Here is a 144179-nt window from a genome sequence, read left to right as displayed (position 1 = left end):
CATGTTCTCTCCTCCCCACACCCTCCCCAACCTGCTATTCTTCTAGTATTCTCCAGTTTAGAAAATAGCACCAACACCCAAGTGTTGTCCAAGGCAGGGAACTAGGCACCACCTTGACTCTACTCTCCTGGATACCTTGCTCCCCACATCCTTAGCCTACAGTTGTACCCCTTAACTTGCTCTTTGACCCTCCCACTTCTCTCTATGCACTGTTTTAGTTAGTCCCAGCCACACTGTCTCTCTCCTGGGCCCCCTTCACACCCCCTCATCCCCTGCCCCCCAAAACAGTCCTGTCAGTGCTCACTGCCTTGTCTAATCCATTCTTCATGCTATGGATGGGGAGAGCTTGCTGAAATGCAAGATTGCCCACGTTACATCCTGGCCTAAAGCTCTCTGATGGTGACGCATAATCTGTAAGGTAAAGTCCAAACCTCTTCACAGGGCCTGCAAGGCCCTCAGGACCTTTTCCCAACCATCCTCCGCTCCCCAGCCAGGCAGATCTCCCTGCCTGCACTCCTTCCCATCTGCCCTTCCCCAAACCCAGCACTTCAGACCTCTGGGAGGTCCTGGGGGAGCTCCCCCACCCCTGCCCGACTCTCCTAAATGTACCTCTCCGACCTGGACCCCACCTCTTAATTCCAGACTCACATGTGCATCTCCAAACCAAACTCATGACTCCTGACCCTCCTGAAGCTTCCCTATCAGTCTATTCTAGCCGAGCAGACTCAAAACCTTGAAACCACCCTTGGCTTCTCTCTTTCTCTCACGTTGCAAATTATATTGGCTTTACCCTCAAAATCCATCTCCTCTCCTGCCCTCTCCCCTCAGCCTCACTGCCTCAGGGCCTTTGCACTTGCTGTTTGTTCTCCTTGACTGCAAGATCCTGAGATCCTCTCCTCTCGCACAGCTGAGCTTCCTCACTTTCAGCTCTCTGCTCCAATGTTGCCTCTTAGAGGAGCCTTTGCTGATGAATCTGTATAAAACAGCATCCCCTGCCCTGCCAGCGCCCCGTTCTCCTGATCCTGTGTTGTCTTTCCCATATTGCCATGTGACCCATTTTATCTATTTGTTTATTTCCTGATTGACCCGTCTAGGGTGTAAACTCTGCAAGACTCTGTTCTGTTTACCCCTGTATTGATACATTTGTTATATGAATGAATAAACTTTATTTATTTTTAATTTACTTTAGAAAGAGGGGAAGGGAGGGAGAAAGAGAGAGAGGGAAACATCAATCTGTTGCCTCTCTCACACCCCCAACTGGGGACCTGGCCCACAACCCAGGCATGTGCCCTGCCTGGAAGTGGAACCTAGGACCTTTTGGTTTGCAGGCCAGTGCTCATTCCACTGAGCCACACCAGCCAGGGCATGAATGAATAAACTTGAGACTTACTACTACCTTTTTTTTATTTCTTAGACTAAATGGCATCTTCATTTATATAATTTTAGCATCCTTTTATCTCTTTTGAAACATTTGGTGCAACTGAAATGAGAAATTGTACAATGTAAGCTCTACCTTGGTCACTACTGTATTTCAAGTCCTGTGTCACACACTAAATATGTGTTGAATGAATGAATGAATGAATGAAAGCCAGAATGCTGTCTGGGAAACTGACCAAAAGTAGGTGCTTGAGAGAGGGACTGAGCCCTGGGCTTGACATAGGGATGCCTGGGGTTTAGCCCTACCTCTGCTACTAACTTCCTGTTTGACCTCAGTCAGTGACTGTCTCTTCCTGGGTCACAGTTTCCCCAGCTGAAAAATGAGGAGCAAGGTCGCACTACTCAGGACGAGCCATTAGGCCAGGAGAGACTGTGATTCCAGAAACCAGCTCCCCCGCTTGGTGCCACTGCAGGCCTTGGGCAGGACAGCAGGGCTGTGCCGAACTACCAGGTAAAGATTTGGCCTTGGGACCTCTGGTGGCAGGCCGGGCTCCAGGCACAGGGCCAGCCCTTGAGTTTCTTGGCCAGAGTGAGTGGGCAGCAGGAAGAGGTGATTGATCTCCCCTGTTAGGCAGTCCTGGCCATAAAGCTCACTGGCCCAGTGGAGTTGCCTAGGACCCAGGAGTCACAGCCAGTACATTCCTTGGCTTGGCTGGCTCTGAGGGGTGCTTTCTGCCCCTTCCAGCTCCCAGGCACTGGGCTTTCTATGGTGGGGAGCACCCATTTGATCTGACCAGAGCTCCTGGCCTCCCTCCTAGAAAACTTCTGTCTGTCAGTCTTTCTCCAGGTCTGACCTTGAGATCAGGTGGCATTGCTTTGAGCCAATCTGCCCCAGGCTCCCAGGTGAGTCAGGACTTCTTAACCCTTTCTGTGCCTTGAGCAGTCTGGGGAAGCCTGGGGACCCATTCACAGACTGGATGTTTTTAAATGCATTCAATAAAATGTGTAGCATTGCAAAGGATATGAATTATATTGAAATACAGTTATCAAAATATTAAAAGTGTAAGTTTGTAATGTGGTGAGTTACGTGTATCTTTGCACTGTATGAAATAACACGATCCAGCGAAAGGTCCAGTGACTGTTACACACCCACAATGAGGCACCAGTGACATCCCCAGATACCTGCCACTACTGTACGGTGATACGAAAATACCAGTACAGCACTGCGGTTTGTTGCCTTCATTCCTAATGGAAGAAGATGGTAACTTTCAGTTAGAGGTTAGTGAATAACAGATGTGATGTATTCCCTGAGCAAGTTCATGAAGCCCTGAGTTCTGGCCATGGACTCTTGTGAAGGGATTGCTGAGTGGAGGGGAACCAGGTAAATGAAATGATGCTGAGTCTGAGAGGAGACACAGTCCTCATGAGCCCATTTCCTCAGAACCTGATTACAATATGAAAAACCTATCATAATCTGTTAACAGAGTCACAGAATCATAGGCTTCCAGAGCTGCAAGGGCCAGACCCCTTAGGCAGATGCCCCATTGGATGAGTTGGCTCTTTGCTTCTGCTTACATACCTCAAAGGATGGGGAGCTCACTCTCATTCTAGGACTGGACAGCTCCAACTTCTCTGAGCTATGACGACATACAGAAATGAATCAGACACAGGCTCTGTCCCCCTGGCTAGACGATAGAGAGAAAGAAGGAACCAACACAAGCTAAAATGCTTCTGCTATCTGTCAGGCCAGAGGGAGGCACCGGATATACTGAGACTTGCTGCCATACAGTACTTTCCGGGTGTGCGCTCAGGCATGGTGCTCAGTACCTGGTGCTGGGGTGACAGCACATGATGCCTGCCCTCTGGGGAGACAGACATTAAGGGAGTGAACCCAGAGACCAATACGTAATTGCAACTTGTGATAGTGGCTGTAAAGAGACGAGCAGGGAGGACTCACAGAAGGAGTAACTTCAGATGGAGAAGAGGGAAGGTCAAAGCAAGCCCCTTGGAGAAAGTAACATTTCAGGCAAGACTTAGAGGATCTGTTAGCATCTGCTAGGCAGATGGGATGGGAATTCCAGTGCAGGCAGAGGGGAGAGCAAGTGTGGGAAGGCCTCGATGCAGGTAATAGCTGGGCTACCGCTAGGGCTGACAAGAGGCTCTGGTGCCACTCGAGGCTGGAGAGGACAGTAAGGGCAGGGCATGGAGTCTTCAAGCCCACGCGAAGGAGTTTGCACATTGTCTGAAGAGCTACCGGAAGCTCTTGCAGGGTTTAGGTAGGATCTGTTTGAAAGAATCGAAGTCTCCAGGTGCTCTTAGGCTTGCAGCAAAGACATTAACGAGATAAAATGTTATAAGAATGAGTGAAAAAAAGCTTTTATTTCTGTGCTCAAAACATCCTGCTTTCCCTCCGGCTGAGCTCTCTGCCTGGACGCCCTCCTGGGGCTGTTTTTCTGCTCAGTCCAACAATTCAGCCAACTTTTGTCCCAGCACCACCTCTTCCAGGATGCCGTCCTGAACAATTTAGTCCTCTGCAATTCCCTACAGCGCAGCCCCGAGCATGCCATGCTCACTGTTCCCAGCATCGCTGACTGTTCGCATGATAGTGTCCATTCTCCCTCCCTCCAAACCACCCCGGAAGGGGGTGAAAGTGAGGGGCTGGAGGGAGGGGAGCTGCAGAATCTTTAGCTGTAAATTGGCCCCCTCTGCCCTCTGGGACCAGTCTGGAATTGGAGCTGAGCTCTGCCACCTGCTGGCAATAACTGGAATGGCAGGAAGGATGCCGTGGGGAGAGAGGGGACTCCGGGGAATGGTCTAGGTCCACTTGGGCTTTTCTGAAGGGTAAGCCCACGAGGTTTAGCCAGACAGAGGGCCTGTCCAAGGGAGCCTGATGATTCCGGATGGCAGAGCTGGGCTGGGAACAGGAAGAAGGAACTGAGCTATGGTGGAACGGCAGCTCAGAGATGAGGACACAAGGTCCAGCCCCATGGGGCTCCTGAGACCTGAGTCCAGATCTTGGGTCCAAGCCAGACCCGCAGGGGGGCCCAACTTGTTGCCATGGGGACCCAGGGCTGTGTCCATACAGCTGGGGAGCTGACCTGCCCCATCAGCCGAATGAGGACACCCAAAGAGCAGGGACCAGCCTCAAAGCCAGGGTCCACCCACACCCCCCTTTCCGGAACAGCTTGTTTTGCTCTAAAGCTTGGGACTTTGACCCAGGAGGTGTGTTTTCATCCTGTTGGTCACCTGATGTCCTTCCTGCTTGTCTCCCTCCCCCACCATCCCCACCAAAGTGTGGCTCAGGGAATCCTTGCCCTTCCCCAGGAGTTTTAGGGATGCTCAGGTGAGGGAGGCAGGACCTGGGACTTGGGGACTTATGGGAGAGGCTGGCTGCTCTTGTGAGTCACCCGCTGGTGGGTGCTCCCAGCAGTTACTTCCCTGCCCATGTCTTCTTGGATCTCTCCTTTCTGGGTTTCTGGAACACCCCCTCTTCCGGGGTTTCTTCCTCCTGCCCCATCCTGACTCCTCTTTCATGAAAGACCCTCATGTGTTGGGGCTGTGTCCTGGCCCCTCACTGTTTCTCTCCTTTCCCCTATTTTCCTTGTATCACACATGTGTGCACACACGTGCACACACACATGCACCCTGGGAGACCATGCACTCTCATGCCTCAGCAACTTGCACTGTGCCACAGATGGCTCCTAGGTCTAGCTGTCTGCTCCAGGGATCCCACTGCCTTCTGGACGTTTCCCTCTGGAGGTTCAGCAGGCACCACACAGGCATGACACTTCTAAGCCTGTAGCTCACCGTTCCTGCCACATTCTGAAACATGCTCTGCCTTGTCCTGGGCACCACCATTCTCACCAGCTACCCAAGCCAGAACCTGGGAGTCACCCTCAGCTCCTCCCTGTTTCTCACCACCCACGCCCAGCTAGTCACTGTCTTCTAGCAACCATGTCCCACTTATTGCACCTCCTGAAAAGGCTTCAGATCTATTCCTACTGCCACTGCCCTGGTGCAGGCCACTGCCCTGGCAGTGGGGCTGCTGTAGCAGCCTCCCCACGGTCTCCCTCTCTCCAGTCTTTGTATTTCCCTTTCATTCTCCGCTCACTGCCCAGAGGTGTCTTCTCAAACGCAAACCTGACCACATGACTCCCCTTAAAACCCCTGAAGAAGACATTGTGGATGTTTGTTAAATTCAACCTTGATCCTTGCATTCCAGGCAGTGATTCTGTGGCTGTTCATTAACATGCATGGTGCCTACTCTAGACAAACTTTGTGCCAGAAGATTCTGAGGACATCAGGTTGGGGTAGAGAAGCAGAACAGGTCATACATATATGCAAGGTGCCACTTGACGCCAAGCCAAGTCTCCCTGGATCACCTTGAGACACTCCATCTTTGGGTGGAAGTGGGCCCACTGCATTGCCCTGTGCACACCCCGCCCCAACCCATGCCCAGACACATAGGGGGAGCAGGGATGAAACGTGAAGTCTGAGTGTTGCCCCTAGAAGACCTGTTCTGCATAGAAAGAGCTGCCCAGGAGGCCCTATGAGCAGCAGCTTGGTGGCTTCTGGCCAGGGAAGCTGTGGAGTGGTTTCTAGCTCATGCCCTGGCTTCTGGGAACCCTCCATCCTTAAGATTTCACCCTGATCTGCTGGCTACTTCTTTTGTGGTGTCTGTGGAGCTGGACTCTCAACATCTCTGGCTTCCCATACTCCTGGAGAGTGGCGGGGCAAAGAGACCCAGCACAACCCTTGCCCCAGGCCTCAACAGGTACTTGGGTCATTCTTAGTTCCTGAGCTGGAGGGCCTGATGGACTCCATGTGGTCCTGAGGGTTGAGGGCCTAGGAATTCGGGCTCCGGATGAGGCCTTGCCACCTGAGGGTGTCCATCCTTTGCCCTCCACAGCAGGGTTGGGTTTTGCCACTTGTACCCCTGCAATGAGTGGAGGTGAATCAGAGGTGTATGTAAAGACTTCTGACCAAACCCAGATCCTGTCCCAGGGATGTTCCACCCAGATTCCAGGAACCACATCTGGAGCCCAGAGGAAGAGCTGAACTGAGCCCGGTCAGCTGGGCTGCGTAGGGAAGGCTGGGGACTGGGAACCATAGGCCCTCTGTGGTGACCCCCATGGGAGAGGGTGCATTGAGAGAGCTACTGAGCTGGGCCAGAGGCAGAGGTCCAGAAGCCAAGGCTGTGTCCCAGGACAGTGTCCCAGGACTGGGTCTTGGCTAAGTAGGGACAGGTGAGGGGAGAACAGTAAATAGGCCAGGCTCTGTGGGAGGGGGCAATTTTGACCTTTCTCTAGCCTCTGGGATTCCCCCACTCTCTCCCAGCCAGCCAGCAAATGTCTTAATCCTACTGTCTGCCTTCCAGGAGGCCCCACCCTCTGGATTCATTCTGTGTGTCACTTCTTTTCCCAGAGCCCAGCCCATCAGCCAGGAAGGGGGAGCTGATGTAAAAACTCCGGGAAGGTCTGGGGCTTGAAGGGGAGGCCCCGACTCTCCCTACACTCCCCTGGTCCACAGACCCACTTCCTTAGCCAAGCTCCAAAAGGTGACCTCAAATGCCAGCTCCTGTGGGTTGGGCCCTGGCCAGGGAGGCCAGGCCTGGCAACTCATTACCATGGGAGGGAGGGCAGTTTCTCTCCACCTTCCCTCCTCCTTCCGCCCTCGCCTTCTTCCTTACCAGCTCCTCTTGTCTGGGGCCAGACTGAGCTCAGGCTGATCCCAGCTCACACCAGCAGACCCCACAGCTGCTCTAGGAGCCCAGACACCAGCAGCCGAAGGGAAGGCTCAGGAGCTGCCTGCAGCCATGTCAGCCCTCAGCCTGGTCATTCTGGGCCTGCTCACAGTGGTGCCATCTGCCAGCTGTCAACAAGGTTAGCACAGGACTGGGCCTGCAAGGTAGCTGGGTGGTATGGATGGCCGGGCTGGGTGCTGGCAACCCAGGTGTGGATGGGGTGGGGGTGGGGGGGCCTGACCACCTTTGACACCTGTAGCTTGGAGGAGAGAACAGGGACTGGGCTCGTGGAGGAACCTCCAAAGGCAGAGACCTCAGAGTCAGGCTTCTGCCTGTAACTTGTTTTCCGCAAGTGAAAAATGCAGGTAACAGGGGAAAGTTGGGTCTTGGATTGGGGAGAGGAGTTGAGAGCCAAACTCTAGGAGCAGAAATTTCCCTAGAGATAGCTGGGTCCTGAGAACAGGGGTCAGGGTTACAAAGAGGGTAATGATGCAGCCCGACCCCGTGTGCCAGGGAGGAGCAGAGCTGTCACTGGTTTGCCCATGGCTTCGGTCTAAGTTCTTGTTTTGGTTTCCTGGGTTTTGGTAGGGGACAGTGCCCCAGTATGGCCCCCACCATATACCTGAGCTCTTTGTCCAGCTCTGCCTGTATTTTCTTGTGTGGTCTTGAGCAAATCACTGCCCTTCTCTGAGACTCAGCTTCCTCATCTACGTCATGAAGACAATAAACCTGCCCTGCCTACCTCCCATGGTGGCTGCCGTGTCAGGGGTGTGGGAGGGCTTGGCACCAGAGAAGCACCACACCCCCGGATCTGTTTGCCCTGCATTGTGAGGGCACATCTGTAGCCAGAGTTTGGGGACTCTGCAGGTGGAGTTTGGGTCCAGAGGGGACTGGCAAAGAATCTTGCAGGGCACCCTCATTGGCAGGTGCCCTGAGCTCTCCTACGTTTGCTTCAACTCTGTTTCTGGGAAGGCTTCTTGGAAACCGAAGACCAGAGGGGTTGAATAACTTGGGTGGATCATGGAGCAGAGCAATAGGGACAGGGGTCAGACCACCTGTCTCCTGCCCCAGGCTCTGCCCTTTGCTCTGTGTCTCACCCCAGAGCCAAATGGAGGGAGGGGCTGGAACTGTTGCCCCTTGTGTACCTGGAGGGAGTTGGCTGCAGTTTGGAGGAAGCAAGAAGGGGCCTCCCACAGCCTGACCACTAACTCCCAATCCTTGAGCAACCACTAACCTGAAGAAAAATTGAGTGTCAACTGTTGTGTTTGGGGGGTAAACAATGAGTACAAAATACTGCTTTTTAGCAAGTATGAAACTCAGGGTAACCACATGTGAATCTTTTGTTACCCAAGGAAAGAAGCCAGATCCGACCAGGCCATAGAGTTCTGAGACCCCTCCCTCCTTCTCAATACGTGCCAGGCTCACAGAGGGCTCAGAGAAGAGGCAGAGCCTTCACTACAGCAGGAGGGCTTTAGGGTAGACTCAAGGAAGGGCTTTTGAGTGAGAGGGAGGCAGAATGAGGTTTTTGATGACCAGGCTGGTCCATCAAAATACAGGATGGCACTAGGGTGCAGGTGTTTTGGCCTGGAGGCAGGACCCTTCTGAAACCTCCCGTTAGCTTCTATCCCCTCTGAGACCTCTACCTGCTGCTATGTGCATGTCCTCTGTAGGGCCCAGCTCCCTCGGCCTCAGGGAGCACAGTGATGTCCAGGGAGATAAGAGCCCTTAGAGGCTGCCAGTGGCAGCGGGCAGAGACTTCTGGGAGACTTTGAGGGTTAGAGATGGTGTCAATGGTTGAACTTAACTCTTAAGGGCAGAGAGAGGGCCTTGACCTGCTCTCTGGTCTACTCTTGGGCACCTAGCAGGAGGAGCTGAAGGGGGCCAGGTTTTGAAGTTTCCTTCCTGGACCCCAAGACCCAGAGAAGAGCCTCTCTGTCTTGCCTTCCAAAGACATTCTGTCCCACCCCTCTCTCCAGGCACCCTAGCACCCCTAGCCTGGCCTGTCTCTCATTCCCATGCCCTACCCAGCACCAGAGAACCCTCTTGTCACAGAACAGGATCTTCCAGATGCCAACCCAGTGGTATCAGCTCTGGCCTGCCCCAGCCTCTGGGAGTTAGGGAGGAGGGGAGCCACTCCTGGTTGGCAGGACCTAAGCCAGCTGTCCAGGAGGCTGCCCTTTGGTCCCTGGGGCCCAAGCATTCTATGGGGGGCCCTGCATGTGATCCATGATTGAGGCGGGGGGAGTGTTCTGGGCTGTCTGGATCTCAGACACAGTATTCTGATGCTTGTTCCCTCTTCAGCTCCTCGTTCCTTCTGTGAACTCCTATCTTCCTTCCTCCAAACCTCTACCCCTTTCTTAGGCTCAGTGGAGGGTCAGATGGATCCTCCTTCCCACCCCTGCTGCCCCAGTATGTCTCCTCTGGTCTTGGCAGGTGGCTGATGGCCTCTAACACAGGCCCCAGCCCTTGGCATGGGCTGCCCTCCCGCCCGTGCTGTGCACTTGCAGTCCCACTGTGGCTCAGACTACTGTAGCACCCCCTCACTCCCCTCTTTCCAGGCGTGGGGAACCTGCAGCCCTGGATGCAGGGCCTTATCGCTGTGGCCGTGTTCCTGGTCCTTGTTGCAATTGCCTTTGCTGTCAACCACTTCTGGTGCCAAGAAGAGCCGTGAGTGTTTCATGGGGTCCTTGGGTTTGGGCCACCATGGGCAGGGTGGCCCCAGGACCATGGCTACTGCTCCAGCAGCAGTGAGAAGGGCCTCAGAAACCCTGAGTCCAGTCCTCTCTCTGTGTGGAAGGGACACTGAGGCCCGATGTCTTGGAGACTGAAGTGCCAGCTGGCCAGCTCCCAGACCTGCCTCTGAGAGTCCCACAGTTCTGGTGCTCACTCACCGTACAGTCAGGAAAGTGTCTTACCCTCCTGGAGTCTCAATGTTTCTATCTGTACAGTTGGGACAGCTGCCCGGCCTGTGATGGGGGCTGTGAAAGCCTCTGGAAAGGAAGGTTCTGTCCTTCCTCAGGGTCAGCTGCTGTGCTATACGCTGGGGTACAGAGGGGCAGTTGACAGAGAGCCCCTGTGCTCCCAGCTCCCAGACCAGAAGGGAAGGCAGAGGTGGAAGCAGCCATCACGAGTGCAGGTCCTGGCGCTGAGCAAGGTGCACACCGCAGTGCAGGCCCAGCCTGGACTGGGGCCTAGGGGGTGGTCCAAGAAGGCCTCCGGCTGATTGCACCTTTGTCCCAAAGCCTGAAGAGTGAGGAGGAGCCAGTCTCAGGACAGGGTGGCACAGGAGGGGGCTGCAGTTACGGAATAGTGTCCCAGGGGCCCTGAGTCAGGGGCAGGGCTGCAGCTGCCCCAGCTCTCACACCTGGGCTACGGCCCACTGAGGGAACACAAGCACCTCACGGGTGGAGATGGGGATGGAGAAGTCCCAGGTGAGCTGGTGAGGAAGACAGGGACAGGGCAAGGTAGATCCTTCTACACCAATGCTCCAAAATGTGGGCTTCTCCTTAGTGCTGTAGGAATTGAGTGAAAGCTGTAAGTGGGCCTATGCCTGAGCTGAATCACTCTGCATCTCGTGGTGGACATGTGGGGTAGGGGCCCGTCTGCAGGCCAGCAGAGCCATGCGGAGGCAGGGCGTGAGGTCAGGGGAGGGTCTGGACAGTGGCAGTGACAAAAGGATGAAGAGTGGGGACAGACCTAAGCTGTCTACTGTCTAGGTGTCAGACCCCCTGGGAGTTGGGGGAGGGGGACAGCAATTGGCCAGAGGGAGGAAGGACAGGGAGACAGCCAGGCTTTTGACCACAGCCTAAGACACAGAACACCAAAGCAGACCTGGGGCAACTGCTGAGTATAACCTGGGACGCACTAAAGTCTGAGGAGCCGGTGGGATTTCCAAGGAAAGTTGAGCAGCAGTAAGGTTCCCTGTGACCCCCACCCAGAAAAGCAGTTTCTGGGAAGGTGGGGGCAGAGGCCACGCTCAGTGGGTTTAAACTTAAATAGGAGGCCAGGAGCTTTTCCCTGCAAGTGCTTCCTTTCTCCACTCACTCAGCTCTGTCTTCAGTGGCTGTTGACCATGCCACTTCTGCTGCCCAGGGAAAGCCTGTGGAGGTCTGGGCAGACCCTGCGTTCTGCTGGGTCTATTCTGGGCTGAGCTGAGGCCAGAAGAACAATGAGGGAAGGGCCTCAGGTCAGTCCCTTGCTAGTCTTGGGCTGGGACCTGAGGCTGCCACTGCGGATCAGGGACAAAGGTGTGAGAGTCCAGGGATGGGGCCTGAATTGGGTGCTGACAGGGGCCCTGCCAGAGAGAGCCTCTGCCCTTGGACTTGTGAGAACCGGAGCCCAGAAAAGGGCCTTGCTGGAGGGGAAGGGGAACAAGAGGGGAAAGGATCCAGAGAGCCCTACTGATGAACCCTGTCCACAGGGAGCCCCAGAACTCCGTCATGCCCATCGGAAACAAGGCAGATGGGATCCTGGTAGGGATGGAAGGAAAGTACTCCTCAATGGCGGCCAGCTTCAGGTGAGGTGCTCCAGGGCCCATGGGGACCTCAGGACCAGGTGCTTCTGACAAGGGAGTGGGGCGGGGGAGAATGGGGACTCATGTGGGGAAGAGTTCAGTGAGGGGAGAGGTTTCAGTGAGGGGAACTGGTGAGCCGTGGGGGCTTTATGGGGGCTGCAGGGCTCCACGGGAACAAGAAGCCTTAGTTTGGGGAGAGGGCCCAGGAAGGGGATGGGGACTTGGTGGGGCAAAGGGCTCAGTGGGTGGATTGGGACTCAGGGAGGGGTGGAGTGGGGAAAAGAGGGTTGATGAGGGAAAGGGACTCTGAAGGTATGAGTGAGGGGACTCAGTGTGGGGAAAGAGCTCAGCAGGGAGATGGGCTCAATGGGGGGTCCAGCAGGGACTGTATGGAGGGGCTCAGTGGAGGAGGAAGGTGGGGTTCAAGGAGGTGGTGCTGAGAAGCCTCCAGTCTCAGGTGCGCAAGACCAGATGTGGTCAGGGGAACCCCTTCTGGGACTCAAAATGTTTATTCTGAAAGATACTGTTCTCACTCAGGCTGGGGCAGGGAGAAGGGGATGGGGTGGAAGGTGTAATGACCACTGTCATCCTCTTCCAGATCGGACGAGCATGAGAATGCCTATGACAACGTCCCTGTGGAGGAGGGCAGGGTGCGGAGCACCCCCATGTGATCCCACTCGCCTGTGGCCACCAGCACCAACCCTGGGCACCCGGAATCAATGCCCCTCCTCTGAGCAGGAATCTACTGTAACAGGCCAACTCCTTCAATCCGACCCTGCCTTGAATTGTCCTAGCCAATGTCAGAACTCAGACTGTGTCTAGGTTAGGGCTCAGCTGTGGCTCTGGGGTCTCCTGGTTGCGGGGTCCTACTCAGTTCAATTCAGTAGGCCCTTCTGAAGGAAAGAATCAGCTCAGCACCTCCCATCCTGCCTCACATTTCCTCTCACTGTGGAAATGACCCTTATTTCTGTGAAATAAAGACTTTTTGTACTTCCAAGGCTGATGCTCCCAGGGCTCAGAAACAGCCCCTATCTTGCTTTCTGCATCATGACAATTACCTTCCAAAGCCACTGTCAGGGTGGCTTTGGAGGATTACCCAGGAAATCCTCCCTGGGAGGTCCTATGGGGCCAGGGATCTCACCCACTCTACCCTTATTCCAGGCAGCAGCAACCCCTTCTCCATGCTGCCTGACACTGCGGAGAGTTCGGTTATCTCTGATCCATTCAGCTCTAAGCCCCTCCCCATAGCCTCTCTTGACGGGCTTTGGGTGTAGGAAGCACCAGGAAAGAGTCCTGGGCTAGCACTTAAGAAGCCCAGATCTGAGTCCCCACTCCTCCACCAACTTGCTGTGTGACTTTGGGAAAACCTCCATCCTCTCTGAACTCAGCTTCCCCTCTGTGGCAGGTTTGGCCAGTCTCACCACAGACTCCCAGTCCTGGGTGGGGATGGAGTCAGGGTCCCGGGGGGAATGAAGCTGGAAGGAGAGGAGCGAGGAGGCATGACTCAGCAGCTGGCTGACCCTGGAGGCCCCTCACCTCTGAGACTGCCATTCTTATGGGAACAGCCTCTGTCTCTCTGTCTAGAGTGACAACCCGAGTCAGACTCACCGGGGAGCACTCCCAGATGCAGAGGAGTGGGGCTGGAAGGTAGGAGGCAGTCCCCCTTGTCCCCAAGATCTCCCTCTGCCACCTGTCCCAACCTGTCACAGCCCCCTCACTTCACCATTACAGCCATTTCTCTGCTATTCAAAGGCTTCACTCAAATACCTCCAGGGAGACCCATCTCAAGTTTGAATTATCCCTTCTCTCCTCCCTGGGGTCCAGTTTGCAGTCTACAGTGGTGGGAAGAGCCCCCAGCAGAGGGATGGCAGGGTCTTTGCCCCATGCCCACACTTGCCCTACTGTGTGAACTTGGGGCGAGTTTCCTCTCCTCTCTGAGCTTCAGCTCGCTGAATTGTGGCCATAGCTCCTATGACTTCCACTCTAGGCTTTTGCTTACTGGTAATTGAGATAATTTTCAAGGTTACTTCACTCAGAGTATCACAAGCAGAAATACTGCTTGCTGATTGTGTGTCAAGGAGCCATCACGTGGGCTGATGCTTTCTCACCCCCCTGTGCCAGTTTAAACTCTGCATATTCCTTTTTTCTTGGCCCAGCCAAGGTTCCTCTTCCTCTAGGAAGTCTTCCTTGATTAAACCAGAGGGCAAAGCTAGGGGATCAACAAGCCCAGCCTCTCACCTACTGAAGGGGAGAAATGGAGGTTCCTAGAGGGCCTCTGCTAAGGTACAAACACCCCCTTCTTCCTCTCCAGCCTCCTGGTCTGGACCTTTTGGCTATCTGGATCGGATTCTCCTTGTATGAAGCTACAGTCCCTCTCCCTGCTGCCCCCAAGTTGTCCCTGAGGGATGGGATGGGCTTGAGTCTGGCCCCCCACAGGCCTGCTAGGGTCCAAAGGCAGAACCACCATCCCTCTGTCTTCCTGCTGCAAGTGAAGCCAGCCCCCCTGTGAAGTTTCACTAGGTGGATTGGGCGTGCGGGGGGCCTGTCTTGGTTCCTGGGGTAGGTCCCCAGCTCTCTGCCTGGGCCTCCTCGGCTCCCTCTTCATGCTGGCAGGACCAGGAGGTTGGGGACTCTGGGGGTCCTTGCAGGTGCTGGGCTGGCACTGACCTTCCTTCCCCCAATCCCCTTGTTCCTGCCCTGACAGGGGCAAGGGGCATGGAGCTGCGGGCCCCAGAACTGACAGAGCCCCTAATCCTTATCGCTAGTTCCCACCTGCCGGCCTGGCCAGATGAGAGAAGGGAAGGAGGCTGAGCCCGGGCCAGGGCGGCGCTTAATGACCCTCCGGGGGCCTAATCTCAGACTGGCAGCCGCTGAGTGGCTCAGGCTTGCTCCTGGAGGAGGCTGATAACGCACCATCTGGGCCCCCGACCATCTATCCCGGCAGCGCAGCCAGTCCCGCGGGGGTGGTGCTTACCCGGACTGGGGAGCCGAGCCTCTGGGCTGAGGGCGGGGCGGGAGGTGCACTCTCCGCCCCCAGCCCCTGGGGGGAGGGGATTCTTAGCTCCGGGAGTGACAGCCGAGGGGCAAGGCCTCAGGCTCACGGAGAGGTGGGGCTGGAGCGCAAGAAACCCCAAAGGGCCAGGGCTCCTTCACTCCTTCCCGCTCCCTCCTCACCCTTTTCTCCCCATTTAGGACCTCTCCCACCAGACCCTGTCTCTTCTCCCCTCTCCCAGCTTTTTTCTGTCTCCGATCTCCATCAGTCTGTTTTTGCTTCTTTCTGAGTGCGTCTCTTGGCCTCCGTTTTTACGTCCATCTCCTTGTCTCCGTCTCTTCTGCCCCTTTTCCCTCCACCGGAGCTCACTGCTCACCGTCCCCTTTCTCCCCTTGCATCCTTTCTCTATTTCCAGCTGGTTCTCCCCGCTGGCTCTCCTCCGCGATGTCCCCGCCCTCCACACCTTGCCCAAGCTGCCCCCGATGTGGCCGTTGGCGGAGAAAGTCCCCTGGTCTCACTGGAGTCTCACCTCTTTGTGCAGCATCGTTTCCCCCAGATCCCTCCACCTGCTCTCTGGGCAGAACGCCGAGGTTGCCCAGGCCCTGGCTCCAGGACCAGCAGGTTCTTTTACTGCTATTGGACATTCTTGCTCCTCCTACTTCCTAGAACAGGACTTGCACCTATTTTTCCTCCCCTAAAACTACCTAAAACATGTGACTTTCACAGGGTTACAAAGTAGATTACACCCAAATGCAGGCATTGAAGCCTCTCCCCAGGAGCTGCAGATTCGTAGATTGCATCACAGCTTACTTCAGTTAGACCTGAAAAAGAACTTCCAGCCTGGAGTTCTACCTTGAGTGTCACCTGTTATACTCAGGCCCGAGTGCCAGGTGATGGAGATGATTTCCAAGATTACTTCACTCATGCTCAGGGTATCACGAGCAGAAATACTGCTGGCTTTTTGTGCTTCAAGGAGCCACCAGATTGGGACTACTGCTGGGCAGTCTCCTCCAGCACAGGGCAGAGCTGGGGTGTGTGGTGCAGAGTGTAACTAGGAGGGGGTGTGACCCAAGTCACACACACTTTGCCCTGTTCCTTTGGACCAGCCTCACAGGTGAATCAGATGGTTGAAGCTGTCAGTTGGGACCTTGCTCTGGGTCCCGGGCAGGAGGCACCTGCCTCCCCTCCGGATCTGACCTAGGGCCTGGACCCCCCTCCCAGTTTTCAGTCCCTGGAAGTACACACAGTGGCCAAGAGTTTGGACTTGACAATGTTCCAGTCTTGGGTTCAAATTCCACTGTGTTCCTCACTGTTCGTGGGACCACTTATTTAGATGCTTCATTCATTTGTTAGTAAGTTGGTTCTGTCATGTGCCCCGTAGGGCTGCTGGGAGGAAAGAGATAATGGATGTTATTATCACACCTGAGGCGTGCCAGAAGACCGTCTAGGCTCAGCTTAGATGTCACGTCGTCTGGGAAACTCCTTCGCTAACCATGGGTTAGGTGCTTCCTCTGGGCTGCACCAGCCTTCTCTGCACTGACCCCAAGTTGTTGTCTGTTTCCTTGTCTGTGTCCAGCTCCAGACTAGGCCTGATTGCTCTTCAAGGGCAAGAATGGGTTAACTTCCCTCTCTGTGCCTCTAGCACCCAGACAGGACTGGACTCAGGGGAAGGGAAACCCTAGGCTTGGTAAAGAGACCCCAAGGAAGGGACTAAACCTCAGCCGTCTGTCCGGCTGGAAGTCTGTCTATACCCATGAATCATGGCTCACCCACACACATTCTCTACCCCCACCCCGCCCCCTCTCTGGTCGAAGGTCCTAGGATCAATGACAAGCTCTCCTGAGCATCACTGCTCCATCTGACCTTCCATTTTTTAGTTTGTTTGGTAGGGTGTTTTTTGTTTGTTTGTTTTTAGGAGAGGGGTTCTCTCTGTCTGTCTGTAACCTGGGCTGCCATCTGGTGGCTGCACCCTCAACAGGAAAAGCAGATTCAGCAGAGCTTTTGAACTTGAACTTCAGGTGGGGCTCTTCCCCCTTAAGCACTGGGACCAGAGATCCCTAGGAACTCCCACAGATTCTTCCAGCTTCTTGCTCAGTCTTCCCAAGGGCCTCAGTGGCAGCCAGGCCTCCAGTGGCCCCTCCTTGTTGCCCAAGAGACCAAGTCCATGAGTATCTCAGTTTCTAAGCACTAATGGTGGGGGCCAGGCTCTTGGGGGCTTAGTCATCCCGGCCCTGATGACACATCTCCCTTTCTTTCGTAAATGGTCTGGGAACCCAGTGGCTTCTACCCTGGGGCATTATTTCAGAAGATAAGGCATGGACCACATTTCTGGGACCTTGTTTGCTGCAGACCTTGGCCCCCTGGAGAAGCAGGAGAGAGAGAGACAGAGAGAGAGACAGAGAGTTAAGTCAAGGATGATGAGTCCCATACCGTCCTGAGGGAAGTGGAAGGTGGTGGAACCAGGGAGACTGCACCGGGTTGTGCAGATTGTGCCCACACTGACGAGACCCTGCAAGCGGGCTTGGGCCTCTGTCAGCCTGCAGGGAGGGGCGCCTATTTCTGACTTTCACAAAAGCCACATATGGTCTAGTGAATAGCACTGAGAATGGTAAGTGCCAGAGGACAAGCAGGAGTGCATGTGTGGGGTGACAGTGTGGCACTCAGAATCCTGTGGGACATCTGCAGAAGATGGAGGAGGACAGCTCGGGTCACAGTTCAGGTCTGAAGTTCAGTTGAGCCGTTAGTAGTTGAGACAGAGGTTTTGCCTTCAGTTGGGAGGTTAAGAGCCCAGGTCTGGGTCAGGCAGCCTGGATATAGCACTGCCCTGACACTTAGGATCTGTGACCTTGGATAAATCAACTCCACTCGCAGAGCTCTCGTTTACTCACCTGTAAATGGGGAGCATTAAACAGTGGCTCTCTAATAAGAGGTGTTGTGACAATTAAAAGCAACAATGCATGTAAAATACATAGACTAGTGCCCAGCATAGTTAGTTCACAATAAATATTAGCAATTGCTTTTTAAAAAAATCCTCACCCAAGGACATTTTTCATTGCTTTTAGACATAGAGAAAGGGAGAGAGATACAGAGGGAGGAGGAGGAGGAGAAGAAGAAGAAGGAGGAGGAGGAGAAAGAGAAGGAGAAGAAGAAAAAAAACAGAAACACTTATTGGTTGACTCATGTACATGTCCCGACTGGGGATTGAACCTGCAACCTTTCAGTGTATGGGATGATGGTCCAATCAACTGAGTCACCAGACCAGAGCTGCTTTTTATTAATATTTCTTTTTTAATATAACATGTTTTTAAAGATTTTATTTATTTTTTTAGAGAGAGGGGAAGGGAAGGAGAAAGAGAGGGAAAGATGCATCAATGTGTGGTTGCCTCTCACATACCCCTTGCTGGGGACCTGGCCTGCAACTCAGGCATGTGCCCTGACTGGGAATCAAACCAGCGACCCTTTGCTTCAAAGGCTGGCACTCAATCCACTGTGTCACACCAGCCAGGGATAACATTTCTATTATTATTACAGGATGAACTGAATTGGATGCAAGGCCACAGTGTGTCAGAGCTAGCAAAATCCTTAAGCCCATCCTGTTGTGCACTGTGGAATCTGAAGCCAAGGAGGGGATGGCACCTGCCCGAGTCATGTAACAAGTCCGGGTGAGAGGCAGGCTAGAGGCTCTGCATGGCTGGTGGGAACAGAACATGCTGGGCTCAGCTGCTCTCCTGGGCCTCTGGAGGCACCACCACAATGGGGCTGTCTGCACAGGTTCATTCTGCTTTGCTGAGGCCAGTACAGTTCTGCACATGGACTTTGCAAATGAATAACTGGGCTGTTAACCATTTCTAGCTGTAAGCGTGGGGTGTGGAATGGAGATGGTAAGGACAGGTGCTGGCAAAGTGGGGAAAGGAGTCAGAGAGGAGAGGGAGCTCCCATGGGTAGAGAAAAAAGAAGAGAGAGGGGTGAGGGGAAGCTGATGGAAGAATCTTCCACTCCTCAAGAGCTCATGAGCTGAAATAAAAGACTGGGAAGGGATTTCCACCACCCACACCCAAGCACAGTGACGGTGGTCGTGCTGGTTTTTACACGAAAGCTGAAGCCTACCATGCGGCCTGTAAGATGCTTTCTGATTGAAGTCCTGTTCTGATCCCATCAGGTTGTGTAATTGGGCCCATTGTCTTGAGGAGAAAATGCAGACTCAGAGAGGGAGGTGACTTGCTCAAAGTCACACAGCCAGTTAGTGGCAGTGGACCCTAGTCTTCTGACTTTAAATCCATGGCTAATTCTACTCCAGCACAGAATTCTCTATAGGGTGTGTGTGTGCATGTGTGTGCGTGAAATGGGAGCTGAAGAAGAAAATAGAACGCTTGCCATGGCAGCCCTCACAGTCCATTTGGAAAGCTGCATCTGGGAAAGGGGAGAGAGATCCCTTCAAGTGTCTAAGAGCTCTTTCTGCCTCTGCCCTTCCCACTCACTCCGCCACGTCTTTCACATCCAACACTCTGCAGAGACTGCTCTCACCAAGGGCACTATAGTCCCTTCTTCTTGCTACTAGATACAATGGCTTATTTGATCCTCTGCTCTCAACATAATAGGATAGTAGCCATTTTTTTTTCGGAGGGGCTGTTCTGGACCACCTACCCTCTGCCCTCAAGGCTTCCACATTGGTCATGGTGCTGCTGTCTGAACAACACTGTGGACTCTGAGTTCCGTGAGACGCAGACCCCATCTGTCCTGTTTGTCACAGTGTCTGTATGTTCAGCACCGGCCGGACACACAGGAGGTCCCTAGTAAATACTTGTTCAAGGAATGACATGGGGACCTTATCCACTCCATTATTTACATTTCTTCCTTTGAAGTATCCAACTTCTAAATCAGCACCTTCAGCCCCATTCCCTCCAGTACCCAGTTGCCTCCTGCTCAACTCCTCAACTACCTCAGGTCCACAGTGGAAGACCTGGCCTTTCACCAGCCTAAGTTCCTTGTTTCTGTTGATGGCACCACTACCCATGCGGAACGCCCCTCTCCTAACCCTACCCTCAACTCCCCTGCTTCGAGTCTCCATCTTGCCGGGGGAGGTTTTGTTTTCACTCTTGCTGAATGCAAAAACCATCGTCCACGCTGCCACTAGAGAGTCTTCCCCCAAACACAGAGCCAACCAGGACCCAATCTTTCACACCTATGAGGCAAACCGCACTCTTCCAGGCAAGTGCAGCTTAGTGGCTGTGCACAGGGGCTTGAAGCCAGACTTCCCTGGGGACGTCCCACCCTGACAATTTTTCAGCACCTGAATATGAAAACAAAGGGTGAAATGCTGGCTATCATATAGGCTTGTGGTTAAGAGTAAATGAATTCATATATATGCAGAAAGTACATAGTAAATATTCAGTGTTAGCAACAAGCCACCATAATTTTCCTTTCTGCTTTGCCTGCAATATTTCGAGTAGCCATTAGATGGCCACACTGGAGGCTTTCTGTGACTCCACATCCTTCAACCTCTCTCCCTCCCCTTCCAGGCTGTTTTACATCTCACTGTTGTCCGTCTTCAGGGCTCGTGATTTTTCCTACTACCAGCCTCACCTCCTTCAGGATGGCTCTGTTTCTCTCCCATACTCACTGGGTGGGTTATACTGTATGTCTGTGAACTCCTGGATGGTAGGACATCTCCAGGGCATCTGGCATAGAGTACCTGCATAGAACAAGTGTTTGGTGTCTTTGAAAAAATTAGTATGTGTCAGCCAGTCCCAGCTCAGCCACTTAAATCAGTTGTGTGAGCTTGTGAAAATTACTTAACCTCTCTGGGTCTCAGGGTTTTTTTTTCCTTAAGTGAACACAGAAAAGAGGATCTACTTCATAGTTTTGGTGAGAGTCCAGTGTAAAGACCTAGCATCCTGTAGACCCAGGGCCACCATGCACAGCCACCTGCCTGCCATCCATGGCTCATTCCCCTTGCCCACCAGCTATTTCCCACCCTAGACTCTCTCCTGTCACCTGGCCCAGTTGAGAGTATGAAAACTGTTTTACCTCTCCCCAAAGTCCTTCTTTACCAAGTAGGGTCAGAAATTAGTCTGCAAGCCAGCTGGGCTGGGTAGTTGACAGATCAGTTGAGCCCAATGTGCTCCCATTTTCTTGGAAAGCACAGCTTCAGCCTCTCCTTTCCAACACCCCACCATTCCCCTGCATGACTGTGCTCCTGACCCTCCATTTCTCCATCCACCGCAGTTCCTGATATCCCAGCTCCATCTAAGGTCAGGCTGAAGGTCTGGGTCCTGGCCACTCCCGGTGGATCTCTGTACTCTGACACTGCCTCTATCTAGAATGACCTAGTTCATGTGCCTTCTTCATTATATTTCTGACATAGTGACCCTTCCTTAGGACAAACTCCCAGGAGTGGAATAACTCCATCGAAGAATATGAGCATTTCTATGGCTCTTCTAATGCACATACTCACTATTGGTTTCCCTAAGTGTTGAATACTTTTACATTTACTCCATTACACCACAGTGTAAACAGAGAGGCAGGCAGTGGATTCCCATTCACTTTGAGACCAAACATTTTCTAAAAGTTTGTTTACAAAGTATGAGCGCTATTTTTTTTTGCAAAAGATCTGTTCCTATTTATTTTTTCCCCCTCCCTATTTCTTGCAATATCTTGAAAAACCACTAGATGGCAGCGCTCACACAGTCCCTGGGAAGATATTCAGTAGATGCCGGATCAGCATCCCACTTTTTTGGCTGCAGAGAGGGGAGTCTGTTCAGGCTGGGGGTCTGAGTGCAGTGGCAAGTGATGCGATCCCTGGGGAGATGTGAGGGTGGCCCTAGTAGAGGGAACCCTGGCTAGAAGTTAGTTGTTTGGGATCCTAGGACTGGCCTTGCATCAAGCTTAGATTTCGTTTATTTCTTGAGGACTTCCTGTTTGCTACATATTGTACCAACCACAGCAGAGAAGCATCCATCACCAGGGTTTGTGTCTTAGGCAACTGGCTGTTTTATGGAGGTCTCGGGCAATGCAAATGTGTATGCTCTTGGGCCACCAGGCAATATTTATTCAAATGGAAGTTCTGATGACTGAATTTGTAAACCAGGTCACTGTGATGCAGGGAAGTGTGTTAACTAAGGTGGATGAGTTTGGCCTTGTTAAACTTGGCTTCCAGGAGGGGTTTGGAGATATTGGGAGAGAAGAAGTGGAGCAGTATGCTCATGCATGACACGGCTCATGGTGAATGAGTTTACTTCTTGTCTTTTGGTCTCTGACCTCTCCACCTGGACAGTGCCCTGGTGACTGAAGACACACTTCATTATGTGTCCAGGGTCATTAAGAAAGGTTTTCAAAGAATTTCAGATATGGATTCTGGGTAATGCTCCTGTCCCATTTGTCTTGGAAGGAGAATTGAAGACCATATCCTACATTTGCTCATCTCCATTGGCTCCTTTGTCTGCACGTCCCTGACCCTCAAACCTTTATGGGTGCCTTTGAGAGTTCTTGGAACTCTGTAGTAGAGAGAAATGGTACAAAATAAATGAACTTTATAATTATAACTACTATAAAACAAAGCAACCTGCAAATAACTGAAAGGAAATGAATTATCTACTTCCTCTCAACTGCCTCATGAGGCTCTGCCAGTATTCTATGAGTCTACCAGAAAACAATTCAACCCTCTTTAACTAAGCAGAGCCTCTACCATTCATTATACACCATGTACAGAATTTAGTAAAAAACTCAGCCAGCATGCCAAAACACAGTCTAATTGACCAAAAAGCAAAATAAAACAAGAAATGAGGCAATTGAAGTAGTCCCATGGATGATCCAAATATTGAATAGCCACACAGAGACACTAAAATAACTATGATTGGTGGGGTTTAGAATATAGAGGAAAACTTGGAGAATTTCATCAAATAATATAATCTATAAAAAAGAGTAAAATGGAAATTCTAAAATAATTTAGTAAAGTTTTATAGTTTGGGTCTATAGACATGAACATGTTTTTGTAAAATTTATTGCTACACATTTTATACGCTTGGCTGCTACTGTAAATAGAATTGTGCTTATAATTTCATTGAATGGAAGTTCCTAGGCACAGCCTACACCTAAGGAGTGTGGAGTTCTCATGTACTTCTCTTCCTTGAGGGTGGAGTATCTACAGAAATTATTTGGAATTCTTCTGTGTGGAATATCTGTCTCTTTCCCCCATTTATTAATTTATTTAGTAATTTATTTATATCAGTATGAACTCATGGGAATATTTTGGCTTATAATGTTATACTACCTTATTCATCTTGTTCAAATTGTTCTGGCTTCAGCTGTTGAGATCTCTTTCAGCTGGTTCCTGTGCCTCTTTGACATGAACCTATCGATGTTTTGTGTTGTTTTACTTTCTGGCACTACTCCAGGCTCATCTTGCACACCTCCTGCCCTAGTTCTAGAGTCAACAGTTTCTCCAGGGATTCTTGGTTCCTTTGATTGGAGAAGAGCATTGGACCCCAAGATCTGAGTGCTAGGTGTGGTCATTATGTGCTCAGTTCATTGCTACGGGGTGTCATTTCTTTTAGGCCCTCTTTACTCACAGAGCGATATATATGTCTGTATGTTAACCTAGGTATATACACATATCTAGAAATATCTCTGCATGTAACCATCAATATCTACATTAAATTAAATATGAGTTCATATTGATATCTCCAACTCTACCCCATTATTACATGGACCATTCCATGTAATAGGCATGGTATATGTGTGTACCACATTTTATTTATCCCTTCATCTATCAGTGGACATTTGGGTTGCTTCCACTCTTGGCTATTGTGAATAATGCTCCTATAAATATGGATATGCAGATATCTGAGATTCTACTTTTAGTTCTTTCAGACCAATACCCAGAAGTGGGATTGCTGCATAGTATGGTCATTCTATTATTAGTTTTTGAGGAACCTCCATACTGTTTTCCACAGTGGCTGCACCGTCTTACATTCCCACCAACAGCACACAAGGGTTCCAACTTCTCCTCACCCTCATCCACACTTGTTCTTTTCTGTTTGATTTTTTTTATAGTGGTCATCCCGGTGGGCGTGCGGCATGCTTAAGATAGTTGAATGTATGTTTCGTATGTGTTAAAGGTAGATTTACATTTTCATTTTGTTCATTTTCTCTTTCGATCTTCAGTGAAGCTCTGTGGAATATCAGCTGAAAGGACATGCCCATTGGAGATAAGTGAGAGTCTGGCTGGTGTTCCCATATACTGGGTGCTAATCCAAGAATGTTGCCGGCATGCCGGGCCTGGTTGTTAGGGTTGTTCATTGTAATTTAGGGCTGCAGCTTCAGGGGAGACTAGGGGCTAGGCATGCATTAACTTTCGCTATTGATTTCTGACTTAATCGCGTTGTTGTCTGAGAATATGGTTTATATTAAATCAATTCTTTGAAATATTTTGAGAATTACTATATGGTGTTGTATGTGCTCAGTTTTTGTAAATGTTCATTGTATCTTCATAAGTACGAATTCTTTCTAATTTTCAGATGTTGAGTTCTATATATTCATTAAATCAAAACTGTTAATTATGTTAGATTGAATCTTGTATATCTTTACTGTATTATAATTATAAATATTATAAATCCATTCATATTTGAGCAAGTACATTAATGGGGCCCATCAAAATTGTGGGTTTTTTGATATGTCCCTATAGTTTTATCAATTTTTAATTAATGTTTTGAGGCTTTATAAATATGCTTACATGTTTAGAATTTTTATAGTTTCCTGGTATGTTGAATATTTTTCTTTTTAGTGCAAAGCCTCTTTTTTCCCTCTCAGATATTTTTGTTTTTATGAAATCTATTTTATAATATTAATATAGCCAATAATATTATGGATCCAATTTCCTGGCATGTATTTACCATCCTTTTACTCTCAGTAGTTCTGTAGCCTATGATTTAGGAATGTCTTATATTCTAAAACTTCACTCCGAGAGCTTCTGTGTCTTAACCTCTATCCACATTTGGTGATTATTGATACATTTGCATATGTTCCCACCATCTCACTGTCCTTCCTTTCCTATGTTCTTTTCTTCCTCCCTTTTTTTTACACTTTTATGGGGGAATGTTTTGAGTTTTTAAAAAATATTCTACCTTTTCCTATTTTATACTTTACAGATTTAGGATTGATACATTTTATTTCTGTCCTTTAGTGGCTATGCTTGAAAATTTTAGCTCACATGCCTGACAAAGTCTAAAATTATTGGGTACCCTCCTGCCTCTCAAAAGATAAATATATTTTAGCCCCCTCTAACTTCAGTCACTCCCCTCTTGGCTTTAATAATGACAGTTTTCGTTCTTCTTTTACAATATGTGTGCGCATCTTCATTTTCTTTTCTCAAAGCCTTTGGCGGCGGCTAGGCTGCCCTTCCACGGCCCTGGCTGCAGAGTGCGTACGCCGAGGTAGTCACTGACAAATATGAAGGCCGTAGATTTCCAGGTTCTATAAACCTTAGAAAAAATTTTCCAACCACTAGTTCCTAAAGGCTTTTGAAACCACTATTAAATGTTGATTCTTATCCCGTGTTTTCCAGCACATATTATTAATATCATTTTTGTTTTTTTATCCTTTGTCATAATGGTTTGGGTGTGTGTGTAGGTGCGTATACATGTATGTGTGTGTATGTATACATCTGTATCCATAAATGAAATCTGATACTGGTATATAGTAATCTTTGTAATAGATTATTATTAGATTATTAATAGATTATTAATTAGAATATTAATATATAGTAATCTATGTAGATTACTATATGTGTGATTATATATGTAATATACATGCAATATATAATTATGTAACACATGTAATATATAGATTACTGTATATGTAATTACAAGCAAATTATGTAATTCACTTATCTATGTAATTACAAGTGAAATTAGTATAAAATACTTAAACCAAACAAAATGCTCAACAATATCTGGTAAGAGACTATACCGTTTACTTAAGTATTTCAATGGATAATTAGAAGCTCCTACATCATTAGGGTGATGTTGAAATTAAGTGAGATTACAAATGCAAAGTGGTTACTGCTATCACTGATACCGTTAATAAAAAAATATTTGGGGTTTTAATCAGGTGACAACATGAACACAAGAGACCCCCTCTCGCCTACCTATAACCCTCCTACCACACTTTGATTCCTCCCAATGTTCTTATATCATTAATCATAACTGAACTTTAAAACAAAGTATACGTAATCATTGTACTCTGGGCTCTAACGTTAGGAAATTTTTTTCAGGTACAAGTAGATCCCATTCTTGGGTTTCAGGAGAATTTGGAATGAGGGGACAGGAGGCCTGGTGGGGTCCGGAGCCACCTTGAAGTGGAGCAGGATCAAGGCAAGGGCCACCTTTAACTCAGTCATGGCAAAGTGCTGCCCGATGCAGTTCCTGTGGACACCGAGAGAAAATCCATCAGATACTGGAGTAACAAGTCTGATGATCACAATAAAGCAACTTTTTCATTCCAAATGCTATACAAACTTCTGTGCTTTGTGTTTACTTGTTTCCTATAAGAATGTGACCTGGGAGGCCCCAACACTATGCCCCCCCTAAACCAGATGGTACTTGGACTTACTCATGGAATTGTTTCTCCTGGGAGGACCTGATGTAAAACACGGTGACTATAATGATAGCACTGTATTGTATCATTGTAATTTGCTAAGGAAGTAAACTACGATTGTACAATAGTGTATATTTCACACTCACACACACAAAGATAAATACGTGAGGTGAAGGATGTGAAAATTGACTGGATGGGGAGGAATGTTTCCACAGTGTATATCTATATGAAAACAGCACGATGTACACTTTAAAGATCTTACAACATCAATATGTTAATTACATTATCAGTCAGGCTGAGTTTTAAAAAATCTTTCTCTATATTTAGAAAAACTAAAGGCAGCCCGCCTGTGTAGGGGGTGGACTGCACTGAACCTACTTGGTTCAGCTTCCTTCACAGAATGGCTTGCTGAGGCGAAGCCATACAGGACATGATAGAGAAGGGCATGTCCTTTGCGAGACTGACTGGCCCTCTCAGAGGCTCAGCAAGACTCCAAGATCTCCTCCCAGTCAGGTGAGAAGAAGAGGTTCCATGGAAGAACATATAGAGCTGAGGGGCTAAAGGAAAAATGCTGTGTCCAAGTAGATATATTTGTGTATTTTTAACAGTTCCGAGTTGTCCTCACCTTGGTCCGGCTGAGAATGGTAAGAAGGAGTGGGAGTGTCTCTTACTGTAATTCTCCTGAGAGAACCTCGAGGGGTCAAAGACCTGAAATGAGAGGGCATCCCAGCACCATTAACACATTCCGTAAGCCACTACATAGTGCTGATCACCAGAAATGGACTGTGAACCACGGGTATAATTTCAAATGTCCAAGCAGTCACAGTTTTGAAAGGGGAAAGAAACTAATAATAGAATTTATTTAATATAAAACACTATCATTTGAACATCTACCTAATATAAAGAATTATTAAGGAAATATTTCATTTTTTTAGTACATGTTCAAACTCCAGTGGGAATTTCTCCAGCACATCTCAGTTTGGACTACACACATTTCAAGTGCTCAGTACCCATGTGACTAATGGCTACCACCCTGGACAGTGCAACTGCAGAACTATGACCTTGCCTGGCTTTCCGATTCACTAGTCTGCTACCCAGACTAAGTCAGGGGAAAGCAGAAACACTATGGCCAGTGGTACTATTTTTCACTCTGGAGGTAAGAGAGCACCTACTGAGAAGCCAGGTCAAAATGACTACGTGATCAGTTGTGACTGAGCTATGTAGTCCAATTCCTATTACATGTAACACAACTTTAACCGCAGTTGTGTAAGAGGAAGCATTCACACAGGTTGTGTTTCAAGTTTTTCAGCACATTGAATCAAGGAACTCAGGTATGCTACCCATCTTCTTTTTGCCTCTCCAGGTCCTCTTGCCTCCCTGCTCTGGGCTCTAAGAAGTTGACCCACATGTTGTCCTGTTGGGTTAGGTTAAGAAAAGGCATTGATAGGAGATCTGGAGGGTGGGAGGAGAGAGTGTTCGGGGTATTGATTCCCTGCCATGCTGTCTCAGGTTGGCCGCATGCTGTACTGACAGCTCCAACTCCTCTCTGATGGCCTTTCCTGGGAGTTCTTTCCCAGGTTTGTAACCCTCTCTCCCGCATCTCATCAGGCCTAGCAGTGGTAAGCACTTTGGCAGTTATTTGCTCCATTTTGCTTTTCCTAAAGCCTAACCCGTACTTCTATCAATAGTTCCTTCATAAAACTCTCCTCAAATTGCCCAGCTGCAGGGGATCATTGATTACCTGCCAGATTCGGGACTGTTATATCAAGCAAAAGGGAGTTTGAGTCACCTGAATCACTGCTGACCATCCACACTCCTGCAGACTTCCAGATAAGTGCTTGCTGGAGCCTGTTAAGTAACTGGCTGCAGCCACTTAGGGCAGCCTGTGTGACATTATGCCAATTGTTCATTCAAAGCAAGGATAAAGTAGGAATAGCAGGAAAGGACAAGATTTCTCTTAGTGGAAAAGTTTTACATTTTCAGTTTTTATGTTTACTTTTGTTTGCTGTATCATTTGCCACTTCCATGCCTACCTAACAAAAAGTGAATTGCATAGCACTAGTTCTCTGAAGTATTTGTGTGTAAAACAGCCATACCTTGGGGTTTTCCCAGACAGCAGGGTTGCGGTGAAGACCCCAAATACTGAGAACCACTGTCATTCCTGAGAAGCAAAAAGATAGAATTGATTGCAGAAAGAACAGCAAGCACCGGGCTATTGTTATACCACTCTTCACTAAGACTTTTCTTCTAGAAGGGAAGAAGCTAGCGCCTGGCAGAGCTCTGTGTGCTGTAGCTGATGCTAGCAGTGAGGACCTACAGGAATATCAGGCTTGCTGGCACCTTAGTTTCAAAGCAATGACCTACTTAATATGCGATTCTGTGCCAAACAGCAATTGGTATCGTGTCAAAACATACTTATGTTTTCTGTTAGTTCTGAAAATTGCTTATGCTCTAGTCCTTCCTTCCCCACAGAGATACGCTCCAAGACCCCTTAGTGAAACCCTGAACCTGTGGGTAGCGCCGAACCCTACATTTTACCATGATTACACCTACACACGCATAGCAATGATAAAGTTTAATATATAAATTAGGCATAGTAAGAGATTAACAACTAATAGTAAAATAGGACAACTATAACAATATACTATATAGAAGTTATGTGAATGGGGTTTCTCTCTCAAAACATCTTCTTGTACTCTATTCACACTTCTTCTTGTGTATGATTAAAAATGCCAAACTTATTCCTGAATTTGTATAACCATGTCTTTCTTTCAGGAAATGGCTGAGTGTCACTCATTTAAGGGGATACCTTGCAGAAGTCTCCATACAGGCTTGATGCTGTCTGGCCCACCACATTGAGTCAATCAGATCAAGTTTTCTGTTCATCTTTCACCCACAAATTTTAAGCTTGTCCATCTTAACTAGCACTGTTTATACACCATGACCATAACATCTGCAGTTTGAGGTGCACAGAAAATCTAGCACAAATTTCTTTTTTCATCTTCACAATTCCACAAATAAAATATTTATTTTTATGGTAGATCATAGCAAGTTCAGCTTATGAGGACTTTCACATTTTCTCTTAAAAGGAGCACTTTACAGCTTCCTTTATGCATATCCAAATTGCCAGCATTACTATTATTGTGTTGTGGGGCCATTAAGAAAATTAAGAGTTTCAGACACCAGATGATTACAGGTAACTGAACTAGGGAAAATGAAATCATGCATAGGGAGAGACTACTGTATGTCTATTGAAGGACTATAAAGCACCCACTGGAGACTGTTTGGGGACATAAGAACAGAACCGTAACTCCCCCATCCAATATCAAGGGCAATTTCTGTTGGTGCTGTTCCTATACACAAGGTGGATGATTTTGGCAAATATCCATGTAGTTGGGGGATTAAAAGAAAAAAAGACAGAGGGGAGAGAATTTAGGATTATTTGGTTACCAGAAGTAATTCTGATAAATTGACATTTGATCTGTCAACAACATCCCAGTAAGTTACAGGTTATTGGTGTCTGCTACAAGCAACTCTGTGGGCTTGTTTCCAAGGGCAAGAATAAATAGAACACTGAAGCAGATGTGTAAAGGGTGTCTCATGTGACCCTCTCACTCCTACTCACCCTGCACAGAATCCTGTGTTGGCCTGGAGAGCCCTGGTGTCTGGGCAGGGGACTTTGGCATGAGTTCTAGCTCTGCTCCCTGCAAACTGGCCCCCCAGTGGGATTTTGCCTATAGCAAAAGTATTTGAAAGTGCTTTTCAAGAGGAAAGCACTATACAAGTGTTTGCTATGATCATGTTCCAGGAAAAATGAGATAAAATGGTAGAAGCCTATGTAAAATCTTAAGTGCTGCTCATTTATTAGGGTGATATTATGATGATGATGAAGCCAAAATCTTTCCTTGGGTCTTCTAGATAAATAATGATGTTCATCTCCCAGGAAGTCTCACCTGGGTCTCAAACTCAGTCAAACAAAGCATTATATTAAAAACAATGTCCCAGAAGGAAAGAAACTCTGGGTTCAGACTCTGGGAACACAGGTGCTGGGTATAACTTGCTGCAAATGGTTATGTGCCTTTGGGAAAGTCTCTGCAACCACCATGTGATCAAGGCAATGCCCACTGAGCTCTTACTGAATAGGTGCCCGACCTTAACCAGTGTCTTTAGGATTGTCTTTTCACTTCTCCAAGAGTTGTGAAACCACTGGTCTTTTACTGTGGTTCCTAGGGTCCCACCACCTCTAGGAACTGCTTCAGGAAAGAATGCAAGACCTGCAGGCAAAGAGCGTCCATCTGAGAAGGTTATGGGCTTGCTGAGTTCTCTGGAAAAGCCTATGACTGTAGGCGTCAGTCGGAGTGACTCCTTGATACACATTGTGGTGTATGACATCTCACCCAGCTGTTCCCTGTGGATATAAGGGAAGGAGGAAGAAACTCAGACTCCATATCCAGTTTATAAATATTGATTTTTTCTCCTTTATACCTGTTCCTGGTGAATATCATCATCAGCTTAAAACTATTTTTCCATTTGGTTATGTGACAGAATGTTAAAATGGGACTCCTGTCTTAGGGTCAGCTGAGGTCCAGGAGGAAGAAGAACCAGACAGGTGCCAAATATCTTCGTTATAAAGCAAGGTATTATCAACAAGATGGAGGCATAGGTACATGCACTTTTCCTCCTCGCACAACCAACAGAAGGGCAACAACAAATTTAAAAATATGAAATAACCAGAATTGCAAGAAAATCCAATTGTATAAAAGTCCGGCAACTAAGGAGTTAAACAAGAAACCTTCATACAGATTGGTAGGAGGAGTGGAGATGGGAAGCCAGGGCAGAGAGGACTCCAGACAAGGTGGCTGTTGGTGGAACAGAGAGGGCGAGGAGGTGGCTGGTGGAGCAGGCAGTCCCACATTTGCATAGGGATAAACCAGGAGGAAAAACTAGGGAGCAAGACAGGCCATACAATCCAGGGTGCTAGCACGAGGAAATAAAGCCTGAGAACCTCTGACTGTAAAAACCTGTGGGGGTTGTGGCAGCAGGAAAACTCCCAGCCTCACAGGAGAGTTTGTTGGAGAGACCCACAGGGTCCTAGAACATACACAAACCCACCCACCAGAAGGCCAGCAGCAGATGGGCCCAATTTACTTGTGGGTAGTGTCAGAAGAGACTGAAAGCCAGCCAAGAGTCAAGCAAGCAGTATTGTTCCCTCTCTGACCCCTTCCCCACAAACAGCACCACAACGCAGAAATGTGGGTTGTCCCTCCCTGGCGAATACCTACAGCTCTGCCCCTTACTACATAACACACACATCTAGACAAAGAAATATGGCTCAACTACAATATTTATATGAAAACCTCCAACTACTAAAGCATTACATAGTGAACCCAGCAGAAAGCCATACAACAGTATTTTTCAATTTTTAAAACCCACGCCCCCTTTCAGTAACTAAAATCCATCCCCCAAGCTTTCTTTGGTTTGTTTATTTTCTAAGTAAATTAAATAAATGTCATAACACATGTAAATAAAACAAACATGGCCCAAATGAAAGAACAGATCAAAGGTCCGAAAATAGAACTAAATAATGAAGGGATAGCCAACCTAACACATGCAGAGTTCAAAACACTGGAAATCAGGATGCTCACAGAAATAGTTGAGTATGGTAGCAAAATAGAGGAAGAATGAAGGCTATGCAAAGTGAAATGAAGGAAAATGTACAGGGAACCAACAGTGATGGTAAGGAAACCAGGGCTCAAACCAATGGTTTAGACTGGAAGTAAAAAATAAACATTCAACCAGAACACAATGAAGAAACAAGAACAAAAAATTGAGGAGAGGCTTAGGAACCTCCGGGACAACTTCAAATGCTCCAACATCCAAATTGGAGGGGTGACAGAAGGAGAAGAGGAAGACCAAGAAATTGAAAAGTTATCTGAAAACATAATGTAGGAGAGCTCATCTGATCTGGCAAAGGAAATACACTTCCCAAGAGCCTAGGAAGCGCAGAGATCCACAAAGAAGTTGGATCCAAGGAAGCACACACTAAGGCACATCATAAGTATATTACCCAAGATTAAAGAGAAGGAGAGAATCTTAAAAGCAGCAAGAGAAAGGAGATAGTTACTTACAAAGGAGTTCCCATAAGACTGTCAGCTGATTTCTCAAAAGAAACCTTGCAGGCAAGAAGGGACTGGAAAGAAGTATTCAAAGTCATGAAGGGCAAGGACCTACATCCAAGTTTACTCTATCCAGAAAAGCTATCAGTTAGAATCAGGATGGTAGGCAAAGTGCTTCCCAGATGAGGTCAAGTTAAAGGAGTTCATCATCACCAAGCCCTTATTATGTGAAATGTTAAAGGGACTTACCTAAGAAAAAGAAGATGATCAAAAGTTTGAGCAGTAAAATGACAACAAACTCACAATTATCAACAACTGAACCTAAAACAAAATCGAAAACAAATAAGGAAACAACTAGACCAGGAACAGAATCACAGAAATGGAGATTACAGGGAGGGTTATCAGCAGGGAGGGGGAGGGAGGAGAATGCAAGGAAACGTACAGGGAATAAGAAGCATAAATGGTAGGTACAAAATAGACAGGGTTCATGGTGGGAATACTATAGGAAACAGAGAAGCCAAAGAACTTACATGTGTGATACATGGACATGAACTAAAGTGGGGGAATGCTGGTGGGAGGAGGGGTGCAGGGTGGAGGGGAATAAAGGGAGAAAAGAAAATTGGACAATTGTAATAGCATAATCATTAAAATATATTAAAAAATCAAAATAAAGTGAGGCATTAAAGTACTGGTAAAGGATTTCCTATGCAGATTTCTGAAAACCAGTTTTGCAACACTTGGCTCATCATACAAATGAAGAATGTGTAAGGGATGGCTACGGATTGAAGAGAGGAGGCTTAAGTGCCCATCAATAAGTGAATGGATCAAAAAACGATGGTACATTTACACAATGAATTCTATGCAGCAGAAAGAAAGAAAGGGTGGCTCCTAACCTTTCCAACATCATGGATGGAACTGGAGAGCATTATGCTAAGTGAAATAAGCCAGCCTGTGAAAGACAAATACCATATATCTCACCTTTAAGTGGAACTTAATCCGCAAAACAACAGGCAAGCAAAATATAATCAGAGACAAATAAAAAACAAACTGTCTAGTAACCAGAGGGGTGGTGGGAGGGAATAATGGGGGGAAAGGAAGAAAGGGTTTTCAGGAACAACTATAAAGGACACATGGGCTAAAGCAAGAGTGGGTGGAATCAGGGGAGGGAGGTGATGATGGGTGGGAGTGGTGGGGGGCTAAATGCAGACAACTCTACTTGAAGAACAATAAAATAATTTTTTAAAAGACCCTTTGTATAGGGAACTGTTCCACGCATGGGAAATGTAGCCCAGCTCCCACTTGGAAAAGCCAGTTGGTGCGAGGTTCGGCAGGCAGGACCCACGCCTACAGACAGGTTCTCCCGTTGGGGAATCAGGCCTGCATTGTACCTAGGCTGCTATGAGACTTGCTTTTACTAAAACTCCCTCACCCTGAATTGAGGGAGCAAATATTTACTGAGTATCTTGAACTTCCTAAAGTCTGTGCTAAACCACCCAAGTATGGAGTGTAACCAGTTCAACCACTTTCCCCCTTGAGGTGTAACATCCTTCTCTTTGAAATAATTAGCAGCATTCTGTCCTTTATTGTCTGTAAAAGGTAATCACCTACAGTGAACCTGTGCATAGTAAATAAGGACTATCCTGGAGATAATGTGCCTAGAAAAGCAATAAAAGCCTGTCCAGGCAGGGGTCAGGCTCTCTCTCTCTCGCTTGGGCTCTCTCTGGCCCTCTCGCCCTTTCTCTCACTTAGAGAGTGGCCATGCCATCCCTTTTCTCCACAGGATTTCTGTAGTTTGTGTGAATTTGTCTATTGCTGCCACAACACAGGATCCTGCTGGCCAGGATCCGCATCACCTTTGCACTTTATTTTCTCACCAGGAAAGATTTCTTTATTGTTTTTCACATTTCACAAAAGCCAAATAAGAATGAGAAAGGTCACTATTTGGGTTATAAATATAGCCACAGTAATCGAGGTTAAATATCTCATTAATGTTGGGAGATAGTATACAATTTTTTAAATTCAATGAATGAATAAAAAATGACTAACCAACACTGCATTTTGCGCTATAGAGTTCAAGCCTTTAATTTATACTAGGAAATATTACTTTGTTATAAAAAGTAAGATCTCTACTATACCCATATAAATTCCAAATTTCCTTTATAAATGTTCTAATTGACCTGAGTGTTGCATTTAAAATATGATATTTTCCCCTAACCATGGGACTGCATTGCCTTTAGCTTATCTATTTTTCTGCCCATTGGACCAGAAAACAAGGATACATAAATTATCTACCTAGGATGAAGAGTGTGTTTGATATCAGGGACATGTGTGTTCTTTGAAACAGCATGTTTAAGGGGCTTCATAAACCTGGGCTTCATTAACAGCAGGATATGCTCAAGTCTAGCAAAATGGAGTTGAAGTTTCCCACCTGGCTAACTATTACCCATCCTATAAGAGGCACCTGAAGCAAGATCTCCCAGAAAGACTCCCTGAGCTCCCAAGTCAGCCTAGGAATCTGTCTTCTAAGTGTCTGTGGTGGCCAGCACATCTCTCTCATCCTTACCATGCTATACTGCAATTATCTGTAAGGGAGTTCTGTCTCCTGTATTAGGGTGTGAGCTCATTGAGGGTAAGACCCATACCAAATCTTGCTTGTATTTTTAATGCCTTAGTACATAAAATGTCCTCAATCCAGATCTGTTAAACTCAACATCTGAGTACATCATTTAGTACTATGTTCAAAGTCCAATGCCAAATCTGAGGAATGGACAAGGAGATGGGAGAGAATGTCTACAGTGAGGCTTAAATGACGCAGATGTTCTCAGAAGAGGAGCCCCACTTGAGCCCTACCACTCAAGCTCTGCATGCAAGTCTAAGGGTCAAGTCCCCATTTCCAATGCACCAGAAACTCGGTGAAAGAAAGAAAGAAGACATTTCACACAATACTGAATACAAAAACAATGAAATAGATAACTTATGAATGTGTGAACCTGGCTTGCAAAATGCAAAGGATGACTTTGAGCCCCTTAGAAAAAGAGCAGAATGGAGCCTGCCTCCTCTGCTTCCACATCCTTTGAAGCACTACAGTCAGCAATGTACCAGAAGAAGACAGAATGAAGCAAAATCCCAGGAGGAAACCCAGGAGGAAATGTTTAGGGAGGCAGATCTTACCAGGTGATAGAAGACCCATCCCCCAGGATGCCCCTGATCTCTTCACGGCATCTCTCCTGATGCTCAGGGTTCTGAGCCAGGTGGTAGAGGACCCAGGCAATGCTCCCTCCTATGGTGTCTTGCCCTGCCACCATGAATGTGTTCACCTCAGAATGCACATCGGTATCTGAGAAGCTGTTGCCATTTTCAGCCTAGAAAGTACAATAGAGATATTTTCATGCAATTTCAGTTTATAGATGTTTGGAGCCCCAGTCAAAATAATGGTCGTAATGGAAAAAATGTCATTTCCAATGACAGTTTCAATTTGAATTTGGTCCAAAAAATAGACACTATGAGACACACTTTGCTCAGAGCATAAAACTGGACCAAAGTTAGGTAAGGAAAGCAGGCCCTGCAAAGTGTTCCACCAATCATCCTACCAGACTTATCCAGATTTTCCAGCACCTCATCATCAATACTTTATCAGCTTACTCTGTGACACATTTCCTTATTTTACTAAACTATCATGTATCTTTCTGATAGTCACCAAACCTGTCAAATCAATAAAAATATTTAGTCTTATCTGATTTTCTCTAGTGACAAAGTTGCAGAATTCTATCTTTACCTCAGATTTTATGGAGCCAACCCATCAATTCAAAAGCATTGTTAAATTTAGTGGATCACTTTTGCTATTCTCTCCTCTCCTTCCACACACCCACTTACCCATACAGTTATCTGGACATATGAGCAAGCTCAGAAATTTGAAAGATTTACCTGGGCAGAAAGGATAGTATCCAGAAAATCCTGATACTTCCTCTTCTCAGTGTTACCCTGTTCCTTCTTATCCTTGAGGGATTTCCTTCTGCCTTGGATTACCAGCTCTGTGGTAGAATAATAATCTCCCATTACTAAAGTAACAACAAAGTAAATCAAAATAAAATAAAATGTAGAGCAAGCCATGACCCATAAGTAACTTCAAATCTTGCCTAATTTCCTGAGGTCACAGTGGGTGTACCTATTTAAACAGATTTAAATCTTTGCAGACATTTATTTTCCCATCAAATAACACTTTTTGATCAAAGCTCCATAGACAGATGCTTTCATCAAGATGGTAGAGTAAGTAAATGCTGTGCTTGCCTCCTCCCATCACCACCTCAGAATTACAACTACATTACAGATCAACCACCCTTGAGAACCACTTGAACACTAACTGAACAGAACTCTCATAGCCAAGGATATAAAGAAGGAGCAGGCAAAATATACCCAGAGACATGGATATTAAGAACAATTTAACAATAGCCAGAGGGGAGGGGGCAGGGGACAGTAGGGAGAACGGTTTTCAGGCACTACTATAAAGGACACATGGACAAAACCAAGGGGGAGGGTAGAAGCAAGAAGAGAGGTGGGTTTGCCTTGGGTGAGGGGGAGTGGTGGGGAGAAAATGCAGACAACTGTAATTGAACAATAAAATAATTTTTTAAATATATAAATAAAAATAATTAAAAGGGAAACAAAGAACAAACTGACAGTAAGAAGGGGGAGGTGGGAGGGAATACCGAGGGAAAAAGGGGGAAGGGGCTTCAGGAACATCTATAAAGGACACGTGGACAAAACCAAGGGGGTTTCAGATCAAGGGTGGGAGGTGGGGATGGCTGGGTGAGGGGGAGTAGGGGAGGGGGAAATGGAGACAAGTGTACTTGAACAACAATAAGAAAAAAGTAAATTAAAAGCGGAGCCACATCGAAACTGGTCAGAGGGGTTGAAACAAGAAACCACTTGGTCCCACACCCATAGGTGGTAGTTAAGAATTGGGAAGGACATGGATGGAGCAATAGCAACTAAGACTCAACTACAACCAGAAAACTCACGTAACTCACACAAAAGACATTCCTGCAGCACCTGGTTCAGGTGGTCAGGAAAAGTGTGTCACTGAGTCCCACAAGACATCAACTACATAAGACCATGATAACAAGATTGGGAGACATAGCAGATCTATACAATACACGAAGACAGTCACAAAAAGGCAGACAAAGTGGGAGAAAAAGAAACATGCCCCAATGATAGAAAAAGAGAAATCTACAGAAAAAGAACTAAAAACAGAGTCAACCAAGCTATCAGGTGCAGAGTTCAAAAGCAGAAATGAGGTTGCAATATTTACATCAGACACAATAGACTTTAAAAGAAAGGCTATAACATGAGACAAAGATAAAGGATCAATCCAATGTGAGGATATAACTCTTGTAAACATTTATGCACACAACACGAGAGCAACTAAATATAAAGCAAATGATGACAGATATAAAGGGAGTGATCAACAGTAACACAGTCATAGTAGGGGACTTCAATGCCCCATTGACCACAGTGGACAGATCATCCAGACAGAAAACCAACAAGGAAACAGTGGCCCTAAATGTCACAGTAGACAAAAGAATTTAACAGATATTTAAAAAATATTTCACCCCAAAGCAGCAGAATATTTTTTCTCGGACATTGTTTTTAAGCATACAGGGAATATATTCCAGGAGTGACCACATGCTAGGCCACAAAACAAGTCCCAATAAGTTTAAGAAAGTTGATATCATATTGGACAGTTTGTTTGATCACAATGGTATGAAAGCAGAAATCAAGTACTAGAAGAAATCTAAAAAACACACCAACACATGGAAGTTAAATAACATGCTCAGGAACAATGAATGGGTTAACAAGATGAAGGATGAAATCAAAACATCCCTTGAAAAAAATTATAATGAAAACACAATGACTCCAAACCTGTGGGGCACAGCCAATGCAATTCTAAGAGGGAAACTCATAGCAATAGAGGCTTTCCTCAAGAAACAAGAAAAATTTCAAATAAACAATCTAAACTTATACCTAAAGCAACAAGATAAAGAACAACTATCATAGCACAAAATGAGTAGAAAGATGAAATAATAATAATCAGAGTGGAATAAAGGAAATAGAATCTAAAAAACAATACAAAAGATCAATGAAACTAATGCTGATTCTTTGAAAAGGTAAACAAAATTAATAAACCTTTAACCAGACTCATCAAGAAAAAAGAGAGAATCCAAGTAAATAAAATCTGAGCAACAAGTTACTCATTTCACCAGTGATCCTTATTTAGGGTTTTCACATTTAGCAAACAAAAATACAGAACACCAAGTTAAATCCAAATATCAAATAAACAATTTTTAGAATATAAATATATCCTGTGCAGTAGTTGGAACATACTTGTACTAAATGTATTATCTATTTTAGCTGTAATTTGAATTTAAATGTCCTGTATTTTATCTGGCAACTCTATGCCTGTTTATAATATTCATTATGACATTTAGCAATGTCTATATTTTGGATGATTTGTTTATGCAATAAATATTGGTTAAGCATCAAAAAAATTAAAAAAATAAAATCAGAAATAAAAGATGAGAAGCAACAACTGACACCACAGAAATACAAAGTGTTATAAGAAAATACCATGAACAGTTACATGCCAACAAATTGGACAGTCTAGAAGAAATGCATGAACTCCTAGAAACATACAGTCTTCCAAGACTGAAGCAAGAAGAACATCTGAACAGACTGATTACAACTACTGAAATCAAAGCAGTAGTCCCAAAACTCTCTTGCCCAAAAAACAAAAGCCCAAATGGTTTCACATGTGAATTGTACCAAACATTGAAAGAAGAACACCTAACCTTCTCAAACTATTCCTAAAAACTGAAGGGGAGAGAAGGCACCCAAGCTCATTTTATGAGGACAGCATTACTGGAATTCCAAAAGCACACAAAGACTTCACAAAAGAGGCCAATATCCCTGATGGACACAGATACAAAAATCCTCAACAAAATGTTAGCAAACTTAATTCAATAATACATTAAAGGTCATATGCCATGATCAAGTGGGATATACTCCTGGGATGCAAGGCCAGTACAACATTTGCAAATCAATTAATACTCTACATCACATAAACAAAATGAAAGATAAAAATTATATGATCATACCAATAGATGCTGACAAAGCTTTTTGACAAAATCCAGCATCCATTTATGACAAAAACTCTCAGCAGAGTAGGAACAGACGTACCTCGACGTAATAAAGGCCAAATGTGACAAACCCACAGCTAACATAATACTCATCAGTGAAAAGGTAAAAAAGAGTTTTCCTTAAAATCAGAAACAGGACGAGGATGCCCACTTTCACCGCTTCTATTCAACATAACACTGAAAGTCCTAGGTATACCAATCATACAAGAAAAAGAAATTAAAGGCATTCAAAATGGAAAAGAAGAAGTAAAACTGCCATTGTTTGTAAATATCATACCATATATAGAAAATCCTAACAATTTCACAAATGCAAAGAAACAAAACTCTTAGAACTGACCAATAAATTCAGTACAGTCATGAGATGAAAAATTACTATTCAAAAATCAGTTGTATTTTTATATACCAATAATGAACTACCAGAAAGAGAAGTTAAGAAAACAATCCCATTTAAAATGAATCCGACAGAACCAAGATGGCCGCATAGGTAGACACACTGCGCCTCCTCGCACAACCAGAACTGACAGAAAATTGAACGGCAGAGAACTCCGACACCAAGTAGATAAAGGAGAAACGTACATCCAGATCAGTAGGAGGGGCAGAGATGGGCACCAGGGTGGAGAGGACTTGCGTGGCCATGGTGGCCCCAAGACTGGCAGAGTGTGGGACGAACGGGGCAGGCAGTCTGACCACTAGCAGACCCTGCAGCCCCGCATTCACGCACAGATAAACTGAGAGGGCCAGACTCAGTGGCGGAGAACGAAGTAGGCAGAGCAGCGGGTAGCACCCCGTGGCCCCACACTCGCGCACAGATAACTGGACGAACGGCAGGGAGCAAAGCAGACCACGTAACCGAGGGCTCCAGCGCCGGGAAATAAAGCCTCAAACCTCTGATTGAAAATGCCCATGGGGGTTGGGGTGGCAGCAGGAGAGACTCCCAGCCTCACAGGAGAGGTCCTTGGAGAGACCCACAGGGGCCTAGAGTGTGCACAAGCCCACCCACTTGGGAAACAGCACCAGAGGGGCCCAGTTTGATTGTGGGTAGCGGAGGGAGTGACTGCAGTCCAGTGGAGAGGGGAGGGGGTGCCATTGCTCCCTCTCCACCCCTCCCCCATGTACAGCAACACAGTGCAGCAACCAGCGGTTACCCAGCCCCGGTGAACACCTATGGCTCCACCCCTTTAAATAACAGACGTGCCAAGACAAAAAAAAAAAAATGGCCCAAATGACAGAACACTTCAAAGCTCCAGAAAAAATACAACTAAGCAAGGAAGAGATAGCCAACCTATCAGATGCACAGTTCAAAACACTGGTTATCAAGACGCTCACAGAATTGGCTGAATCTGTTTGAAAACTAGATGAATAAATGAAGCCTGTGCTAAGAGAAACAAAGGAAAATGTAGAGGGAACCAATAGTGATGCGAAGGAAACTGGGACTCAAATCAACGGTGTGGACCAGAAGGAAGAAAGAAACATCCAACCAGAAAAGAATGAAGAAACAAGAATTCAGAAAAATGAGGAGAGGCTTAGGTGCCTCCAGGACATCTTGAAACGTTCCAACATCCGAATTATAGGGGTGCCAGAAGGAGAATAGGAAGAACAAAAAATTGAAAACTTATTTGAACAAATAATGAAGGAGAACTTCCCTCATCTGACAAAGGAAATAGACTTCCAGGAAGTCCAGGAAGCTCAGAGAGTCCCAAAGAAGCTGGACCCAAGGAGGAACACACCAAGGCACATCATAATTACATTAGCCAAGATGGAACAGAAGGAGAGAATCTTAGAAGCAGCAAGAAAAAAGGAGACAGTTACCTACAAAGGAGTTCCCATAAGACTGTCAGCTGATTTCTCCAAAGAGACCTTACAGGCAAGAAGGGGCTGGCAAGAAGTATTCCAAGTCATGAAAGGCAAGGACCTACACCCAAGATTACTGTATCCAGCAAAGCTATCATTCAGAATGAAAGGGCAGATCAAGTGCTTCTCAGATAAGATCAAGTTAAAGGAGTTCATCATCACCAAGCCATTATTATATGAAATGTTAAAGGGAGTTATCTAAGAAAAAAGATAAAAAATACGAACAGTAAAAATGACAGCAAACTCACAGTTATTAACAAACACACCTAAAACAAAAACAAAAGAAAACTAAGCAAACAACTAGAACAGAAACAGAACCACAGAAATGGAGATCACATGGAGGGTTATCAATAGGGGATTGGGAGGGGGAGAGGGGAAAGGTACAGAGAATAAATAGCATAAATGATAAGTGGAAAATAGACAGGGGGAGGGTAAGAATAGTGTACGAAATGTAGAAGCCAAAGAACTTATGAGTATGACCCATGGACATGAACTATAGGGGGGGAATGTGGGAGGGAGGGGGTGGGCAGGATGGAGTGGAGTGGGGGGGGAAATGGGACAACTGTAATAGCATAATCAATAAATATATTTTTAAAAAAAAGAAATAGTTCAGTGCCCACTTCTCGGGTTATATTTGTATTAATAAAAATTATGCACAATAAAAATTATACAGTAACTTGAAAACTTCTCGTAAGACCATGACAGTGGATGTAGCAAGCTCTTCTAAAGGACTTGCATTACATTGGAGCAATGTCCACATCAAAGCTCCATCGAGAGCAAGAATGCCTTCTCTTTTCACACAGAGGCCTGCTCCTCTACACAGACACAACACGGTTATGACAATGGATGCATCTGGGCAGCCCAAACCCTAGAAATACCTGTGTACTGATGCAGAGCGGTGGCTATCTTCTGTAAACGGCGGTAAGCGGGCGTGAGTTTGAAAATCATGTCATGGTGAAGAAAGAAAGTATACAGGCGTTTAAAGACAAGCTTGGAGCCTTCAGATATCCCATTGACATACACATCATGGGAGCTAAAGAGAAAGTGGGGATAAATGTCAATAAGTGACTTAGATCACAGCAAACAAATGTCTTTTTTGCCCTCCTATTACTGACCTGTTTATCTGGCAGTTGGTCTCTTTGCTGAAGGTACATTTCATGAGTGTGTCCAGAGTCATCAAGCAGATGTCCCCATAGACCTCCACAAGTGTATCCTGAGTGCCACACAACTTCTCCCATTTACCCTGATACAGGAAGTCAAGGTCAACAACATCACCATCAAAGTGTCTTGATCAGAAGGCTTCTCCCTGACCCTGCCCTTAAGCTGAAATGGAGACAACCCTGACCTGGCAGGAGCCAAAATCCATATATGCAAATAAGCTTTTTACTTGGCATTAGGACAGGGAAAACACGCATCCTGCTGGGTAAGAAAGAGCATGGAGCAAACCAGGTGTCCAGTAAACGGCTGAATTAAGTACTGTTGGCCTGTCAATTATTACCATAACTCTGCTTTGAAACAGATCAGAGTTCCAGTAAAACAGATAATCTCTGGTACAACTCCTGTAATTATAAGGGGCTCCCCAGGGCTTCCTCCATCTTTAGTTCCCAAACTGTTAGACAACCCATCCATCACTATTCCCAACCACCATAACCACACTTAAACTTGGGACATTAAAGTAAAAATACAAATAAATCTCAATGTGTAAGTTCAGATCAACTGGCATTTGAGCACTTCTGCCTATAGCTACATGCTAAGGATTCAGAGGCCATGCAAGAAAAGGCAAAGAGATGGTTTTCTTGCTTTTACCTAAGTATCACCTGTTAGTCAAATGCTTTCACCCTGAATTATGCAAGTTTTACTGAGTACAAAAGTGAGTTTAGAAGGAATGAGAGCAAAGGGGAGGCTCAAAGCTGGAGGTACTCTGGCACAATTCATCACAGGGAAGAGCTGTGACAGGAATCTCAGGGAAATGTGGGACCTAGAAGTAAGGGAGACAGAAATGTTTACTGAAATGGAGATAAACTCCAACACCACCACTGGCTGATATGCAATGTGCGTTAAGCAACACAGCACTTGAATCAGAAGAGCGTGCCCTCTCCCACTCTAACCTGCACCTCAAGCTCTCTGCCTGGCCAGCTCACACTGGTACTCACTTCACCACAGTCCCAGCAGACTTGAGGTTAAATTCACCTCTGTGAGCGAGGCTGAGAACCCAGTCAATCAATATGTCTCTCTTGTGGAAAGGAACAGGCTTGCAGATGAAGGTGGAAAAAACTTTGGCTTTGTTTGTTGGAAGTGTTTCTGATGAAACTATATTAGTGCATTTTTTGTATGATTTTTAAATAAGTACAATCTAAAATGTCATCATGTACAAGGGGGCTTTTAGAAGAGAACTCATGTATACATCAGGAACTGCCCACAGGAACACTCCTCTGCATCCTCCTCCTGCCCCCTTGGAAGAGAGTAGGTCACCCCCTAACCATCCTCTGTAACCTACAACAGGAGACTCACATCTGCGACTGTAATATAGACACTTAGTCATTTGTCAGTCATTTATGGCGATCAGGCAAGTTCATCCCAACCACCAATACTTTGATAATGCTAACTCACTCTGCCTAAATTCCTCATGCATATTATTCACGTATACAAGTCCAGCTCATATTTCATGATAAATCGGAGTCTCCTCTGAATCCGAAGCTATTATAGCTCCTCCAGTTTTCTAACCTTCACCCAGAGCATTTACATTTGAATCTTACTACTTCGATTTATTTCCATAGGTTCTCAAAATACATCTAAGACAGACAACCAGATCTTCATCATTTTTTATCACCCAAAAAGCCATATACAATCTGTTGCTAGTAGGTACTTGTACATTGGTTAATTTCTACCAATCATCCCCCTTTGATTTTCACTACCCACTAAATATCTGTCTCATCTAATTCCTGTTGGAAGTATTTTGCAACACATCAGAACACTTGTATCCCTTTACCTACCAGCATTACGTTCACAGACTGGGTCATCACATTGACATAGGACTTCAAGATATTAAAATTAAATACAGGAGTTATTATACGTCGGTGCTGGAACCATGTGGGGCCATTTAGATTCAGTAGTCCTTCTCCTTGAGAAATAAAAGGCACAAAACCATTTTTTTAGAAGGTATGGTGAAGGAGAGGTGAGGAACACACACCACGGGGTGACCACGACACACAACATGACACAGTAGAGTATCAAATAGTGTTCATATTTTAAGATCGAAGTAAGTTTTGATGCTTACATCTGGGATGGATGTATTTAGCATTGCCAGAAAAACCCCACTCTATGAAGCCTCATGAGAGTGCTCATCCTGAACTCATCAGTTACTACCCATGTATTTATTAAGTCACTTAAACTTCCTGAGGCTTGGTTTTCTCAATGATCAAGTGTGATAAATACCTACTTCATTGTGTTGTTTATTAAATGGAGGTATATATATAAGGCACCCAGCCTGATCTCTAGCAGACAATAGAAACACAGCAAATATCCATCTTCTGTCCTCTAAACCAATTCAAACCACACAGTGAACATAAAATTCACAAGGAAGTAGAGAAGAGTTTTCATTATGTCCCCAGATACCCACCCCCTTAAGCCCTAGGCTGTACTTCATACCCATAAATGATACAAATTGGCAACACTCATTAAGGCTAATGCCTCAAATCTTCTGCACCAGTGGGGTCATTAAAGATTTGGCTTTAAGAGAACCTTAACTCTTATGAATACATAATGGCCATCATTCACTGATGGCTTACCACACACATACCAGCCTTGCAATGCATGACATGAATATGTGTTTCATTTAATCTTCACTGCACCCTGGAGATGTGACTCTCTTCCTTATTTCCAAAGGTGAGGAAACAGAGGCTTAGAGAGATTAACTGACTTCCCCAAGACCACACTCAACTAGGCAGTGGGAAGGGGGCACAGGATTCAAATCCAAGTAGCTATAACTCCAAAACACATGTTCTTCCATTTAATTCTTTTCTCCTCTAACATAAATATAACATATGTAACTAAAAGTCTTAACTTATCTGTTTATAGAATATTTCCAAACTCTACTTTGGGGCAAAATTTTACTGATCTGCATGCAGAAATAGGGAACTCCAAAAAGAAAGGGAAGGAGACAAGAGAACAAGAGGGAAGAAAGGATAACATAAAGAATGTGGATGGTAAAGCTGCAACTTTAAAGACAGAAATGGGACACATACACACATATGTGTCTTGATAATGAGACTTTAGGGAGAGAAATGGACAAGGAGGCTTCCTAGGATGCTGAGCTGTGTTGACCTTAGCACGCCCTCTTGACCTTCCCCTAGATAACCTGCAATGGAGATCTACCATATTCCCAATGCGTTTGAATTCTGACTTCAGTTTCTTTGGAATGCTGTAGTATAGAAAGGGGACTTCTAGCAAGAGAGTTTGTCACCCTTCTCATTTAAACATACATACCGATTAATGGAATCAAGAACTTGTATATGTACTTGGACTTGGGATCTGCAGAGTAAACCAGCAGAAACAAAAGACAGCATTAGAGGAAAGTTATCAAAGTTGGTCAAGTTTCTCTTCCTTTGCTTGCATTAACCACAAATAGCAAAATGGGGCCCAGGACTTGCTCCCTACAGCCCTTGGCATGTGCAGGGGTTGGGGCGGATGGCAGAAGTCTAGGTTCAGGGATCAGAGAACAGGTACACAAGGCAGACAGGTACACAAACCCAGATTCTCTCCGCGTTTACACTTTCTACCTCAGACATAGAGATTATTCACAGGTTACAAAATTTCCAGAACAGGAGTTGGGACAACCTATCATACGTTTTTTGGAAAGCAAACTACCTGTTACCACAGGGGTTGGGGACACACCAGGAAGTCAAGTACAAATGCCTATTGGGATTCTCGTGAACTCTAACGTGGAGGTGTTTCACAGCTCTTGCCCTTCAACGGGAGACCATGAGACCAATCCAAGAGAACTTGGGAAACAGGAAACATGGGAAAGGCTGTTTTCTTTTATGAGGTTTTGCTAAGAGTAATGGAGACAATGGCACAGGGAAGAAAGGTTTAAATAACAGACCTTAATTTACAAAGTTGATGGAGCAAAGACTGGACATTTAAACTTTGTGCTATGAGATAATGTACCATGGAAGCCTTGAGAAAGAATTGGATGCGGGAGTCAAAGGACTCGGCCCCTAAAGGGAACACACTTGAGAAATATGCAAAAATCAAACACAAAATTTGGACCATGTTGAAGAGCTTAGACTGAGTAAAGTCATGACCTGGCCTTCAGTTTTACATCCTGGACCAGCACAGGCAGAGCTACCTCGGAATCCCTCTGAGGACTCCCACTCAAGAAAGGGGCTGGGGGTGGGGACTGTGGCTGACACTGAAGTCACAAAACCACACAAGGAAAGAAAGCCCCTGGTAATCTGGTGGTGCCAGCTTGGCTTTAGGATACAGTGACCTAAAGGGTCCATGAGGGTCTGAACTAGACAGGCCCAGGGGGACGTGGGAATCCCCTTCAGGATTGGTGGGAAACCTCTCCACACTTACTCCAGTGTCTCTTGAAGGCCCAATACTAATCATTGCTGCAGAATTCCTTTGCAATCCTCCTTGTGGCTTATGCATATCACTCTTAGGAGGATGAGGTTCCTGAGATTCATTCCTTGTCTTACCTGTTCTGTTCAGAAATGTCCTTGCATAGTCTGGGTCACAGATAAAGAAAAATGCCTGAAAAGGCCCAAGCCAGATGGGAAAGGCACACGGGTATTTTTTGACAACCTCCGCAAGTTCCTCCACGTTACCACCCAGAAGTAACTGCAATGAAAAAACCAAGGGAAATTAGAGATGCCAGCCAGTCTAAACTCATCTGCTCATACAGACAAAAGTGAGTTCGCGGCTTGGGTAAGGTCAACAGGCAGGGGGCCCTGACCCTTTTTCTGGAAGTGGCTGAACATGCTTTCCTTGGGATTTATAAGCTTGGGGTATAAAAAATTCTAAACAAGGATAGTTTACTCATCTTCCCAAAGTAAATATATGTTGTATCCCCAGACCCAGACACTGTCAAACACCATACACTGTGAGCTGTTATCCCAACTGAGAGGGTGAAGGGAGCCAACTCACATACCCTCCTATACCTGCCAAGGTCACACACACACTTGGATTAGGGGTGGTATCTGGAAACAGCAAAAGATTTTTTTTTCCTGATATGGAAAGCTAACTAGTAGCAGGTTGAACACAACCCACCACCTTGCTCACCATTCCCTCTCCCTTTTCCTCTCTCTAATTACTGGTGAGTGATATTTTCCTAATGACTTAATACTAAATGCTTCTCTCTAAAAACACGCCAGTTCCATCTGCAAAGAAAATTCAATTGCTTTGCCATATAACAGCAGAAGATTCAGTTATACAAGCGTGTGAAGCTTGAAGCAAACTCCAATGCAAAACTGTCAGCTACTACCATCTCTTCCTATGCACTGCTCCACCTGCCCCTGTGCAGCCCTTACTCAAGCATCACCCCCTCACAGTAAGCAAACTGCCATGACTATTCTACCCTGCCAACCAGCAGGAAGATAGGGAAGACTGTTTAAAATAATCGCATCACAGCCCTGACTGGTGTGGCTCAGTTGGTTGGGTGTTGTCCCTCAAAGAGAAAGGTCGCCTGTTTGATTTCTGGTTAGGGCACATGCCTAAGTTGCCAGTTCAATTCCTGGTTCTAGTTATGCTTTTCCTACCTGTCTTTCTCCTTCTTCCCCTTGCCCCCAGTCTCTAAAACCAACCAAACAAACACAAACAAACAAACAAAAAACCCTGCATCCTGGCCAGTCTGATCTCTCTCCCCACTGCTGACAACTGAAAACATTCCAATTAGCCAGTGATTCTTCCCTACCTTGAAGTCAGCCTAAATGTCCCAATCTGGTGTGAAAAAAGAGTAAACACATTTGACCAGAGTCCACACTAGTGAAAGGTTTCAAAGAGGAAGATATCCAAATTACTGCCTAGGGTAAAATACAGGATTTCCTGTGGCTTGATGTGTATAATCTACTTTTTTTTCAAAGAAGACTTTATTTATATTTTTAGAGAGGGGAAAGGAGAGAGAAAGAGAGGGAGAGAAAGAGCAATCTGTGGTTGCCTCTCAAGCACCCCCTACTGGGGACCTGGCCCACAACCCAGGCATGTGCCCTAGACTGGGAATTGAACCAGCAACACTTTGGTTCACAGGCCAGTGCTCAATCCACTGAGCTACACCAGCCAGGGCTGTATAATCTATCTTAATCTACTTCAAATAACTGTGTGTCAGCTGTGTGCCATATGAAGAAACCCAAAGCCATATGAAGAAATAAAGATCTCAATAAAGATATATGCATGGGCATTTATAAAAGCTAGTATTATTGTAAGAGTGCTTTGTAACTCACCTTTTGTTTTCTACATGATTGTACAAAATAATGCATTGAAAATAATTAATAGTTTGTTTTTAATAAAATAAGGAATCAAGAGTGGAAGTGGATTTAGAGGCAGGGTAGACTGAAAGGTAACAGCCTTCCTCTACACTAAAATTTAAACCAGTCAATATTTTTTGGAGTGATTGGCTGGGGCTGTTCCCTGCTTCACAAGAATCTTAGGAAAAGAAAGTTACTTTTCTCTAGTTGGAATGGGCTCTGACAGACCTAGGTAAGCCTAGGAGGAATGGAAAATCACCAGGTGGGAAAACGGTACCCTGCGAAAGTGTAGCCTGGGAAAATGCCTGCCTGGGAAACTGCCTGCCCTCCCTACCCAGGACAAACACATGCCCAGCTAAGAATGGGGTCTGGGGTGGGCCTATTCGGCATTACAGGATGCAGCTTTAACTTGAGCCTGACAAGATGTTCAAGAACAATGGTCAGCAGAAAAGGCACCAGTAACCAGCTCTAGCCAATCAGACTCTGACACCCCAAGTAGTTACCCTTTGCGGGGTTTTGCACTTAAAAACCCTGCCCTAAGAACAACCTAGCGAGTCTTCACTTCCTTTGCTTTAGCTCCACATTTCCCTCTTATTCCCCACTAATAAACCCTGCTCCTTAGCTCGCTGGGTCCCTCTGGTTTCTTGAGCCACTCCAACCTAACACCAAGGTTGGCAACTTTTGCGTCCAATTTTGCACATTTTCTGCAATTAATAAGTATTATTAAGGATAATACTTTACACATTTAGCAATTCGTATGGGACCTTTTTAAAAATGCAGTACATATGTGCAAGAGATTGATGAAGCAGAGACAGTCCAGAGTTGCACCAAGCTTTCTTTTCCCTCCCACCCCGATTCAATCTTTTGAAATACCTCCTCCTAGACACTGAAGTCTCCAGCTAATGGCTCCAGGGCGTGTCCCTTCCCCTGTAGGGCTGTGAGGGAGCAAGTCCACAAGAATGAAAAGACGCGGAGAGCCACAGGCTGGGCCAGACAGGTCTGTGCGGCAAGGAAGGATGGAGAAAGGGAAGGACACAGACGCCTCTCTGCCCGCTGGGTTTCCAGCATCCTCCTTCACCCCTCCCTTCCGTCTACCTTCTGGTTCCCGCTGAACCAGTGAGGGGCTGGGCCAGGGAAGGCGCGCAGATCTCGCAGCAGCTGCTGCCTCCGCACGTAGAACTTGATGGCCTGCAGCAGCCCCAGGGTCAGGAAGAACACGAACGCCAGGTAAAAGGGCCTCGCCCAGCACTTCTCCAGCCAGGCGAACTCCATCACTGGGCACTGCTGATTGTCGGCAGTGTCCGGGGATCCCGGGAGAGGGTGATCTTTCCAAGCCCGGTGGTTGGGGAGGATCACCCAGGCCACTGCGTCTCTGTGCTCTCCCAGAAGCTCCCTCCTTCCCCCGGGCAGGAGGAAGAGTGGTGGGATCCGCAGCTCAGGCTTGGCCAGGGGAGGCAGGCGCCAGTGCCCGGATTTCGAAGCCTTTATCAATTGATGCAAACCTCCATTCAGGCCGATTTCTTATAGCCTCCTGGAGTGACACATTTCAAGTGGGACAGTCTTCAATCACGGGAGACTTGAATTTAGGTGTTGAAATAATGCCAAGGTCGAGGTCATTTTTTTCTTCACTGCCACAAATAAATGCTATGCAAAACTGCTGTGCAAATAAACTGCTATGCCAAAAGACCTTCTTTCCTATTCTGAAATTTTATCAAAACCGACAGGGTTCTGTGGGCTGCTGCTGGGCGTGAATGATCATTATATATATATAGTGTAGCCTGTCCAGTGGTGTGCTTGTAAAAGTTTTACAGCTGATGCTCCCTATGATTTCCAGTGTTTGCAGATGTCCACCACGACCTATTTCAAGCTGCCCACAGAGGACCCTGAACCCTGACTTGGGAAGAGATGCGAAGCAGCATACCAGTGTACAGTAGTTCCACAATACAGATACAATCAGGGCCCACAAGTCAATTTCTGGATCGCGGTGCAAAATGAAAATGTGTGGCTCCTTGATAAAAAATTACTAACAAGATAACGACAACAGAGCATCAAACCAAGCACATCCCCTTCTGAGTGCAAGATCCTGTGTCACTGCTCAGGTTCCACGCTCATGAACTCAGCCCTGGTTGCAAGAGACATAACTTCAAGGGCATCTATAATAGCAAATGCAGTAAAGCAGTCAGAAAATATTTACTTTTCTTTATATTAATTATTCAGTGGTGAAGTAGGATCCAACAGACTCGGCCCCCTAAGCTGCTATCCCTCACTCCCAACCTTCTTTACAGGAATTGTCCAAAAGTCACTTACTCGTTCATTTATTCATGCTAAGACAGACACAGGCATGAACAATAAACCCAATCTCTGTTACTACTTCCTATTCTCCTCCCTGTGCCTGGCTCCCCACACCTCAAGCATCTATCCCAGTCTTTCGACAAGCTTTTATTTGGCAGGCTCATGCTTAAGACAGAATTAAATGGTTATGATTTCATTTGGACCAAGCACTGGCCCTTTGAGTGTTCCACTTTGTGCCACTCCTTGCTTCAGTTCTTTCTTCCCTAGAATGTTCCACCTCTTCCTTCCTCCAGCCATCAGCTGGAAGTTATTTGACAGCATCTCAAAATAATTGTTTATACAATTGATGCAGAGGACATTGGCAAAGAAATTTTTTAAATATGAGGAACTAGTGAAATTTACATAGCAGATTTCATGCAGAGGTCCAAGAGCCTATAGTTCCATTATTTTCTTCCTTAATAGCCTGGAGGAAAGAGAATGGAAATGTTCAGGAAGGAGGCATAGAGCCAATCCCCACTCTCACTGCTGCCTCCTGGACACCGGCCAGTGCTGGGCACTGCCAGGAAGCCCCGAAGGATCTGGGGTTACCCTTTCCGTGGGAGGTTCACAGTCTGGTGGAGGGGACAGAGAGATAAACAAAGACATACAGTGCAATGGATAAATGCTACTATTGGAAGGATCCGTTTGGATTATCTAAAACTTGTTCTATCTTACAAATACGGAAATTAAATACAAAAAAGAAAAGCAGCTTGCTCTAAGCCCCTGCCCTCCAGACTGAGAATTCCAAGCTGTTTTCTCCTTTACTCATTGTCACTGTTACTGGATGGGGTCTGGGTCCAGAGCCGTGTGCCCTGTGCCTCAGGCCCACCGGTAGCATGTGGGTTCTTGACCTCACGTAGGAAACATTTCAAGACACAAGTCCAGTTGATTTAGAGAGTTGTTCATTAAAGCTGGGGACAGTGAAACAAAGGAAGGGCTTAAGGTAGAAGAAGCAACAGGAGAGAGACAGTCAGAGAAAAGGGGGCCCTGGAGATAGATGTAGGGGGCTAGCCCAGGAAGAACTGCACTTGCCCACTGCTCCTCTGGTTGCAAGTCTCATGGGGCCACTTAGAATTCAGGAGGAAGACAGCAGAAATACGAGGCATGGGGGTGCTCCAGAGAGAGCGCATCCCGATTGCTTTGTCTTGAGGCTTTTCAGCTTTCTTTGGCCAGCCGGGTTTCTAGTGCAGGTCTCAGGAGGGTGTTAACAGAATATTCGTTAGGTTTTCAGATGTTTCCTTCAATATACTGTTCATCACAATGGGTATAGAGGGGTCAGGGGTTATTTTGGTCAGTTGTACTTTTAAAGAACATCATTGAAGAGGGGCCAGGACCAAGGCAGGTCTTCCCCAGGAGGGTCTGGATTGTGTAAGCCATTAGCTCCTAAGTGTCCTTTGTTATGGAAGATGAAATCTTGTGATTCATTAGCTGGCTATAAATTGCTCAAATTACTTGGCCTTGTTTAATTATTTTTTCTCTGTGTCCCTTATTCCACTTGTCAAGGAATTTCCCTAGCTTCTTGCTATCCTGCCTCATTGCCCCATTAGACACTCCAATCCCTAAAATCTTTTAGGGTTGTTGAGGGAGGACAGTTTGTCTTCAGCAACTGATTTATGCTAACAAGGTCATGGTCCCCGTTTATGTAGGATATGGACATCTGTCCCTGCCTGATCTAAGGGGAACAAGGAAATGGGATCTGAGACTGGAGCAGAGGTCATTGGCTGACTCTTCTAAAGTATGGATGGGCTGGAATCCCTGAAGTGTCATCATTTGACATGGATTTGTTGTATCCTAGAGGAGACAAATTTGATGACATACTTGGTGGAGTGGAACACCTGGATTTTATCTGACAAGTGTTAAATCCAACGGGGACAGAAAAATTTCTTTCCTGGGGGAGGAGGCTGAATGTATCAACAGGCTAGTAGAGTATCAGAAATATGAGAAAGACAATTATATTAAGGTCTAGCTATTATATTATTTATCTGTAACAGGTTGGTTCTTATCCTCACCCAAAGCCATTTTTATTCATTGCTTTTTAGAGAGACAGAGGCAGAGGGAGAGGAAGGGACAGAGAGGAACATCGATGCAAGAGAGGAGTACCTATCGGTTGCCTCCCATATGTGCCCAACCTGGGGATCGTATGCATCCAGACTAGGGACTGAACCTGTATCCTAGGCATGTGCTCTGACCAGGAATTGAAACCATAATCTTTCAGTTATGGGATGATGCTCTAACCAGCTGGGGCCCACTGGCCTGGGAAGGTTTTTGTTTTTTGGAGAGGAGCGTGAAGTCCTCAATGGGTTCACATGAATAATTCTCAGATTATGGTTCCTGTGGGCATTCACGAGAACCAGGTTTAATTTGAGACAGGAGAAAACTCATGTAGTTATTCCTGTGAGCTTTATTGCAGTTGTGGTGCTTATTAGGACCTAATATTGACATTTCCATGTGAGTTGTAGTTGGGACTCAGGACAGTTGTCCCTCCCAGTTTTTAAATAGATCATGGCTCCTGGTTTATATTGGTTGTGTTGATAGTTTTTATTGGGGGCAGGCAGAATTTTGTTTCCATATTCCTTAATGTTTTGGCACCTGTCCTAGATTCATGATGTAAGACAACAGCTGGAGGGTTTCCTCATCTATGAGCAGGTCAGATCTGAGAAGGGGCCTGCCATGGGTGAGTTCAGAGGGGCTAACTTGAAACTTTCCTTTAGGTGCAGCTTTCATTCTCATGAGACCTAAAGGTGCCACAGACACTGATGACTTTGAGGTTTCCTGGCATAGCTAGACTAGAGCCCTTTTTAGGGTTTGATTAGCTCTTTCTACCTTCCCCAAGGATTGAGGTCTCCATGATGAGTGTAAGTGATAGTTCATTCCTAAAGCTTGAACCAGCTCTTGTATAATCTTGGCTACAAAAGAGGGCCCACTGTCACTCTGTGAGCTTCTTGGTAGCCCAACCTAGGTAAGGTTTCTTTTAGTAAGTACTTGGCTACCTCAGTAGCTCTTTCTGTTCTGGTAGGAATGGCTTCAGTCCATCTGGTGAAAGTGTCTACAAATCCTGCTGTAGGTGACATCTGAGCAAAACCAGTTTGCTTATCCTCTCCAACTTATGTTCCTGGCTGTTGTATTGGTGTCTGGAGGGGAGGAGGAGGAAGGTGACTCTGGGGTGTTATGTTTAGAACAGAGCACACACCCTAGGGTCACTTCCTTTCTTGTTTTACAAGACCTTTATAGTATTTTGATGTATTTCTATGTTAATAACAGCATATTCTTTGACATCAGCCTGCCCGGCCTCTAAAGAACCCATTCTCTAGAGAGCCCATTGTCTAAGGCCCAAGAGACCTCCTCTGTGGGGAGGGGGAACTTCTGGGGGCTGAGGAAGGATGGGGAACAGAGCTCTCTCTAACGTGATTGATGAAAATGGAGCCACTGTCTTAGTTGCCCAACTTGCCAGTGTATTGTCTTGGATTCTATCTGTGTTCCCTTTTTGGTGGCTCTGGCAGTGTATTATAGCTACTTTCTGGGGGAGTATACAACTGTCAGTTCTAAAATTTCTTTTTTTTTCTTTTTTCTTTAAATATATTTATTGATTATGCTATTAAAGTTGTCCCATTTCCCCCCCACACTCCACTCCATCTTGCCCACGCCCTCCCTCCCACATTCCCCCCCTATAGTTCATGTCCATGGGTCATACTTATAAGTTCTTTGGCTTCTACATTTCCTACACTATTCTTACCCTCCCCCTGTCTACTTTCCACCTATCATCTATGCTACTTATTCTCTGTACCTTTCCCCCCCTCTCCCCCTCCCACTCCCCTATTGACAACCCTCCATGTGATCTCCATCTCTATGGTTCTGTTCCTGTTCTAGTTGTTTGCCCAGTTTGCTCTTGTTTTTGTTTTAGGTGTGGTCGTTAATAACTGTGAGTTTGCTGTCATTTTTACTGTTCCTATTTTTGATCTTCTTTTTCTTAGGTAACTCCTTTTAACATTTCATATATTAATGGCTTGGTGATGATGAACTTCTTTAACTTGACCTTATCTGAGAAGCACTTTATCTTTCCTTCCATTCTAAATGGTAGCTTTGCTGGATACAGTAATCTTGGATGTAGGTCCTTGCGTTTAATCTTGGGTAATGTAATTATGATGTGCCTTGGTGTGTTCCTCCTTGGGTCCAGTTTCTTTGGGACTCTCTGAGCTTCCTGGACTTCCCGGAAGTCTATTTCCTTTGCCAGATGAGGGAAGTTCTCCTTCATTATTTGTTCAAATAAGTTTTCAATTTTTTGTTCTTCCTATTCTCCTTCTGGCACCCCTATAATTCGGATGTTGGAACGTTTCAAGATGTCCTGGAGGCACCTAAGCCTCTCCTCATTTTTCCGAGTTCTTGTTTCTTCATTCTTTTCTGGTTGGATGTTTCTTTCTTCCTTCTGGTCCACACCGTTGATCTGAGTCCCAGTTTCCTTCGCATCACTATTGGTTCCCTCTACATTTTCCTTTGTTTCTCTTAGCATAGGCTTCATTTATTCATCTGTTTTTCGAATAGATTCAACCAATTCTGTGAGCATCTTGATAACCAGTGTTTTGAACTGTGCATCCGATAGGTTGGCTATCTCTTCCTTGCTTAGTTGTATTTTTTCTGGAGCTTTGAAGTGTTCTGTCATTTGGGCCTTTTTTTTTTTTTTTTTGTCTTGACGCATCTGTTACTTTAAGGGGCGGAGCCTTAGGTGTTCACAGGGGTAGGGTAACGCTGGTCGCTGCTGCTCTGATGCTGTACATGGGGGAGGGGCCGAGAGGGAGCAATGGCGCCCGCTTCACTCTCCGCCGGATTTCAATCTTTCACTCCCATACCCACAATCAAACTGGGCCCCTCTGGTGCTGGTTCCTGAGTGGGTGGGCCTGTGCACACTCTAGGCCCCTTTGGGTCTCTCCAACGACCTCTCCCATGAGGCTGGGAGTCTCTCTTGCTGCCGCCCCAACCCGCATGGGCGTTTTCAATCAGAGGTTTGAGGCTTTATTTCCCCAAGCTGGAGCCCTGGGTTGCGCAGCCTGCTTCACTCCCCACCGTTCGTCCGGTTTATCTATGCGCGGATGTGGGGCCGCTGGGTGCTACCTACTGCTCTGCCTGCCCGGTTCTCCGCCACTCTGAGTCCGGCCCTCTCGGTTTATCTGTGCGCGAATGTGGGGCTGCAGGGTCTACTAGTGCTCGGACTGCCTGCCCCGTTCATCCCACACGTCTTGGTCCCACCACAGCCACGCTAGTCCTCTCCACCCTGGTTCCCGTCTCCGCCCCTCCTACCGGTCTGGATGAATGTTTATTTTTTATTTCCTTGGTGTCGGACCCCCTTGCCGTTGGATTATCTGTCAGTTCTGGTTGTGCGAGGAGGCACAGTGTGTCTACCTATGCCACCATCTTGGTTCTCCAACAAAATACATTTAAAAACAAAGCCCATAAAAAGGACAAAGAAGGACACTTCATAATACTCAAGGGAAGAATCCATCAAGAAGACATAAATATTGTAAACATGTATGCATCCAACATAGGAACATCCATGTATGTAAGGGAAATCTTGAAGGACATCAAAAAGATATTGACAGCAACACAATTATAGTAGGGGTTTTTAACACCCCTCTGTCAAAAATGAATAGACCTCCAAACCAAATATTAACAACCATATTGCAGCATTGGATAATGTCCTAGATCAAATGGACTCAACTGATATATATAGAGCCTTTCATTCCAACGAAGCAAAATACAAATTCTTTTCAAATGACCACAGAACATTTTCAAAGATAGACCACATAAAAGGACACAAAACAAGACTCAACAAATTCAAGAAAATTGAAATTATATCAAGCATTTTCTCTGATCACAAGGGACTGAAACTAGAAACCAACCTCAAGGAAAAACCTCAAAACACTCAAATTCATGGAGATGGAATAGCATGCTATTAAACAGTGAATGGGTTAAGAATGAAATCAAGGAAGAAATCAAAAAGTTTCTGGAAAAAAATGAAAATGAACTCACAGCAATCCACAACCTATGGGACACAGTGAAGGCAGTCCTGAGAAGGAAGTTCATAGTGATTCAGGCTTATGTAAAAATGATAGAAACATTTCAAGTAAACAACCTAATCCTACATATACAAGAACTGGAGGAACAACAACAAAGACAGCCCAGAGCAAGTAGAAGAGAGGAAATAACCAATATCAGAGCAGAATTAAATGACACAGAGACTAAAAGCACAATTCTAAGGATAAATAAATCCAGGAGCTGGTTCTTTGAAAAGATAAACAAAATCGACAAGCCTTTAAACAGACTCATCAAGAAAAAAAGAGAGAGGATCCAAATAAACACAATCAGAAATGAAAGAGGAGAGACTACAACTGATACCACAGAAATACAAAGGATTGTAGAAAATTACTATGAAGAACTATATGTCAAGAAATTTGAAAACCTGGGTGAAATGGACAAATATCTAGAAAACTATAATCTTCCAAAATGGAATGAAGAAGCAGAAAGCCTGAACAGACCAATAACTCCTGATGAAATCGAAGCAGTAATCAAAAAAATCCTGGCACAAAAAAACCCTGGACTGGACAGTTTCACAGAAGAATTTTACAAAGCATTTAAGGAAGAGCTAACCCCTACACTTCACAGACTATTCAAAAAAATCCAAGAAGACAGAAGACTCCCAAACTCTTTTTATGAAGCCAGCATCATCCTAATCCCAAAACCAGATAAAGATATAACAAAGAAAGAAAATATTGCTTCAGGCCAATATTGCTGATGAACATAGACACTAAAATCCTCAAGAAAACATTGGCAAACCGCATCCAGCAATATGTTAAAAAGATCATATGCCGTGATCAAGTGGGATCCATCCCAGGGATGCAAGGATGGTACAATATTCACAAATCAATAAATGTAATACATCACATAAACAAAACGAAGGACAAAAATCACTTGATCATATCAATAGATTCGGGAAAAGCCTTTAATAAGGTACAGCACCCATTTATGTTAAAAACACTTAGCAAAGTGGGAACAGAGGTAGCATACCTTAACATAATAAAGGCCATATACAAGCAACCTACAGCCAACATCAAACTCAATGGGCAAAAACTTAGATTTTTCCCACTAAGATCAGGAACAAGACAAAGATGCCTGCTTTCACCACTCCTATTCAACATAGTATTGGAAGTCCTAGCCACAGCAATCATACAAGAAAAAGAAATAAAAGCATCTGAATTGGAAAGGAAGAAGCAAAACTGTCATTGTTTGCACATGATATGATAGTGTACATAGAAAAACCTATGGAGTCCACCAAAAAACTACTTGACCTATTAAGTGAATTTGGCAAAACAGTCGGATACAAAGTCAATACTGAGACATCAAAGGCATTTTTGTACACCAACAATGAAATATCAGAAACAGGAATCGGGGTGGGGGGGAAACCCATTTGATATAGCAACAAGAAAAATAAAGTACCTAGAAATAATCCTAACCAAGGAGGTAAAAGACCTGTACTCAGAAAACTACACAAAACTGAAGAAAGAAATCAAGGAAGACACAAACAAATGGAGGCATGTACCATGTTCATGGATTGGAAGAATTAATATCATCAAGATGTCCATACTACCCAAAGCATTTTATAGATTCAATGCAATTCCCATTAAAATACCAATGACATATTTCACAGATATAGAACAAACACTTCAAAACTTTGTATGGAACCATTAACAACCCCAGTGAGCTGCAGCAAGTTTGAGAAAGAAGAACAAAGTAGGAGGGATCACAATACCTGATATCAAAGTATATTACAAGGCCACAGTAATTAAAACAGTCTGGTACTGGCATAAGAACAGACACATAGATCAATGGAATAGAACAGAGAGCCCAGAAATAAACCCAAGTCTCTACGGGCAATTAATATTTGACAAAGGAGGCCGGAGCATAAAATGGACTAAAAATATCCTTTTCAACAAATGGTGTTGGGAGGCCTTGACAGCTGCGTACAGAAAAAATGAAACTTGACCACAAACTTATGCCATATACAAAAATAAACTCAAGATGGATAAAAGACATATAGATAAGTTGCAACCCCATAAAAGTCCTAGAGAACATAGGGAGGAAAATCTCAGATATTCCATGCAGCATTATTTTCACCAATATGTCTTCCAGAACAAGGGACATAAAGGAAAGAATAAACAAATGAGACTTCTTCAGAATAAAAAGCTTCTGCATGGCTAAAGAATACATCAGCAAAATAGACCAACCATATGGGAAAATATATTTGCAAATGATACCTCAGACAAGGGTCTGATCTCCAAAATATATAAAAAACTCACATGACTCCACTCCAGGAAGACAAACAACCCAAATAAAAAATAGGTAAAAGACCTGAACAGACACTTCTCTAAGGAGAACATACAGAGGGCCCAGAAACATGAAAGGATGCTCAGCATCACTAGCCATCAGAGAGATGCAAATTAAAACCACAATGAGATACCACTTTTCACTGGTCAGAATGGCCATCATAATCAAGTCAACAACCAACAAGTGCTGGAAGGTTGTGGAGAAAAGGGAACTCTAGTGCACTATTGGTGGGAATGCAGACTGGTGCAGATACTGTGGAAAACAATATGGAATTTCCTCAGAAAACTAAAAATGGGACTGCCTTTTGACCCAGCAATTCCACTGCTGGGATTATACCTTAAGAATCCTGAAACACCAATTCAAAATAACCTATGCATCCCAATGTTCATAGCAGTACAATTTACAATAGCCAAATGCTGGAAGCAGCTTAGGTGCCCATCAGTAAATGAGTGGATCAAAAAACTGTCGTACACTTAAACATGGATTACTATGCAGCAGAAAGAAAGAAGGAGCTCCTACTCTTTGCAACAGCATGGATGGAAATGGAGAGCATTATGCTAAGTGAAGTAAGCCAGTTGGTGAAAGATAAATAACATATGATCTCACCTATAAGTGGAATCTAATCAACAAAACCAACCAACAAGCAAAATATAACCAGGGACATTGAAACAAAGAACAAACTGACAGTAACCAGAGAAGAGTTGAGAAGAGATAATGGGGAGAAAATGGGGGAAGCTCATCAAGGAACATGTATAAAAGACACATGGACAAAGCCAAGTGGAGGTACACTCAAGGGTGTGAGGTGGGGATGGCTGGGGTGGGTAAGTGTGGTTGGGGGAGAATGGACACAATTGTACTTGAACAACAATTAAAAAAGAGAGGAAAAAAGAAAGAAAAACAGGCTCAACTACAACAAGAGGGTGTACACAGCCCACACATGGGGCACAACTCAACAACACAGCTTGGGTGATAGGGGAGGCTATGCCACTGGACCTACAGGACACCTACTATAGAAGGCCACTCTACCAAGCCTGGGAGACATAGCAGCTCTACTTAATACATAGAAACAAACACGGGGAGGCTGCCAAAATGAGGAGGCAAGGAAACTTGGCCCAAATGAAAGAATAGAACAAAACTCCAGAAAAAGAACTAAACAAAATGGAGACAAGAAATCTACTGGAAGCAGAGTTCAAAACATTGGTTGTCTGGTTGCTCAAGGAACTTGGTGAGGACCTCAACAGCATAAAATAGATGCAGTCAGAAATGAGGCTATCCTAATTAAAATAAAGAACTATTTGCAGGGAATAGATAATAGAGTACATGAAGCCAAGAAACAAATCCGTGATTTGGTATATAAGGAAGCAAAGGCAACCAATCAAAATAGTAAGAAGAAAAAAAATCCAAAGAAAATGAGGTCAGTGTAAGAAGCCTCTGAGACATCTTCAAATGCAGCAACATTCACATTGTGGTGGTCCTGGAATTGGAGACCTGTTTTTAAATATGACAGAAAACTTACGTAACTTGGTGAAGGAAATAGACATACAGTCTAGGAAGCACAGAGAGTCCCAAAAATGATGAACCCAAAGAGGTAAACCCCAAGACACATCATAATTAAATGCCAAAGGTTAAAGACAAAGCAAGAATACTAAAAGCAGCAAGAGAAAAGTAGTTCTTTATCTATGAGGGAGCTCCCATAAGACTGTCAGCTGATTTCTCAAAAGAAACTTTGCGGGCTAGAAGGGATTGGCAAGAAATATTCAAAGTGATGTAAAGCAAGGGCCTATAACCAAGATTTCTCTACCCAGCAAAGCTGTCATTTAGAATAGAAGGATAGATAAAGAGCTTCCTGACAAGAAAAAGCTGAAGGAGTTCATCATCACCAAACCAGTAGTGTATGAAATGTTAAAGGGCCTTTTTTAAAAAGAAGAAGATGATCAAGTATATGAACACCAAAATGCCAATAATTGCATATCTATCAACAATCGAATCTAAAAAACAAAATAAAAATACAGAACAGGAACATAATCATAGATACAGAAAATGTTTTGATGATATCCAGATAAAAGAGTGAAAAAGGTGATGGAAGTAACGAATACAAATTGGGAGTTACAGAATAGTCATGGGGATGTACAGTACAGCATAGGAAATGGAGTGGCCATAAAACATATATGCATGGCTCATAATCATGGACAATAATGTTGGGATTGCCTGAGGGAGTAAAGGGCTTGCTGGGTGGAGGGAGGCAAGAGGGGAAAATTGTGAAAACTGTAATAGCATATTCAATAACTATTATAAAAAATAAATGTAAAAAGTATATTGAAGTCATCTGATCTAGGATACACTTTTCTGATAGATGAGTAAATGAATCAGGAGGCTTTGGCTAGAAATAAATGACAAAGATTAATTCAAGGGTCATAGGTTTTACAAACCAAAATTACAACTAGGCAATACCTAGAGTGTTCCAAAGAAGAAAGAAAAGCTGAGAGTTCTTGTATAGAAAGTACATTTTGGGGGAGAATCTGTCCTGCATTCTTAGCTTCGGGATGATCAGAGATGATAAACTTTCAGATGTCCCATGGTGTGGATAATGCATGTCAGGTGATTTGGAGATGTGAACATTCTTTCCTTAGTCCTTCAGAGGGAAATCATAGGGTTATCTATAGGAGATATGGATAATATTGATATAGACACAGATAGATACAGATATAGACAGATAAAGATGTATAGGGTTCAAAATTTTAAATTCCTAGGCAAACTACAGTAGGAGTAGAAATATTTCCTCAAGCTTTAACCTACTTGATTTTAGTAATTTAGTAGCTTAACTATACAGTGACTTCATTTTATTTCTGTACTCTCTATTCCTCAAATTGTATAATATTAAGCACAATAAATTATCAATAATAAGTTAAACAAATGCCTTCAGTAATCCATTATATTTGTTTGAATAGGGTGCAATTAAAAAAATGATAGTTTTACCTGAACATCAATAAGTAACATAGCTATTAGATGTAATAGCTTCTGCTAAGCTAGACTCTCATTTGGAATAATAATAACATCAAAATGATATTGTATATGTATATGTATATATATATATACATATATATACATATATATATTCCATTCTCCCAGGTAGGCACTACCAGACCCACATTATAGATAAACAAATGGAAGCCTAAGGAAGCTGAGTAACTTGGCCTAGGTCTGTCCTCTCTCTCTCACGGGGCCTCCACAGTATCCTGAGTCCCCTCTCCTACCAGTCCTTCTCATTTCACAGAGACACAAGCGAGTCATAAATTTACCAAAATTTCATAATGTTTACCTACATTCATTATTGACTATATATTAACATCTTACCTTAGTAAAAAAAACAAAAAGGATGATCACCTGAATTATACATTTTGAAATGTCCAGTATTACCAAATTTAGATAATCTATTTCTATTTTCCACATGACCACTATTCATACTTCCTTAAGTTACTTAAACTTTATGAATCTTAGAGCAGAGTTTCCTACCCAGCTAAAATGAATTCTGGTCTTTACTCAACATTAGAAATATATGCCCAGGTTCCAACATTTTTGTAAAACAGAACCCAAACATCTTTGTGGACAACAAAAGAACTTATATTTCTAAATGTAAATATCATATAACTTTATTAATAAAATGGTATCCATTCTGATAAACCCAAACCTTATGTAAACAAACATGAAACCTTAAAACTTTAAGGTAAAACTTGACAAAGAACAAAGTAAAGGAAATGCTTTGTATTTACAAGCACATTTTTAAAATTTTAATAAACTTAAAATATTCCTCTTTATGATTTGACATTAATCAAGTTACAAATCCATTTTTTTCAGTTGCTTGAACTTCCATGGTTAATGGCACTATCTCTATCAATCATGGTTGTGTTACTTAAAAATTTTTAATTTTTACTATGCAGAAAGGCATTCTACTATAGCAACAAAAGTGGGGATTATCAAAATAAAATTAGTGAAGAAGCTGTTTTGCAAAACTTGCATGTATGTTGATTGTATCTATGATAATGATCTCAGTAGATTGCAGAAGCATTAATTGTTCAATTTCAGTTTTATTTATTTTGTCAAATAATTAATTGTATTGGTAATAGTTCTGATGTGTCACTTGATTTTTATTGCAAGTTTTACACATTTTACAATAGATTTTCATCCACTTAAAATAACTGGGTTGGAGGAAAAAATGCAAGTGTGTCAGCATCTGTAGTTTAGTTTTTGTAGTATTATAATCGCTAAGTAATCTCTCTGTCAACTACATAACAAAAATGATATTTAGAAGCATATTGCCTAACAATCTGCTATGAGTTGGGAGCATATCAATCTGGATATGCTTAGCCACTGGGAGAACCAGCCTTTAAGCCCCTGATCTGCATTAAATCTTCCCAAGAAATCATTGAGCAAGTATAACACAGCAGGAAAGGCAAATGTGGATTAATGTCCGCAAAAATTATCCTGCTCTGTTTTAGATCTACTTGTAAATCAAACCTCTGACTAGATTCCTGCAATGTGCTGCCTTTGTGAATGAAACATAGTTCTTGGGTTTGTGGTATTTGAGAAAGTGGCAACTTCTCTAAGACCCAGTTGTCCCAACTACAATAAATGGAAATGACAATAGCACCTACCACCCTCAGGTATTGTGAGAATTAAATGAGGCAACAAAGGCGTAACACTGAGCACTGTGCTGAAGCAGTGAGCGCACACAAGTTTTTCAATACTGTAATTATCAGAGAAACAAGTGCTCCAGCCCGGGAGACTCAGGGAAGTGAAATGAGGGGTATGTCATTCACCCATTCACAAACAAATGTACATTAAACAAATAATATATATACTAAACAACTATATTCCAACATAATAAGCATATCTGCAAAAGCTAGAGACACTGTCATACACCTTACTATCTACCACATATTTCCCACCATGTTAGTGTATATTAAGTGAGTTATTAACCATGGTTCAAAGTCATTCCTTAAATGCCTTAATCCCTACATTTTCCAGAACTCTGAATGAACCAGCTACAACAAATCACCACTGAGAAAATAGTGAGGTGGCCATTACCCCAGAATGAAGCCGAGAGCTCAAAATTATTCTATGTGCTGCTAAAGAACTACAAAACACAGTCAAAATCTTTGTGACAGAAAGAAGGATTTTCAAATGTGCAGAAATTAGTTAGGTAACAAGACTAAGTAAAAGATTTTAATTTACTTTTTATTCAGACAAACTGACTTACTTTGGAAACAAATGGACTTCCAGACTTTTGCAATTTTTTTAAAATCCATACCTGGGGGGCATCTGGTCAAAATGGCCAAGTAGGTAAAATGGTACTCACATCCTTCCACAACCACATTAAAATTACTGCTGAACTACAGAAGAACCATCATTCAGAACTGCCTAAATCCTAGTTGAACAGAAGTCTTGTGACTCAGGATATACGTAAGAAGCCATATCCATATAAGAAGACTGGTATGAGGGGCAGAGATGCAGAATGAGCTGGTCCCACACCCACCTGTGGTGTTTAAAAGTTGGAAGGGAAATCTTGGCTGAGGAGTCCCCCGTGATAAACAAGGGGTCCTCAGCTCCACACCAAGCCCCCAGCCCAGGCTTTCAGTTTTGAGAATAGAAACCCCCATAACTTTTGACTGTAAAAACCAGTGGGGATTGTGGCTAAAATGGAGGGCCACTGGAGTCTTAGGCAGTTCCCACTTAAAGGGTCCGTGCATGGACTTACTTAACTTATTCATTCTGAGCCCCAGTGCTGGTGCAGCAGTTTGAAAGGCTTTAGTGGCATATGGAGAGGAACTGAATGGTCCTGCTCCAGAGCATGACCAGGAGGTGCAGTTTTCTCCCAGACAGACATTCTAGCAGGGGCCACTGTTTCTTTGCTGTGTCTTCCATTGACAGAACAGGCACACAGATGCCACATCTGAGTCTCCATCAACTTAGTTAACTGTCCACTTCACTTTGATGATTCCCTGAGATCCCACGCCACCAACGTGAGGGCCCACCAGTGGTCTTTTCTTATACACATCCTGTCTTGGCTCAAGCTGTGGACTTTCCACAAACCCCAAACAAGCAGCATCTGGCCCACAAGGATGGGCCCAGAAATACCACTTCTGAGTATATTCTTTTTTAAATTATATTTTATTGATTATGCCATTACAGTTGTCCCAACTTTTTCCCTTGGCCCCCTCAACCAAGCACCCCTCTCTCCCTCAGGCAATCCCCACAGCATTGTTCATGTCTATGGGTCCAGCATAGGTTCTTTGGCTGCTCATTATCCTTCCTTCCTTCCTTCATCTTTCAACCAAATTGGGATGATCTGTTATGTAAATTTCCCCAAATTCGAAAGACAATTTTCTGTCCACCCTGTCTTAAGTTTGGCACCTCTAATTGTTGCTTATCCTGGGGCATGAGATGACTAAGCCCCCACAAATTGTAGGAAGACCACAGCCTTCTGTGTTTTCCCTGGCACTGAAGATAGACTCCATATTTATGGCTGGTCGACCATCCTAGTCTTATGGGTTTTCTACTGCTGGGACCCTGAATCTGCCTTCTTGAGCACACAGTGACTATTAGGACAGAGAGACTTGGGAATGGTATGCGGGTGGGAGGTCGCTTGAGAAAAACTGCCAGCTGACAATCTCTGGAAGGGATGGCAGCTCATGGTCTGGACCACAGCTGCCTCCTTGGGGCTGCCTGCCTTGTTTGGTCCCCTCCAGTTTCCTGTAATGCCCTTTTTTACCTTTCAGTCTCCAAGTCTTATGGTCTGTACTGAAAAGGAGAAACTTCTGAAATGTCCTAAATTAATTACAGCAGGCCAGAGTGTGAAAGGATGAGACAAGAGAGGTTAATCTGTTAACAACTGCAAGGCAAAACCAACAAAGACTATTTATGTTCCTGGGTGTGTGTTCAAACTTTGCCTTAACTTCCAAGTGGCTATTTCCTTGATTAACTAAGGAGAAGAACTAGGTGCCACCAATCTGTGGGAACCTATGCTTTGCTTACTTATGAACTTTCCAGACTGTTGCCCACACTATCTAGAGGAACAAATATTTCTTCCTTATGACCTCTGCACTACCCAGAACTAGTTCCCTTTCACCTTCTTGTGCCACCTTTATCTGTAGCCCATGTAAATCCTTTCAAAACAACTCATAACTTTCTTGCCCCTACTTGATGTATAAAACAACCCATGAACTCCAAAAGCAAACATGTTTCATTCTCTACCCAACACTGCTGCTGGTGGTTTAGACTCATGTCCCAGGACCTGATCATTTCTCTGGCTACCAAATAGCTCAATAAACCTTTTCTTTCAAAACAATTTTTGTGTTGCAAGTATTTCTTTAGTAGCTTCACAAAATTGGAAGGGACAGGAGGTACCCACTCACCAGCTTGAATCCACATTACTTTGCCCATTGCCATGGGAAAGCAGGGCCATGGTAGAAACAGGTTCTGCTCTCCTCCCATCTCCATGTCTAGAGAAATGGTCATTCCTTTGGAATTGTTAAAAGTCAGCTTTGTAGAATTGTTGTGAGAGAAAAATAAATGTTTTTCTCAGTGACTACAACACACTGTGTTCATTAAATGTTAGCTGTCAACAAGCGTTATGAGTACAACTATATAGAAGAAACAGAGGACTGAGAGAGAAGAAAGAGTTAAACTGAGATTTAAAACCAAGCTTTCTGACTCCAAAGTTTGCTACTGCCCCTCATGCTGATGGTGAAAAGCTGAGCCAAGTAAGGGAGAGTCAGGGTCCAAGGGTCCCTGGAGTTAGAGCCAGAGGGGTGGAAAATAACCAGAGAACTGGGGGAAGGTGGGGAGGAACGGGTGTAAAAGGTTACATACCCTGGCCCTTGGGTCTGGACAGGAGCCCAGGATTTAGGGGAGAAGATAAACAACTCGTGTTGTGTGAGGAGTAATCTGTCACGAGGTAGGGCAGGGGAGGAGGGTGTTGGGAGTAAGCGTGTAGATAGGTGAAGGAGTAGGTCAAGAGGAGAAGAGGCCCCTTGGAAGGTTGTTTGCCAATGAGATTTTTCAAAATACATTTTGTTGTTGTACCCAAATCATGGGCCTTAGATGTGATGTTGGGGGAGAGAATTGTGAAAACAGTGAGGGAAAGAGATTAACTTGCCCCATGTCTTTCTCTTGTATAGATGATCACAATGATGGCCTTAGATGACATGTAGACTCAGTAAGTGAGTATATGTGTGTATATATACATATATATGTATATATATACTCACTTTTGTGTATATGTGTATATATATACTTGCTTTTATATATATAGCTAAGTAATATTACTCGTGGTGTGAATCATCTCTCAACTTCTGGAGCCAAATTTTCCTTGCTTTTATAATACAGCCTCAGATTTTCACATATTCAATACCTCTGTTACTGGCTAAGTTGGGAATTAAATGCCACATGTTGCATCCACACTGAAGCTAATCTTTCAGAAAAGATAATAAGTGACAAGGTGGGCATAAGTATATGTGCTCTGTTGCTGAGCTACCTAGGTTCATATCCCAGTTCTGACATATATCTTAAATGCCCTCTCTATGACTCAATTTACTCATCTGTAAGCTAAGGATGATAATAATTATAGCACTCAAGTGTGTTATTATTCTATTAGAATTGCACCTGGTACAGACCAAGAACCACCATTACACTCACTCAAAATTGTGTGAATTCAAAATAATTTTAGTGCCTATGGAGGAAAACCATGTAGAAGGTACAAACTCACTGCATTCTGTAAAGATGGAATTCAACAGGACTATGGAAAGGGGAAGTAATGTCTTTGGAAGTCAAAAAACCCAAACTTCCCCATTTCCTTCCATTTCCTCCCTCCAAAACAGGAGTGCCTGCCATGCCAGCAGAGCCCACATCTGACGATTGCTCATGTGGCCACATTATTACCTGTCCAACTACTCTCTTCATGGCTGCAGTTCCCAGGATCAGCCAGGTGAAGACAACTCCAGGGCATCACTACCTGTGGCCAAAGCCTGGGGGCTAGATGGGCACTGAGTATTTGACTTACAGGGTTTTGCCACCTGCCACCATGGGCACCATCCCCTCTACAAGAGTCTGTACTGGCTCTGGCCACACATGCTCAGGGACAGATGGCAGTCCCAACTGGTTGACTTGAGGGTTGACAGACCAGTGAATGCCCAAACTGGCCTAGAGAGAGGAATGGAAAAGCAGAACACAGATAAGCTCCCTTGGGGACCCTAGAACAGTGTCTAGGAGCAGAATTTTTCAGAAGCTGACAAGCTTGGGCACCAAACAATCTGAATAAAAGGCATGTTACTGTGCTGAAACAAGGTCTCCCAGGTCCCTGCTGGGCCAGTTGGAGGGGACCCTAGAGCACCAGGTAGCATAGCTGGGGTGGTAAGAGGCTCCCACTGGTCAGTCCCCACCTTGGATCAAAGGAGAAGGACAGCCCCAATAATGCACATGATCTGGGAGCTTAAAGTGTCCTCCTTAAGTACTTCAAGCAGGACATTTCTCAGGTCATGGTGGGTTTGTCTGCCCACCTGCACCCCTACTCAAATACAAGCTCCATGATAGCAGGGACTTTTAGGGTTCACTGCTGAATCTTCAGCAACTAAGATGTCAATGGACCCAAAGTAAGTTCTCAATGTATAGTTATGAAATAAATGCTTGTGTGAAATCATGTACTCATCTACTCGTGTGTACTTGCTCATCCCCTATAGTGGAAACCTTTTTGGATGTCTTCCCAGCCCACCTACTCTGAGATTTTTTCTCCCAAAAAGGGTGGTCCCTTGAGTGACCCTCTCCCAGGGCCCACCACCTTCTTGGTGGTATCTTACTCAACCCCAGCCACAGTTGATTGTTCACAAGGTGTGAACACTTTGACCATATTACAATCCGATTCTCAAATACAATTCCCAGTGCCCCTCAGACATGATGTGTGGTAGAATGGTGCCAATCGGGATGGGTACAAGTGCTCTTTCCTCCATGCAGCCTCAGCTCCATGAAGACGGGGACTGTTGTCTGTTTATTTGTGACCGTATTGCCAGCTTCTAGAAAACTGTCACGTAGACCCCAGTAAACACTTGGTAAGAGAAGGAAAGCATGTACGTACAGAGAGGAAGAATGAGAGATTCAGTCCTGGCCCCTCTCCAGTCAACAGTTCTGCCCCTTCCACACCCTGTCTGCCTCCTGCCCTAAGCCCTGAGAAATACCCTGGAACCCTCAACCTTCTCTTTGTTCCTTTTCTCTTTCTTACATTAGCTCAAGATTATATCTGTCACTTGCAACAAGAATTTTAATCAGGACTCACCCTTCACTCCCATACACATCCTCATTCATCCTTCTTGCATTACTTTGTTCTTTTAAAAATAAGCCATAGTTCCTATAAGCCATTATCTAAGAATACAGAGATTACAGATATTAAAGGTAAGTTTGCCAACACGGGGCCCAGCAATTAGAACACTGAGTTGAGATATGATCATAGAGACACCCAAGTTGCTGTGGGAACACTGAGGTCAGTAGGCTTGGGTGTAAGGTGGCTCACCTGGCACAGCCTTTCAAGGTTTCCTCATTCTTCAGTGAAACTGGAGAATGTAATAATCTGTCCCCACTCACAGGTGTGCCTTAATCATTACACAATTGTACTGCTTAGTTAGGGTGCTTAACAAACAGGGTGGCTAAAACAGCAAAGTTTAGTGTCTCACAGTTCTGTAGACTAGAAGTTCAAAAGCAAGATGTTCATAGGGCCGGCACCTTCTGAAGACTGTGAAGGAACCATGTGCTCAAGGCCTCTCTCGCTGGCTAGTAAACCACAATCTTCTCCACATGTCTCTTTAAATCATCTTCCCTCTGCGAGTGACTGTTACTGTGTCCACACTTCTCCCATTTAATAGAGAGTTATATTGGATTAGCACCCACTCTAAGAACTTTGTTTTAACTTAATTACTCCTTTAAATACATTATTTCAAATAAAGTCACATTCTGAGGTACTAGGGATTAAATATTCAACATACAAATTTGAAAGGGACATAATTCAGACAGTAACTCCAAGTCTGGAAAAGAGGCTTGTGCACCATTCTGTTCATAACTGAACATTTATCAAGCATGTACTATATGTAAGCTTCTAAAGGCAGTTCTCGGTGAGGGCCCAACCAGAATCTGACCTTAGATCAAGTGTTGATGAAAAGCAAGAATCCAGATCACAGCCTGGCTCATCAGAACCAGTTCCAAGCTTCTAATCACGGCTGATCCAGAATTATCTAGCCGTGGTTGCCCTACTCTTCACCAGCACTTCAAGCACCAGACGTAAAGGGAGAGGTTTTGTTGATTTCTCTTTCCCTTGCTCACAGTTCCAAAATGATCAGGAGTTACAACAGCTTCAGAAATAGGTAGAGAAATTCCCGTGTGCCTGTCCTGGCTGATTGGGAGAGCGAGGTCGACCTAGTGGTTTGTGATCCTGACTACATGAAGGTAATCCTAGGAAGATCAGGTGAGAGCAAAACCTTAATTACGACTGGAGCAGCTCTCCTCTCTTTTGGTACATGACCTTGGGTAGTGAAATTCCAGAAGAGACTTGTGGTTCTGCTATCATTAATAGAAACCTCTACCAACCACCCTCCCAGCCCACAAAGGAGCCTAAGGCCAACAATATCTGCTCTAACTGAATGCTTAAACAGCTGTGTGAGGCCAATTTTTTTTTCTTTTATTGTCTTTCTCCCTCTCTTCCCATATAACCAGATTGAGATGATGTGTTATATAAGTTTCTCCAGATCAGAAAGACAGTTTCATATCCACCCCAACCTGCGTTTGACACCTATCCCGGGTCATAGGATGACTAAGCCCCAACAAATTGTAGGAAGACCATAGACTTCTGTGTTTTCTCTGGCACTGAGGATAGAGCTTATATTTCTGAATGATTGACTATCCCAGTCTCACAGGTGTTCTGCTACTGGGACACGGAGTCTGCCTCCCTGAGCCCACAGTGACTATTACGACAGAGAAACTGGGGGATGGGAGACCTGTAGAGGCCACTTGAGACAAACTACAAGCTGACAATGATCAGGCAGGGATGGAAGCTCATGGTCTGGACCACAGCTGCCTCCTGGGGGCTGCCTACCTTGTTTGGTCCCCTCCAGTTTTCTGTAATGCCCTTCCTTAACTTTCAGACTCAGCGTCTCATGGTCTCTACAGATTCCTGGCTCTCTGGATTGGTAAATATATCCAACCAGTACTGTGGGGTCCACCTGCCTTACCAAGAGCTATGTCTTTGGCTCACAGAGAACAGCAGGTAACCAGCACCATATCACTGCCCTCATCTCTGAATCAAACCTCATTTCTCTTCTAACAAAACCCTCACCACTTCCAGGTCATGGTGAGAGCCCCTCTGAAACTCAGCTTCTTCCCATCACCTCTCAGTGCTCCCCCGCGTTTTCAGAGTGACATTTACTTACAATCTTCTATTACCTGCTCCCCTACTTTTTTCACTCTTTAGCTCACAGCTGTCATAATAATATCCCACGTACCTTCCACTTTGGGAAATTCACATTCCTGAAAACACAGCACTTTCCTGCCTTTACCCACGATGTGCCATCTTCTGACATCCCTGCTTCCTTCCATATTGTCCCCAGTCACACTTCTGATTCCATCTCCCCACCCCCACACACCTATCTGTGGCCAGGGTATGGTTTGCTCCTGTTGGATGGACAGACGTGGTTCCAGCACCGGCGGATGCTAACCCCAGCCATCCACCATGACATCCTGAAGCCCTACATGGGGATCATGGCCGACTCTGTCCGAGTGATGCTGGTAAGTCCATCCCTCTCTCATCTGCACACACCCACTCTCAGCACAATTCACATGGTTCACACTAGGATGTATGGATGCTTCAGACATCCATCAGATAGAGCCAACTAGAATAACACAGCCAGTCAGAACTTACCATGTGACAGAGCTTCCCAGAGTGGATGGGACAGGAGGTACCTAGGCACCAGCTTGGATCCACATGACTTTGGTCATTGCCAAGGGAAAGGAGGGCCATGGAAGGAACAGAGTCCACTCACCTCACACCTCCACGTCTTCAGCACAGTGGACCAGAGCAATGGTCCTTCTTATGGAAAACAAGACAAATTGCCACTTTCAGGCCTGGGCAGTGGCAGCTTCAGTGACAGAGTGGACATCCCAGGATGACATTCAGATGGGCTCTGGCTTGGAGCACAGGCTTCGACATGAAATTGAGTCACTGCATGGAAGGGAATGGAGATTACATCCTCACTCACAGAGCCAGGTTCTGCCATCGCATCACTTGTCACCTGGTCTCTGATCTCAACAGCTGTACTCATTTGATGAATGAAAAGAATTAAAGTCCCTGATGTCCCTTCCTTAGCGCAGTATTTGTCACTTAGGTTTCCTCCTGCCGTCACACATTTACAACGTAGAGCTGGAGAGCACAAATCCCTCTAGGGAAGATTCCCTTTTTGTCCCCAGAGAAACAATATTTTCTAGTCTACCTGAAGGTGGTTACCATCATAACCTATTCTTAAAATTCAAACCTAATTCAGACCATTATGAGGGAACTTGTTTAATTACATAATCAAAGCTTCTAAGAATATAGTTCTCACTATAAAAACATCTGCTTCACAGTCTCAATATGCTATAATGACTCTGTTCTGGAAAGTGGAGGATTCCAAACAGGTGTCTGGAGAGACAGCTTAGCTTTGTCAGCTGAGGCCCGCTGGCCAAGTAGTGTTCAGTCAATATTCCTCTCCCACCACAGAACAAATGGGAGGAGCACATCATCCAGAACTCCTGTCTGAGATCTTTGAACATGTCTCCTTGATGACCCTGGACACCATCATGAAGTACACCTTCAGCCAGTAGGCCAGCATCCAAACAGACAGGTCACAGATAATCCTTCAGCTGCAGGGCTTTTGTTTCTATCAACTGATATGGACTCAGTGGAGAGACAGTTCATGCAGCTGGAATGCTCACCAGCTCAAAAGGCAAGAGTATTTGAGAGCTGCAGACCATGGACAAATTCTAGCCCAGATCAAATCTTGACTCAGCCACAGAGTCCTGATCCCTGGCATAGGGAGAATTCTGGTTACTCATACCACTGGTAAAGGATGGAGGGTCTTAAGGGCTATAAGACAAAAGGGATGAATGCCTCAGTGTCATCTTTCCCATTGTTGGTGGGAACTCCAACCTAGACTCTCCTCCACCTCAAAGACAGGGGCCTCTCAATACCCTAGTCCTTTCTGTATCTTCTCCCTTCAGGAACTCCCAGTCCTACCTCCAGGCCACTGGGGATGTGAAAAACCTCTTTTATTCTCAAATGAGGAATTTTTTCTACCAGAATGACATCATCAGTGGGCTGGCTACTGAGAGCTGCTAGACCCACCAGGCCTGCCAGCTTGCCCATCAGCACACAGGTTGGATCCACTGCCTGGGCTGCTTCCTTCCTTCATCAGGCACATCTCAAAGGCACTGGCCCTGACCTCAGGAAGAGCAGGCCCCCTGGTTCTCTTCAGGAGCTGCAACACACCCACACTGGGTACTTCTCTAGTGTAGGGCTTCGGAACCAAGGGTTAGGGTACCAGGGCCTCTGAGGGGCTGAAACTCGGGCTAAGGGAGAGACAGGTGGGCATTGTAGTTTGGGTAAGAATATGAACAAAGCCTAGAGGCTGGGAGTTGAAATACTTATTTTATTTTCACTTCATTCTATCTAGAACTTGAAGCAACTTAAGGGGTAGTTATTCAATAAAACAGTTGCCGTGCATGAAAAATGAGGACTGGGGGGAAAACCTTGGGGCTATGGAATAATGTGTTGTCCAGGAGTTATAGCTGGACCTCATGCTCACAGACTTCCCAGATCCCTTGTCCTGTCTGTCCTGAGGAGGAAGACACACCCAGCAGGAGGAGGCACCTGGGCCCCACTTCCCTGGATAACTGACTGAGTGGGGACAGGACAGGGAAGGATCCTGTCACCCAGCACCAAGGACACAGAGGTGACCACTCACCAATCCATGGGAGAAAAAAGTCATACACATCAGAGGTCTTGGGTCTGTAGGAGACAGAGAAGATTAGATCAAGCCAGGACTGGGGGATTTCCAAAAAGGCTCATTGATAAATAGGATGTGAACCTTTATTGCTCAGACTTAGGGTGCTGGCCCCGGACTCCCTGAGCCCTTTGTTCTCAGAAAGTCCTGCCTCCTCCCGAGAATGTTCATCTCCTAGGCTGTACGTGGTTTTGGCAAAGTCAGGGTCATAGATGTTCAGGGAGCCAAGGAACTGTCCATACCAGAGTGGGTGGGCATAGGGGAACTCGTGGGCCCAGGATACCATCTTGTCCAGGCTCCCTGTCTGCTGGATCTGTAATGGTGGCAGAAGGCCAGGCCACTCAGGAACCTGACATTACCTGCCATGCCCTGAGTCCCTCAGCCTTTCCAGAAAGTCCCTGGGAGCATCCTTCCCTCCTCCTACACCCCAACCCAGCCTCTCACCCAGTCCTATGCATCTCTGAGTACAGTCCCCTCTCCAGCCACAGAGCCACTGCTTTTAGTCCAAGTCACTCTTTCATTGCACCTGAATTAGCTCAACCACCCCACACTGGCCAACTTGCTGCCTTCTAGTGCCTGCCACTAACCTTCTACCTACAGTGCATCCACAAAAAGATCTATTTTCAGCATTAAAACTCTTCATTAGAAAGATAACACTAGCCTGTTGTGCGAAAGAGAAGCACCTCGAGTCCATCCTGTTAACATTTGACGTGTTTTAATTGAGGACCCACTATGTGCAAGGCATTGCCTAGACATCTCAACAGAATAAGATGTCTTTTAGTCTATGGGGAAGACTGTCCTTTCATTCTGTGGGGAAGACTGATAAGAAACAAGTAAACAAGTTAAGTAAAATGGTACAGACTGTAGTAACCTCTAAGAAGGAAATAAGCACTGTGCTACAAGGGAGACTAACAGGGGGACCTGCTTGGATAAGAATGATCCACGTGGCTTCTCGTTGGAGATGACATTTAAGGTGAAACCCAGAGGATGATAAGGAGCTGGTCACGTGAAGAGTAAGGGGAGGACATTACAGGTCTAGCGAACAGCAGGTACAGAGGCTCTGGGGTGGGAAACAGTGTGGTGTCTTCCAGGAGCTGCCTCACGGTAGGACAGTGGCCTGACATGAGGATGCAGAGATCATCCCAAGGGTGGTATGTGCCCTCTGGGAGCCTTTCTAACCACATCTATGCACTCAGAGGTGTTCATATAAAAATAGAGCACACAATAAATACCTTTCCAAGCCTGACTTTTTTTTCATTTAACGTATCTTGTCATTCTTGTCAAAGTACTATATTTAACTGTCCCTCAATATTTGCAACAATTATGCCAATATAGTGTTGTACTATAATATAGTACAACCAATATAGTGTTTGTCCTATTTTGAGAGGGTCTGTCAGAAACTTTGGTGGCCTGCCTATGGGTCTCAGAATAAAGTCTGAGCTTCATCATTGGTGAGGAGGTATAGATAATTGATAATCTTTGTTAAGCATTTGCTGTGTGCCAAGCCTTCCAAACACTTTACAGCTTGACCTTGTCCAGTCATTACAACAACTCTGTGAAGTCCCATTCAAGGGAGGAGGAGCCTAAAGTACAGAGATCTGAGGTTCCTTGCCAAGGACTGCATAGCTTATAAGGGAGGTGGGACATGAACCAAGAAATTTGACTCTGTGGCAGGCTATCTTCAAAGATTGATAGATCCGCTTTGAATACGGATTTCCCCTCTGTTAGATGTGTGAACCTGGGCAATTTCTCGTGGCTCTCTGAATCTTACTCTCCTCATTGTGAAAATAGGAATGATGATACTTAGCTGATAGGACTGTTTTGACATTAGAAAAATCATGTAGGGCACGTGTGTTATGAATTGAGTTGGGTGGCACTTAAGGCCCTTAAATAATAAAATATGCTTAAAAGGACCCAGGGCTTGATGCTTCACCAGGTGATCCCTTGACAAGTAGCTCCCTCCCCTTAAGCCAACCTCTCCCCTGCTCTTCCTACAAGCCTCCTCCCTGCATCTTCTGACACATCTTACTCCCAAAGGCCCCCAGCTACACTAAAGAACATTCTCTGAACATGCCCTAAGATACCTCTACCTATGGGTAAAGGATTGAACAAAACTTGTCTCCTGTCACATGGAAGCTGACCTTCTCTTACACTATCCAACCCTGTTTTCCTGGGCATTTGATCCCCTCAGGATAGCAACTGTGCTGCTAGGCAAAATATCTAGAACAAAAATGAACTTTGGTTGGTAAATATGTCTGGACTGGGAAGAACCATGAGTGAACGATAAACACCTGATGGAAACGCAGGCTTTGGGTTTTCCTGAGGGTGAGTGCAAGGCTCTTGCAGGAACCCTGGGACAGTCAGTGAGAGTCCGTGGGGCTTGAGGATTCGAAGACGAGGTGGAAGCACAACCCCAATGTGGATCTCATGTCCTTGCCCCTGGCCAGCCCCTTAGGAGCAGGTGGATGGTTGATAGTTGATGTGGATGTTGTGAGGAATGCCTGAAGCGCCCTTGCTGGCAGGCTGCCCCTATCCTCAGAGATGTCTGATGCTAACTGTGCCTATGGCAGCCTTGTGTGTCTGAATGTCTAAAATTAAGAAGACCTCCTGGGGTGTCGCATCATGCCTGTGTCTTTGCTGATACCATTCCTTGCTCCATGTACACCCTCTAGCCAAGTTCTGCCTGTTCCTCAACATCCAGCCTGAATGCCCTGCTCCAGGAACCTCTCTATCCTCCACTGAGTGAAATCTGCCTGCTCCAGGCCTCTCCAGCACTGTTTGTACCTTACCCACGCTCTGCTTGGTGTTATAATTGCTTGCTTCCATGACCAAAAACATTAATAATGTTAATATTGGCATTCGTTGAGCATTTAATGTGGCAGGACATTGCACACTGCACTAATCCTGATACACAAATTCTGTCATTTAATCCTCAGAAAATCCTACAAGACAGAGACTATTATAATTCCCAGTTCATAGATGAGGCAGGAAACTCTGTTACATGGTTAGTTAGCAATAGAAATGGGATTCACACCCAAGACCCCTGAGTCTGCTCTGGGCTGTGAGTTCCAAGTGCACAGCTCGCATCTGGCATCTCCAGGTCACTGTGGGTCTCAGTACAGGGCCTCGGAAACACTACGTACTTGATAAAGTGTGGGTGGAACAAATGGACTGAGTAGAGGAAATGAAAAAGAAGGAAGACAAGAAAGGAGCAGAGAGAGCACACAAAGCATCTATCTAATGTAAACTTTGACCAGGGATAGTCAGTCTCATGAGGAAGCAACCCAAAGTCTTACTCAAATCAGGGAGTCAATTTGACAAACAACATTGAAGTTGTTCATTTGTCTTTCCCAGCTGGCTCTATCCTGTGCCCTCTGGCTAATCCGTATTTGCGGCTTGCTGTTGCATTCTATTTCTTGACATAGGATATAGAAGGGAACAGATATGTATTGAGTATCTCCTACATGTCAGGTGTTATGTGAGTGAATTCATAGATTGCCTCATGCAGAATAGATAATTATACCCATTGTACAGATGAAAAAGACTGAGGTTCAGAGATATGAATGACTTGCCTATTGCTTGTAGGTTAGTACTGCTCTGACTCAGGTGAGAGGACTCACATTCCCTACTGCACAGTGAAGTCTGTCAGGGCTGCTGTATTCAGATGCATAAATTGTGTGCTGCACAGTCCCAGGGTGTGCCAATCATGTTGAGGTCTGTCCAAATGCTGGCCCTGCTTTTCCCTTGCATGGTCCTCACCCACACAACAAATCCATGTGTCTTCCAGGAAATAGCCTTGAAGAGGGACACTGAGAATGGGATGTCTGACCCAAGCCACTTTCCCCAAGGGACCTGGGGACTGTGCCTGGCTACTCTCATCTCCAGCCACCTGTCTTTTGCCTTCTTGGGGCTCTTCTCCCAGGCCTTTGCAGAGTCCAATGTAATCTCCCCATAGGTCTCACTCATTGCCTTTGAACTGACCATGGCCATGAAGGCAGCCCTGGACACCAGAAACACAGATAGCCTCAGGAGTAAACGTAGTGGAGTAGTTAGGTATTTTATTACCTATTCTGTGATGATGTAGGATCTAACAGACCTGGCTCCCTGGGCTGCTGCCCCCACTCCTGGCCTTCTTTATAGACATTGTCCACAATTCATTTATTCATTCATTCATTTATGCTAAAATAGGCACATAGTAGGTGTTGGATTTACCGCCGTGAATAGTAAACCCAATCTCTGTTAGCACTTCCTGTTCTCCTCCCTGTCACTGGCCCCCACTCCTCAAGCACCTACCCCAGTCTTGGGCCAGGTTTTATTTGGCATGTTAATAGTTAAGGCAGAATCCAGGGGTGATGATTTCATCTGGCCCCTTGAATGTTCCATTTTTGTGTCACTCCTCGTTTCAGGTCCCTCTTTCCTCGACCTTCCCTTTTCTTGTCTACATGTATCCCTCAGCTAGAAGTTAATTGACAATGTCTCAGAATCTAATGGTTTATACAATTGATGTAGAAGGCATTGGCAAACAAATTGTTAAAATATGGAGGAACCAGTGAAATTTACATAGCAGGTTCACGCAGAGGTCCAAGAACACATAGTTCCAGCATTTTCTTTCTCAACAGCCTGGAGGAAAGAGAATGGAAATGTTCAGGAAGGAGGCATAGAGCCAGTCCCCACTCTCACTGCTGCCTCCTGGACACCAGCCAGTGCTGGGCACTGCCAGGAAGCCAAGAAAAGTCAAGGGTAAGTCTTTCCTTGGGAGGTTCCCAGTCTGGTGGAGGGGACAGAGAGCTAAAGGGATACAGTACAATGGATACATGTTACAATTGGAAGGACTCATGTGGATTATCTAGAATTTGTTCTATCTTACAAATAAGGATATTAAATCCAGAAAAGAAAAGCAGCTTGCCCTAAGCCCCTTCCCTCCAGGCTGAGAATTCAGTTCTTTCTCCTTTCCTCATTGTCACTGTTACTGGATGGGGTCTGAACTCGATGCAGGTGTGCCGTGTGCCTCAGGCCCACTGGTGGTGAGTGGGTTCTTGACTTCGTGGAGGAAACATTTCACAACACGGGTCCAGGTGATTTTGATAGTATGTTTATTAAAACTGGGGACCATGAAACAAAGGAAGGGCTTAAGGTAGAAGAATCAACAGGAGAGAAAAGGTTAGGGTAAGGGGGCTCTGGAGACAGGTTCACAGGGTTAGCCTGGAATGAGCTGCTGCTGTGCACTGCTTCTCTAGTTGTAAAGTCTTGTGGGGTCACTTAGACTCTAGGAGGAAGACAGCAGAAATGCAAAGCATGGGCGTTCTGTAGAAAGACCATGATGTGGTTGATTTTTCTTGAGGCTTTTTATCTTTGGCCAGCTGGATTCCCAGACAAGGTCTCAGGGAAAGGTCTTAACGGAATATTCATTGGTTTTTCAGGTGTGTCCTTCAATATGTTGATGTTATCAAAATGTGTAGATAGAGGGGTCAGTGGTTATTTTCTGGTTAGTTTTATTTTTAGAGAACATTATTGAAGAGGGACCGGATCAAAGCCAGTCTGCCTCAGGACAGTCTGGAATGCGTAAACCATTTGCTCCTTGGTTAGGGGAAATAAAACCTCGTACTTCTTTAGTTGGTTGCAAATCGCTCAAATGGCTTGCCCTTGTTTAATTATTTTGTCTGTTTCCCATATTCCATTTGTCAAGGGATTTCCCTAGCTTCTTACTATGCTGCCTCCCCACCTGTGAGCCACATCAGATGTTGATTTCCCCAGTTCCTGTGAATCGGGGAAACCTCTGAATGTGTCTAATTGTATTTCTCTGTTACCTTGAGGAATTCCCATATTTTAAAAATTGGGTAGAGAAGTGTGAGCCTCTGGAGAAAGAAAAACAGCAAGCAGAGAAGTATGGGAGAAACCAGGAGCACCAAGTGTTACATTTATACAAACAGAGACACTGAGACTCTTGAAATGAAAGATGAATGTCAAGTACTTCTGAAAGAAGGATCAAGTTTAAAACATGTTCTTTGGAAACAATGTCATGGAAATGAGTTGTAACCATAGGAAGAGCAACTGGAATGATAGATATAGAAGCCAAAATAAAGTGGGTTGAGAGGTGAATATGATGGCAATTAATTAAGACTGTGGAGAAAGTATTAAGAACTCTGAAAGTTTGGCTATGAAGAAGAGGAGAGTTAGGATGACACCCAGATGGGATTTGAGAGTGAAAGGACGTTAAGGACTCTCTTTCCCTCCCTCTCCCATTTCTTGAAGAGAGAGGTTGGAATCTGCAGGGCGCTCACTGGCCTCAAAGTAGAAGGAAGAAGGAAAGGTTGGGGCAGAGGTAGAGTTTCACATTTTGTGGTATTTCATACCACAACAGAGAATAGCACAAAATGTAAACCCCATTAAAAATCTTCCTTTCGGTGTGGCTCAGTGGATTGAGCACGGGCTGTGAACCAAAGGGCTGCCGGTTCGATTCCCAGTCAGGGCACATGGCTGGGTTGCGGGCCAGGTCCCTGGTGGGGGCCGCATGAGAGGCAACCACACATTGATGTTTCTCTCCTTCCCTTTCTCCCTCCCTTCCCCTCTCTCTAAAAATAAATAAATAAAACCTTTTAAAAAATCTTCCTTTTATAGACAGTTTTGAATTATATTAACTCAGTTTTACAACTTCAAGATCCAGTCTTTCTCTTTTTAATACAAATATACCAACTCAAAATAGTTGAATTTAAGAGTACATTGAAGTCATCTGACCAAGAATACACTTTGTTCATGGAAGTGTAAATGAATCTGGAGGTTTTAGCTAGAAATAAACAACAGATTAATTCAAGGGTCTTAGAGTTTACAAATCAAAATTGCAACTATGCAATACCCAGATATACCAAAGCAGAGAGAAAAGCTGAGAGTTCTTATATAAAAAGTACACTTTGGGGAAGAATCAGTCCTGCATTCTTAGCCTCTGGATTGGTCTGAGATGATAATCTTTCAGATGTCCAATGGTCTGGATAATGGATGTCACTTGGTCCAGAGATATGAACATCCTTTTCTTAGTACTTCAGAGGGAAATAAGAGTGTTCTATAGGAGATTAGAGATAGAGACAGAGACAGAGAATGAGACAGAGCCAGAGACAGCCAGAGACAGGAATAGAGATATAGAGTTCAGAAGTTTAAGTTCCTTGGCAAGCTGAAGCAGGAGTAGAATTATTTTCTCATGCCTTCACTTATTGATTTTAGTAATTTAGTACTTTACTATAGTAACTTTATTTTATTTCTTCACTCCTTTCCTCAATTGTAGAATATTAAGTTAAATAAGTTCTCCATAGTCAGTTAAACAGATACCTTCAGTAATCCCTCTAATTTGTTTGAATGGGTACAATTCAAGAAATAAATTATCTCAGCATCAATAAGGAACATAACTATTGGGTATAACAGCCTCTGCTAAGCGAGGCACTCATCTAGAACAATAGCAACATCAAAATAATATGGAACCCATACATATTTATCTCCATTCTCCCAGGTAGGCACTACCAGACCCACATGATAGATAAACACATGGAGGCCTAAGGAAGCTGAGTAACTTGGCCTAGGTCTGTCCTCTGTCTCTCATGGGGCCTCCACAGTATCCTGAGTCCCCTCTCCTGTCAGTCCTTCTCATTTCACAGAGACACAGGTGAGTCATAAATTTACCAAAACTTGACAATATGAATCTACATTCATTATTGACTAAACATTAACTTCTTACTCTGGTAGGAAATAGATAAGGAAAGTCAGCCTGAATTATACATTTTGAAGTGTTCAATATTCCAAATTCAGATAATCTATTTCTAAGTAGTTTTCCACATGACCACTATTCATATTTCCATAAATTATTTAAACTTCTGAAGGTTAGAGCAGAGTTCCCTACTCCAGCTATAATAAACTCTGGAACTTACTCAACATTAGAATAATATACCCAGGTCCCTAACTTTTTGTAAAACAGTGGTTTCCCCCTTCATTTTGATGATGGTTTCTCTAGCTATGCAGAAGCTTTTTAAATTTGATGCAGTCCCGTTTGTTTCTATTCCCCACTTTGTTTTCTTTGCCTTAAGGAGATGTATCTCCAACAATATTGCTACACGAGATACCTGAGACTTTATTGCCTGTGTTTTCTTCTAGGATTTTTATGGTATTGCCCCTTCTATTCAAGTCCTTTACCCATTTTGCATTTATTCTGCTGTATGGTGTAATTTGGAGGTCTAGTTTCATTTTTCTGTGTGTACCAGCCCAGTTCTTCTAGCACCAGTTATTGAAGAGACTGTCTTTACTCCATTGTATGCTCTTGTCTCCTTTGTCAAATATCAATTGACCATAAAGATGTGGGTTTATTTCTGGGTTCTGTATTCTGTTCCATTGATCTGTGTGCAGTTTCTTATGCCAGTTCCAGACTCTTTTGATTACTGTGGCCTTGTAGTAGTTTGATATTAGGCATTGTGATCCATCAACTTTCTTCTTTCTCAAGATTGCTGAGGCTATGCGGGGTCTTTTATGGTTCTATACATTTTTTTGGAATATTTGTTCCAGATCTGTGTTTAAGGTAAAACTTGACAAAGAACAAAGTGAGGAAAATGCTTTTTCTTTACAAGCACAAACAACCCAATTAAAAAATGGGTAAAGGACCTGAATAGACACTTCTCCAAAGAGAACATACAAAAGGCCATATGAAAAGATGCTAAATGTCACTGATCATCAGAGAAATGCAAATTAAAACCACAACAAGATACCATCTCACACCTGTCAGAATGATAAAATGGCTATCATCAATAAATCAACAAATGTCCCAACACTATTTGTTGATGAGGTTATTTTTACTCCATTTTATACTTCTGTCCCCTTTCTCAAATATTGTCTGACCATGGAGACTTGGGATTATTTCTGGGCTCTCTATTCTGTTCCTTTGATCTATGTGTCTGTTCTTATGCCTGGACCAGACTGTTTTGATTACCATGGCCTTGTAATATAGTTTCATATCAGGTATGGGGATCCCTCCTACTTTGTTCTTCTTTCTCAAAATTACTGTAGTTATTTAGGGTCATTTATGGTTCCATGTAAATTTTTGAAACGTTTGTTCTATATCTGTGAAATATGCCATTGGTATTTTAATAGGGATTGCATAGAACCTATAAATTGATTTGTGTAGTATGGACATATCCTCAAAAAACTAAAACTGGAACTGCCTTTTGCTCAGTAATTCCACTGCTGGGATTATACCCTAAGAATCTTGAAACACTAATTCAAAAGAATCTGTGCACTCCAATGTTCAGAGCAGCACAATTTACAACAGTCACATGCTGGAAGCAGCTGGAAGGTGCCCATCAGTAAATGAATGGATCAAAAAACTGTGCTACATTTACACAGTGGAATACGATGCAGCAGAGAGAAAGAAGGAGTTCCTACCCTTCATGACAGCATGGATGGAACTGGAGAGCATTATGCTAAGTGAAGTAAGCTAGGTGGTGAAAGACAAATACATATGATCTCACCTATAAGTGGAACATAATCAAAAAACCAACAAGCAAAGAAAATATAACCAGAGACACTGAAATAAAGAACAAACTGACAGTAACCACAGGAGAGAGGGGAGGGAAATAATGGGTAAAAGATGGGAAAAGGTCATCAAAGAACATGGTTAAAGGACCCATGGACAAAACAAAGTGGGGATAGGATTGAGGATGGGAGGTGGGGGTGGGTGGGTGTGGGGTAAAGTGGTGGTGGGAAAATGGAGACAACTGTACATGAACAACAATAAAAAATTAAAAATAAATAAATCAACAAGCAACAAGTGCTAGCAAGGACGTGGGTAAAGAAGAAATCTCTTGCACTGTTGGTGGGAATGCAGATTGGTGTAGCCACTGTGGAAAGAGTATGGAGATAACTCAAAAAAGTAAAAATGGGTCTGCCTTTTGACCCAGCAATCCCACTTATGGTAATATATCCAGAGGAACCCAAAACACTAATTTGAAGGGATATAAGCACCCCTATGTTGATTGCAACATTAGTTATAATCACCAAGATATGGAAGCAGCCCAAGTGTCTATCAATGGTTGACTGAGTAAAACCACTATGGCACATTTACACAATGGAATACTACTTGGCTTTAAAAAAAGAGAGAGAGAAAATTTTACCCTTTGCTACAGTATGGTTGAACCTGGAGAAAATTATGTTAAGTGAAATAAGCCAGTCAGAGAAAGACAAATACCATATGATTTCACTAATATGTGGAATCTAATGAACAAACTGAACTAACAAGCCAAACAGAGACAGACTCATATATGGAGTACAGGATGACAATTAAGCATGGGGAGGGAAATAGGGAGTGGAGTGATTGAGCAAAAAGGAGAAAGGACTCATGGACATGGACAAGAGTGTGGTGATTGCTTGGGTGGCAAGGGAGGTATAAGGGGACTAAGTGGTAATGGGGAAAAAAAATAGATAAAGTGCTTATCTGGGTAGGCTTTTATCTGCCCTTCTGTTCTAAATGATAGGTTTGCTGGATAGAGTAATCTTGGATGTAGGTCCTTGCCTTTCATGACTTTGAATACTTCTTTCCAGTCTCTTCTTGCCTTCAAGGTTTCTTTTGAGAAATCAGCTGATAGTCTCATGGTCACTCCTTTGTAGGTAACTGTCTCTTTTTCTCTTGTTGCTTTTGAGATTCTCTCCTTCTCTTTATTCTTGAGTAATGTAATTATGTGTCTTGGTGTGTGCTTCCTTGGGTCCAACTTCTTTGGGACTCTCTGAGCTTACTGAACTCCCTGGAAGTCTATTTCCTTCGCCAGATTAGGGAGGTTCTCCTTCATTATGTTTTCAGATAAGTTTTCAGTTTCCTGCTCTTCCTCTTCTCCTCCTGGCACCCCTATGATTCAGAATTTGGAACATTCAAAGTTGCCCCAGAGGATCCTAAAGCTCTCCTCATTTTTTTGAATTCTTGTTTCTTCATTCTGTTCTGCTTGAATGTTTATTTCTTCCTTCACCAAATCATTGATTTGAGTCCTGGTTTCCTTCCTGTTACTGTTGGTTCTCTGTACATTTTCCTTTATTTCCCAAGACTTTGCATAGCCTTTACTTCTTCTTCTGTTTTTTGACCATACTCAACCATTTCTGTGAGCATCCTGATTACCAATATTTTGAACTCTGCATCTTATAGGTTAGTTATCTCTTCATCACTTATTTCTATATTTGGAGCTTTAATCTGTTCTTTCATTTGGGCCATATTTCTTCATCTTGGTGCACCTGTTATGGAGTAGGGGGTGGAGCCTTATGTATTTGACAGGACAAGGCAACCCAGGTCACTGCTGTCTGTGGAGGAGGGGTCAGACAGGGAACAATACCACCCGCTCTGCTCTCAGCTGGCTTTCAGTCACTTCCCCCACTACCCACAATCAAATTGGGCCCTTCTTGTGCTGGGTCCTGGGTGGGCTTGTGTACATTCTAGGACCCTGTGGATCTCTCCAATAAACTCTCCTGTGAGGCTGGGAGTTTCTCTGGCTGCCATAAACCCCACAGGTTTTTACAGTCATAGGTTTGGGGGCTTTATTTACCTGCACTAGAACCCTGGGTTGCTCTCTCCCCAGATGTTCCTCCCAGTTTATCTCCATGCAAATGTGGGAATGCCTGGTCTGTAAACCTTCACCTCACCTGCCCTGGTCCTCCAGCCACCGCCTTGCTACGAGTCCTCTCTGCCCAAGCTGCCCACCTCTGCTCCTCCTAACAGTCTGGATGAATGTTTCTTCTTTAACTCCTTAGTTGTCGGACTTCCATACAGTTCAATTTTCTGGCAGTTCTGGTTATTTCTTGTTTTTAAATATGTTGCTGTCCTTCTTTTGGTTGTGCACGGAGGCAAAGTGTATCTACCTACACCTCCGTCTTGGCTGGAAAACCTAACTTTTAAATTTTACTTGTATACATTTTACATGTATAAATTTTATTCAAAAAACTAATTTTATTGGTAATAGTTTTGATGGGCCACTTGATATTTTTTTTCAATTTTCGTATTTTTTACAATAGATTTTTCAACCACTTGAAATAACTGAGTTGGAAGAACAAATGCAAGTATGCTCACATCTGTAGTTAAGTTTTTGAAATATTATAACTGCTAATCAGTCAACTGCATAACAGAAATAATGTTTAGATCCCTTTTTTGAAGTAATCTGCTATGAGTTGGGAGCATATCAATCTGGATATGCTTAGCCACTGGGAGAACTGACCTTTCTGTCCCTGTTCTACATTAAATCTTCCCAGGACAAGAAATCACTGAGCCAATAAATCAGAGCAGGAAAAAGGCAAATGTGGATTAATATCTGCAAAAATTATCCTGCTTTGTTTTGGATCTCCTATTTGTTGGGCATCATCCAGCAATGTGAGAGTCACTGGTTTGCTTCCTGGTCAGGGCACATGTCTGGGTTGCGGGCAAGTCCCCAGTTAAGGCATGTGCAAGAGGCAACTGATCACTGTTTGTCTCTCATGTTGATATTTCTCTCCCTCTCTTCTTCTTCCCTTTCCCTCTCTTTAAAAATAAATAAATAAATGAAATCTTTAAAAAAAACAATAGAGCAGACAAAGCAAATAGCAAATCAGCCATTTGGAAGATAAAGAAGCAGGAAACACCCAATCTGAAAAGCAAAAAGCAAAAAGAACCTGGAAAAATGAAGATAAGGAGTTTCTGGGACAATGTCAAGCATACCAACATTTGCATAATGGGGGTGACAGAAAGAGAAAAGAGAGCTTAGGATTGAAAACCTAGTTGAAAACATAACAGAAAACTTCCCTAACTTGGTCCAAGGAATAGACATACGAGTCCAGAAAGTGTAGAGAGTCCAAACCAAGATGAATCCAAAGAGGCCCACTCCAAGACACATCATAATTAAAATGCCTAAGGTTAAAGACAAATACAGAATCTTAAAAGCAACAAGAGAAAAACAGTTTGCTATCTCTAAGAGACCTCCCATAAGACTGTGGGCTGATTTCTTAGCAGAAACTTTTCAGTCCAGTGGGAATTTGCATGAAATGTTCAAAGTAATAGAAAGCCAGGACATATAACCAAGATTATCAAGCAAGGCTATCATTTAGAATTAGAGGTCAGACAAAGAGTTTCCCAGAAAAGGAAAAGCTAATGGCGTTCATCACCACCAAATCTGTACCATAGGAAATGTTAAAAGGTCTTTGAGAAAAGGAAGAAAAAAAGGTAAAAATATGAATAATAAAATGGCAAAAATACATATCTATCAACAATTAGTTTAAATAAAAATGGATTAAATGCTCTAACCAAAAGACATATGGTGGTTGAAGGGATAACAAAACCTTTACATATGGTGTCTACAAGAGTCTCACTTCTGATCGAAAGACACATGCAGAATGGAAGAAAAGGGAGGAAAATAATAACTCAGGAAAATGGGAACAAAAGAAAAGCTGGGGTAGCAATACTTACACAAAGTAGCCTTTAAAACAAAGGCTCTAACAAGAGACAAAGCAGCACCCAGAAATTCCACTGTTGAGTATTTATCCACAGAAATTCAAAATGCTAATTTGAAAAACCATATGCATGTATATGTTCAGTGCTGCATTTTTTACAAGAGCCAAGATGTGGAAGCAATAGACGAATGCATAAAGAATAAGTGGTGCCTGTATACAGTGGAATATGATTCAGTCATACAAAAGAATGAAATCTTACCATCTGCAACAACATGATGGACCTAGTGGTTATTGTGCTGAGTGAAGTAAGTCACATAGAAAAAGACAAGTGTCTCTACTGTGCGGAATCTAAAACACAAAACAAACTAGCAAGCAGAACAAGAAACAGACTCATAGATACAGAAAACACTCTGATGGTTGCTAGTTGGGAGGGGGATAGGGGCTAAGGTAAGAGGGTTAGGATTAGGAAGTACAAATTGGTAGTGACCGAAAAGTCATGGGGATGTAAAGTACAGCATAGATTATATAGTCAATAATTTTATGATAACTATGTATGGTGTCATACAGTACTAGATTTATTGGGGAATCACTTCACATAAGTTACATAAATGTCTAATCACTCAGTTGTATGCCTGAAATTAACATAATATTGTATGGCAACTGTAATTAAAAATAAAAAGTTATTTAAAAAAATAAATAACCCACACCTGGGACCCAAGGAAGTGGAAATGATAAGAGCTGGCAAGAATATATCACTTTCAGAAATAGTTCCTTGCTTAATATTCCTGACCACTCTGATATGAGGGGCAACATAAGATTTTTTTCACAGATAAGGACATAGAGATACAGAGAGCTCCCAGAGTGAGCCAAACGTGAAAGCATCTGGTCCCAGCTCGGCACTTGGCAGTCCTTGCAAAGAGACTGGCATGACTATTGTAAAAATTAATAAACAAAACCTCACATAAAATGAACTCAGGAGGCCAGAAGAGGGAGCTCTACGCAGTACATGGATTCCAGAGCCGAACAGGAAGAGCTCTGTGTTTATAATGACTCTCCTGACTTCCTCTTCTCATCTTTGAAAGAGTTTCCTTTGTTTCTTGGGACTTGTGTGTGGTTCACCATCAGACCACATGTCCAAAATTGCAATTCTCTGTCGTTCCAGAATGAACCAATTTTGCTGGAGAAATACCTGACTTCCTATTTCTTTAAGATCAACAGTATTGTTTCACATTTGTGCCAGTCCTTTCTGGCCAGAATTTCCTCAGAACTGGTTGTATGGCACGTGGGAGCTGCCAGAAAAGGAGGGTATAGGGAAGGAGAGAGTGGAGATCAGATGACCAGCTGGTCTTAAATGGACTAAGATGAGAAACCAGAAAAAATTTGATGTCTGGGTTAGGGGCTACATCACGTAAATCAGAGAGACCCAGCTGAGGAAGCACAAAGGTACTGATATCTGGGCCCAGATAAGGAAGTCATATGAGGTCAGGGTGTGGATCAAGGGCCAGTGCAGAAAGTTAGGGTGTTGTGATAAAGGTAGACCCCAATCTCCCAGATTCCAGGGTGCAATAGACACATGGAACTCCCATGTTCCAAAGTCCTGTCATTAGTCCATATTTTAAATTCCAGATGGAAATTCCTAAGTCAATTCTGTTTATTTTGGGGGCTCAGAATGCATTGTTCTTTCCCTGCCCCACCCCAGTATGGAAACTTCCTATAAAGGACTTGGTATTTTTCAAGAAACTTAGGCTTTACACATGGTCTGACTCAGACATTTTAATGAGTCTAGTGGTGCCCAGTAGGTTTAACTGGCACTATGTTCCCTGAGGGGTTACTGGTAACTTCTCTGAAGTGTTGACAAGTCCTTTCTCTTCCTGTTCTGCCTAACAAACTACTGACTCTACCTTTGAAACCTGTTTCAAATGTGATCCTTCTTCTCAAGTCTTGCTTCTGCCATGGTTATAGGTCAGACCTTCAAGCTAGTTATTCTGCCACCAAAAATCTTTCACTCTTGCTCATTACAGAATGCATAGTTCGTGAGGAGTTAGATGCCTATCCTTACTTTCATTTTAGTCTTCCGCTGCTCATCTGCCATCACTCCTCATCTACACTGAACTTGTCACCATTCCCTAAAACACCATGTCTTCATGCACTTCGCCTTTGCTTTTTCTTCATTATTGGCAAGAGTGCAAGAATCCAGATCAGAACCCTGCTCATCTCTGACAAGCCTACCCTTCACTGCCACTCCAAGATCTGGACCTAAAGAGAAAGGTTATATTGATTTATCTTTCCCTTGGTTACAGTTCCAAAAGGGCCAGGAACTACAACAGCTTCAGAAAACAGTAGAAAAATCCCCTGTGCCTCTTCTCCCTGGCTATGTGGAGCAAAGTCAGACTTGACCCTGAGAACGTGAAGGTGATCCTGGGAAGATCAGGTGAGAGGTAAACCAGAATCACGAATCCCCTAATCCCTGGCAGGAGTAGCTCTTCCCTCATATGTACATGCCCTTGGGTTGTGAAATTCTAGAACAGACATAGTTCTGCCATAATTACCCAAACCCTGTACCAGCAACCCTCCCAGCCCACAAACCAGACTAAGGCCACTAATATTTACATATACTGAATGCTTAAACTGCTTTGGGACCCAATTTCTGTTTTGTTTTCTTTCTAACTTCCTTCCTTTCTGACTTCGTCCCTTTTTCCCCTGTCCCATTCATTCATTCATTTATTTTTCTTGCTTGTTTTCTGTCTTTCTCTGTCTCTTCCTTTCCTTTTCCCCCTTCTTCCTCTCTATTCTTCCTTCCTTCCTTCCCTCCCTCCTTCCTTCCTTCCCTCCTTCCTTCCCTCCCTCCTTCCTTCCTTCCCTCCTTCCTTCCTTCCCTCCTTCATTCCTTCCCTCCTTTCTTCCTTTTTCCTTCCTTTTCTTCACTTCTTTCATTCTTCCTCTTTTAACCAGTTTGAGGTGATCTGTAATGTGCATTTCACCAGATCAAAAAGACAATTTCCTGACCTGAGTCTGGCACCAATCCTGGATCATGGGAGGGCTAAGCTCCCAGAGACTGTAGGAAGACCATACACTTGTGTTTTCTCTGGCATTTAGGATAGAGCCTATATTTCTGGCTGGTTGACCATCCAGTCCAATGGGTGTTCTGCTGCTGGGACACTGAGTCTGCCTTCCTGAGCCCACAGTGACTACTAAAACAGAGACAGTTGGAGATGGGAGGCATTTGGGAGGCCCCTTGAAAAAAATTGCTACCTGACAACCTAGGGAAGAGATGGCAGCCCATGGTCCGACCACAGCTGTCCCCTGGGAGGTTGCATGCCTTGTTTGGTCCCCTGCAGTTTCCTGCAATGTCCTTCCTTTTCTTTCAGTCTCAAAATCTTATGGTCTCTACTGAAAAGGAGAAATTTCTGAGATGTCCTAAATTAATTACAGCAGACCAGAGTAGAAAAGACAAGACAAGAGAGGTTGATCTGTTAACAACTAGAGAGCAAAACCAAAAAAGAATGCTTATGTTCCTCAGTGTGTGTTGAAACTTTGAATTAAAATCCAAGTGGCTGTTTCTTTGTTTACCTAAGGAGAATGGCTAGATGCTGCTGGGAACCTATGCTTCTTGCTTACTTACTCATGAACTTTCCAGACTGTTGTCCATACCATCTAGAGGAACAAACATTTCTTCCTTATGAACTCTGCACCTATCCCAGAACTAGCTCTGTTTCACCTACTCCCACCCACGTCATCTGTAGCCAATGTAAACCCTTTCAAAACAACACGCATCTTTCTTCCCCCTACTAGATATGTAAAAATAGCCTGTCAACTGCAATGACTAACCTGTTGCCTTATCTACCCAAAGCTGCTGCTGCTGATTCAGACTCATGCCCCAGAACCTGGTTCTTTTTCTGGATATCATATGGCTCAATAAACCATTTCATTAAGGACAACCTTTTGTCTTGTAGGTATTTCTTTTATAGCTTCCCAAAAGTGGATATGAGCAGAGGTATCCTGTCAGCAGCTTGAATCCATACTACATTGGCTATTGTCAAGGGAAAGCAGGGCCATGGAAGAAACAAGTTCTGCTCTCCTCCCATCTCCAAGTCAAGAGCAGTGCTCATTCCCCTGGACAGTAGGCCAAACTGCCACTAGCTGGCATGGGCAGTGACAGCTTCAGTGGCTGTTGGACATCCAAGAATATCACTCAGTGGGTTCTGGCCTGGGATTAGGACTTTGGCATGAAATGGAGACATTCCATGGAAGAAAATGGAGATTAGGTCTCCACTCACAGAGCTGGGCCTTCCCATCTGGTGATCTTACCAGCAATGCGCAGCCAACATTTCACAAATGAAAAGAATTAAAGTCCCTGATGTCCCTTCCTTAGGACCCCCAGTATTGGTCACTTGGCTTTTCTCTTATCTTCATACATTTGACCTAGAGTTGGAGTGCACCTGTCCCTCACATCTAGCTCAACCCCAGGACGGAGAAGATTCCCCCTTTGTCCATTGAGAAACAATGTTTCCTGATCTGCCTAAACATAATTACCATCATAACTTATTCCCAAAATTCAAAAATATTTCAGGCCATTATGAGAGAATCTGTTTAATTATATAATCAATGTTCCTGAGAATATAGTCCTTAATTTACAAACATTTGCTTTACAGTCTCAATATGCTATGATGCCTCTGTTCTGGAAAAAGGAGGGATTCCAAACAGGTGTCCGAAGAGACAGAGAGCCAGCTTAGCTTTATCAGCAGAGGTCCTCTGAGGCAGTAGAGCTGGTCAATGTCCCCCTCCCACCACAGGACAAATGAGAAGAGCTCATCAGCCAGGACTCCCATCTGTAGATCTTTGAACATGTCTCCTTGATGACCCCGGACGCCATCATGAAGTGCGCCTTCAGCCAGGAGGGCAGTAACCAGACAGACAGGTCTGTGATGATCCTTGAGCTGCAGGGTTTTTGTTTCTATCAACTGATATGGACTCAGTGGAGAGGCAGTTCAGACAGGTGCAATGCTCACAAAGCAAGGTTCTGTCAAGAGCTGCTGACCATGGACAAATTCCACTCCAGACCAAACCTTGACTCAGCCACAGATCCCTGATCCCTGGGACAGGGAGAAGCCTGATTGCTCATATCACTGGTGAAGGACTGAGGGTCTCAAGGACTGGAAGAAAGAAGCAATGAATCCTTCAGTGCCACCTGTCCCTCAGACAGGATAGTAAGTTAGGAAAATTCCAGGGCAAGGAGTATGATGGAACTGAGACTAGAAAATTACTTAAGGCCAAATATTTTGAGCTACTTATAGTCAGCTGGTGAATCCAAGATCTTATTTCCTCTAACAACCACACATTAAAGCAAATGTTTTATACTTCTTCTCCCTGACCAGAGAATGCTTAGCTTAAATCACCCTGGTCTGGGAACTTCCTTAATACTTCTCCTTGCATTGGCGACAAACACGGTGGCACTGGCCATAAACTACAGGTGTGCAGGAAAGACAGTAGTGCTAATGCAAAGGGAGAGATAACACCTGATCAAAGGGAGCAAGCTTGGCACAAAGCTGCGGAACTCCCCTTTCAGCCCCCTCTTCCCTTACTTCCAAAGGAAAGGGCATGTCCCCACTCTTCCTAGAAATTTCCCCTTCCCAAATTCCCACATTTCCCTCTATTTCAGAGGACGTTTCCCTCTATAAACTTCCTTCTGAAATCTCACAGCAAGGTGGATGTTAGGGTTTTAACCCACCACCTTCTGAAATGCCAGCCTCTGATGTAAATAGAAGTTCAATTGTAATCCAATTCCTGTCTCTTCTTCTTGTCTGACCAGTTACAGGCAGCATGAGTTCCGCACTCAGTGGCCCTCCAATTTCATCCCCACTATTTGTGGAAACTCCCACCTAGAGCCCCACTCCACCTCCAGGACAGAGGCCTCCCAATCCTCCAGTCTCTTCTGCACCTTCTCTCTTCAGGAACTTCCATTCCTACATTCAGGCCATTGGGAACCTGAACAATCTCTTTTGTTCCAGAGCCAAAAATGTCTTCTATCAGAACAACATTTACAGGCTCATCCTTGATGGTCCCTGGTGCCACTGGGTCTACCAGCTGGCCCATCAGCAGAAGTACCAAGACAAGGTCCAGAGCTTCCTGGGGGATGGTGCCTCCATCACCTCATGAGAGCTCAAGAGATGGGAGGGCCTTGCCCACTCAGCTAGACAAGAAGCCTAGGTCTGCCTGCCCTCAGGTTGGGCTGCATCCTTTCAAGGATCACCTGGATCAGATGCCCTATACCACCATGTGCATCAAGGAAGCACTGCGACTCTATCTTCCTGTACCAGGTGTCAGCAGAGAGCTTAGCAAGCCCACTACCTTCCCTGATGGATGCTCCTTACCCAGAGGTCTGAACTTCACCACACTCACTAACCTTAGCACTGTGCAATAACACATGGCAGGTCAGACCCACCTCTCTGGCCCCTGTTTCTTTGTCATTAAGTGGACGCCTACATTTTAGTTTCTAGTTTGGATGAGGAATATAAAATGCTTGGCACAGAACTTGACCCTAGTAAAAGCTCAATAAACAAATTCTAATCCTTTGAATGTGGCCTTATCATTTAGTCCTAAAATTCTAATACCCTAAGATGTGAGGCCTGCAGAGGCAATCACACAGGGGCAGGGGTAAATTTTTTTTTATTCTTCTGGGCTCCAGGCAAGTGAGGAAGATCAAGAAACCCACTAAATGATTCATTAAATATTTTGATGAATATTTAGTAGCTCCCATGTAGTCGTGGTATTGTGGAAAATAAGTGAGATTACAAATGCAAAGTGGTAACTATTATTACAGCCACTATTAATGAAAAAACTTGCGGGGCATTTGATTAGTTGAAAACATGAACACAAGATTGTCGATTCAGTTTAACATTTTTGTGTGTGTGGATGTGTTGAATGGAGGGGGTTAAGTTTGACCTGCCTGGGGAGCACAGAGAAGTCTAATCTGTACACCTGTAATTTCATCTTCTTACATCAAAGACTCAGGGCCCTCACAAACTTGAATTCAGAAAACTGATTCTCAGATTTATCTTACAAAATATTCAGCCAAGTTTCCAAAGATACTTGTGAAGCAACACATTATAAAGTGACTTGGTAAAACCTCCAGCTCAGGTCTTTCTCATGGGTTTTCATTGGCTCTTGGACGTGTCTGTTCTGCTGTGGCAGAGCAGGCACCTCCCATTCAAAGTGTGCACAGTGGACCTCTCCACTGAGCCCCGGATTCCAGTCCATTTCTCCCTCTTAGATGTGTCACAGAGACACGTGGTTTCACCCATGCTCTTTCAAAGTGCCATGATTTTGCTGCCAAGCTCATGAGAAAAAGCAGAGGCCACTTCCATCACTTTCTTTTAGGTCTCATTTTATATGTCACCTTCTTTAGGAGCATTTTCTAGATAAACCAACTCAAAGTAAGTCACCCTCTAGCTCAGCCCACTTCAACTTGTAACTGTCTGTGATCCTTCCACTTCAGAATAGCAGCTCCATGAGGGCAGGGACCATGACTATTAATCCACTGAATCTCTAATGCTCTCAAAATATCAGACACGTAGTAACCACTTAAACATCAAATGAGTGATGAATCTGAAAATCGTTAAGAATCCCCATTCACAGAGTTGTTAGCATGAGGAAAACATGTAAAATTATCTTGATAATATTCAAATAAAGGATTTGTTAGCCAAGACTCAAAATCCAGGCACCTAAAGAAAAGTTTATATATCTCGTACTTCATGAAAATTTAGAACTTTTATATGGTAACCTTAAGTACCATTTTAAAAAGAAAAAGAATGGGGAAAATTACAAATAAAAGTTACAATCAAGGATTATTATCCACAATATTTAAAGAACTCATATGAATCAGTAAGAAAGAGTGAACTCCATAGAAAAAGAAACAAAGATGATGTACAAATCATAGAGAAAAAACAAAAATAAATACAAATGCCGAAAAAGCATGTTTCTAAAACTACAAATGAGGGAAATACCCAATAATAAGGACATGGTTAAATAAATTATGGTACACGCATACTACAAAATATCATGACAAAATTTAGGAATGAGATGTATTTTTATTATGTGAAAAAAGCAAGGACAATATGGATATGATCCCCTCTATAAGAATGAATGCATGCATATGCACATACATACATACAAATATAAACATGAAATGTACAGAAAAAGTCTAGAGAATGCACATCAAGCTATTCTGTTTTTAGAAAAAGTGGTAGGGTTGATCAGGGCAGGAACAGCTGCAGTATGTAAGATGGGAATTTTATTTTTTACTCTATAAGCTTTTTTTTTTTACTCTACTCAAGGGTTAGAAATCATTTATAGTGAGAATACATTCACCTATTACTGCATAATTCTGAAAAACAACAGAACATGTCCGAAAGTCCCATAGCAAAATTCTTGGTAAGTAGCACTAATAGTAGCCAAAATCAAGTAGAAAAGGTCTGAAAATCTTCCAGAGTCATACAGAAGCAGATCTAGGAATGTCTTTCAATACTGTGCAGCTCCACAGAGACCCCCATCCCACCAACCCAATGCCCTCTTATGCCACTTTGATTCCACTAATGTTCTTGTAGCCCTAGTTGTAATTTACTTTGAAACAAAATATAAATAATCACTGTACCCTGGGCTTTAACATTAGGAAATTTTTTTCAGGTATAAGTGGATCCCATTCTTGGGTTTCAGAAGAATCTGGACTGTGGGGACAGGAGGCCTGGTGGGGTCCGGAGCCACCTCAAAGCGGAGCAGGATCAAGGCAATGGCCACCTTTAACTCAGTCATGGCAAAGTGCTGCCCGATGCAGTTCCTGTGGACACCGAGAGAAAATCCATCAGATACTGGAGTAACAAGTCTGATGATCACAATAAAGCACCTTTTTCATTCCAAATGCCATACAAACTTCTGTGCTTTGTGTTTACTTGTTTCCTGTAAGAATGTGACCTGGGAGGCCCCAACACTATGCCCCCCCCTAAACCAGGTGGTACTTGGACTTGCTCATGGAATTGTTTCTCCTGGGAGGACCTGATGTAAAACACGGTGACTATAATGATAGCACTGTATTGTATCATTGTAATTTGCTAAGGAAGTAAACTACGGTTGTACAATAGTGTATATTTCACACACACACAAAGATAAATACGTGAGGTGAAGGATGTGATAATTGACTGGATGGGGAGGAATGTTTCCACAGTGTATATCTATATGAAAACAGCACAATGTACACTTTAAAGATCTTACAACATCAATATGTTAATGACATATCAATCAAGCTGAGTTTTAAAAAATCTTTCTCTATTTGTAGAAAAAATTAAAGGCAGGAGTTGGGGAGGAAGATGGCAGAGGAAGGTGGTGAGATAGGTGGGAGTAGAGTCCACTTCCCCCTGCACACAGGTGAAACACCTAGCCAATCTACTGAGGAACAAAGTGAACAGCCAACAGTACCCCAGTGTTTTCTATGAAGACAGGAGACCAAAAAGTATAGAGGACACTGAAAAAACAGATGGCAAAGGGATTTCTTCAGGGCAACAAAGTCCCTGGGACCAGTGCAGGGACCAGGGCAACTGTAGCCCTGGTGGGCACTGGGCCTGCTGCAGGACTCCTGGGAGGGAGTCAGGTTAATGGCTCCCTCCCCTGCTAAACAAGGTTTGAGGAGCACCGAGGGAGACCTGGTTGCATGAAATTGCAGGGAGGGGAATAAGGAGGAACTGGTAAACCCACAGAGACTGTGCGAAGCTGGGGAGAGTTGAGAGTGGGACCCTGTCGGGCCCTGACCCAGATAGTCTCTGGTCTAGCTGGAGAGGTGGGCTGTGGGAGAGGACAGGCCATTCCTTGTATGGAGTGGCAGGAGTGAGCAGGAGGATTTTCTCAAAAAGAAAAAGTGAAAAAAGAGACACTCAGGGACAGTTTGGGGAATTCTCCTGCAGCAGCAGCTCCAGCCTCCTCTCTACCAAGCCACCTGGCAGCTCCTGTGGAGGTGTGGGGGGCACTGAGCCCACATCCAAGGCACTAAGGAGTGTGCGCACCACAGAAGGCCCCACACACACGCACCCATTGAGGAGGGTGTGCACGTGAACCTGCGGACTGGGGGCTGCTGGAGAGCTGGGCTGGATGCTGGCCTAGTGCTGGTCAGGAAAGGAGAAGAGCTAAACTAAGCCCCCTGAGCCTGCTGCAGCCAAAAAGACCAGTAAAACTGGCTTGGCCAGTTTGAAGCCAGCAGGAGGCTTTTTTTAAAGTAATTCTTTATTATTATTATTTTTCCTTTAACACCTTCTTCCTCTCTATCCTTTTTTTCTTGTTCTATTCCTTCTTTCTTTCCCTTTATATCTCTTCTTCATTCCTTCCTTCTTCTTCTTCTTTTTTGTTAAATTCCCATAAGTGAGACAATAAAACCTGTAACTGTGAAAAAACCAGAGTTGGATCCAAAGAGGGGGAATCCCAACAGCTGAGACAATGAAACAAATTTTACTTTGCTACTCCAGAGAAGTTGCAAGTTATTGTATATTTGTATTATTATTTTTTCATTATTCTTACATCACTCATTTTATTAGTATTTTTGTATTTCTCTTCTTTCTGTTTAGTCTTCCTCACTTGACTGGTTAGTTTGCATTGTTTGACTGGTTTCCCCTTGTTCTCTCTTTCATAGTGTATTGTTAATTAACTGTCTTTCACTTCACTTGTGTTCCATTAGCACACTACTCTAGGACCTATACTCCCTATTCTAGTTATCCAGATCACATAGATTCTGTCATATGATTGTTGCTCCATTACTATTGGAAATAATAGCTTTTCCATACATTTGTAAATACTACACAGAACCCCTCCCACATCTCAGCCCACTTCACTGTTTCCTGAACTTTATTACAGGTGTGGTTAACTCTATTCCCTCACACATTACACCTATTGTCTATCCTTTACTCTCACTTTACCTCATAATCTGACCTCCCACAAGCTCACAACTTTCTAGATCCAACTCATAATCCTTCCCCCCTGCAACAAGAGTCTTATCTTCTTTCCACGCTTTCTGAAAAGTGGCTAGGTGGGTGAATTATTACGGTTAATGATATACATATCCAAAAGATCTCCTATCTCTTCTCTAAGGGCTGGTACTTTAAATATCATAGAATATACTCCTGCTGTCTTAAACCATTTTGCCTTCCCCTCCAACCTATCACAAAAAGAGTAGGTAGAAGCTGTGAACACCAGGATACCTCTGGGAAGAGGAAACCCACCAACAAAGGAACCACCAACATAAGAACAGAAGAAGGTGAAGGAGGGAGTGGAAACCACACTAACCTCCACACAAGACTGATCTGGAAATACAACTAAATGGTGGAGAAATTACTCAGACCAAACGACTAAACAAGAGCAAGAGAGAAGCCCCCAAACCTCATACACACAGAAGAACCAGCTTCAATACAACCTGTCCACACCTGCACAACAGAGTACAAGACATGGTGGATGGAGTGACCCTCAGTTAACCAGCTGGAGGGAAGGACCCACCAAAGAAAGACCCAACAACAATCAAAACACAAAGATATACAGAGAGCCAACATAAATGACAGCCTAAGACCACTGAGCTCAGGAGATCAAGGAGACTGCACCACTGAATCTCACAGGTCTTCTACCATAGACATTCACACCATAAACCCAGGGAGTCAGAACAGATCAATTTAAGAAGCAGAGGCCAACAAGAAGAGTCTCACAAACAATGGGAAGACAAAAAACAATCCCCAAATGAAAGGAAAGGAGGAAGCCTCAGAAAGAATGTTAAATGAAATAGAGGCAAGTCAACTATCAGATACTGAGTTCAAAGCAACAGTTATCAAGAAGCTCAATGAGCTCACAGAGAATTACCAGAAACTACAGGAAACTACAATGAACTCACTGCAAACTACACCAACATGAAAAAGGAAATGGAAACTATCAACAAGGGTCAAGAGGAAATAAAGAATACAATTTCTGAACTGAAGGACACAGTAGAATGAATCAAAAGCAGGCTCGATGAAGCAGAGGATCGGATCAGTGAACTGGAGGACAAGGTAGAAAAAGACACCCAGAAAGAGCAAGAAAAGGAAGAGGCTCAGAAAGAATGAAGAAGGGTTAAGGGAAAGGCAGGACAACATGAAATCTAATAATATCCATATAATAGGGATACCAAAAGGAGACGAAGCACAGCAAGGGATAGAAAACCTGTTTGAAAAAGTAATGCTGGAAAACTTCCCTAATTTGATGAGAGAAAAAGTCACACAAATCCAGGAAATACAGAGTCCCAATCAAGAGAAAGCCAAAGAGGCCCATTTCAAGATACATCATAATTAAAATGGCAAAATTCTAAGACAAAGAGAGAATCTTAATGGCAGCAAGGGAGAAACAGGAAGTAACATACAAGGGAGCCCCGGTAGCGTTAGCAGCTGACTTCTCAATGGAAACGCTCCAAGCCAGAAGGGAATGGTAAAAAATATTCCATGTAAAGAGAACCAGAGGCCTGCAACCAAGGCTACTTTTCCCAGCAAGCCTCTCAATCAAGATACAAGGCCAAATAAGGAGTTTCCCAGACAAAAGAAGTCTAAAAGAATACACCTCCACCAAACCAGCTCTGCAGGAGATGCTAAAGGGACTGCCTTAAGGAAAGGAAGGAAAACAGAAAGAGAGAGAGAGAGAGAGAGAGAGAGAGGAACACAGGTATGAAAAAATGTCAATGAATAAGTACTTATCAATAATAACCTTAAAGGTAAATGGATTAAATGCTCCAATCAAAAGACACAGAATAGCTGAATGTATAAGAAAGCATGACCCATACATATGCTGCCTACAAGAGACCCACTTCAGGACAAAACACCTACACAGACTGAAAGTGAAGGGCTGGAAACAAATTTTCCAAGCGAATGGACAGGAAAAAAAAGCAGAACAGGGGTAGCAATACTCATTTCGCACAAAATAGACTTCAAAAAAGGGCCATAAAGAGAGACCCAGAAGGTCACTTCATAATACTCAAAGGAAGAATCCACCAAGAAGACATAAACATTGTAAGTATATATGCACCCAACATAGGAGCACCCAAATACATAAAGAAAACCTTGGAGGACTTCAAGAAAGATATTGACAGCAACATGATTATAGCAGGGGATTTTAACACCCCACTGTCAAAGATGGACAGATTTTCCAAACAAAACATCAACAAAGATATTGTGGCATTGAACAATACCCTAGATGAAATGGACTTAACTGATACATATAGAGACTTTCATCCCAAAGAAGCAAAATACACATTCTTTTCAAATGCACATGGAACATTTCCAAAGATAGACCACATGATAGGATACAAAACAAACCTCAACAAGTTCAAGAAAATTGAAATCATATCAAGCATTTTCTCTGACTACAAGGAACTGAAACTAGAAACAAACCTCAAGGAAAAAAACACAAAGCACTCAAAAACATGGAGATTGAATAGCATGCTATTAAACAATGAATGGGTCAAGAATGAGATTAGGGAAGAAATCAAAAAGTTTCTGGAAACAACTGAAAATGAACTCACAACAATCCAAAACCTATGGGACACAGCAAAGGCAGTCCTGGGAGGGAAGTTCATAGTGATACAGGCCTACCTAAAAAGGATAGAAACATTTCAGATAAACAAACTAACTCTAAACCTACAAGAATTCAAGGAACAACAACAAAGACAGCCCAGAGCAAGTATAAAGAAGGAAATTACCAATATCAGAGCACAATTAAATGACACAGAGACTAAAAGCACAATTCTAAGGATCCATGAATCCAGGAGCTGGTTCTTCGACAAGATAAACAAAATCGACAAGCCTTTAAGCAGACTCATCAAGAAAAAAAGAGAGGGGATCCAAATAAACACAATCAGAAATGAAAGAGGAGAGACTACAACTGATACCACAGAAATACAAAGGATTGTAAGAAATTACAACGAAGAGCTATATGCCAAGAAATGTGAAAACCTAGATGAAATGGACAAATTTCTAGAAAAATATAACCTTCCAAAACTCAATGAAGAAGAAGCAGAAAGCCTGAGCAGACCAATAACACCTGGTGAAATTGAAACAGTAATCAAAAAGCTTCCAACACACAAGAGCCTTGGACCAGATGATTTCACGGGAGAATTCTACAGAGCATTAAAGGGAGAGCTAACCCCCATCCTCCACAGATTATTTCAAAAAATTCAAGAAGGTGGAAAACTCCCAAACTCTTATTATGTAGCCAACATCATCCTAATCCCCAAACCAGATGGAGATATAACAAAGAAAGAAAACTTCAGGCCAATATCACTGATGAACATAGATGCTAAAATTCTCAAGAAAACATTGGCAAACTGCATCCAGCAATATGTTAAAAAGATCATACACCATGATCAAGTGGGATTCATCCCAGGGATGCAAGGATAGTACAATATTTGCAAATCAATAAATGTAATACATCACATAAACAAAACGGAAGACAAAAATCACATGATCATATCAAGAGATGTGGAAAAAGCCTTTGATAAGGTACAGCACCCATTTATGTTAAAAACACTTAGCAAAGTGGGAACAGAGGGAGCATACCTTAACATAATAAAGGCCATATATGAGAGACCTACAGCCAACATCAAACTCAATGGGCAAAAACTTAGATTTTTCCCACTAAGATCAGGAAGAAGACAAGGATGCCCTCTCTCACCACTCCTATTCAACATAGTATTGGAAGTCCTAGCCACAGTAATCAGACAAGAAAAAAAAAAAGCATCCAAATGGGAATGGAGGAAGCAAAACAGTCATTGTTTGCACATGACATGATAGTGTACATAGAAAATCCTATGGAGGCCACCAAAAAACTACTTGACCTAATAAATGAATTAGGCAAAACAGCAGGGTACAAAGTCAATACTGAGACATCAAAGGCATTTTTGTACACCAACAATGAAATATCAGAAACAGCAATCAGGAAAAATAATCCATTTGATATAGCAACAAGAAAAATAAAGGAATAGTGGGGAGAGGGGTCTATAGGACCTACTATAAAGGACACAAAGACAAAATCAAGGGGGAGGGTAGAGGTGGAGGAGGGAGGTGGGACTGGCTGGGGTGGGGTGGAGGGATGGGGAGAAAATGCAGACAATTGTAACTGAATAAAAATAAATAAGTTAATTTTAAAAAATTAAAATATTAAATAAAATGAAAATTCTGAAGGAAAAAAACAATAAAATAATTAAGAATAAATAAATAAATAAAGGCAGCCCGCCTGCGTAGGTGGTGGACTGCACTGAACCTATGAGCAACAGCTTCCTTCACAGCATGGCTTGCTGAGGCGAAGCCATACAGGACATGATAGAGAAGGGCATGTCCTTTGTTAGACTGACTGGCCCTCTCAGAGGCTCAGCAAGGCTCCAAGATCTCCTCCCGGTCAGGTGAGAAGAAGAGGTTCCATTGAAGAACATATAGAGCTGAGGGGCTAAAGGAAAAATGCTGTGTCCAAGTAGATATATTTGTGTATTTTTAACAGTTCCGAGTTGTCCTCACCTTGGTCCGGCTGAGAATGGTAAGAAGGAGTGGGAGTGTCTCTTACTATAATTCTCCCGAGAGAACCTCAAGGGGTCAAAGACCTGAAACGAGAGGGCATCCCAGCACCATTAACACATTCCGTAAGCCACTACATAGTGCTGATCACCAGAAATGGACTGTGAACCACGGGTATAATTTCAAATGTTTCAAAAGTTTTGAAGGGGAAAAGAAACTAATAATAGAATTTATTTAATATAAAACACTATCATTTGAACATCTACCTAATGTAAAGAATTATTAAGGAAATATTTCATTTTTTTAGTACATGTTCAAACTCCAGTGGGAATTTCTCCAGCACATCTCAGTTTTGTGGACTACACACATTTCAAGTGCTCAGTACCCATGTGACTAATGGCTACCACCCTGGACAGTGCAACTGCAGAACTATGACCTTGCCTGGCTTTCCGATTCACTAGTCTGTTACCCAGACTAAGTCAGGGGAAAGCAGAAACACTATGGCCAGTGGTACTATTTTTCACTCTGGAGGTAAGAGAGCACCTACTGAGAAGCCAGGTCAAAATGACTATGTGATCAGTTGTGACTGAGCTATGTAGTCCAACTATTACATGTAACACAACTTTAACTGCAGTTGTATAAGAGGAAGCATTCACACAGGTTGTGTTTCAAGTTTTTCAGCTCATTGAATCAAGGAACTCAGGTATGCTACCCATCTTCTTTTTGCCTCTCCAGGTCCTCTTGCCTCCCTGCTCTGGGCTCTAAGAAGTTGACCCACATGTTGTCCTGTTGGGTTAGGTTAAGAAAAGGCATTGATAGGAGATCTGGAGGGTGGGAGGAGAGAGTGTTCGGGGTATTGATTCCCTGCCATGCTGTCTCAGGTTGGCCGCATGCTGTACTGACAGCTCCAACTCCTCTCTGATGGCCTTTCCTGGGAGTTCTTTCCCAGGTTTGTAACCCTCTCTCCCGCATCTCATCAGGCCTAGCAGTGGTAAGCACTTTGGCAGTTATTTGCTCCATTTTGCTTTTCCTAAAGCCTAACCCGTACTTCTATCAATAGTTCCTTCATAAAACTCTCCTCAAATTGCCCAGCTTCAGGGGATCATTGATTACCTGCCAGATTCGGGACTGTTATATCAAGCAAAAGGGAGTTTGAGTCACCTGAATCACTGCTGACCATCCACACTCCTGCAGACTTCCAGATAAGTGCTTGCTGGAGCCTGTTAAGTAACTGGCTGCAGCCACTTAGGGCAGCCTGTGTGACATTATGCCAATTGTTCATTCAAAGCAAGGATAAAGTAGGAATAGCAGGAAAGGACAAGATTTCTCTTAGTGGAAAAGTTTTATATTTTCGGTTTTTATGTTTACTTTTGTTTGCTGTATCATTTGCCACTTCCATGCCTACCTAACAAAAAGTGAATTGCATAGCACTAGTTCTCTGAAGTATTTGTGTGTAAAACAGCCATACCTTGGGGTTTTCCCAGACAGCAGGGTTGCGGTGAAGACCCCAAATACTGAGAACCACTGTCATTCCTGAGAAGCAAAAAGATAGAATTGATTGCAGAAAGAACAGCAAGCACCGGGCTATTGTTATACCACTCTTCACTAAGACTTTTCTTCTAGAAGGGAAGAAGCTAGCTCCTGGCAGAGCTCTGTGTGCTGTAGCTGATGCCAGCAGAGAGGACCCACGGGAATATCAGGCTTGCTGGCACCTTAGTTTCAAAGCAATGACCTACTTAATATGCGATTCTGTGTCAAACAGCAACTGGTATCGTGTCAAAACATGCTTATGTTTTCTGTTAGTTCTGAAAATTGCTTATGCTCTAGTCCTTCCTTCCCCACAGGGATACGCTCCAAGACCCCTCAGTGAAACCCTGAACCTGTGGGTAGCGCCAAACCCTACATTTTACCATGATTAAACCTACACACACATACCTACGATAAAGTTTAATATATAAATTAGGCATAGTAAGAGATTAACAACTAATAGTAAAATAGGACAACTATAACAATATACTATAATAGAAGTTATGTGAATGGGGTTTCTCTCTCAAAATATCTTCTTGTACTCTATCCACACTTCTTCTTGTGTATGATTAAAAATGCCAAACTTATTCCTGAATTTGTATAACCATGTCTTTCTTTCAGGAAATGGCTGAGTGTCACTCATTTAAGGGGACACCTTGCAGAAGTCTCCATACAGGCTTGATGCTGTCTGGCCCACCCCATTGAGTCAATCAGAACAAGTTTTCTGTTCATGTCTTTCTCCCACAAATTTAAAGTCTTGTCCATCTTAACTACCGCTGTTCATATATCATGGCCAATACTTCTGTAGTTTGAGGTGCACAGAAAATCTAGCACAAATTTCTTTTCTCATTTCCACAATTCCACAAATAAAATATTTATTTTTATGGTAGATCATAGCAAGTTCAGCTTATGAGAACTTTCATTTTCTCTTAAAAGAAGCACTTTAAAGCTTCCTTTATGCATATCCAAATTGCCAGCATTACTACCGTTGTGCTTTGGGGCCATTAAGAAAATTAAGAGTTTCAGACCCCAGGTGATTGCAGGTAACTGAACTAGGGAAAATGAAATCATGCATAGGGAGGGACTACTGTATGTCTATTGAAGGACTATAAAAGCACCCACTGGAGACCATTTGGGGGCATAAGAACAGAACCGTAACTCCCCCATCCAATACCAAGGACAATTTCTGTTGGTGCTGTTCTTATACACAGGGTGGAGAATTCTGGCAAATATCCATGTAGTTGGAGGATTAAAAGAAAGAAGACAGAGGAGAGATAATTTAGGATTATTTGGTTACCAGAAGTAAATCTGATAAATTGATTTTTGATCTGTCAACAACATCCCAGTAAGTTACAGGTTATTGGTGTCTGCTACAAGCAACTCTGTGGGCTTGTTTCCAAGGGCAAGAATAAATAGGACACTGAAGCAGATGTGTGAAGGGTGTCTCATGTGACCCTCTTCCTCCCACTCACCCTGAGCAGAAACCTGTGTTGTCCTGGAGAGCCCTGGTGTCTGGGCAGGGGACCTTGGTATGAGTTCTAGTCTGTTCACTGCACACTGGCCCCCCAGTGGGATTTTGCCTATAGCAAAAGTATTTGAAAGTGCTTTCCTCTTGGAAAACACTTTCCTCTATACAAGTGTTTGCTAAGATCATGTTCCAGGAAAAATGAGATAAAATGGTAGAAGCCTATGTAAAATCTTAAGTGCTGCTCATTTATTAGGGTGATATTATGATGATGATGAAGCCAAAAACTTTCCTTGGGTCTTCTAGATAAATAATGATGTTCATCTCCCAGGAAGCCTCACCTGGGTCTCAAACTCAGTCAAACAAAGCATTATATTAAAAACAATGTCCCAGAAGGAAAGAAACTCTGGGTTCAGACTCTGGGAACACAGGTGCTGGGTATAACTTGCTGCAAATGGTTATGTGCCTTTGGGAAAGTCTCTGCAACCACTATGTGATCAAGGCAATGCCCACTGAGCTCTTACTGAATAGGTGCCCAACCTTAACCAGTGTCTTCAGGATTGTCTTTTGACTTCTCCAAGAGTTGTGAAACCACTGGTCTTTTACTGTGGTTCCTAGGGTCCCACCACCTCTAGGAACTGCTTCAGGAAAGAATGCAAAGACCTGCAGGCAAAGAGCGTCCATCTGAGAAGGTTATGGGCTTGCTGAGTTCTCTGGAAATGGCTATGGCTGTTGGCATCAGTCGGAGTGACTCCTTGATACACATTGTGGTGTATGACATCTCACCCAGCTGTTCCCTGTGGATATAAGGGAAGGAGGAAGAAACTCAGACTCCATATCCAGTTTATAAATATTGATTTTTTTCTCCTTTATACCTGTTCCGGGCGAATATCATCGTCAGCTTAAAACTATTTTTCCATTTGGTTATGTGACAGAATATTAAAATGAGACTCCTGCCTTAGGGTCAAATGAGGTCCAGGAGGAAGAAGAACCAGACAGGTGCCAAATATCCTCATTATAAAGCAAGGTATTATCAACAAGATGGAGGCATAGGTACATACACTTTTCTTCCTCGCACAACCACCAGAAGGGCAACAACAAATTTAAAAACAAGAAATAACCAGAATTGCAAGAAAATCCAATTGTATAAAAGTCCGGCAACTAAGGAGTTAAACAAGAAACCTTCATACAGATTGGTAGGAGGAGTGGAGATGGGAAGCCAGGGCAGAGAGGACTCCAGACAAGGTGGCTGTTGGTGGAACAGAGAGGGCGAGGAGGTGGCTAGTGGACCAGGCAGTCCCACATTTGCATAGGGATAAACCAGGAAGAAAAACTAGGGAGCGAGACAGGCCACACAATCCAGGGTTCTAGCGTGAGGAAATAAAGCCTGAAAACCTCTGGCTGTAAAAACCTGTGGGGGTTGTGGCAGCAGGAAAACTCCCAGCCTCACAGGAGAGTTTGTTGGAGAGACCCACAGGGTCCTAGAATGTACACAAACCCACCCCCCAGAAGGCCAGCAGCAGATGGGCCCAATTTACTTGTGGGTAGTGTCAGAAGAGACTGAAAGCCAGCCAAGAGTCAAGCAGGCAGTATTGTTCCCTCTCTGACGCCTTCCCCACAAACAACACCACAACGCAGCAATGTGGGTTGTCCCTCCCTGGCGAATACCTACAGCTCTGCCCCTTACTACATAACACGCACATCTAGACAAAGAAATATGGTCCAACTACAATATTTATATGAAAACCCCCAAGTACTAAAGCATTACATAGTGGACCCAGAAGAAGGCTGTACAACAGTATTTTTCAATTTTTAAAACTCGTGCCCACTTTCAGTAACTAAAAATCCATCCCCCAAGCTTTCTTTAGTTTGTTTATTTTCTAAATAAATTAAATAAATGTCATGACAAATGTAAATAAAAAATATGGCCCAAATAAAAGAACAGATCAAAGGTCCAAAAATAGAACTAAGTGATGAAGAGATAGCCAACCTAACAGATGCGGAAACACTGGTAATCAGGATGCTCACAGAAATACTTGAGTATGGTAGAAAAATAGAGGAAGAATGAAGGCGATGCAAAGTGAAATGAAGGAAAATGTACAGGGAACCAACAGTGATGGTAAGGAAACCAGGGCTCAAATCAACTATTTGTACTGGAAGTAAAAAATTAACATTCAACCAGAACACAATGAAGAAACAAGAACAAAAAATTGAGGAGAGGCTTAGGAACCTCCAGGACAACTTCAAATACTTCAACATCCAAATTGGAGGGGTGACAGAAGGAGAAGAGGAAGATCAAGTAATTGAAAACTTATCGAAAACATAATGTAGGAGAGCTCACCTGATCTGGCAAAGGAAATACACTTCCCGAGAGCCTGGGAAGCTCGGAGATCCACAAAGAAGTTGGATCCAAGGAAGCACACACTAAGGCACATCATAAGTATATTACCCAAGATTAAAGAGAAGGAGAGAATCTTAAAAGCAGCAAGAGAAAGGAGATAGTTACTTACAAAGGAGTTCCCATAAGACTGTCAGCTGATTTCTCAAAAGAAACCTTGCAGGCAAGAAGGGACTGGAAAGAAGTATTCAAAGTCATGAAGGGCAAGGACCTACATCCAAGTTTACTCTATCCAGAAAAGCTATCAGTTAGAAGCAGGATGGTAGGCAAAGTGCTTCCCAGATGAGGTCAAGTTAAAGGAGTTCATCATCACCAAGTCCTTATTATGTGAAATGTTAAAGGGACTTACCTAAGAAAAAGAAGATGATCAAAAGTTTGAGCAGTAAAATGACAACAAACTCACAATTATCAACAACTGAACCTAAAACAAAATCGAAAACAAATAAGGAAACAACTAGACCAGGAACAGAATCACAGAAATGGAGATTACAGGGAGGGTTATCAGCAGGGAGGGGGAGGGAGGAGAATGCAGGGAAAGCTACAGGGAATAAGAAGCATAAATGGTAGGGACAAAATAGACAGGGTTCATGGTGGGAATACTATAGGAAACAGAGAAGCCAAAGAACTTACATGTGTGATACATGGACATGAACTAAAGTGGGGGAATGCTGGTGGGAGGAGGGGTGCAGGGTGGAGGGGAATAAAGGAAGAAAAGAAAATTGGGCAATTGTAATAGCATAATCATTAAAATATATTAAAAAATCAAAATAAAGTGAGGCATTAAAGTACTGGTAAAGGATTTCCTATGCAGATTTCTGAAAACCAGTTTTGCAATACTTGGCTCATCATACAAATGAAGAATGTGTAAGGGATGGCTAAGGATTGAAGAGAGGAGGGTTAAGTGTCCATCAATAAATGAATGAATCAAAAAACGATGGTACATTTACACAATAAATTCTATGCAGCAGAAAGAAAGAAAGGGTGGCTCCTAACCTTTGCAACATCATGGATGTTACTGGAGAGCATTATACTAAGTGAAATAAGCCAGCCTGTGAAAGACAAATACCATATATCTCACTTTTAAGTGGAACCTAATCAACAAAACAAATAAGCAAGCAAAATATAACCAGAGACACTGAAGTTAAGAGCAAACTGACAGTAACCAGAGGGGAGGGTGAGGGAATAATGGGGGGAAAGTAAGAAAGGGTTTTCGGGAACAACTATAAAGGACACATGGGCTAAACTAAGAGTGGGAAGAATCAGAGGAGGGAGGGGGGTGGGTAAATGCAGACGACTCTACTTGAAGAACAATAAAATAATTTTAAAGAAGATCCTTTGCACTTTATATTCTCACCTGGAAAGATTTCTTTATTGTTTTTCACATTTCACATAAGCCAAATAAGAATGAGAAAGGTAATTGTTTGAGTTATAAATATAGCCACTATAATCAAGGTTAAAATATCTAATTAATTTGGGGAGATACTATACAGTTTTTTTAATTCAATGAATGAATAAAAAATGACTAATCAACACTGCATTTTGTGCTATAGAGTTCAAACCTTTTACTTATACTAAGAAATGACTATTACTTTCTGATAAATAGTGAGATTTCTATAATACTCATATAAATTCATTTTTTCCTTTACAAATGTTCTAATTGAGCTGAGTGTTGCATTAAAAATGTGATATTTTCCTCCTAACCATGGAACTACATTGCCTTTAGCATATCTATTTTTCTGCCCATTTGACCAGAAAAACAAGGATACATAAATTATCTACCTAGGATGAAGAATGTGGTTTATATCAGGGACATGTGTGTTCTTTGAAACAGCATGTTTAAGGGGCTTCATAAACCTGGGCTTCATTAACAGCAGGATATGCTCAAGTCTAGCAAAATGGAGTTGAAGTTTCCCACCTGGCTAACTATTACCCATCCTATAAGAGGCACCTGAAGCAAGATCTCCTGGAAAGTCTCCCTGAGCTCCCAAGTCAGCCTAGGAATCTGTCTTCTAAGTGTCTGTGGTGGCCAGCACATCTCTCTCATCCTTACCATGCTATACTGCAATTATCTGTAAGGGAGTTCTGTCTCCTGTATTAGGGTGTGAGCTCATCGAGGGTAAGACCCACACCAAATCTTGCATGTATTTTTAATGCCTTAGTACATAAAACGTCCTCAATCCAGATTTGTTAAACTCACATCTGAGTACATCATTTAGTACTATGTTCAAAGTCCAATGCCAAATCTGAGGAATGGACAAGGAGATGGGAGAGAATGTCTACAGTGAGGCTTAAATGACGCAGATGTTCTCAGAAGAGGAGCCCCACTTGAGCCCTACCACTCAAGCTCTGCATGCAAGTCTAAGGATCAAGTCCCCATTTCCAATGCACCAGAAACTGGGTGAAAGAAAGAAAGAAGTCATTTCACACAACACTGAATACAAAAACAGTGAAATAGATAACTTATGAATGTGTGAACCTGGTTTGCAAAATGCAAAGGAATGATTTTGAGCCCCCTAGAAAAGAGCACAATGGTAGCCTGCCTCCTCTGCTTCCACATCCTTTGAAGCACTACAGTCAGCAATGTACTAGAAGAAGACAGAATCAAGCAAAATCCCAGGAGGAAACCCAGGAGGAAATGTTTAGGGAGGCAGATCTTACCAGGTGATAGAAGACCCATCCCCCAGGATGCCCCTGATCTCTTCACGGCATCTCTCCTGATGCTCAGGGTTCTGAGCCAGGTGGTAGAGGAGCCAGGCAATGCTCCCTCCCATGGTGTCTTGCCCTGCCACCATGAATGTGTTCACCTCAGAATGCACATCGGTATCTGAGAAGCTGTTGCCATTTTCAGCCTAGAAAGCACAATAGAGATATTTTCATGCAATTTCAGTTTATAGATGTTTGGAGCCCCAGTCAAAATAATGGTCTTAATGGGAAAAAAATGGCATTTCCAATGAAAGTTTCAATTTTAATTCAGTCCAAAATGTAGACACTATGAGACACACTTTGCTCAGAGCATAAAACTGGACCAAAGTTAGGTAAGGAAAGCAGGCCCTGCAAAGAGTTCCACCAATCATCCTACCAGACTTATCCAGATTTTCCAGCACCTCATCATCAATACTTTATCAGCTTACTCTGTGACACATTTTCTTATTTTACTAAACTATCATGTATCTTTCTGATAGTCACCAAACCTGTCAAATCAATAAAAATATTTAGTCTTATCTGATTTTCTCTAGTAACAAAGTTGCAGAATTCTATTTTTACCTCAAATTTTATGGAGCCAACCCATCAATTCAAAAGCATTGTTAAATTTAGTGGATCACTTTTGCTATTCTCTCCTCTCCTTCCACACACCCACTTACCCATACAGTTATCTGGACATATGAGCAAGCTCAGAAATTTGAAAGATTTACCTGGGCAGAAAGGATAGTATCCAGAAAATCCTGATACTTCCTCTTCTCAGTGTTACCCTGTTCCTTCTTATCCTTGAGGGATTTCCTTCTGCCTTGGATTACCAGCTCTGTGGTAGAATAATAATCTCCCATTACTAAAGTAACAACAAAGTAAATCAAAATAAAATAAAATGTAGAGCAAGCCATGACCCATAAGTAACTTCAAATCTTGCCTAATTTCCTGAGGTCACAGTGGGTGTACCTATTTAAACAGATTTAAATCTTTGCAGACATTTATTTTCCCATCAAATAACAGTTTTTGATCAAAGCTCCAGAGACAGATGCTTCCAGTCAAGATGGTAGAGTAAGTAAATGCTGTGCTTGCCTCCTCCCATCACCACCTCAGAATTACAACTACATTACAGAACAACCACCCTTGAGAGCCACTTGAACACTAAGTGAACAGAACTCTTATAACCAAGGATATAAAGAAGGAGCAAGCAAAATATACCCAGAGACAGGGATATTAAGAACAATCTACCAATAGCCAGAGGGGAGGGGGGAAAGGACAGTAGGGAGAAGGGTTTTCAGGCACTACTATAAAGGACACATGGACAAAACCAAGGGGGAGGGTGGAAGCAAGTGAGGGAGGTGGGTTTGGCGTCAGTAGGGGGCAATGGCGAGGGGGAAGTGCAGACAACTGTAATTAAACAACAATAAAAATAAATAAATAAATAAATAAATAAATATAATTAAAAGAAATAAAAAGAACAAACTGTAAGAAAGGGGAGGTGGGAAGGGATACCGAGGGGAAAAGGGGGAAGGGGCTTCAGGAACATCTATAAAGGACACAAGGACAGAACCAAGGGGGGTTCAGATCAGGGGTGGGAGGTGGGGATGGCTGGGTGGGGGGGAGTAGGGGAGGGGGAAATGGAGACAACTGTACTTGAACAAGGATAAGAAAAAAGTAAAAAAAAAAAAAAAGCCACATTGAGACTGGTCAGAGGGGTCGAGACAAGAAACCACTTGGTCCCACATCCACAGGTGGTAGTTAAGAATTGGGAAGGACATGGATGGGCCAATAGCAACTAAGACTCAACTACAACCAGAGAACTCACATAACCCCCGCAAAAGACATTCCTGCAGCACCTGGTTCAGGTGGTCAAGAAAAGTGTGCCACTGAGTCCCACAAGACATCAACTACATAAGACCATGATAACAAGATTAGGAAACATAGCAGATCTATGAAATACATGCAGAGAGTCACAAAAAGGCAGACAAAGTGGGAGAAAAAGAAACATGCCCCAATGATAGAAAAAAAGAAATCTCCAGAAAAAGAACTAAAAACGGAGTCAACCAAGCTACCAGGTGCAGAGTTCAAAAGCAGAAATGAGGATGCAATATTTATATCAGACAAAATAGACTCTAAAAGAAAGGCTATAACATGAGACAAAGATAAAGGATCAATCCAATGTGAGGATATAACTCTTGTAAACATTTATGCACACAACACGAGAGCAACTAAATATAAAGCAAATGATGACAGATATAAAGGGAGTGATCAACAGTAATACAGTCATAGTAGGGGACTTCAATGCCCCATTGACCACAGTGGACAGATCATCCAGACAGAAAATCAACAAGGAAACAGTGGCCCTAAATGTCACAGTAGACAAAAGAATTTAACAGATATTTTTAAAATATTTCACCCTAAAGCAGCAGAATATTTTTTCTCAGACATTGTTTTTAAGCACACAGGGAATATATTCCAGGAGTGACCACATGCTAGGCCAAAAAACAAGTCCCAATAAGTTTAAGAAATTTGAAATCATATTGAACAGTGTCTATGATCACACTGGTATGAAATCAGATCAAGTACAAGAAGAAAACTAAAAAACACACTAAGACATGGAAGTTAAATAACATGCTACTGAAAAAGGAATGACTAACCAACAAGATGAAGGATAAATTCAAAATATCCCTTCAGAGAAATTATAAAGAAAACACAATGACTCCAAACCAGTGGGGCACAGCCAATGCAATTCCAAGAGGGAAATGCATAGCAATATAGGCTTTCCTCAAGAAACAAGAAAAATCTCAAATAAACAATCTAAACTTACACCTAAAGCAACAAGAGAAAGAACAACTATCATAGCACAAAATGAGTAGAAGGATGAAATAATGATGATCAGAGTGGAAATAAAGGAAATAGAATCTAAAAAACAATACAAAAGATCAATGAAACCAATGCTGATTCTTTGAAAAGATGAACAAAATTGATAAACCTTTAACCAGACAAATCAAGAAAAAAGAGAGAAGCCAAGTAAATAAAATCAGAAATAAAAGATGAGAAGCGACAACTGACACCACAGAAATACAAAGTGTTATAAGAAAATACCATGAACAGTTACATGCCAACAAATTGGACAGTCTAGAAGAAATGCATGAACTCCTAGAAACATACAGTCTTCCAAGACTGAAGCAAGAAGAACATCTGAACAGACTGATTACAACTACTGAAATCAAAGCAGTAGTCCCAAAACTCTCTTGCCCAAAAAACAAAAGCCCAAATGGTTTCACATGTGAATTGTACCAAACATTGAAAGAAGAACACCTAACCTTCTCAAACTATTCCTAAAAACTGAAGGGGAGAGAAGGCACCCAAGCTCATTTTATGAGGACAGCATTACTGGAATTCCAAAAGCACACAAAGACTTCACAAAAGAGGCCAATATCCCTGATGGACACAGATACAAAAATCCTCAACAAAATGTTAGCAAACTTAATTCAATAATACATTAAAGGTCATATGCCATGATCAAGTGGGATATACTCCTGGGATGCAAGGCCAGTACAACATTTGCAAATCAATTAATACTCTACATCACATAAACAAAATGAAAGATAAAAATTATATGATCATACCAATAGATGCTGACAAAGCTTTTTGACAAAATCCAGCATCCATTTATGACAAAAACTCTCAGCAGAGTAGGAACAGAGAAAACATACCTCGACGTAATAAAGGCCAAATGTGACAAACCCACAGCTAACATAATACTCACCAGTGAAAAGGTAAAAGAAAGTTTTCCTTAAAATCAGAAACAGGACGAGGATGCCCACTTTCACCGCTTCTATTCAACATAACACTGAAAGTCCTAGGTATACCAATCATACAAGAAAAAGAAATAAAAGGCATTCAAAATGGAAAAGAAGAAGTAAAACTGCCATTGTTTGTAAATATCATACCATATATAGAAAATCCTAACAATTTCACAAATGCAAAGAAACAAAACTCTTAGAACTGACCAATAAATTCAGTACAGTCATGAGATGAAAAATTACTATTCAAAAATCAGTTGTATTTTTATATACCAATAATGAACTACCAGAAAGAGAAGTGAAGAAAACAATCCCATTTAAAACTAATCCAAAAAAATAATATACCCAGAAATAAATTTAACCAAGGAGTTAAAATGCATGTACTTGGAAAATTATCAAACATTGAGGAAAGAAATTGAAGAAGATCCAAATAAATGGAAACATATATTGTGCACATGGATATGAAGAATTAACATCTCTAAAATGTTCATGCTGCCCAAAGCAATCTATACATCTAATGTAATCAATTCTTATCAAAATATCAATGGCACTTTTTACAAAACTAAAATAAATAATCCAAAAAATTATAAGGAATCAAAAAGACCTCAAAGAGTCACAACAATTTTGCACAAGAACAACATTGCAGGTACCACTCTCTCTGATATCAAACTATACCACAAGGCTCCAGTAGTCAAAACAGCATGATACTGGCAAAACCCAAACACATAGATTAATGGAACAGAATAGAGAACCCAGAAATAATCCCATGCCTACATGATCAATTAATCTGTGACAAAGGAGGCAAAAATATACCACGGAGTAAAGACAGTCTATTCAGCAAGTGGCTTTGGGAAAACTGGACAGATACATACAAAAAAAATGAAACTAGACCACCTTCTCAAAATGGATTAAAAACTTAAATGGAAGACCTGAAACCATAAAACTCCTAGAAGAAAAAATAGGCAGTAAACTCTCTTGCATTGCTTTTTGTAATATGTTTTCTGATTATTCTGTTTGGGGAAAAGAAACAAAATAAAATGTAAATAAATAGGACTATATCAAACAAATAAGTTTTAGCACAGCAAAATAAACCATGAACAAAACGAAAAGGCCACCCAGTAAAGAGATTTTTGAAAATGAACCATGTGATAAAGGGTGTGTCTTGCAAATTGCCTAGAGACAAATATATATCATGTTTCCATTTATGCAGTTCCAGGAACTGTCTGAAGTACTTCAAATGTATCAACATATTTAATCCTCACCACAAACCTTATGAGCTAGGTCCTGTTTTACCCTCATTTTACAGATAAAACTGTGGGAAAGTTATAGGTAACTTGCCCAAAGTCACACTGCTGGGAAGTGGTGGTGCTAATGTAGGATGAACTAACTGCTTGGTAAACATTCTGTACTATGGTGTTCATTAAAAGTAATGTTCAATTGCTTAGAAAGTTTAATCGCTTTCACTTTTAGGTGTATGTTTTGTGAAAGCTATTTTTGAACCATTCCTTTTTTAACTTTTTACATTTTTTAAATTCTGGTAAGAATGTTTATGCTGAGATTTACCCACTTAACACACTTTTAAGTAGACGATACAGTATCGTTAACTACAGGCACCATGCTGTAGAGCAGATCTCTAGAACTTAGTCATCTTCCATAACTCAAACTTCAGACCCAGCGGACTACTCCGCATTTCCCCCTTTTTTCAATGTATGTCCCCATTTACTCTCTTCCCCTAATCATTCCTGTGTTGCATGAATGTTTTTCACTTTTCATTACTACTTCAATCATGGTGTGAAAAGCTAAATGCCATTTATGCTTTGAAATAGTTCAGTGCCCACTTCTCAGGTTATATTTGTATTAATAAAAATCATGCACAATAAAAATTATACAGTAACTTGAAAACTTCTCGTAAGACCATGACAGTGGATGTAGCAAGTCTTCTAAAGGACTTGCATTACATTGGAGCAATGTCCACATCAAAGCTCCATCAAGAGCAAGAATGCTTTCTGTTTTCACACAGGCCTGCTCCTCTACACAAACACAACACGGTTATGACAATGGATGCATCTGGGCAGCCCAAACCCTAGAAATACCTGTGTACTGATGCAGAGTGGTAGCTATCTTCTGTAAGCGGCGGTGAGTGGGGGTGAATTTGAAAACCATGTCATGGTGAAGTAAGAAAGTGTAAAAACGTTTAAAGATAAGTTTGGAGGCTTCAGATATCCCATTGACATACACATCATGGGAGCTAAAGAGAAAGTGGGGATAAATGTCAATAAGTGACTTAGATAATGGCAAACAAATGTCTTTTTTGCCCTCCTATTACTGACCTGTTTATCTGGCAGTTGGTCTCTTTGCTGAAGGTACATTTCATGAGTGTGTCCAGAGTCATCAAGCAGATGTCCCCATAGACCTCCACAAGTGTATCCTGAGTGTCGCACATCTTCTCCCATTTACCCTGATACAGGAAGTCAAGGTCAACAACATCACCATCAAAGTGTCTTGATCAGAAGGCTTCTCCCTGACCCTGCCCTTAAGCTGAAATGGAGACAACCCTGACCTGGCAGGAGCCAAAATCCATATAGGCAAATAAGCTTTTTACTTGGCATTAGGACAGGGAAAACACACATCCTGCTGGGTAAGAAAGAGCATGGAGCAAACCAGGTGTCCAGTAAACGGCTGAATTAAGTGCTGTTGGCCTGTAATTATTACCATAACTCTGCTTTGAAACAGATCAGAGTTCCAGTAAAACAGATAATCTCTGGTACAACACCTGTAATTACAAGGGGCTCCCCAGGGCTTCCTCCATCTTTAGTTCCCAAACTGTTAGACAACCCATCCATCACTATTCTCCACCACCATAACCACACTTAAACTTGGGACATTAAAGTAAAAATACAAATAAATCTCAATGTGTAAGTTCAGATCAACTGGCATTTGAGCACTTCTGCCTATAGCTACATGCTAAGGATTCAGAGGCCATGCAAGAAAAGGCAAAGAGATGGTTTTCTGGCTTTTACCTAAGTGTCAACCGTTAGTCAAATGCTTTCACCCTGAATTATGCACGTTTTACTGAGTACAAAAGTGAGTTTAGAAGGAATGAGAGCAAAGGGGAGGCTCAAAGCTGGAGGCACTTTGGCACAACTCATCAGAGGGAAGAGCTGTGACAGCAATCTCAGGGAAATGTGGGACCTACAAGTAAGGGAGACAGAAATGTTCATTGAAATGGAGATAAACTCCAACACCACCACTGGCTGATATGCAATGTGCGTGAAGCGGCACAGCACCTGAATCAGAAGAGCATGCCCTCTCCCACTCTAACCTGCACCTCAAGCTCTCTGCCTGGCCAGCTCACACTGGTACTCACTTCATCATAGTCCCAGCAGACCTGAGGTTAAAATCACCTCTGTGAGCAAGGCTGAGAACCCAGTCAATCAGTACGTCTCTCTTGTGGAAAGGAATAGGCTTGCAGATGAAGGTGGAAAAAACTTTGGCTTTGTTTGTGATGTTGGAAGTGTTTCTGATGAAACTATATTAGTGCATTTTTTGTATGATTTTTAAATAAGTACAATCTAAAATGTCATCATGTACAAGGGGGCTTTTAGAAGAGAACTCATGTATACATCAGGGACTGCCCACAGGAACACTCCTCTGCATCCTCCTCCTGCCCCCTTGGAAGAGTGTAGGTCACCCCCTAACCACCCTCTGTAACCTACAACAGGAGACTCACATCTGCGACTGTAATATAGACACTTAGTCATTTGTCAGTCATTTATGGCGATCAGGCAAGTTCATCCCAACCACCAATACTTTGGTAATGCTAACTCACTCTGCCCAAATTCCTCATGCATATTATTCACGTATACAAGTCCAGCTCATGTTTCGTGATAAATCGGAGTCTCCTCTGAATCTGAAGCTATTATAGCTCCTCCAGTTTTTCTGACCTGTCACCCAGAGCATTTACATTTGAATGGTACTACTTCAATTTATTTCCATAGGTTCTCAAAATATATCTAAGACAGACAACCAGATCTTCATCATTTTTTATCACCCAAAAAGCCATATACAATCTGTTGCTAGTAGGTACTTGTACATTGGTTAATTTCTACCAATCATCCCCCTTTGATTTTCACTACCCACTAAATATATGTCTCATTCAATTCCTGTTGGGAGTATTTTGGAACATATCAGAACACTTGTATCCCTTTACCTACCAGCATTACATTCACAGACTGGGTCATCACATTGACATAGGACTTCAAGATATTAAAATTAAATACAGGAGTTATTATACGTCGGTGCTGGAACCACGTGGGACCATTTAGATTCAGAAGTCCTTCTCCTTGAGAAATAAAAGGCACAAAATCATTTTTTTAGAAGATATGGTGAAGGAGAGGTGAGAAGATAGATATGGTGAAGGAGATATGGTGAAGGAGAGGTAAAGAACACACACCACGGGGTGACCACGACACACAACATGACACAGTAGAGTATCAAACAGTGTTCATATTTTAAGATCGAAGTAAGTTTTGATGCTTACATCTGGGATGGATGTATTTAGCATTGCCAGAAAAACCCCACTCTATGAAGCCTCATGAGAGTGCTCATCCTGAACTCATCAGTTACTACCCATGTATTTATTAAGTCACTTAAACTTCCTGAGGCTTGGTTTTCTCAATGATCAAGTGTGATAAATACCTACTTCATTGTGTTGTTTATTAAATGGAGGTATATATATAAGGCACCCAGCCTGATCTCTAGCAGACAATAGAAACACAGCAAATATCCATCTTCTGTCCCTCTAAACCAATTCAAACCACACAGTGAACATAAAATTCACAAGGAAGTACAAAGGAGTTTTCATTATGTCCCCAGATACCCACCCCCTTGAGCCCTAGGCTGTACTTCATACCCATAAATGATACAAATTGGCAACACTCATTAAGGCTAATGCCTCAAATCTTCTGCACCAGTGGGGTCATTAAAGATTTGGCTTTAAGAGAACCTTAACTCTTATGAATACATAATGGCCATCATTCACTGACGACTTACCACACACATACCAGCCTTGCAATGCATGACATGAATATGTGTTTCATTTAATCCTCACAACACTCTGGAGATGTGACTCTCTTCCTTTTTTTCAAAGGTGAGGAAACAGAGGCTTAGAGAGACTAACTGACTTCCCCAAGTCCACACTCAACTAGGAAGTGGGAAGGGGGCACAGGATTCAAATCCAAGTAGCTATAACTCCAAAACACATGTTCTTCCATTTAATTCTTTTCTCCTCTAACATAAATATAACATATGTAACTAAAAGTCTTAACTTATCTGTTTATAGAATATTTCCAAACTCTACTTTGGGGCAAAATTTTACTGATCTGTATGCAGAAATAGGGAACTCCAAAAAGAAAGGGAAGGAGACAAGAGAACAAGAGGGAAGAAAGGATAACATAAAGAGTGTGGATGGTGAAGCTGCAACTTTAAAGACAGAAATGGGACACATACACACATGTGTGTCTTGATAATGAGACTTTAGGGAGAGAAATGGACAAGGAGGCTTCCTAGGATGCTGAGCTGTGTTGACCTTAGCACGCCTTCTTGACCTTCCCCTAGATAACCTGCAGTGGAGATCTACCATATTCTCAATGCGTTTGAATTCTGACTTCAGTTTCTTTTGAATGCTGTAGTATAGAAAGGGGACTTCTAGCAAGAGAGTTTGTCACCCTTCTCATTTAAACATACATACCGATTAATGGAATCAAGAACTTGTATATGTACTTGGACTTGGGATCTGCAGAGTAAACCAGCAGAAACAAAAGACAGCATTAGAGGAAAGTTATCAAAGTTGGTCAAGTTTCTCTTCTTTTGCTTGCATTAACCACAAATAGCAAAATGGGGCTCAGGACTCGCTCCCTACAGCCCTTGGCAGGTGCAGGGTTTGGGGCGGATGGCAGAAGTCTAGGTTCAGGGATCAGAGAACAGGTACACAAGGCAGACAGGTACACAAACCCAGATTCTCTCCGCGTTTACACTTTCTACCTCAGACATAGAGATTATTCACAGGTTACAAAATTTCCAGAACAGGAGTTGGGACAACCTATCATACGTTTTTTGGAAAGCAAACTACCTGTTACCACAGGGGTTGAGGACACACCAGGAAGTCAAGTACAAATGCCTATTGGGATTCTTGTGAACTCTAACGTGGAGGTGTTTCACAGCTCTTGCCCTTCAACGGGCGACCATGAGACCAATCCAAGAGAACTTGGGAAACAGGAAACATGGGAAAGGCTGTTTTCTTTTATGAGGTTTTGCTAAGAGTAATGGAGACAATGGCACAGGGAAGAAAGGTTTAAATAACAGACCTTAATTTACAAAGTTGATGGAGCAAAGACTGGACATTTAAACTTTGTGCTATGAGATAATGTACCATGGAAGCCTTGAGAAAGAATTGGATGCGGGAGTCAAAGGACTTGGCCCCAAAAGGGAACACACTTGAGAAATATGCAAAAATCAAACACAAAATTTGGACCATGTTGAAGAGCTTAGACTGAGTAAAGTCATGACCTGGCCTTCAGTTTTACATCCTGGACCAGCACAGGCAGAGCTACCTCGGAATCCCTCTGAGGACTCCCACTCAAGAAAGGGGCTGGTGGACTGTGGCTGACACTGAAGTCACAAAACCAAACGAGGAAAGAAAGCCCCTGGTAATCTGGTGGTGCCAGCTTGGCTTTAGGATACAGTGACCTAAAGGGTCCATGAGGGTCTGAACTAGACAGGCCCAGGGGGACGTGGGAATCCCCTTCAGGATTGGTGGGAAACCTCTCCACACTTACTCCAGTGTCTCTTGAAGGCCCAATACTAATCATTGCTGCAGAATTCCTTTGCAATCCTCCTTGTGGCTTATGCATATCACTCTTAGGAGGATGAGGTTCCTGAGATTCATTCCTTGTCTTACCTGTTCTGTTCAGAAATGTCCTTGCATAGTCTGGGTCACAGATAAAGAAAAATGCCTGAAAAGGCCCAAGCCAGATGGGAAAGGCACACGGGTATTTTTTGACAACCTCCGCAAGTTCCTCCACGTTACCACCCAGAAGTAACTGCAATGAAAAAACCAAGGGAAATTAGAGATGCCAGCCAGTCTAAACTCATCTGCTCATACAGACAAAAGTGAGTTCGCGGCTTGGGTAAGGTCAACAGGCAGGGGGCCCTGACCCTTTTTCTGGAAGTGGCTGAACACGCTTTCCTTGGGATTTATAAGCTTGGGGTATAAAAAATTCTAAACAAGGATAGTTTACTCATCTTCCCAAAGTAAATATATGTTGTATCCCCAGACCCAGACACTGTCAAACACCATACACTGTGAGCTGTTATCCCAACTGAGAGGGTGAAGGGAGCCAACTCACATACCCTCCTATACCTGCCAAGGTCACACACACACTTGGATTAGGGGTGGTATCTGGAAACAGCAAAAGATTTTTTTTCCTGATATGGAAAGCTAACTAGTAGCAGGTTGAACACAACCCACCTTGCTCACCATTCCCTCTCCCTTTTCCTCTCTCTAATTACTGGTGAGTGATATTTTCCTAATGACTTAATACTAAATGCTTCTCTCTAAAAACACGCCAGTTCCATCTGCAAAGAAAATTCAATTGCTTTGCCATATAACAGCAGAAGATTCAGTTATACAAGCGTGTGAAGCTTGAAGCAAACTCCAATGCAAAACTGTCAGCTACTACCATCTCTTCCTATGCACTGCTCCACCTGCCCCTGTGCAGCCCTTACTCAAGCATCACCCCCTCACAGTAAGTAAACTGCCATGACTATTCTACCCTGCCAACCAGCAGGAAGATACGGAAGAAGACTGTTTAAAATAATCGCATCACAGCCCTGACTGGTGTGGCTCAGTTGGTTGGGTGTTGTCCCTCAAAGAGAAAGGTCGCCTGTTTGATTTCTGGTTAGGGCACATGCCTAAGTTGCCAGTTCAATTTCTGGTTCTAGTTATGCTTTTCCTACCTGTCTTTCTCCTTCTTCCCCTTGCCCCCAGTCTCTAAAACCAACCAAACAAACACAAACAAACAAACAAAAAACCCTGCATCCTGGCCAGTCTGATCTCTCTCCCCACTGCTGACAACTGAAAACATTCCAATTAGCCAGTAATTCTTCCCTACCTTGAAGTCAGCCTAAATGCCCCAATCCAGTGTGAAAAAAGAGTAAACACATTTGACCAGAGTCCACACTAGTGAAAGGTTTCAAAGAGGAAGATATCCAAATTACTGCCTAGGGTAAAATACAGGATTTCCTGTGGCTTGATGTGTATAATCTACTTTTTTTTAAAAAGAAGACTTTATTTATATGTTTAGAGAGGGGAAAGGAGAGAGAAAGAGAGGGAGAGAAAGAGCAATCTGTGGTTGCCTCTCAAGCACCCCCTACTGGGGACCTGGCCCACAACCCAGGCATGTGCCCTAGACTGGGAATTGAACCAGCAACACTTTGGTTCACAGGCCAGTGCTCAATCCACTGAGCTACACCAGCCAGGGCTGTATAATCTATCTTAATCTACTTCAAACAACTGTGTGTCACCTGTGTGCCATATGAAGAAACCCAAAGCCATATGAAGAAATAAAGATCTCAATAAAGGTAAATCCATGGGCAATTATAAAAGCTAGTATTATTGTAAGAGTGCTTTGTAACTCACCTTTTGTTTTCTACATGATTGTACAAAATAATGCATTGAAAATAATTAATAGTTTGTTTTTAATAAAATAGGGAATCAAGCGTGGGAGTGGATTTAGAGGCAGGGTTGACTGAAAGGTACCAGCCTTCCTCTACACTAAAATTTAAACCAGTCAATATTTTTTGGAGTGATTGGCAGGGGCTATTCCCTGCTTCACAAGAATCTTAGGAAAAGACAGGTACTTTTCTCTAGTTGGAATGGGCTCTGACAGACCTAGGTAAGCCTAGGAGGAATGGAAAATCACCAGGTGGGAAAACTGTACCCTGCGAAAGTGTAGCCTGGGAAAATGCCTGCCTGGGAAACTGCCTGCCCTCCCTACCCAGGACAAACACATGCCCAGCTAAGACTGGGGTCTGGGGTGGGCCTATTCGGCATTACAGGATGCAGCTTTAACTTGAGCCTGACAAGATGTTCAAGAACAATGGTCAGCAGAAAAGGCACCAGTAACCAGCTCTAGCCAATCAGACTCTGACACCCCAAGTAGTTACCCTTCGCGGGGTTTTGCACTTAAAAACCCTGCCCTAAGAACAACCTAGCGAGTCTTCACCTCCTTTGCTTTAGCTCCACATTTCCCTCTTATTCCCCACTAATAAACCCTACTCCTTAGCTCGCTGGGTCCCTCTGGTTTCTTGAGCCACTCCAACCTAACACTAAGGATGGCAACTTTTGCGTCCAATTTTGCACATTTTCTGCAATTAATAAGTATTATTTAGTATTATAAGTAAACATTTAGCAATTCGTATGGGACCTTTTTAAAAATGCAGTACATATATGCAAGAGATTGATGTAGCAGAGACAGTCCAGAGTTGCACCGCACTTTCTTTTTCCCGATTCAATCTTTTGAAATACCTCCTCCCAGCCACTGAAGTCTCCAGCTAATGGCTCCAGGGCGTGTCCCTTCCCCTGTAGGGCTGTGAGGGAGCAAGTCCACAAGAATGAAAAGACGCGGAGAGCCACAGGCTGGGCCAGACAGGTCTGTGCAGCAAGGAAGGGTGGAAAAAGGGAAGAACAAAGCCGCCTCTCTGCCCGCCGGGTTTCCAGCATCCTCCTTCGCCCCTCCCTTCCGTCTACCTTCTGGTTCCCGCTGAACCAGTGAGGGGCTGGGCCAGGGAAGGCGCGCAGATCTCGCAGCAGCTGCTGCCTCCGCACGTAGAACTTGATGGCCTGCAGCAGCCCCAGGGTCAGGAAGAACACGAACGCCAGGTAAAAGGGCCTCGCCCAGCACTTCTCCAGCCAGGCGAACTCCATCACTGGGTACTGCTGATTGTCGGCAGTGTCCGGGGATCCCGGGAGAGGGTGATCTTTCCAAGCCCGGTGGTTGGGGAGGATCACCCAGGCCACTGCGTCTCTGTGCTCTCCCAGAAGCTCCCTCCTTCCCCCGGCAGGAGGAAGAGCGTTGGGATCCGCAGCTCAGGCTTGGCCAGGGGAGGCAGGCGCAAGTGCCCGGATTTTGAAGCCTTTATCAATTGATGCAAACCTCCATTCAGGCCGACTTCTTATAGCCTCCTGGAGTGACACATACCAAGTAGGACAGTCTTCAATCAAGAGAGACTTGAATTTAGGTGTTGAAATAATGCCAAGGTCGAGGTCATTTTTTTCTTCACTGCCACAAATAAATGCTATGCAAAGCTGCTGTGCAAATAAACTACTATGCCAAAAGACCTTCTTTCCTATTCTGAAATTTTATCAAAACCGACAGGGTTCTGTGGGCTGCTGCTGGGCATGAATGATCATTATATATATATAGTGTAGCCTGTCCAGTGGTGTGCTTGTAAAAGTTTTACAGCTGATGCTCCCTATGATTTCCAATGTTTGCAGATGTCCACCATGACCTATTTCAAGCTGCCCACAGAGGACCCTGAACCCTGACTTGGGAAGAGATGCGAAGCAGCATACCAGTGTACAGTAGTTCCACAATACAGATACAATCAGGGCCCACAAGTCAATTTCTGGATCTCAGTGCAAAATGAAAATGTGTGGCCCCTTGCTAAAGAGTTACTAACCAGATGACGACAACAGAGCATTAAACCAAGCACATCCCCTTCTGAGTGCAAGATCCTGTGTCACTGCTCAGGTTCCACGCTCATGAACTCAGCCCTGGTTGCAAGAGACATAACTTCAAGGGCATCTATAATAGCAAATGCAGTAAAGCAGCCAGAAAATATTTACTTTTCTTTATATTAATTATTCAGTGGTGAAGTAGGATCCAACAGACTCGGCCCCCTAAGCTGCTATCCCTCACTCCCAACCTTCTTTACAGGAATTGTCCAAAAGTCACTTACTCGTTCATTTATTCATGCTAAGACAGACACAGGCATGAACAATAAACCCAATCTCTGTTACTACTTCCTATTCTCCTCCCTGTGCCTGGCTCCCCACACCTCAAGCATCTATCCCAGTCTTTGGACCAGCTTTTGTTTGGCAGGCTCATGCTTAAGACAGAATTAAATGGTTGTGATATCATTCAGACCAAGCACTGGCCCCTTGAATGTTCCACTTTGTGCCACTCCTTGCTTCTGTTCTTTCTTCCCTAGAATGTTCCACCTCTTCCTTCCTCCAACCATCAGCTGGAAGTTATTTGACAGCATCTCAAAATAATTGTTTATACAATTGATGCAGAGGACATTTGCAAAGAAATTTTTTAAATATGAGGAACTAGTGAAATTTACATAGCAGATTTCATGCAGAGGTCCAAGAGCCTATAGTTCCATTATTTTCTTCCTTAATAGCCTGGAGGAAAGAGAATGGAAATGTTCAGGAAGGAGGCATAGAGCCAATCCCCACTCTCACTGCTGCCTCCTGGACACCGGCCAGTGCTGGGCACTGCCAGGAAGTCCCGAAGGATCTGGGGTTACCCTTTCCTTGGGAGGTTCACAATCTGGTGGAGGGGACAGAGAGATAAACAAAGGGATACAGTGCAATGGATAAATGCTACTATTGGAAGGATCCGTTTGGATTATCTAAAACTTGTTCTATCTTACAAATACGGAAATTAAATACAAAAAAGAAAAGCAGCTTGCTCTAAGCCCCTGCCCTCCAGACTGAGAATTCCAAGCTGTTTTCTCCTTTACTCATTGTCACTGTTACTGTACGGGGTCTGGGTCCAGAGCAGTGTGCCATGTGCCTCAGGCCCACGTGTAGTGTGTGGGTTCTTGACCTCATGTAGGAAACATTTCAAGACACGAGTCCAGTTGATTTAGAGAGTTGTTCATTAAAGCTGGGGACAGTGAAACAAAGGAAGGGCTTAAGGTAGAAGAAGCAACAGGAGAGAGACAGTCAGAGAAAAGGGGGCCCTGGAGATAGGTGTAGGGGGCTAGCCCAGGAAGAACTGCACTTGCCCACTGCTCCTCTGGTTGCAAGTCTCATGGGGCCACTTAGAATTCAGGAGGAAGACAGCAGAAATACGAGGCATGGGGGTGCTCCAGAGAGAGCGCATCCCGATTGCTTTGTCTTGAGGCTTTTCAGCTTTCTTTGGCCAGCCGGGTTTCTAGTGCAGGTCTCAGGAGGGTGTTAACAGAATATTCGTTAGGTTTTCAGATGTTTCCTTCAATATACTGTTCATCACAATGGGTATAGAGGGGTCAGGGGTTATTTTGGTCAGTTGTACTTTTAAAGAACATCATTGAAGAGGGGCCAGGACCAAGGCAGGTCTTCCCCAGGAGGGTCTGGATTGTGTAAGCCATTAGCTCCTAAGTGTCCTTTGTTATGGAAGATGAAATCTTGTGATCCATTAGCTGGCTATAAATTGCTCAAATTACTTGGCCTTGTTTAATTATTTTTTCTCTGTGTCCCTTATTCCACTTGTCAAGGAATTTCCCTAGCTTCTTGCTATCCTGCCTCATTGCCCCATTAGACACTCCAATCCCTAAAATCTTTTAGGGTTGTTGAGGGAGGACAGTTTGTCTTCAGCAACTGATTTATGCTAACAAGGTCATGGTCCCCGTTTATGTAGGATATGGACATCTGTCCCTGCCTGATCTAAGGGGGACAAGGAAATGGGATCTGAGACTGGAGCAGAGAGGCCATTGGCTGACTCTTCTAAAGTAGGGATGGGCTGGAATCCCTGAAGTGTCATCATTTGACATGGATTTGTTGTATCCTAGAGGCGACAAATTTGACGACATGCTTAGTGAAGTGGAACACCTGGATTTTATCTGACAAGTGTTAAATCCAACGGGGACAGAAAAATTTCTTTCCTGGGGGAGGAGGCTGAATGTATCAACAGGCTAGTAGAGTGTCAGAAATATGAGAAAGACAATTATATTAAGGCCTAGCTACTAAATTACTTATCTGTAACAGGTTTGTTTGGTTTTTTTTTAATCCTCACCCAAGGACATTTTTTCACTGCTTTTTAGATAGATAGAAAAGGAGAGAAACATTGATGCGAGAGAGAAGCATGATTGGTTGCCTCCAGTATGTGCCCAAACTGGGGATTGTATGCACTTGGATCAAACTTGCAGTCTAAGCATGTGTGCTCACCAGGAATGGAATCCACAACCTTTCAGTTATGGGATGCTGCTCCAACCAATTGAGCCACACTGGCCTGGGCAGATTTTTTTTTTCAAAGAGGAGTTTGAGATCCTCTCTGGCTTCATAGGTACAGTTCTCAGGTTGTGGTTCCTGTGGGGACTCACAAGAAACAGGTTCAGATAAGTGAACCCACCTGATTATCTCTTTGAGCTTTATTGCAGTTGTGGTGCTTATTAGGACCTAATATTGGCTTTTCCATCTGAGTTGTAGTTGGGACTCAGGACAGTTGTATCTCCCAGTTTTTAAATAGGTCATGGCTCCTGGTTTATATTGGTTGTGTTGATAGTTTTTATTGGGGTCAGGCAGAATTTTGTTTCCATATTCCTTAATGTTTTGGCACCTATGCTAGTTTCATGATGTAAGACAATAGCTGGAGGGTTTCCTCATCTATGAGCAGGTCAGATCTGAGAAGGGGCCTGCCATGGGTGAGTTCAGAGGGGCTAACTTGAAACTTTCCTTTAGGTGCAGCTTTCATTCTCATGAGACCTAAAGGTGCCACAGACACTGATGACTTTGAGGTTTCCTGGCATAGCTAGACTAGAGTCCTTTTTAGGGTTTGATTAGCTCTTTCTACCTTCCCCAAGGATTGAGGTCTCCATGATGAGTGTAAGTGATAGTTAATTCCTAAAGCTTAAACCAGCTGTTGTGTAATCTTGGCTACAAAAGAGGCTTCACTGTCACTCTGTGAGCTTCTTGGTAGACCAGCCTAAGTAAGGTTTGTTTTAATAAGTACTTGGCCACCTTAGCCACCAATAGCTCTTGGCCACCAATAGCTCTTTCTATTCTGGTAGGAATGGCTTCAGTCCATCTGGCAAAAGTGTCTACAAATACTAGCAAATATTCAAATCCCGCTGTAGGTGACATCTGAGCAAAACCAGTTTGCTTATCCTCTCCAAGGTATGTTCCTGGCTGTTGTATTGGTGTCTGGACGGGAGAAGGAGGGAGGTAACTGTGGGGTGTTATGTTTAGAGCAGAGCACACACCCTAGGGTCACTTCCTTTACAGTTTTATAAAATTTTATGTCACAAACAGCTGGGAGGCAAGGGTATTCACAGCATCTCTCCCCAAGTGGATGTCATTGTGGAGCATTTTGATGTATTTCCATGTTAATAAAAGTATATTCTTTGACATCAGCCTGCCCGGTCTCTAGAGAACCCATTCTTTAAGGCCCATGAGACCTCCTCAGTGGTTTAGGGGAGCCTTCTGGGGGCTGAGGGAGGTTGGGGAAGAGAACTGTCTCTAGGATGATAGATGAAGACCAAGCCACTATCTTAGTTGCCCAACTTGCCAGTGTATTGCCTTGGATTCTACCCTTTTGGTGGCCTCGGTAGTGTATTACTGCTAATTCTTGGGGGAGTTTACAACTGCCAGGAATTCTAAAATTTCTTTATGTATGTGCCCATAATTTCTTTATGTATGTGGTCTTTTATGGAGGAGTATTTTGCTGTTAAAAGTCCTCTTTCTTTCTAAATAGCAGCATGAGCACATATTAGATACCCGTATTTCGAGTCAGTATAGATATTAACTCTGAGGGGTTTTTTTGTTTTTTATTTTTCATAATTGTAAGGCCCCAGTGAGTGCTATCAGTGCAGCTTTTTGGGCTGAAGTAGTAGGATGTAGGGTTTTTGCCTCTATTACTTCCTGAAGACTAACAGTGGGGTGCCTGGCCTTTCTGGCCCCACCTTGTATGAAACTATTGCCATTCATTATCCATTCTGCTTCAGGGTTAAGTAAACCTTCATCTTTTAGGTCAGGCCTGCTTGGATATGCTTGTTCAATAGTTCCTATGCACTGGTGTGTGGCCTAGATTTGTGTGTTTGTTGGTAGTAGGGTGCCAGGATTGAGAGTTTGACAAACCTTCGGGATTAATTCAGGAGAGTTGGGGAGGAGAGCCTACTATTTACTTAGCCTTCACCCTGTGAGTCATTGATGTCCCTATATTTCTAACAGAGCTTGTACTTGATGGGGGGTTTGTATTTCTTATGGTCACCCCAGGGTAAGTCTATTGATCTCTCCTGCAAGGAGACCAGTGGCATCTATGGCTTTTAAATAATGCGGGGAGTTGGCTGCTATAGGAGCTAATTGTTTTGAAAAGTTAGCTCTGGCCTTGAAGTCAGGCCTAATTTCTGGTGAGGACTACCAGTGCTATTCCTTGTTTTACTGCTATATGTAGGGTTGATTTTTTTTTGTAGGTTTGGCAGCCCCAATGTAGGTGCACTGCTGAGCTTGACTTTTAATTTCTCAAATACATGGTGGTATTCAGGGATCCAGGCCATAGGTCCTTTGTCAAATCCCTTTAAAGCCTTATATAGAGATTTAGCAATTAGCCCCAGACCTGGTATACATAGGCAGCAGAAGCAGGCTTTTCCTAAAAATCCTTGAAGCTGTCATTTACTTTGTGGGACTCTGAGAGCCAGTGTGGCCCATTGTTTTTTGGATGACAGGGTCTGGGCTCCTGGGGTACCTAAGTATGACAGGTATTGGACCTGCTGGGAGATTATTTGGGCCTTTTGGGAAGAGACTTTATATCCTCTATCTGTAATGAAGTTTAACACCAGAATGGAATTTTTATCTGAGTACTCTTTGTTAGTACTAGAAATTAATGTCATCAACATATTGTAGGAGGGTCCCATTGGTTAATTGGAGTTCTCTTAAATTCTTGGCTAAAGCATTTCTAAACAAATGGGGACTTCCCCTAAAGCCCTGAGGGGGCACAGAAATGTATATTGGCAAGTTTTCCTAGTTTGGGGGTAGGTCCATTCAAATCCGAGCCAGTACTAGAAGTCAGGATGAAAGGGGATGAAGAAAAAGTCCTTTAAATCTAGCACAGTAAAGTATTTGGCTTCTTCTGGGATGTAAGTTTAGATAGTGTAGGGATTCAGGATGTACCAGATTTAGAGCCTTATTTACTGCCCTTAGGTCTTGTATAAACTGGCATTCTCCATTTGGCTTTTGTATTGGGAGAATAGGCGTACTGCATGGGGACTGACTGGCAGGGCCTGAGAAGCCCATGCCTTACATATTTTTCAATGAGACGCTCAACCCCTTTTTATGGCCTCAAGTTTTAGAGGTATTGTCTTTTGTTAGGTAGGGTACCCCTACCCCTGATTTTAGAGATATCTTGACAGGGGGTATATTTGATGTCCTGCCAGGTATTCTAGTTTCCAATGCCTCAAGGTTGACTTGAAAAGGACAAATTCTGAAATATTATTATTTCCTGGTTCAGGGTGAGAAGTTAGATTGGCCACCAGGCATATTAATGAGGGTTCATTATCTTCCATGGCAAATGCTCCTAGGGCGATGGTAGCTCCTAGACTAGACAAGCTGTCCCTCCCTAACAAGGGGATGTGGCACCCTGGAACTACAAAAAAGGCATGACTAAGAGTCAGATTTCTGTGACTGCTGTCAAGGGGTTGAGTGAAATGGTAGTGTAAAGATGCCCATTTACCCCAGTGATCAAACAGATTTTGGAAGAAAGTGGCCCTGGTGAGTGAGTCAGAGAAGAGTAAGTAGCTTCATTTGTAATAAAAATGTAATGGGCTTACTTGCCACATCAAGGGTTATAGGAAGCTCCTCTGGCATAATGATCAGATGATCAATGGGAGGCAGTAGGAGGCCTCAGTCTCCATCAATTCTCAGATGTCTCAACCATCATTGGTTTGGAGGTACTCGGTTCCCTTCAGAGCCTAGAACACTCACTTTTCCAATGGCCTTCCCTCATGCAGAAGGGGCATGGTTCGAAATGCAGTTGAGCACAAGTCAGTTGTGGGCAGTCCTTCTTTATGTGTCATCCTTGTCTGCAGGAATAACATTGCCCTTGTAATGTTTGTTGTAATCTGGCGGCTGAGTGACCTTGAGGTAGTGTAAAACTTAAAGCTATGGCTAAAAAGTGAGCATTTTGTTTTTATTGCATGCCTTTTTGCTCTTCCTCTGCCCAAGCAGCAGTCACCTACAGATCACTTTGTAGTTTATGCTGTGTGACTTCCGAGAGAACACAGGTGGTGGCTGACCTTGGTTGTGCCAACAGCAGTCAAGGCTCAACTACAATAAGAGGGTGTGGACAGCCCACACAGTAATGAATATCCTGCCAGGGAGATTTGGGAGGCTGTGCCACTGGACCTTAAGGAAACCTACTACATTAGGCCACTCTACCAAACCCAGGAGATGTAGCAGTTCTACCTAATACATAGAAACAAACACAGGGAAACTGCCAAAATGAGCAGGCAAAGAAATGTGGCACAAATTAAAGAACAAAACAAAACTCCAGAAAAAGATCTAAACAAAAATGGAGACAAGCAATGTACTAAATACAGAGTTCAAAACACTGTTATAAGTTTGCTCAAGGAACTTAGTGAGTACCTCAACAGCATAAAAAAGATCTAGTCAGAAAATAAGGATACACTAATCAAAAGAAATGACAATTTACAGGGAATCAACAACAGAGCGGATGAAGTCAAGAAACAAATCAGCAATCTATAATATACGGAAACAAAAAACAACTAATCAGAGCCTCAAAAAGAAAAATGAATTTAAAAAAATGAGGGAGCCTCTGGAACAACTTCAAGTGAACCAACATTTGCGTCATAGGGTTGACAAAAGGAGGATAGAGAGAGCAAAAAATGAAAACCTGCTTGAAAACATAATGACAGAAAACTTCCCTACCTTGGTGAAGGAAATAGACATACAACTCCAGGAAGTGTAGATAATCCCAAACAAGATGAATGCAAGGAGGACCACACCAAGACAATCATAATTAAAATGCCAAAGATTAAACACAACGAGAGAACCTTAAAAGCAGGAAAAGAAAAGCAATTAGTTTCCTACAAGGGAGCTCCCATAAGACTGTCAGCAGATTTCTCAAAAGAAACTTTGCAGGCTGGCAAGGACTGGCAAGAGATATTCAAATGATGAAAAGCAAGGACTTACTACCAAGAACTCTACCCAGCAAAGCTGTCACTTAGAATAGAAGGGCAGATAAAGAGCTTCCCAGACAAGAAAAAGGTAAAGGAGTTCATCACCACCAAACTGGCATTATGTCAAATACTAAAGGGTCTTCTTTAAGAAGAAGATGATCAAAAATATAAACAATAAAATGGCAATAAATACATATCAATCAACAATTGCATCTAAAAAACAAAATAGCCCTGGCTGCTGTGGCTCAGTGGATTGAGTGCCAGCCTTGAACCAAAGAGTCGCTGGTTCAATGCCTGGGTTTTGGGCCAGGTTCCCGGTGAGGGGCACACGAGAGGCAACCACACATTGATGCTTCTCTCACTCTCTTTCTGCCTCCCTTCCCCTCTGTCTGAAAATAAATAAATAAGTAAAATCTTCTAAAATATATAATAAATAAACAAAATGAAAACTCAAGCAGAATAGAAACAGAATCATAGATACAGAGAACATTTTGATGGTTGCTAGATGAGGTGGTGAAAATTGTGATGGGATTAAGAAGTACTAATTGGTAGTTACAGAATAGTCATGGGGATGTAAAGTACAGGGTAGGAAAGAGAGTGGCCAAAGGACATATATGCATGACCTGTGAACATTGACAAAAATGTGGAGATTGCCTGAGGGAGTGGAGTGAGGGGGCTGGGTAGAGGGAGGCAAAGGGGAAAAAAATGGGACAACCGTAATAGCATATTCAATAAAATGTGATAAAAAATAAATTTTAAAAAGTACTTTGAAGTTATCTGATCAAGAATACACTTTGTTGATGGAGTGTAAATGAATCAGGAGGTTTTGGCTAGAAATAATGACAAAAATTAGTTCAAGAGTCATAGGGTTTACAAAGCAGAATTGCAACTATGCAATACCCAGAGTGTTCCAAAGTACATTTTTGGGAAGAATCAGTCTTACATTCTTAGCCTATGGATTTTCTGAGATAACAGTCTTTCAGGTGTCCAATGGTCTGGATAATGGATAACAGGTGATCTGGAGTTATAAACATTCTTTTCTTCATCCTTCAGAGGGTAATCACAGGGTTATATATAGGGGATATGGATGTTATAGGTATAGATATAGATAGGTATATTGATATGGATGTGGATATACAGAGTTCAAAAGTTTAAGTTCCTAGGCAGGCTAAAGCAGGAGTAGAATTATTTCTTCATGCCTTAACCTACTTGATTTTAGCAATGTAGTAGCTTGACTAAACAGTGACTTCACTTTCTTTCTGCACTTTATTCCTCAACTTGTGTAACATTAAGTTAAATAAATTCTCAATGATAAGTTAAATAAATGTCTTCATTAATCCATTATATTTGTTTGAATTGGGTGCAATGCAAAAAAATGGTAGTTTTCCTTGAGCAGCAATAAGGAACATAATCATTGGGTATAACGGCCTTTGCTAAGCTACACTCTCATTTGGAATAATAATAATGACAGCAAAATAATATTGAACACATATATTTCATTCTCCCAGGTAGGCATCACCAGACCCATGTTATAGATAAACAAATTGAAGCCCAAGGAAGCTAAGTAACTTGGCCTAGGTCTGTCCTCTGTACCTCATGGTGTTTCCAAGGTATCATACAACCCCTCTCCTGCCAGTCCTTCTCACTACACAGACGCACAAGTTGGTCATAAATTCATCAAAATTTGATAATATGAATCTACATTCATTATTGACTAAATATTAACATCTTTCCCTGAAGAAATGCAAAGGGAAAATAAGCCTGAAATATACATTTTGAAGTGTTTCATATTACCAAATTTAGATCATCTATTTCTAAGTAATTTTCCACATGACCACTATTCATATTTCTTTAAATTACTTAAACTTCTGAAGCTTAGAGCAGAGTTACCTACTCCAGCTAAAATGAATTCTGGACATTACTCAAAATTTAAAAAATATACCTAAGTCCCAACATTTTTGTAAAACAGGACCCAAACTTCTCTGTGGACAACAAAAGAGATCATTTTTCTAAATGCAAATACCACATAATTTAATAATAAAATGGTACCCATTGGGATAAACCCAAACCCTATGTAAACAAATATGGAACCTTAAAACTTTAAGATGAAACTTGACAAAAAATAAAGGAAAGGAAATGCTCTGTATTTACAAGCACATTTAAAAATTTTTAATAAACTTAATATATTCCTCTTTGTGATTTGATATTAGCCAAATTATAAGTAATTCTACTTCTTCAGTTTCTTGAATTTCCATGGTTAATAATACTAGCTCTATTAATCGTGGTCATGTTACTTCAAATTTTTTAACTTTTACTATGGAGAATGATATTCTACTATAGCAACAAAAATGGGGATTATCAAAACAAATGAGTGCAGAACCAGTTTTGCAAACTTGCTTGTATATTGATTGTATTTATGATAATGATCTCAGCAGATTTGCAGAAGTATTAATTGTTCGATTTTATTTTTATTTATTTATTCAAGTAATTAATTGTATTGGTAATAGTTCTGATGGTCACTTGCTTTTTTCACAACTTTTATATATTTTACAACAGATTTTCATCCACATGAAATAACTGGATTGGAGGAAGAAATGTAAGTATGTCAGCATCTGTAGTTTAGTTTTGAAATGTTATAACTGCTAAGTAATCTCTCTGTCAACTGCATAACAAAAACGATGTTTAAAATCCTTTTGCCAGTAACCTGCTATGGGTTGGGAGCATATCAATCTGTATATGCTCATCCAGTGGGAGAAGTGGCCTTTCTGCCCTACCCCTGCTCTGCATTAAATCTTCCCAAGACAAGAAATCACAGAGCCAATAAATCAGAGCAAGAAAAAGGGAAGTGTGGATTAATGTCTGCAAAAATTATCCTGCTTTGTTTTGGATCAACTCACACATCAAACCTCTGACCAGTTTTCTGACATGTGCTGCCTTTGTGAACAGAACATAAGTCCTGGACTTGTGGTGTTCAAGCACGTGGTAACTTCTCCAAAGCTCAGCTCACCCAATTAACAAAAATGGAACTGACAATAGCACCTACCACCCTCAGGTATTGTGAGAATTAAATGAGGTTACAAATGCGTAACACTGAGCACTGTGCTGAAGCAGTGAGTGCACACATGTTTTTCAATATTGTAATTATCAGAGAAACAAGTGCTCTAGCCAGGGAGACTCAGGGAAGTGAAATGAGGGGTATTTTGTTCACTCATTCAGTCATAAATGTACTTAAACAAATATATGTATACTAAACAACTATATTCCAACATAATAAGCATATCTGCAAAGAGCTAGGGACACTATCATGCAGCTTACTATCTACCACATATTTCCCCCCATGTGAGTGTATATTAAATGAATGATTAACTTTGGTTCAAGTCTTTTCTTAAATGCCTTAATACCTACATTTTCCAAAACTCTGAATGAACCAGCTACAACAAACCACCATTGAGAAAATGGCAAGGTGGCCTTTCCTCCAGAATGAAGCTGATAGCTTGAAATTATTTTATGTGCTGCTAAAAACTAAAAAACATAGTAAAAATCTCTTTGACAGAAAGGAAGATGTTCAAATATACAGAAATGAGTTAGGAAACAAGATCAAGTAAAGGCTTTAATTACTTTTTGTTTCAGGAAACTGACTTACTTTGGGAACAAATGGACTTTCAGACACTTGCGATTTTTTAAAAAATCATACCTGGGGGGGCATCTGGTCAAAATGACCAAGTAGGTAACATGGTACTCGTATCCTTCCACAACAACATCAAAATTACAGCTGAACTACAGAAGAACCATCATTAGGAACTGCCAAATTCTAGCTGAACAGAAGTCTTGTGACTCAAGATATACATAGGAAGCCACATCCAGACTGGTATGAGGGACAGAGATGCAGAAAGGGCTGGTCCCACACCCACCTGTGGATGTGGTTTAAAAGTGGGAAGGGAAGCTTCTGGCCAAGATGGAGGCATAGGTAGACACACTGCGCCTCCTCACAAAACCAAAAAAAGGACAACAATTTAATTTAAAAACAAAAACAACCAGAACTGACAGAAAATCAAACTGTATGGAAGTCCAACAACCAAGGAGATAAAGAAGAAATATTCATCCAGACTGGTAGGAGGGGTGGAGACAGGCAGCCAGGGTGGAGAGGACTCATAGCAACGCAGCTGGACCCAGAGAGGTGGCGGATTGTGGAACAAACGGGGCAGGCAGTGCAACAGCTAGCAGACCCCATGGCCCCACATTCACGCATAGATAGACCATGAGGTATAGCAGGGGAGAGAAACAGACTGCGCAACCCAGGGCTCCAGCTTGGAGAAATAAAACCTCTAACCTCTGAGTGAAAACACCCGTGGGGGTTGAGGAGGCAGCAGGAGAAACTCCCAGCCTCACAGGAGAGGTCATTGGGGAGACCCACAGGGGACTAGAGTATGCACAAGCCCACCCACTCGGGAATCAACACCAGAGGGGCCCAATTTGATTGTGGGTGGTGGAGGGAGTACCTGAAATCTGGCAGAGAGTGGAGCAAGTGCCATTGCTCCCTCTCAGCCCCTCCCCCACATACAGTGTCACAGCGCAGCGAGGAGTGTTACCCTGCCGTGGCGGACACCTAAGGCTCCATTCCTTTATGTAACAAGCGTGCCAAGACAAAAAAAAAAAAAAAAAAAAAAAAAAGGCCCAAATGAAAGAACAGATCAAAGCTCTAGAAATAATACAACTAAACAGCGAACGGATAGCCAACCTATCAGATGCACAGTTCAAAACACTGGTAATTAGGATGCTCACAGAATTGGTTGAATTTGGTCACAAATTAGATGAAAAAATGAAGGCTATGCTAAGAGAAACAAAGGAAAATGGATAGGGAACCAATAGTGATGGGAAGGAAACTGGGACTCAAATCAATGGTGTGGACCAGAAGGAAGAAAGAAACATCCAACCAGAAAAGAATGAAGAAACAAGGACTCGGAAAAATGAGGAGAGTCTTAGGAACCTCCAGGACATCTTTAAACATTCCAACATCCAAATGATAGGGGTGCCAGAAGGAGAAGAGGAAGAACAAAAAATTGAAAACTTATTTGAACAAATAATGAAGGAGAACTTCCCTAATCTGGCAAAGGAAATAGACTTCCAGGAAGTCCAGGAAGCTCAGAGAGTCCCAAAGAATCTGAACCCCCAAGGAGGAACACACCAAGGCACATCATAATTACATTATCTAAGATTACACAGAAGGAGAGAATCTTAGAAGCAGCAAGAGAAAAGGACACAGTTACCTACAAAGGAGTTCCCATAAGACTGTCAGCTGATTTCTCAAAAGAGACCTACAGGCAAGAAGGGGCTGGAAAGTATTTCAAGTCATGAAAGGCAAGGACCTACATCCAAGATTACTGTATCCAAGAAAGCTTTCATTTAGAATGGAAGGGCAGATAAAGAGCTTCCCAGTTAAGAAAAAATTAAAGAAGTTCATCATCATCAAACCATTATTATATAAAATGTTAAAAGGACTAATTTAAGGAAAATTCAAAACTATGAACAATAAAATGACAAAAATATGTATCTATCAACAATTGAATCTACAAAACAAACTAAGCCAACAAGAAGACAGAGACAGAATCATCGATACAGAGAGCATGTTGATGGTTGCTAGATGGGATGGGGGTGTGGGGAAATGGGTGAACAAGGGAGGGGACTAAGTAGTACAAATAGAGAGTTACAGAATAGACATGGGTATATAAAATACAGTATAGGAAATGGAGTAGCCAAAGAACTTGTACACATACTCCAAAGTCATGAAAAACAGTGGGAGGATTGCCTGAAGGAGTAGGGCGTACTGGGGGGAGTGGGGCTAAGTGGGGAAAATTAGGACAACCTTTTACCATAATCAATAAAATATAATTAAAAAAGAAAAACAATAAAATAGCCAAGATATGGAAGCAATGTAAGTGTCTATTAATAGATTAATGGATAAAGAATAAGTGGTGCCTATATACAATGGAATATCACTCAGCCATTAAAAAGAACGAAACATTGCCATCTACAACAACATGGATGGACATAGAGGTTACTGTACTGAGTGAAATAAGTCAGACAGAAAAAGAAAAATGTCACATGACTTCACTTGTATTTGGAACATAAAACACAAAATAAATGCACAACAGAACCCAAATAGACTTGGAGATACAGAGAACATTTTGATGGTTGCTAGATGGGAAGAGGATGGGGGCTGGGAGAAGAAGGTGAAGGATTAAGAACTACAAATTGGTAGTGACAGAATAGTCATGGAGATGTACAGTACAGCATAGGAAATGTAGTCAATAATATTGTAATAACTATATATGGTGTCAGATGCATACTAGATTTATTGGGATGACCACTTATTAAGTTATATAAATGTCTAATCGCTGGAGTGTACACCTGAAATTAACATAATGTATGAAAAATAAAAAATATTTTAAAAATGAATAACCCACACCTGGAACACAAGGAAGTGGCAATAATAAGAGCTGGCAGGAATACATCACTTTCAGAAATAGTTCCTTGCTTGATCCTACTGACCATTCTGAAATGTAGGGCAACAGATTTATTTCACAGATAAGGACATGGAAAGACAGAGAGCTCCCAGAGTGAGCCAACATGGAAGTGAGACTAAATCCATGTTCCTGGTCTCAGCTTGGGCTCTTGGCAGTAGTTACAAAAGGACTGGCGTGTATATTGTAAAAATTAATAAACAAAAACCTCACATAAAATGAATTCAGGAGGCCAGAAGAGGGAGTTCTATGCAGTACATGGATTCCGGAGCCCAACAGGAAGAGCTCTGTGTTTATAATGACTCTCCTGACTTCCTCTTCTCCTCTTTGGAAAAGTTTCCTTTGTTTCTTGGGACTTGTGTGTGGTTCACCATTAGACCACATGTCCAAAATTGCAATTCTCTGTCGTTCCTGAATAAACTAATTTTGCTGGAGAAATACCTGGCTTCCTATTTGTTTAAGGTCAACAGTATTTTCACATTTGTGCCAGCCCTTTCAGGACAGAATTTCCTCAGAACTGGTTGTATGGCATGCAGGAGCTGCCAAAAAAAAGGAGGGTATAGGGAAGGAGAGAGTGGAGATCAGATGACCAGTTGGTCTTAAATGGACTAAGCTGAGGAATCAGAAAAAATTTGATGTCTGGGATAGGGGCTAAGTTACATAAGTCAGAGAGACCCAGCTGAGGAAGCACAAAGGTACTGATATCTGGGCCCAGATGAGGAAGTCATGGTCGGGGTGTGGATCAAGGGCCAGTGCAGAAAGTTAGGGTGTTGTGATAAAGGTAGACCCCAATCTCCCAGATTCCAGGGTGCAATAGACACATGGAACTCCCATGTTCCAAAGTCCTGTCATTAGCCCATATTTTCAATTCCAGATGGAAATTCCTAAGTCAATTCTGTTTATTTCAGGGACTCAGAATGCATTGTTCTTCCCCTGCCCCACCCCAGTATGGAAACTTCCTATAAAGGACTTGGTATTTTTCAAGAAACTTAGGCTCTACACATGGTCTGACTCAGACATTTTAATGAGTCTAGTGGTGGCCAGTGGGTTTAACTGACACTATGTTCCCTGAGGGGTTACTGGTAACTTCTCTGAAGTGTTGACAAGTCCTTACTCCTCCTGTTCTGCCTAACAAACTACTGACTCTACCTTTGAAACCTGTTTCACATCTGATCCCTTCTCCTAAGTCATGCTGCTACCACAGTTATGAGTCAGACCTTCTAGCTAGTCACTCTGCCACCAAAAAAAAATCTCACTGGGTGGCCTGTGGGATAATGTCAATAACTTGCTTCATAACCATCATGGGTTTTAAATAGGCACTGCCTTAAAACGTCCTCTTGCTCACTATGGAATGCATTGCTCACCAGAAGTTTACAAACCTCCCTTTACTTTCATTTTTGTCTTCTACCATTCACCTTTCATTTTACTCCTCATCTACATGGAACTTGTCACCATCCCCTAAAACACCATACTTTATGACCTTTGCTTTTGCTCTTCCTTCCTTCCTTAAACCAAGCCTTGGTAAGAGAGCAAGAATCCAGATCAGAGACTGGCTTATCAGAAACAGTTCTAAACAGTTCCAAAAGGACCAGGAGCAACAACAGCTTGAGAAAAGGGCAGAGAAGTTCCCCTGTGCCTGTCCTCCCTGGTTGTGGGGAACAGGGTCACACTTGACTCTGACTATATGAAGATGATCCTGGGAAGATTAGGTGATAGCTAAGCAGGAATCACAAATCCCCGTCAGGTGAAGCTCTTTTCTCCTAGGTACATGCCCTTGAGTTCTGAAATTCTGGAAGAGATACAGTTCTGCCATCATTACCTGAAATCTACCAACTACCCTCCAAACCCACAAACCAGCCCAAAGCCACCAGTATTTAATAAATAATTCTTAAACAGCTATGTGAAGCTCAATTTCTTTTTTCTTTTCTTTCTTTCTTTCTTTTTTTTGTTGTTGTTGTTGTTCAAGTACAGTTGTCTGCATTACCCCTCACTACTATCCCCCCACCCCAGCCAAAACCAACCTCCCCTCCTTGCTTCCCACACTCCCCGCTTGGTTTTGTCCATGTGTCCTTTATAGTTGTTCCTGAAAACACTTTCCCCCATTATCCCTTCTCACCTTCCCTCTGGTTACTGTCAGATTGTTCTTAATTTCAATGTCTCTGGTTATATTTTGCTTCCATGTTTGTTTTGTTGATTAGGTTCCACTTATAGATGAGATCATAGGGCATTTGTCTTTCACCACCTGGCTTATTTCTTTTCTTTCTAACTTCTTTCCTCCCTCCCTCCCTTTCTCCATTTTCACCCTCCCCCTCATTTTTTTCATTCCTTCTTTTCTTCCTTTCTTCCCTCTTCCTTCCTTCCTTCCTTCTTTCCTTCATCCTTCCTCCCTTACTTCCTTCTCTCCTCTTTTAACCAGATTGTTATATTAATTCCTCAGATGTGAAAGACAACTTCCTGTTCACCCTGTCTTAAGTTTGGCACCTCTAATTGTTGCCTATCCTGGGTCATAAGATGACTAAGCCCCCACAAATTGTAGAAGACCACAGACTTCTGTGTTTTCTCTGGCACTGAGGATCGAGTCTATATTTCTGACTGATTGACCATCCTAGACCTTTGGGTATTCTGCTACTCGGACACTGAATCTGCCTTCCTGAACCCACAGTTATTATTAGGCCAGACAGACTTGGAGATCAGAGGCAGGTGGGAGGTCACTTGAGACAAACTGCCAGCTGACAATCTCAGGACGAGATGGCAGCCCATGGTCCGGACCACAGCTGCCTCCTAGGGGTTCCCTGCCTTGTTTGGTCCCCTCTAGTTTCCAGCAATGCCCTTTTTTAACTTTCATCCTCCAAGTCTTACGGCCTCTACTGAAAAAGAGAAATTTTTTGATGTCCTAGGTTGATTACAGCGGGCCAGATTGTGAAAGGATGAGACAAGAGATGTTAATCTGTTATCTGCAGGGTAAAACCAACAAAGACTACCATGTGCCTCAGTGTTAGTTGAAAATTGGAATTAACTTCCAAGTGGCTATTACTATGATTACCTAAGGAGAATGGCTAGGTGCCACAGACCTATGGGAACCTATGTTTCTTTCTTACTTACTCATGAAGTGTCCAGATTGTTGTCCATATCATCTAGAAGAACAAACATTTCTTCCTTATTAACTCTGCACCTATCCTATCCCAGAACTAGCTTCACTTCACCTTCTCCCACCCCTTTTATCTGCAGCCAATGTAAATTCATTCAAAGCAACTCATATCTTTCCATCCCCTACTTGATGTATAAAAAAAGCCTGTCAACTCCAATGACAAATACGTTGCCTTATCTACCCAATGCTGCTGCTGGTGATTAGACTCCATGCCCCAGGACCTGAATCATTTTCTGCCTACCATATCGCTCAATAAACCCTTTCATTGAGGACAACATTTCATCTTTCAGGTATTTCTTGAACAGCTCCCAAAAGTGGCTGGGAGAAGAGGTACTTGTCACCAGCTTTGATCCATACTAGTTAGCTCATTGCCAAGGGAAAGCAGGGCCATGGTAGAAACAGGATCTGCTCTCCTCCCATCTCCATGCCAAGAGGAATGTTCATTCCCATGGAAAACAGGAAAAACTGTCACCAACTGGCATGGGCAGTGACAGGGTGGACATCCTAGAATATCACTCAAGTGGGTTCTGGTAGGGGACCCATGGCTTTGGCATGAAATGGAGACATTCTGTGGAAGGAAATGGAGAACAAGCTTGTACTCACAAAGCTGGATCCTCCCATCTGGCCTGTGATCTTACCAGCAATGCTAAGCCAACATTTGATGAATGAAAAGAATTCATTCACTGATGTCCCTTTCTTAGGAACCCCTGTATGGATCACTTAGGTTTCCTCTTGTCCTCATGCATTTGCTACCTAGAGGTAGAGTGCACCTGTCCCTCACATCCAGCTCAACCCCAAACAGAGAAGATTCCTACTTTGCCCACTGAGAAACAATCTTTTCTGGTCTGCCTAAATGTAGTT

General features: G+C 43.3%; 3 protein-coding genes, 1 long non-coding RNA gene and 1 pseudogene across 5 annotated transcripts; 3 read left to right on the top strand and 2 right to left on the bottom strand.

Moving 5' to 3' along the window:
* Window positions 1-7036: 7036 nt before the first annotated feature.
* On the top strand, window positions 7037-12630 carry PDZK1IP1 (PDZK1 interacting protein 1). Its single transcript, XM_024571123.4, has 4 exons — window positions 7037-7259; window positions 9679-9787; window positions 11541-11636; window positions 12232-12630. The coding sequence occupies exons 1-4, from the start codon at window positions 7193-7195 to the stop codon at window positions 12302-12304; spliced, it is 345 nt and encodes a 114-aa protein (XP_024426891.2). The 5' UTR covers window positions 7037-7192; the 3' UTR covers window positions 12305-12630.
* Window positions 12631-25592: 12962 nt separating this feature from the next.
* LOC112314510 (cytochrome P450 4X1) lies at window positions 25593-50371 on the bottom strand. Of its 2 annotated transcripts, none has more exons than XM_053920299.1 (12): window positions 49936-50371; window positions 47077-47218; window positions 45863-45907; window positions 44371-44498; window positions 42493-42620; window positions 42256-42410; window positions 36258-36391; window positions 35505-35695; window positions 30492-30625; window positions 28314-28378; window positions 26843-26925; window positions 25593-26045 (listed from the first exon to the last, which is right to left on the bottom strand). In XM_053920299.1, exons 1-12 carry the CDS (start codon window positions 50110-50112, stop codon window positions 25877-25879), a joined length of 1551 nt encoding a protein of 516 aa, XP_053776274.1. In that variant the 5' UTR covers window positions 50113-50371; the 3' UTR covers window positions 25593-25876. The 2 variants fall into 2 exon arrangements, with proteins under 2 accessions (XP_053776274.1, XP_053776275.1); XM_053920300.2 differs by having other exon boundaries at window positions 36258-36364; window positions 49936-50369.
* An 18252-nt stretch (window positions 50372-68623) lies between these two features.
* LOC112314511 (cytochrome P450 4A11-like) lies at window positions 68624-74050 on the top strand (annotated as a pseudogene).
* A 5188-nt stretch (window positions 74051-79238) lies between these two features.
* LOC123477831 (uncharacterized) lies at window positions 79239-96841 on the top strand. Its single transcript, XR_006656943.2, has 3 exons — window positions 79239-79352; window positions 90338-90475; window positions 96720-96841. It is a non-coding gene; the product is annotated as an uncharacterized lncRNA (long non-coding RNA).
* Window positions 96122-125656, bottom strand: LOC112314512 (cytochrome P450 4X1). Its single transcript, XM_053920301.1, has 12 exons — window positions 125278-125656; window positions 122428-122569; window positions 121219-121263; window positions 119684-119811; window positions 117800-117927; window positions 117563-117717; window positions 112389-112495; window positions 111634-111824; window positions 107241-107374; window positions 105054-105118; window positions 103589-103671; window positions 96122-96870 (listed from the first exon to the last, which is right to left on the bottom strand). The coding sequence occupies exons 1-12, from the start codon at window positions 125452-125454 to the stop codon at window positions 96702-96704; spliced, it is 1524 nt and encodes a 507-aa protein (XP_053776276.1). The 5' UTR covers window positions 125455-125656; the 3' UTR covers window positions 96122-96701.
* Between the last annotated feature and the right edge of the window lie 18523 nt (window positions 125657-144179).

Source organism: Desmodus rotundus, chromosome 3, assembly GCF_022682495.2.
Source record: "Desmodus rotundus isolate HL8 chromosome 3, HLdesRot8A.1, whole genome shotgun sequence".
Lineage (NCBI taxonomy): Eukaryota > Metazoa > Chordata > Mammalia > Chiroptera > Phyllostomidae > Desmodus > Desmodus rotundus.
The sequence above is the reverse complement of the archived record's forward strand: the minus strand, read 5'-3'. Positions and strand labels throughout refer to the sequence as shown.

What these genes read in the sequence shown, in the direction of transcription:
- LOC112314512 (XM_053920301.1), bottom strand. Translation starts at nt 125,454, where the DNA reads ATGGAGTTCGCCTGGCTGGAGAAGTGCTGGGCGAGGCCCTTTTACCTG. An exon ending in AGTCTGTGAATGTAATGCTG is followed by an intron (nt 117,928 to 119,683) that starts GTAGGTAAAGGG and finishes TTCCTGTATCAG; the next exon opens with GGTAAATGGGAGAAGATGTG. An exon ending in CACTCTGCATCAGTACACAG is followed by an intron (nt 112,496 to 117,562) that starts GTATTTCTAGGG and finishes ATTCTACCACAG; the next exon opens with AGCTGGTAATCCAAGGCAGA.
- PDZK1IP1 (XM_024571123.4), top strand. Translation starts at nt 7,193, where the DNA reads ATGTCAGCCCTCAGCCTGGTCATTCTGGGCCTGCTCACAGTGGTGCCA. An exon ending in TTCTGGTGCCAAGAAGAGCC is followed by an intron (nt 9,788 to 11,540) that starts GTGAGTGTTTCA and finishes CCCTGTCCACAG; the next exon opens with GGAGCCCCAGAACTCCGTCA. An exon ending in TCAATGGCGGCCAGCTTCAG is followed by an intron (nt 11,637 to 12,231) that starts GTGAGGTGCTCC and finishes ATCCTCTTCCAG; the next exon opens with ATCGGACGAGCATGAGAATG.
- LOC112314510 (XM_053920299.1), bottom strand. Translation starts at nt 50,112, where the DNA reads ATGGAGTTCGCCTGGCTGGAGAAGTGCTGGGCGAGGCCCTTTTACCTG. An exon ending in GGTTCAGCGGGAACCAGAAG is followed by an intron (nt 47,219 to 49,935) that starts GTAGACGGAAGG and finishes TTTTCATTGCAG; the next exon opens with TTACTTCTGGGTGGTAACGT. An exon ending in ATACTATCCTTTCTGCCCAG is followed by an intron (nt 35,696 to 36,257) that starts GTAAATCTTTCA and finishes TGTACTTTCTAG; the next exon opens with GCTGAAAATGGCAACAGCTT.